Genomic DNA, 141,597 nt, shown 5'->3' on the forward strand with positions numbered 1-141,597 from the left:
CTCAGTGGCAGGTCTGACACCAGGACTGGCCACCCAACCCTCAGCCCACACTTCCCCCTTTGCAGCAGGAAGATGCCATCTTTGTGGCATCATCTCCACCTTCCCAGGAGGCAGGGGCGCTCTTGACTTGAAGATTGATTTGGGGCTCAGATTCCCAAGAGCTGAGAAGCAAACAGGCTAGAGCAGTGCGGTGTTCGTAGCTCTAGTGGTGGTAGAAACAGTGGTCAACACTTACTAAGTTCTTGTCCTTCACCAGGCACTGTGTTAATCAGCTATTGCCACGAAAGTGCTGTGTAACAAACCACCCAAACGACCAGTGGCTTAAAGCTGCAATCCTTCGTTCCTGTGGATCTGCGGGTCGGCTGGGTTTGGCTGCTCTAGGCTTGGCTGGGCTCCGTCACTCACCCGGGGTGGGCTGGGCGTCAGGCCATCTAGGCCAGGGTCACTGGGGCCGTTCAGCTCCGTGCCACGTGCTTCTCGTCCTCCCTGGGACTGGCAGCGAGCCTGGCATGGGTTTTTCACGGCAACGGCAGTGACACAGAGACAAAGCAGAACACACAAGGCGCAGGCTCAGACCTGGGGTGCTGTCACTTCCTCTTCATCCTCTTGGCCAGAGGAGGCCCTGCGGCCTTGGTGCAGAGGCGGGAGAGCCCTGCGGTGTGTGGTGTAGACACGATGCAGAACTGGGGCCAGGGAGGCGCTCGCCTCCCTGGATGAACTTGCTAATTCCTCCCAACATCGGGCCTCTGCGTAGGAACTACTCCCCATCCCCATTTTGCTCTGGGGAAGCTGAGTTCAGAGGGAGCTAGTAAGCTGGTCAGGAGCACACCACCAGTTAGGGTCGAGGTCAGACTGGCATCCAGGCTCGTCTGTCTCCAAAGCCAGAGCCGCCTCCTTGCGTCATTCCGGGGGAGCCAGAGTGAGCCCCATGGGAGACGGGGGCGGGTGGTGAGCCTTTCGAAGGCCAAGAAGGAGGCTCGCCCGGAGCTGCGGGGACAGGGGGGCTTAGGTGGGTCAGAGCGAGGCTGAGACCGTGGCACTGACCTTCATCCGGAAGGCAGGAGGCCTGTGTGTGATCAGTGATGAGGGTGGGAGGATGGAGACGGGCAGGTCACACGCAGGCCCCCTGGGGACGAGGGGCTCAGAACAGCACAGGGGTCCCCTCTCTGTTACTCAGGTGTTGGGGCTTCATGGGATGTCAAGGTGTGATCACTATTTGCTCACCTCCAACCCCTAGTTAGTTACAAGCCGGGGACAAACGTCCCAACTTCTAAGGCCCCTGCGTGCAGGCAGCCTGCCAACTCCACCGGCTTTAGGACCGGCTTCAGGACCGGCTTCCAAAGATGAGCCACAATCTATGTGGGGGAAAAGAAGCAGCCTCTCAGCTCAGACCCCAAGAATGCATTTTTATGGACTATTGTAGGAAATCTCAGCCACAGGAATGTGTAATAAAAATGCTGGGGAAGTCATTAGCTGAAGAGGGCAGGAACAGCGGCCCTTTCCGAGGAATTGTTATCTCCGCAGTGTGGCCTCTGGCAATTGAATTTCTCGTTATCAGACCTTCTTTGCCAATGGCAAAGGTTGCCATTCCCTGAGGGAAGAGGAGTAGGGGTGGAGGAGAAAGGCGATCATTTTCTCTGCAGAAATGAAAGCACCGGGGCCAAGAATCTCTGGCTTCTTCCGACATGCAATTACTTCTCCCGGGGACGATTTGAATGCATCCTTCTGGGTCGTAACCTTCTCTCAGCTCCATACTTTCATCATCTCAAACTGTGCGCGGAAGAAAAATGATGCTTTGGGTAGAGCGTGGTGGGATCAGGCTGGAGCCTGGGGCAGCTCTCCTGGTCAGACTGAGCACCACCGTGGAGTGTGACTCATAGAAACAAGTGCGATCATTGCTCTAGTTGATGGCAGCAATTCTCAAATCCCACGAGGGCAGGCAGTGGGTCTGGGTTTGCCCCTGTTGCGTGGCCAGCGCATAGTAGATGCTCAATAAGTATTTTTTAAATAAGGGAAGGAAGTCTTTCCAAGACACTGGTCCCGTGAGCTGCTCTGTGACAAATGGATCTTATGGTCAAGTCACCTGGGAAAACACGCACAGTCTTGAAGGCTCATGACACACCAAAACATATTCAAGGCTCTGAGAAGTCCTGCAGCGGAGGATTTCCATAGAACTTTGTCGAAGCCAACATTTCCCAAAGCTGTTTGGCTTTCTGCACCCTGGACCACGCTGTGGGGATGTGGGCTTAGAGGGTGAGCGCATCAAAGGCAGGGCTGCGAGGCGGGGGAACCCAGCCCGGCTGTCTCGTTCTCACTCTGACATTTACTTTCTGTGCGCCCTGTAAATAGTGTTCATGATGTGAATGAGAATAATAGCGACAGTTGTAACCCTCATTTTCCAGTCGGGGGAAGACTTGGGGACAAAGGCACGGGACGAGCAGTGGAGGTCTTAGCCCCTCACTCTGAGGTTTGCTTCCACCTGGTCTGGACCTCCCCAGACGTGTGTCTCACCTGCTTGGGAGCATTGGCACCTGTGACAGCCTTGGTTTCTTCTTCTTGACGGGCTCTCGAGGGGACAGCCCTGCTGGGCCGCTGACCCAGCCTCTGCCACTCTCTCTCTTGCATCTTGGACCCAGCTCAGGGCCTCTGTCCATGTGATGCTCTGTCAACTCTCCCCCGTGGAGAAGGGCTCCGCTCACTGCCTTCCAGACCCCTGTGGTCCCTGCACGGCCACCAGCTGCCAAGGAGGACTCTGGCCCCTTGCCCGGGATGTGGCAGGAGTCCTTGGCGTGGGTGGAAGATGGTCCCCCTGACCCTGCCCTGTGCCCTTGGACCGGGACGGTGACCTGCCCCTTTCCCTCTCAGACAGAGTTCTTTCTCAGGGGCTTCAGGCCCTCCTACACGCCTCACTTCCCAGCCCTTGTAGGAGCCTGGACAGCTGGAATTTGCAGGGAAGCCCTGGCTCTGCCTTTATTATTCCACCTTCAGGTCTTGCCCTGTGGTTCCAATCCTGTGTCCACCATCACACTTGGATCTACACGGCAGCTTGGAAAGGCCTCTGGAAGATGCACTATTCCCCTTGTACAGATGAGGGGACAAAGGCCCAGGCAGGACACATGCCTTGTCTGACCTGTGACTTGTGACGTAGTGGGGCGGGTGCACAGACATCTAACCCAGATCTGCCCAGACCCACCAGGAGGTGACTGCAGGCGGCCTAGGCAGGGCGGCCTCCTCGGATGGGCCTTGCTCATCTGCTGCTCTGCCAGCCGGGTCTCTGGGCCCCTGGCTAGGTTGCCATGGGAACTGCCTGGCCCGTTTGAAGCGGGCTTTGGGGCTGGGATGGTCGGCAGATGGGGAGGGAAGGGACCGGCACTGCTGGCCACCAGTCTGGGACATCCAGTCAGCACGGTGGGCCTGAGACCGTTGAAGGAAGGACCTGCTTGAGGTGCCAGTGAATCGGGGACTCAGCCAGCTTTATCCCTGGCTCGTCCTGCCTTGCCCCATGTCCTCTTTTTACCACACCAGCCTGCTGCCCCAAGGAGAAGGGCAGGGGTCTTTTCAGTGGGATCTGAGGCCCCAGGGAGAAACTAGCTGTGAAAAGGCAGGGCTCCACTGACAGAGGGGCGGCTCTGAGCCGAGGGCTGATGGGGCTCCCCAGGGCCCGCCACCCAGGGTCCTGGATCGGGGGAGATGGTGGAGACCCCGCTTTGCAGGGAGCAGGTGGAGGCCCCAAGGCGCCGAGGGACTTGCTCGAGGCTCCCCAGGACCGAGCGGGGATCCGAACCTGGGTGGGCCTGACTCTGGCCCGGGCATTCTCCTCAGTGCTGGGAGCGGTGTCTCAGGCGCCAGCCCAGGCAGAGGGGTGGCACAAAGGGCAGGCACCTGGGTAGAGGTGGCTCCTCCAGCCCCCAGTCTACTTTGCAGGCACCTGGTTCCGACACTTTCCGTCCTGTGAGCTCAGATGAGCCCTGTGGCCGCTCTGAATGTCGGTCTCCTCATCTATGCTTTACCCATGGAACTCAGCTGTTTGTTCCTGAGGGAGTCTCTGTTGCTCACGGGTTTCGGGGCTTCTTCGGAAAAGATCAGGATGAACCCATGCTCCCTTCCCTGGCTAGTCCCCTCACCTGGCAGGACTCACCCCCAGGTGTCACCTCCACCAGGAAGCCTTCCCTGATCCCTGGGCTGGGTGCCTTCCTCAGGGGCTGCCTTTCCCACTAGAGGTGGCCTCCTTGCTGCACGATGGGTCATCGTGCTGACATCTGATGGGGTCTTGTCATTGTAGCTACACAACGTCACCCTGGCCCTGGAGCTGCTGAAGGATGAAGGCCTTCTCAACCACCCCGTCAGCCCCGAAGGTGAGTGCAGGGCACTCGTGGGCAGCCAGCCTCGGGCGAGCGCCACCGAGCGGGGCACGGGGCGTGGGGACAGCCCTGTGTTGGTGCAGCCTCTTGCCTGGCGTTTGCTGAGTTTTCCTATGAGGGGCACTGTGTCCACAGCTCCTACCCACGCCAGTGGAGGATGGCCCTGGGGAGAGGAGATGGGGGACTGAGGTCCCTGGGGATGGGCTGTGCAGAGGGCTGAGGCCTGGAGGAGTCACAATGTTGGGGGCCCCACAAGTGGGTGCAGGGGAGGAGGAGGAGGTGGCACACCCTGTGATGGGTCCTGGGACTCAGGCCCAGCTTGACCAACTGTCCTGGTTTGCCGGGGTTTCTCCCGGGTTTAGCACTGAAGGCCTGTGTCCCAGGGAACCCCTTGGTCCCGGGCAAAGGTGGATGGTTGGCCACCCCCTGCCCAGGTCTGAACCCTGCCCTGCTCTCCCCTGGCTGGCAGACATCGTGAACAAGGACGCCAAGAGCACACTGCGGGTCCTCTACAGCCTGTTTCGCAAGCACAAGCTGAAAGAAAGCGCGGACGGGGTGCCCCTGGAATCCCCAAATTAACCTCACAGCCCCCAAAATCTGCTTCTCAGAACCTGCCTGCCAGGCCCAGCTGGAGGTCCTGAGGGCCGCAGAGGGATCTCCTCACTGTCCAGCCAGCCCCTGGGCCTCCCACTCTTATCCTGTGTGCCTGCGGCACTCCCCAGCCCCCCTTCCCTCTCTGCTGTTTCCATCCGTCTGAATATCTTTGAACTCACTAAGCGTGGATTCGTTCTGAGCCAACCTCTGGCCTCGCTCAGTTTCTTTTAACAAATGTATTTCTGGGAGGGATTTGGGGAGCCTGCCGTTGTCCTGGGAAGGGCCCCGCTAAATGTGCATGAATATGAGCTGACCCCCCACCCCCCACGCAGCCTCTCTCCCCACAGGGTGGGCGTGGGAGGGGCTCTTGTCTCTGAGGCCACCCCTGGGGCAGCCGAGAGCCCAGCGGAGCTGACCTTCATTGGGGCCGAGGGTCCCGCCCTGGAGCCGGACGGCCCCTCAGGTGTCAGGGTTGACCTGATGGCAGAGACCCGCCTGCCCACACTCAGCTACTGCAGCCCGCCTGCCTCTCGAGTGGGGTGATGGCCCCAGCATCACCCTCCAGAGGCAGGAGCCCTAAGTGGCTCCAAAACCAGGCCGCTGTGCCCTTCGGGAAAGTCAATTCAGTTACTTTTCAGAGGAACTGTGGCCCAGGCCCAGCCCTACGGCCGTGATGGTGAGCTTTGCCCAAAAGTCACAGAGAAGACGTCTTTGTGGCCGATTAGTGGGTCAGATCGTCTCCCAGTCGTTCCCCAGGGAGCTGCCGTGTGTGTGTGTGTGTGTGTGTGTGTGTGTGTGTGTGTGTGTGTGTGTGTGTTTCTCTCTCTCTTCCCTCTCTCTCCAGCGAGACTCAGCACTTGCTGCATACATTTCTCAAAGCAAAAGTCCCTGTGGGAGGATTGAACAGGGAGTCCCAGAGCTGACATCAGATGGGCACCAGCCTGGAGGAAGCAGGGTGGGCGGGGCTGGGGGTAGGGAGGGCCCACAGGGGAGGGGGGGGCGGTGGACCCTGGCTGGTGCTGGGCTCCTCCCTGCTCTCCCAGCTCCAAGCCCCTGTGGAGGACAGAGCCCACTAGGTCTGGGGTTGTCACAGTTTGACAGCCTTGGATTGGGGGAGGGGCTTTGGGGCAGGGGGCCGGCATGGGCCAGGCCATCTTTGCCAGAGCAGCTGGTGGAGCGTGGAGAATGCCCTGCCTATGGGGAGGGACATAAGGAACGCTTGGAGCTGGTGTCTGAGTGTGAGACAGTCTCAGAGTGGTCTTCCCTCCAACCCAACCGCCGTCCACATGCTCCCCTTACCTCCTGATTCACAGATAATTAGGTGTAGATGAGGCCATGAGGGTGGGGCCCCTGTGATGGGATTAGAGTCCTTATAAGAAAAGAGAGATCAGAGCTCTCTCTCTGCCATGTGAGGACACAGCAAGAAGGTGGCCGCCTGCAAACCAGGAAGAGGGCCCCCACCAGGCACCAAATCATCTGGCACCTTGATCTTGGACTTCCCAGATACCAGAACTGTGAGCAATAAATGTCTGATTTTAAAGACACCCAGTCTATGGTATTTTATCATAGTAGCCAGAGCCGACTAACGCAGATTTTCAATACCATTAGTCATTAGGGAAATAAAATTAAAACCACAATGAGATCTCACTATACACCCCCTAGAATGGCTACATTGAAAAACTGACAATAGCAAGTGTTGACAAGGATGTGGAGCAATTAGGATTCTCATACATTGCTGGTGGGAATGCAAAATGGTACATTTACTTTGGAAAACAGTTTGGCAATTTCTTATAAAGTGATACAAACACTCACCATATGACCCAGCCATTTCACTGCTAGGTATTTATCCAAGAAAAATGAGAACATATGTCTACACGAAGGCTTAGACATGAATAGCAGTAGTATTCATAAAAACCAAAGACTGGGAAGAACCCAAATGTCCATCCCCGGCAAAGGCATAAACAAATTAGAACGTGTCCATATAATGGGCGACAAAGAGGAAAGGGTGTTGCTACAAAACAGCCTGGATCCTCTCAACAACATTAGGCTAAGTGAAGGAAATGAGACACAAAGGGCTACACATTTATAAGAAATTCTAGAAAAGGCGAAACCCTGGTAGGGGCAGGAGGGAACTTTGGGGTGACGGGAATGTTCTATGTGTGATCGCTGTGGTTACGTGACTGTCCACATGTGTCAAAACTCATGAAATCGTACACTTATTGGGAAAATTTACCTTTTGTAAATTATTCCTCAACAGAGCTACAAAAATCAATTTAAAATTTTTTTCTGATTTGCTGTCAAACTGAACAAGGGTGAGGATGGCCAACCTTCGGGGGGAGGGCTGTGGAAGAGAGGGAGCCAAGCCCGCCGGGATGGCGGGGACCTCGATTTCATGCTTTCAGGGAGCCTGGTATGAAGACGGAAAGTGGGGCCTCAGGGGATGCGACCGCTTATGAGTGCGGAGGCTTGAGCCTGTTTAAATGCCCACAGGGAGGGTCCAGAAGAGAAAAGATGAAACGTGAGAGGGAGAATCTTACTGGAGGGAGGTACCTGGGCAGCTGACAGGAGCTGGGCTCCAGGTACAGGGAGGGGTACCTGGGATGGGGGGCCGGTGGGAGAGGGGGGGGATATGGGAACAGAGAGTGAGAGAGAGACCACCTAGTGCCCAACTGCATGCCCATCGGGGATTGTCACGGCCTTTTGATGTCCTCTTTATCCTTTGTAACATCTCTTGCTCTGAAATCTACTTTGATTTTAGATTTTAAATTTATTTTTTTACTTTGAATCAGATTTTAAAATCTGATTTTAATGCAGCCACTCAAGCTTTCTTTTAGTGTTAGCGGGGGATCTTTTCTATTCTTTTCCTCTTAAACGATCCGTGTCTTTATATATAAAGAGGGTTTCTTATAGATACAAATAGTTGTGTCTTTTTATCTGATCTGAATACCTCTGCATTTTAATGGAGGGTTGAGTCCACTAAAATTTTTTTTATTGTGGTAAAATACACATAATGAAATTTTCCATTTTAGCCGTCGTAACACTTGCAATTCAGTAGCATTAAGTTAACTTCGCCCTGTGTGCCGACGTCACCACCATCTCCAGAACTCTTTTCATCTTGCAAAACCAAAACTCTGTACCCGTTAGACAGTAACTCTCCACACCCCTCCCTCCGGCCCCTGGCAACCACCATGCTCCTGCTTGACCAGACCCACATTTTGAACTGCCCTGGACACAGGGCCCCTGGGGTTCCCACTCCAAACTCACCTGATTGACGTCAGAACTCGCCCCTTCCCCTGTCCTGCCTCCTGACTCCCCAGCCCTTTTTCCAGCCCCTCCAACCTCCTGAGACCTGAGACTCGCCCTGGACCCTCCCCTTTCCCCCACCTGGGCACCAAGTCCTTTCTGCCCTTTGTTCGCCTTTTAAACTCCTCCCCTCTGCCCCTGGAGGTCCAGGCCCTCGCAGTGCCATCCATCGGGGCGGGTACAGTAAGTCCCCAGCTGGACTCTCTGCTGCTCTCCCCTCTGACCCCGATTCCACAGCAGCAGTTGGAGTTTTTCTGTCCTGGGAACCTGATCCCATTACCATGCTGTGCTAAACCACCCCTACTCCCCGAGGCTCTGGGTCCTCCTGGCGCTGCTGGCTTTGAGTATCTTCCTGTTGACCATGTTCTATCTCCTACCCCACCGCATCCTTTCCAAAATGCTTTTAGTTCATTCCCTGAAAACCCCAAGGCCTTTCCAGGCCCTCCTGATGCTGTTATCCCTGCCTGAGATGCCCTCCTCCCACCTACCCCCGGAGCTTATCCCTCACAAAGGCGTGGGGGCACCCTTGGGGAGAGTCCAGAGGAGGGATGAGCTCTGGGACAGGGTAGACGCCTGGGGGGTGGTCCCAGGGCTTGGGCTGGGTGGGCGGAGTGGCTCCCACAAAGAAGCCTGAGAAGGGAATGGCTGGGGAGCCCACCGCCCTCACCTCCCTCTCCTACATTCCACGAAATCTGACCCCAGCTGGAGTTGCAGCAGGAGCTGGAAGCAGGATAATTACCGTGGGCTGAACTGGAAACCGTCCAGGGCCCAAGAAGGAGCTGGCAATCTTGGGCTGGTGCGCAAACAGCTTCGGAGTGACGGGAAATGCCTCGAAGGCCGGGGTGCCTCAGAGCTGAGCCGCTTCCCAAAATAATCCAGGGGGCAGCTGTCTCGGATTCTGAAACTGGGTCTGGCGGCCCGAGCTGCAGGAAGCCCCAGGCCCACACCAGCCTCACTCTGGGAACAGATGGCACTGGGAATATTTTTTTCTTTCACCAAAGTCAGCTGGTAAGCGAACAGCTTGTCAGGAGAAAAGCGTCCCCCCACCCCCCCACCCCCCTTTTGGCAACAGATCGAAGCTGCCACCTCCCCTCCCCTAATCCTTGCCCGCCTCAGGCCTTCTTCCTTGTAAGACCCGGGCAGCCGAGCCAGAGGGACATCACAGGTATTCTCACCTAGAGCTCGTGGGGTCCTCGCCCACTGGTGGGTTTGACTCAGGGAGCAGCCAGCGCCCCTCGCTCTATGGGACAGCAGATTCTGGGAGGCCTGGCTGGTTGAAAACAGACAATAGGGATGTCCCAGAAATGATTCTTTCAGGAAGAGCCAGCCAAGAGACCTGGGTTGACCAACAATTGCACGCTTTTATTCATCTAACTATGATGGTTTCAAGTCGATTGATACGCTTATTGCCTGTAAAGGGGGTGCATCTATGCACAGGTGGGGTTTTTGCATCTGCACAAATCATTCCTAAGAGGCCTTCCTGAGCACCTACTGTGTGCAGGCCCCGGGCTCAGAGCTGGGGATACAGAGAGAGCTCAGAGGGAGGCTCCGTCCTTGCGCACGGCCCGCGGCGGACGAGGCAGCGCGGTGCCGTGGTTAGAGCGCAGTGCTTGCGTCAGACTCTGACGTGTGAATCTTGGGTCCGTCCGCTACTTGCTCTGTGATGCTGGGTGAATCACTTACCTCCCTGAGCCTCAGTTTACTTCTCTGTCCAATCAAAGCAATAAGGAATCTACTCTTTGTAGGGTTATTATGAAAGTTAAAGAAGAGAATCCCTCTAAAGAGCTTCAACATTGCTGGGCACAGAGCATTCAGTAATGTCAGATGACATCACCATCATCATCACCGTCACCGTCATCATCACCACCATCGCCACCCCCACCATCACCACCACCATCACCATCGCCATCATTCCTACACCCGTAAAAATGGAACTGAAAGCCCCTCCCCCCATGGGTCCTGGTGAGGATGCCATGACAAGGGGTCAGGGCCCTGGCACACCGGGAGCTCAGGGCCAGGCACGAAAGAGCTAGATCATCAGGTGGACCCTACCTGGGTTTCGTATGTTCCCTGCACCCAGGCTCTGCTTGTTGGAACCCACGACACCTAGCACATCAGAGGCACTGGGTAAATATTTGCTGGCTGACCCACTGACTGTGACCTCTTACCTCCCCTGGGGTTGGGCACATCCAGACCCGCTGCCTTTACTTGAGCCCACCCAGCTGGCCTCCCTGATACCCCAGGACACCAGTGTTAAAGCTGAGCTCAACTCAGTTCACTGCTCTGGACTTGGGCTGGTTCCCTCAGCCCCTGGGCTAGGCCAGTGGGTTCACCACCTCAGCTGAAAACACAGAGGCAAATGGAGGACCACTGGCTCCAGGACCTCTCCCCTTCCCCTTGTCGTTTGGAACGAGAGACAGCGCTGTGATGTCGTGGGAAGTCCTGGGCTCCAACCCCAGCTGGGCCACTTAGCAGCTGTGTGGTCTTGAGCAAGCCACTGCCCGTCTCTGAGTTTCCTTTTCTGTAAAATGGGAACGATCCTCCCAGCTTAGCTTAATCCCCAGGTGGGAGTCATAAAGATTAACTGAAATAATGATGGGCAGGGTTTTGAAGAGTGCTGTCAGCTAAGCAATAGCCATGGCTAACATTTCCTGGATCCTCATCTTTCTTTAGTTGTCGTGGTCCAGGCAGCCTGGCCACTCACCAAACCCACTTCCTCTTCCTGACGGGCACGCAGACAGACTGCATTTCCGAGCCTCCCTTGCAATTTGTGTAACCGAGTCCCAGTCAATGAAATGTGAATAAAGTAAGATGCAACATTGTTGGTCCCCTGCATCCCCTTCAGTGCTCCTTGATGCCCAGGTGATGCCAGCTGATGCAGACAAGTGTGGTGATCTTGGGAGCCATGTGCTGGAGCCACAGGTAGAATCGCCCCGGGAGGAGAGCTGCCTGCCAGTCAGGAACACCTGCTTTGAACTGTAGATGATCAAGAAACGTTTGAACTCTCATCTCTTTGGTGTTGGTTACGGCAGCTGGCGGCACCTTGACTAAGACAGCTGTGTCGACTCTGCTGTTTAATTCGTTTATTTTATTTCAATTATAGAGTTTTTTGTTGTTTCTAGAAGTTTTCTTTGCTTCCTTTTCAAAATTTCTTGGCCATTTTATAGCCTCTTGTTCCTTATTCATATTTTTGATTCCTTCTTTTAATTCTTTCTACACACAGGTATCTTTATTTTATGTTCTTGTCTGAGGATCTAAGGCCCCGGGCCTGTCTCTGCAGTCGGATCCTGTTTGTGCTGACTCTCACTCATGGTGCTTTTTCCTCTGTGTCTTCTGTGAGCCCTGCCTGTGTCCTTTCTACTTAATCACTGGTAATTCTTCGAGGCTTATGCTGAAAATGGGAACCTCCAGAGATAATTCATATCTGCTTCAGCGGGACACCGAAGGTCTCTCTGAGTTGCCTCCCCCTTTTCTTAATTAATTAATTAATTAATTAATTAATTAATTAATTTTTATTATTTATGGCTGTGTTGGGTCTTCGTTTCTGTGCGAGGGCTTTCTCTACTTGCGGCGAGCGGGGGCCACTCTTCATCGCGGTGCGCGGGCCTCTCACTGTCGCGGCCTCTCTTGTTGCGGAGCACAGGCTCCAGACGCGCAGGCTCAGTTATTGTGGCTCACGGGCTTAGTTGCTCCGCGGCACGTGGGATCTTCCCAGACCGGGGCTCGAACCCGCGTCCCCTGCATTGGCAGGCAGATTCTCAACCACTGCGCCACCAGGGAAGCCCCCCCCCCTTTTTTTTTTATAAAGATTTCTTTTTGATGTGGACCATTTTTAAAGTCTTTATTGAATTTGTTTCAATATTGCTTCTGTTTTATGTTTTTGTTTTTTGGCCACGAGGCATGTGGGATCTTAGCTCCCCGACCAGGGATCGAACATGCACCCCCTGCATTGGAAGGTGAAGTCTTACCCATTGAACCACCAGGGAAGTCCCTGCCTCCCTTTAAATTAAAGTCTTAGTCTGGGATTTGTGGTCCACAGGGCCGGTGTAAAACCTACATTGGGGCAGGCTGGTGGTTATGACTTCAGGGAGATTCTTTTTCTGCTTTTCCCCCGGTGCCAAGCTTGATGTAGGCTAGTGTCCTTGCTTTTTCCGTCTTTAGGCTTTATTTTTTTTCGTCTTTAGGCTTTTTGCTACTAACTTATTCCAGCAGTGAAAGCATAGCCCTTGGGCGAGTCCAGCTGTAGGTGGGGCTCCCTACTGACTCATGCTGGGCGGCCCAGGCTTTCCTCCCGCCCCACAGCCAAGTGCGGTCATGGCAAAGGACCATCAGGTGACTGGCCTTGGTGAATGTCCCTGGGGCAGAGCCAGCTTCGGCAACTGCTCACCTCTGGGGACTTCCAATTTCCCTCCTAGTTCCCTGGCCTGTGAGGATTTTCTTTGTTCTTGCTTGTTCAGTGTGATGCATTTTAATACATATATGATATATGTATATGTGCATGCATATAAAAACATGTTCATATATGTAGATACGTATATTGCTTTTGCACTGCTTTGCCGTGGGACTATTGCTCAGTGATTAGTCTTCCACATGGTGGAAAATGGACGTCATTTTCTGGTTGCACATTGTAGAGTTTGTGGTTTTTTTTTTTTTTTTGGCCACACCACATGGCTTGTGAGATCTTAGTTCCCTGACCAGGGATTGAACCTGGGCCCTCGGCAGTGAGAACGCCGTGTCCTAGCCACTGGACCTCCAGGGAATTCCCATTGTAGATTTTGAATAAGCATCAAAGTATCTTGAAAATTCTCTCTCCATCTCCGCCCTCCCCAAGTCTCCATGTGGAGGCAGGTATCGGCTCCCCATCCATTCACCTCCACTATCTCCTCCTTTCCAAGACCTCCTCCCTCAGCCCGGTCCTGTCTCCCAGCCCAGACCCCGATCCAGCCAGACGGTGGGGTGCGCCCAGCATTTACCCGTAGATACTCTTCCACATCACAGCAGCCTGTGCCGCCAACAAAAGGCTTCTCAAGGACAAAATTAGTGTGGGGTGTGCAGGGAAGGTGGAATCTTCTTGAATGGCCAGCCCTGGCTGTTCTGGGGGACAGGACCTGTCTGGGGGCCAGAGTGGGCCAACGTGGCAGTTCTGGAGGCGAGGAAGAGGCCGGAGGTCCCAGACTGAATGAGGCAAGAAACAGGTGCAGAGGAGCCAGTGGCCTCAGGTGGAGACAAGGCCCCACGCGCTCACCTGTAGAAGGCAGAGGCCCCCAGGCGTCACTGGCCAGGGTGCAGGAGGCATCCCGATCAGCAGAGCTTTCTAAAGGCAAGGCTGTGCCAGGGCTGCCTAAGAGATGCGTGAGAAGAAGGAGGACAGCCACCGCTCGGGGGGATCTGCACAGGGTTCCAGCATCCCAGGGGCAGGGTGGGAATGGGATACACCTGATGCGCTGGGTGCAGCGCCCTGGGCCAGGTGCCTTGCTCAGACCCAGAGCCCAGTGTCCTGTCTCGTCTGTCCTGGTCATCAAATCTGGGCAGTGGTGGTCAGGCAGGGCCCACCAGCCGATGTCCATCCAGCACTCAGGGTCCAGGGGGACAGGCAGTGCATCGTGGGTGAGTTACCATGGGGGGGACCCAGAGCCCCTGGGTTGCATATTATACACCAGCCACGTTGTTCTTGCTGGTTCAGACTTACGTGGGCATAACTCACCTGGCTGTCAGAGCAGACTGTGCATTGCTGACAAGTTCTGGGTGATCCCGTTGGACTTGCCTGGTTCCGGGTCCCCCCGTAGACGTTCTCCGTCCCTGGTCCAGGTGCAGTGTAGACACTGGGAGGTCTAGAGCCTGCCCAGGTGATTCTCACATGCAGCCGATTTTCCGAACCACAGCTCCAGACGCAAAGAAGTGGAAACCTATTGCCCCTCCTGGTTCATCCTCCATTTCCACAGAGCGAGGGTTTGAGGAAACATCCACCTTCTCTAAAAAAACCCTGCACATGCGGTACTAAGCAGTGACTGGCTGGCCTAGGATATGAGGCCAGTGAGAAGTGGGGGTGCAGGAAGGGGCCCCCCAGGGCCTTGGACGGCCACTGCTGGGCAGGATGGGAGGGAGGGGACAGCCTCAGGTCTGGCCGGGATTTACTTCCTCGTTGCATGTTCTATGCTCCCCTGTCTCTGCTCTTGTCCTGCCGTCTCTGGGCCACGGCCGTCACTTCTCACTTTGGCCTTGAACTCACGCTGCACGTGGCCTCTGTGCCTTGACCCCCTCTGCTGCAGCCCGGGTCCCTGCTCTGTGAGCCCACCTACGCAGATGGGTCTGCCTCCCCCGCTGAGTGCCCCCATGCCCAGCACAGGTGGGTGGGAGAAGGGGTCGGTGAGCACCGGCGAGTGACGGGGACCCTGCAGAACAGGTCACGGTGGCGGCGCGCCGGTCACCCCAGTCCTCAGTCACCATGGCTGTTCTTGTTAACCAAGTGTGTTTCTGAGCGTGGATGGGTGTGCCCGCCTGCTCACGTGGTCCTACGTCTCTATGCAGCTTGCAAGAGGAAAACGTTTCTGTGTTTCTTTGGTTCAAGGGTCCTCCCCACCCCCCAGCAAACCGTAGACGCTTTGCGCCCCGTGACACGGGGACCTGATGCTGCTGGACACGTCAAGCGCTGGGCCTCCACCGCCCCCCTCCCGGGGGAGAACACTGGCAACTTCCTTTCCCTGGAGCCCTCAGACCCCTTTCCTGCCTTCCCACAGCCGGGGCGATCCCACAGGAAACTGCCCTCTAGCACACCAGGAACTGGACATTCAAATCCTGCCTCTGCCCTTTATTTGCCCATGACCCTGGGGGAGGGACTTAGCGTCCTAAGTCAACGTTTCCTCTTGTAGTAGGAGATATTATTAATAACAATTTCCTCCCTTCCAGTTTCTCTGGCTGCCTGGTAACCTCCCCATTTCTTAGGCTCCTGGCCCCTGTGGGTGAGGAGTGCAGCTCACCTCTGCTCCCAGTGTCTGAGGCCTCAGATCGGGAGGCTGGGGTGGCTGGAATCCCCCAGAGGCGTCTCACTCACACGTCTGGCCGCGTTCTTCTTCAAGTGTCTGCGGGGCGGTCCCTGGGCAAGAGGATTAGGCAGGCACGTGGCCCCTGAGGGCAGGGTGGGGAAGGGGGTGAGGTGGGAGGAGCTAGATTTGGGCCTCCGTGGCTGGCAGGAAGGGGCATCTCCAGGGGTGGGGGGTCAGCCAGACCCTCCGCTCTGAGCCCACCTCCAGCCTCCTCCCAGTACCGCTCAGAGCAGGGGTGGGGGGCTGCAGAGACCTAGAGTGGGTGGCGGCGGGGACGGCTGGGAGGTGACCTGATGGGGAGGGCACTGCCCGCGGGTAGCACACACCCAGACAGCCCCCTCCAGGCTTGGGGAGGAGGAACAGCGCCCTGCTGCCAAATGCCCAATCGTCTCGGTCCAGGGACGGACCCTCTCCCAGTGAGGACATCGAGGCTGGCTGCTGCCTCGGGGTGGTCCCTCCCATCCTCAGAGGCCAGCGGATCCCCACGTTACCTCCCTCTGTCCAGAATGCTGTCCTTGCTGGCATCTGCACGCCCGGCTCCTTGACCCAGTTCTTAGCTTAGCGGTCACAGCTCTTGGTCACCAAGCTGGAGCAGCCCCGTTGCTCTCTCTCACCACCCCAGAGCCTCTGCATTTGTCACTAGGATATAGGATGCTCACACCATCCTATATCCTCTGCATTGTTCAGCACTAGCTGTTACCTCCTCCCTCCCTTCGTTTTGCTGTCTGTGTGGGTTCCTGTTTATCAGTCCACTGAAGGCAGGCACCCTGTTAGGTCTTATTCACTGCATCCTGTGTCTAGAACAGTGCTCAGGACATTATAGGAATTCAAAAAAGAAGTCTTACAAAGGAAAAAAGTCTTTCTAACATTCTGTACCATCTAACAGTGGAACAAACTGCTTTTCGGTAGTGAGCTCCCCGTCACTGGTGGTATTCAAGCGGTAGTTGGATGAGCACTTTTCAGGGTGTGTTACAGAAACAAAAGCAGGAGGTAGAGCTTGCGCTTAGGGCAATCACAGCTCCCATCCAAGGGTCTCTGAACTTCCAGTGCTCCTCTCCCTGTCTTGCTACCCTCTGGCTGTGAGATGCTGGGTGACACCCTACTCCACTCTGGCCCCAGTCTCTCCACAGTTCTAGAAAACAAGAGGTGGCAGCATCTATTTGGTTGAACCACCCAGATGGAAAAGGCTGCAGAAGGAAAGACCAATATTTATTCATTATCATATTCAGAAATTAGCCTGGGAGCCACAAATAGACATTTCTAACCAGCGCCCGTCTGGCCCTGCCTGTCGGGCTCCTGCTACAGATTCCTCTTCACGTCACGTCTTGCCGCCCGCACGGGGGTTTGGCTCGAATATTTGCCAGCCGCTTGGTTATTTTCTGAGGCGATTAATAGGAAGGTGGGGCATCCGACAGCAAGCAGGATGGTCTTTTAAAAGAACATGTGCTGTTCCCGACAAGGGCCCATGTGAGCGTGGTTCAGAAGCTCTTGGAGTGGGTGGGCAGGGCGGGAAGAGCCAGGGCAAGCGGAGTGAGGGTGGGGTGCCATCCGGCTGGAAAGACCCATCAAAGACGAGAGGCTGCACGGGACAGGCCAGGTCTGTTTCAGTCCTGTCGTGCACTTGGCCTCGGCCCATCACTGCCGGGCTCAGGAGTCGTGCTCCACCTGTGCTTCCCCGTCAGCTCTTAGCATCAGTATCACGTACCCAACTATTTCTCCCATCTTCAAAGAAGCCTTCCTCTCCCACTTCTTCTGGCCTCCACTGCTGTCTCCTTCCCCTTCTTGATAGCAAAGCTTCTTGAAAGAGCAAACCTCCTCCCCATCTTTCTTCAATCTGCCCCCAGCCCCCTCCAAGCAGGCTTTTCATGCCAGAGATTCCCTGAAACTTCTCTAAATGAAGTCGGCAGTGACCCTGCCCCGTCCAGACCCTGAAAGCCAAAATCCAGTGTCGGCCGTCAGACCTCAGCTTCCTGACCCATCAGCTGCCTCCGACTCTGCTGGTGGGTCCCTCTCTCCTGCTGGCTGCCCCTCCTCGCCTGGCTGCCAGGACCCCGCGTGCCCTCTGCTAGTGTCTCCTCACTCCCTGGATGCTTCTTCCTGTCTCCTTGACCTTGATCACGTTCAGTGTTCAGTTCTTGGACTGTATCTCCTTTTATTAACCTCTTGCTGCCCCAGTGATCCTGTTTGGTGGCTTTATTTATTTTATTTTATTTAAAAAAATTTTTAAATTTAATTTAATTTATTTTTTTTATACAGCAGGTTCTTATTCATTATCCATTTTATACATATTAGTGTATACATGTTAATCCCAAACCACCCCACCCCCCCCGGCCACTTTTCCCCCTTGGTGTCCGTACATTTGTTCTCTACATCTGTGTCTCTATTTCTGCCCTGAAAACCGGTTCATCTGTACCATTTTCCTAGGTTCCACATACATGCATTAAAATACGATATTTGTTTTTCTCTTTCTGACTTACTTCACTCTGTATGACAGTCTCTAGATCTATCCATGTCTCTACAAATGACCCAATTTCATTCCTTTTTATGGCTGAGTAATATTCCATTGCATATATGTACCACATCTTCTTTATCCATTCGTCTGTCGATGGGCATTTAGGTTGCTTCCATGACCTGGCTATTGTAAATAGTGCTGCAATGTGTCTTTTTGAATTATGGTTTTCTCTGGGTATATGCCCAGCAGTGGGATTGCTGGGTCATATGGTAATTCTGGTTTTAGTTTTTTAAGGAACCTTCATACTGTTCTCCATAGTGGCTGTATCAGTTTACATTCCCACCAACAGTGCAAGAGGGTTGGTTCCCTTTTCTGCACACCCTCTCCAGCATTTGTTTGTAGATTTTCTGATGATGCCCATTCTAACTGGTGTGAGGTGATACCTCATTGTAGTTTTGATTTGCATTTCTCTAATAATTAGTGACGTTGAGCAGCTTTTCATGTGCTTCTTGGCCATCTGTATGTCTTCTTTGGAGAAATGTCTATTTAGGTCTTCCTCCCATTTTTTGATTGGGTTCTTTGTTTTTTTAATATTGAGCTGCATGAGTTGTTTATATATTTTGGAGATTAATCCTTTGTTGCTTGATTCGTTTGCAAATATTTTCTCCCATTCTGAGGGTTGTCTTTTCATCTTGTTTGTAGTTTCCTTTGCTTTGCAAAAGCTTTTAAGTTTCATTAGATCCCATTTGTTTATTTTTTTTTTTAGTTCCATTACTCTAGGATGTGGATCAAAAAAGATCTTGGTGTGATTTGCGTCAAAGAGTGTTCTTCCTATGTTTTCCTCTAAGAGTTTTATAGTGTCCAGTCTTACATTTAGGTCTCTAATCCGTTTTGCGTTTATTTTTGTGGAAGGTGTTGGGGAGTGTTCTAATTTCATTCTTTTACATGTAGCTGTCCAGTTTTCCCAGCACCAATTATTGAAGAGACTGTCTTTTCTCCATTGTATGTTCTTGACTCCTTTGTCGTAGATTAGTTGACCTTAGGTGCATGGCTTTATCTCTGGGTTTTCTATCTTGTTCCATTGATCTATATTTCTGTTTTTGTGCCAGTACCATATTATCTTGATTACTGTAGCTTTGTAGTATAGTCTGAAGTCAGGTAGTCTGATTCCTCCAGCTCCATTTTTTCCCCTCAAGACCACTTTGTCTATTTGGGGTCTTTTGTGTCTCCATACACATTTTAAGACTTTTTGTTCCAGTTCTGTAAAAAAATACCACTGGTAATTTGATAGGGATTGCATTGAATCTGTAGATTGCTTTGGGTAGTGTGGTCATTTTCACAATATTGATTCTTCCAATCCAAGAACATGGTACATCTCTCCATCTATTTGCATCATCTTTGATTTCTTTCATCAGAGACATAGTTTTCTGAGTACAGGTCTTTTACCTCCTTAGGTAGGTTTATTCCTAGGTATTTTATTCTTTTTGTTGCAATGGTGAATGGGATTGTTTCCTTAATTTCTCTTTCTGATCTTCTGTTGTTAGTGTACAGGAATGCAAGAGATTTCTGTGCATTAATTTTGTATCCTGCAACTTTACCAAATTCATTGATTAGCTCTAGTAGTTTTCTGGTAACATCTTTAGGATTCCCTATGTATAGTATCACGTCATCTGCAAACAGTGACAGTTTTACGTCTTCTTTTCCAATTTGTATTCCTTTTATTTCTTTTTCTTCTCTGTTTGGTGGCTTTAAAACCACTGAGATGACAATGCCTCCAGGCCCCTCTCTTTGATGGCTAACAGGTTTCCAACTGCCTCCATGATGGTTCCACTTGGACATCAAAGCCACCTCTTCTCAAGCTCGACACGTCCACCACGGAGCGCCCGATCTCTTCCCAGCTTCCTCCTCAGTTGGCAGCTGCCCCGTCCTTCAGTTGCTCAGGCCAAGAGCCTTGCATTCATCCGTGGTGCCCCCCTTTCTCTCACACCCCACATCCAATCTGTCAGGAAATTATATTGGCTGTACCTCCAAAATGCCTCCAGGATCTGACCACTTCTCACCACCCCCACTGCTTCCATCCTGGTACAAGCCACCTTCATCCTGACCCCCTACAGTCTGTTCTCAGCACAGCACTCAGAATAACCCTTGAAAAACGTTACGCCAGAGCAACACTCAAAAACTTTGCAAAAGCTCCCACTTTTCACCTGAAATACAAGCCAAAGTCCTCACAGGGATTGCAAGACCCCTTGTAATTTGACCTCCTGTACCTTCTCTGACACCACAGCCGTCACTCACCCCAGCACTCACTCCTTCATAGCACCCCATCACCATGCTGTGAGGAAGCCCAAGCAGCCGTGTGGAGAGGCCCACGTGGAGGAGAAATGAAGTCCCTGCCTGGTAGCCCCAGCTGAGCTCCCAGCCTGGAGCCAGCATCACCCGCCAGCCATGCCAGGGAGGCCGTGTTGAACCTCTGGCCACCCCAGTGCCCCAAGCCGACACCACTCGAAGCAGGAGACCCACACGCTCAACCCACAGAATTGCTGTAGTAAACGGTTGTTGGTGTTTTAAGCTACTAACTTTTGGGGTGGTTTGTTAGAAAACAATAAATAACCTAAATAACTGTCCAACTAAGGACTAAGTTTAAAAATATATTTTAATGACGTGAACACATACATGCATATATTATACACAAATGCCGAAATGTGTTAACATGTGTGCGGTTTGTTTTATTGGCAGTTTTTGTGTTCTGTTTTCCTATTTCGCTTGGCTCCCTTTTCTCCTTCCCACACTTCCCACCCTATGTCCCCAGATCATGTTGCCTTATTCTCCTGAATACGCATGCAATCATTTATTAGTATATACAGACACGTATAGAGAGGTTTTGCTGGGAGGCAGAGGGCTTTCTGTTACCAAAATGTGATCAATATTATATTCCCTTGCCTATATTTTGCTTTTCTTATTGGACAATTCTTTGTGAAAATCCCTCCAAATCCCCTGTAGAACTCCAATTCATTCTTTTAAATAGTTGTGTAAAATTCTACCGTGTGGCCATTGCATACCAGTCAGCCATTCCCAGGGGTGTGCTGGAGCCAGCTCATACCGGCTCCGTGAAAGCCTGTTGTTAGCATTTCGGGAATATTGTGAACCAGTTACTAAACGCAACCAGTAAAAATATTAAATTCTATAAACATATAATTAAATACATATATTATACTCAAAACAAAGGTAATAAATACTCCAAACGTATCACTTCCTAATTATTTTACTATTATCCATGCTCCAGGTTATTTACATCTATTATAAAATACAACACGAAGGCGTGCTTCTGGGCACATTTTCCTTCTGGGCACATTTTCCTAAGTCTGTGATCAGACGTGTCCTGTATGTGGTTTAAAGCTGGCCATGGCGAAAGCACACACACCACAGAAAGTGGCACACATTACAGATCTCGGCTTGATCGATTGTTTTATTGGTTGTCTAGACTTGAGAAATATTAACATTAATAACACAAATTCAACTTAAAAGCCAGTCACGTCTGCAGCTATTGCACTGTGTCTAGCAGAAAAAAAGTGAGAAACTCTTCCTCCAGGATCTGAAAACTGTTATTTGGGGCTTCTCCGGTGGCACAGTGGTTAAGAATCCACCTGCCAATGCGGAGGACACGGGTTCGAGCCCTGGTCCGGGAAGAGCCCGCATGCTGCAAGCAGATAAGCCCGTGTGCCACAACTGCTGAGCCTGCACTCTAGAGCCCACGAGTCACAACTACTGAGCCCACACACCTAGAGCCCGTGCTCCGCAACGAAGAGGAGCCCCCGCTCAATGCAGCTAGAGAAAGCCCGCGTGCAGCAATGAAGACCCAAGGCAGCCAAAAATAAATAAATAAATAAACTTAAAAAAAAAAACTTATTCAACAAAGAGGGCACTCAGGCCACTGATGAATGAGTGGAGTTTCAACATACAACTTCTTTGTTTCCCTTTCACCTTACTTTTTAACAAAAATGTACATTCATGTTGGACCAACACTTGTTCATGGGTCCCAGCTATAGGTTGGCTACACGTACAGAGTTTGGCAAAAATCTGCAAAAACATTCTGTGAGGATCAGTTGACTACTTTAAATTTATAAAAAAGGGTATTGTATATTTTATTATTATTTGTAAATGTTATGTCACACATCCTTTTTGTTAATACGTTTTATGATAAATATAGGTATATACACAGACACATGCATTTTTCCTGGAGGGTGGGTTGTTTCTCACTTGGCCACATACCACCGATTCTGTCCTCTGTCAATAGGCATCATTTTATTTCCATTCCAACAAGGAATTCCATTCCATCCATGCCAGGTCAAAGGGTGTATGTAATGTTAATAGATATTTTCAGGTTGCTTTCAACAACCATTATAACAGCTCTCCTTTCTCGCATCAGTGCGTGAGTATCCTTTTCCCATACAGCTGCTAACCATAGATTCATAGATTTATTTTTTGTCAGTCTGATGTAAAGTGGTATCGTTATTTCACTTTGCTCCCCTCCCCCATACCGGTGTGAGTGAAGGTCTTTTCGTATGTTTGTTGCCATTTGGATTCATTCTGTGAATTGCCTCTTGGTGTCCCTTTTTTTTCCCTGTTGGATTGTTTATTCCCTTTCTGCCAATTTCTGTATGCTCTCTGTAAATTAGATGTAAGCCTTATATGTGTTCTCTGTGTTTAAATCTCTTGTTCACCTATTGACTTGGTGTTATCTTTTGTCATAGAAAAATTAACTTTTATATTACTAACTGTTTATCATTCCTTCTATAGCTACCGGGCATCTGGTCTTGGTGTGGTACATTTCTCTCCACTGAGAGTGTTCATACAACCCTTTAGAATTTCTTGCTGCATTTTTATTAGGTCTTTAATATGAAGTTTATTTTTACCTATGGCTAAAATAGGAGTCCAGTTTTATTTTTTTCTGATCGGTAGCTAGTCATGTTAGTATAATTTGGAAATATTTGTGGTTTAGTAAAACAATAATAATAGTTATGTATCAATAATTCCCCATTGTATTGAAATATTATTTTTGTTATCAAATATACTTACATATATTTCTTTATTCTAATCTGTCTGTTCTCAAGCCAACAGCATGTTGATTTGATTCTAGTGTCTTTATAGTAGGTTTTCATTTGGGGGGTTTTAGGAATACAATATATAACACTGTTTCTGGCATGAGGTCATTAAGGGAGCTTCCTTTATCTTGCTATGTCCCTTTCAGTGCATTTGCCACAGGGAGGCTCTGTGTTGAAATTGTGGAGACACCAAATGAAAGCAGTTGGATCCCTGAGTCACTTTATGGAGGAGGTTTTCCCTGGAGCATTGCCTGATTGCATCATCTTTGCATGAAGGACAAATAACCTTTTGTTTTGAACTCAGCATAGTTTATCCTGTCCTGACTAATAATTGATGTTGCTGCATTTAAAAGCTAAGATACACGGCATTAGCTTAGTGGCTGGTGGTTGGCACCAAGGAAACTGATACTGGAGGGTGGGTGTTGGCAATCCAGGTTATAAATGCTGACACATTACTTCAATCAGTCTGCATTAATTTATAGCCAAATGAACTTGAACACTAAAACAAGAGGTAAGAAAGCAGGGTATTATAAGTGTGTCTTGGCTGTTGACTACCCTCAAAAAGATTTTGCATGAATTCAGGAAGGAAGTGGTTAATTTGTAACCAGGAATAAAGAGAACAGAGAAATTCCAGAAATTAAGGGCTTAGCAAAATTGGAAAGCCAGAAATAACTTGATACAGCATCCAGAAAGCCATTGAACATCAAAGGCTCAAACTACCTCAGGGCAAAAAGCAGATTAAAAAAGGTCCCAATAGACTCAAAGTAGCTGCCATTATATTGTGAGTGAGTGAGACTTAGGGGCAAAAAGGCAGATAAGCAAAATTGAGATCAATATCTCAAAAAGAAGTTTTGGGTGGAGGTATGGAACATGGAACTCACTGGAAACAAATAAATTGGAAGCTTACTATGTTTTTAAGGAAATCGTGTTGTGAAAGAAACCCAAAGCTTGGACTAAAATAAGGCTTTGACTGTTCTTGACTTAAAACAAGCCTTGGGTCCCCAGTCGTCCCTGGGCAGACGGCAGCTGAGAGTTTCACGGCCCCCAGGGATGGCATGGTCTCCTATGTCCACTTCAGACGTGGCCAAGGAGGAAGATGGTGCAGCATGGTGGGGGCCTTGGCAATGTCCAGCCAGCAGCGTTTCAGAATTACTACAGAGCAATGGCCCTACCTCCATTCTTCCCATTTCCATGTGGAAGTGTTGACCTCAGTTGTCCTGACCCACCCCATCAGTGAACATGGGGTCTGTACAGGAGGCTGATAATGTCTCTTTCAGTTTGTAGATTGTCGACTGAAAAAAAATGCACAACCTAATAGTTGAGAATGATGTTTTATTCAGTGAACGTTCTGAGGACTTCAAGCCTGGAACACAGCCTCGCAGATAAAGCTGAGAAACTCTTCTGAAGAGGCAAGCGGGGAGCCAAGATATATAGGAGTTTTTGCCACAAAAGACCAGGTAGTCAGAACATCAAAGGATCACTGTAAAAGAACGCCAGATATCTCAAGTTAAGGAATTTAGCGCTTTTCTATGTACAGGAAGATGCAAGAGTCTGGGCTTACTGAAATCATTCCTTTTTAGAAAAATTTTTTAATTTTTATTTTATATTGGAGTACAGTTGATTTACAGTGTTGTGTTGGTTTCAGGTATACAGCAAAGTGCTTCAGTTATACATATACATATATCCATTCTTTTTCAGATTCTTTTCCCATGTAGGTTATTACAGGATATTGAGTAGAGTTCCCTGTGCTATACAGTAGGTCCTTGTTGGTTATCTATTTCATGCATAGTTGTGTGTATATGTTAATCCCAAACTCCTAATTTATCCCTCCCCCTCAACGTTTCCCCTTTGGTAACCATAAGTTTGTTTTCAAAGTCTGTGAGTCGGTTTCTGTTTTGTGAGTAAGTTCATTTGTATAGTTTTTTTTAGATTCCACATATAAGTGATATCATATGATTCTTGTCTTTGTCTGACTTACTTCACTTAGTATGATAATCTCTAGGCACATCCATGTTGCTACAAATGCCATTATTTCATCCTTTTTTTACGGCTGGGTAGTATTTCATTTTATGTATGTGCCACATCTTTGAAATCATTCCTTTGATATGCACCTCAGCTACATGGGGCCAGCATCCTGTGCCTTCTCATCCTGAGTCTCCTCAGGGTGCACCATCGGGGTTGGCTGAGGCAATTGACTGCTAGATGGTGGGCATCTTGTTTCTATCCTGAGCCCCCTCAGGGCCCACCGTCGGGCCGCTGTAATGTGATGGCTTGATGGCTGCAACATCCTTGGTTTACTGATATGGCAGGCAACATTTTAGTTCAAAGAACTCCAGACCAAAAGGAGGCAGGTACAGAACCCCTGGAAAGCACCACGCAGCCACTCACTCAAAGATCTGAGATTTCAAGCTGGATTCGGAGACCCATGGCAGTTGGGGAAGGTGTGTGACTTGAATATTTGGGAACCAGGGAAGACAGCACTTCCCAGTTCCCAGGTAGTTAGGTGGGGCTATGTGGCTAGTTCCAACCAATGAAATGTGAGTGGAAGTGACACCTATTACTTCCGAGCCAAATTGTTGAAGAACTGCAGAGCTACCCTTACACTCTGTGTTTTCTTGCCATGGCGACCCTGGAGACCACAAGATGAGATGCTGGTGGACAGAAGGGTGCCTAGGTCCCAGAGTGGTGTATGGAAGGGGGTCTCACCAACCCATATTCGATTTTGCTTGAATGAGATATGGTATTTTTTTTTTTTATGCTTAGCCACTGGGTTTAATTTAAATTAGGTTATTTTGGATTTTCTACCTGTATAATTATATCATCTTGAAAGGTGACATTTTAATTTCTTCCATTCCCATCCTTCCACCTTTTATTCCTTGTCTTTGCTTTATGGTGCTGCCAGGGTTTCATGTTCAATGTTGGATTGAGGTGGTGATAGCAGGTATTGTGGTCTTGTTCCTGTTCTGAAAGGAAAGCTGTCAATATTTCAAGCATTAAGACCTGTAAGATGTTTTCTGTAAGTTTTTCATGGGTGTCTGTCGTCTGTTTTAAGAAAGTTCCCTTGTACTCCCAGCTTGTATAGCATTTTCAAGCTCAAACGGGTGTTGAATGTTATATATATATATATATATATATATATATATATATATATTTTAAAATTTATTTAATTAATTTATTTTTGGCTGCGTTGGGTCTTTGTTGCTGTGCGCAGGCTTTCTCTAGTTGCGGTGAGCGGGGGCTACTCTTTGTTGCGGTGCGCAGGCTTTCTCATTGCAGTGGCTTCTCTCATTGTGGAGCACGGGTTCTAGGCGCACGGGCTTCAGTAGTTGCGGCACGCGGGCTCAGGAGTTGTGGCTCACGGGCTCTAGAGCACAGGCTCAGTAGTTGTGGCACATGAGCTTTAGTTGCTCCGCGGCACGTGGGATCTTCCCGGACCAGGGATCGAACCCATGTCCCCTGCATTGGCAGGCGGATTCTCAACCACTGTGCCACCGGGGAAGCCCAAATGTTATATTTTTTTATGTGTCTGTTGAAGTGATCATATATTTTTCTCTTTGAAGTGCTAATGCTGTGGATTATATTTATTGTTTTTGGATGTTAAGCCAACATGACACTTTTGGGATACCCCTGATTAGGTTGTGCTGCATTTCCTTGCTATCTTTTGATTGAAATTTTTGCATCTATGTTGATGACAGAGACTCACTTTGTCAGGTTTTGGTATCAGGGTAAATCCGCCTCATAAAATGAGTTGAGGCCATTTTATACTCTTTTATATTCATTTTATACATTTCTTCCTATTCTCTAGAAGACCTCGTGTAAGATTGGTATTATTTCTTCTGTAAATCTTTGGATGAATTTGCAAGGCCTGGAGTTTTCTTATTGGGAAAGATTCAATTTATTTAATAAATATAGTGTTCTTCAATTTCTATTTTTCCAGTATCAGTTTTGGGAATTTACAATTTTTAAAGAAACTGCTGAACTGTTTCCCAGAGTGACTATACCATCTTATATTCCTACCAGCAATGTATGATGGTTCCAATTTTTTCACATCCTTACCAGCATTTGTCACTATTTTTAATTTTTGCTATTCTAATAGGTGTGTAATGGTATCACATGGTGGTTTTGATTTGCATTTCCCTAATGGCTAATGATTTTAAACATCTTTTCATGTACTTATTTGTTGTTGTCTGTATTTAACAAAAGAAGTGCAAAACTTACACCCTGAAAACTGCAAAGCATTATTGAAAGAAATTAAAGAAGACCTAAATAAATGAAAGACATCCCATGTTTTAAAATACTTAATATTGGAAGTCTTAATGGAAGACAATATTTTTAAGAGGACAATACTCCAAACTGAAATATAGATTCAACAAAATCCTTATCAAAATCCCAGCTTGCACCTTTGCAGACATTGACGAGCTGAACTTAAATTTCATATGGAAATGCAAGGGACTTGTAATAGCCAAAACAATCTTGGAAAAGAAGAACAAAATCATAGGACTCACACTTCCCAATTACAAACTCACTCCAAAGCTACTAATCAAAACTGTGGTCCTGGCATAAGGATGGACATATCAATCAATAGACTAGAATTGAGAGTCCAGAAATAAACCCTCATATTTGAGATCAGTTAGTTTTTGACAAGGGTGCCAAGACAATTACAAATGGTGCTGGGACAACTGGATGTCCACAAGCAACAGAGTGAGTTGGACCCCTACCTCACCATACATAAAATTAATTCAAAATGGTTCAAAGACCTAAATGTAAGAGTTAAAACTGTAAAGCTCTTAGAAGAAAACATAGGGATAAATTGTCCTGATCTCAGATTAGGCAATGGTTTCTTAGATATGAAGCCAAAAGCACAAGCAACAGAATACAAAATAGATAAATTGGACTTCATCAAAATTATTTGTCTTCTGGAGATCCTCTTTCGTAAAATGTTTCTTAATATCTAATAGGCTTGCTTGGATTTTTTTTTTACTGTTTACTTTAAAATTTTTTTTTAAGTTACTCTTTCTTAAAAATTTTAAAAATTAAGGTATAATTGATGTACAACTTTGTATTAGTTTCAGGTGCATGACATTATGATTCCATATTTTTCTTTCTACTTTTGAGGGTTCTTTATATAGTCCAACTACTAGTCCTTTGTTGGTTAAGTAGTTTGCAAAGATTTTCTTCCAGTCTATAGCTTGTCTTTTCATCTAGTTAACAGGGTTTTTCACAGAGCAAAGTTTTTAATCATGATGAAGCCCAGTTGATCAATTTTTGCCTTTTAAGAATCATGCTTCTTTGCCTAGCCCTAGATCCTGAAGATTTTCTCTTTCAAATTTTTCTACAGTTTTATCGTTTGCAGTAAACATGTAAACCCATGATCCACTGAGAGATAATTTTCCCTTAAGGTATGAGACTTAGGTACTTAGGTCAAGATTCCATTTTTTTTTTTCTCTATGAATGTCCACTTGCTCCAGCACCATTTGCTGAAAATGCTCTTTCCCTCATCAAATTGCTTTTGCTCCTTTGTCAAAAACCAGTTGGGCATCTTGGTGTGGGTCCATTTCTGCGTTCTCTATTTTGCTCCATAGATCTGTGTGTCTGTCCCTCCACCAACACCATATAGTGTTATTTATTTTAGCTCTATAATAAGTCTTGAAATTGGGTAGAATGACACCTCCCACTTTATTCTTCTTTTTCAAAACTGTTTTAGCTTTTCTAGTCCTTTGTCTTTTCATATAAATTTTAAAATAATCTTGTATATGTCTTCAGAAAATCTTCCTGGGATTTTGATAGAAGCTATGTTAACCTTATATATCAATTTGGGAAGAGCTGACATCTCTACTATGTTGAGTCTTCCAATCCATGAACAAGGTACATCTTATTTTTGGCTGTGTTGGGTCTTCGTTGCTGCGTGCGTGGGCTTTCTCTAGTTGTGGTGAGCAGGGGCTACTGTTTGTTGCGGTGCGTGGGCTTCTCATTTTCGTGGCTTCTCTTGTTGCGGAGCACAGGCTCTAGGCGCACAGACTTCAGTAGTTGTGGCACGTGGGCTCAGTAGTTGTGGCGCACGGGCTTAGTTGCTCCGTGACATGTGGGATCTTCCCAGGCCAGGGCTCGAACCCATGTCCCTTGCATTGGCAGGCAGATTCTTAACCACTGTGCCACCAGGGAAGCCCCTCCTCATTTATTTAGATCTTCTTTGATTTCAGCAGCTTTTTATAGTTTTAGCATAAAACTCGTATATGTGCTTTCTTAGACCTACACTTTAATTTTTTAAAGAAATTGTAAATGATATTGTAATAATTTTAGCATTCATATGGTCATCGCTAGTACCTAGAAATACAATCGATTTTTGTGTGCTCACCTATGATCTTATGAACTCACTTATTGGTTCTAGAAGTCTTTTTTGTAGCTTCCTTGCCTTTTTTTTTTTTTTTTTTGGTAGACAATCACATCATCTGCAAATAGGGACAGTTTTAATTCTTCCTTTCTCATCTTCATGCCTTTTATTTCCGTTTCTTGCCTTCGTTGCACTGGTTAGAACTTCCAGCACCATCCTGAATAAGAGTGGTGAGAGCAGACATCCTTGCCTTGTTTCCGATCTAATCTGCCTTTAAACCCATTTATTGAGGTCTTATGTCTGGTTATCATACTTTTTACTTTTTACAATTTCTAATTGGTTCTTTAAAATTTTCCCGTATTATGTTTTTATGGTTTTCAGTTTTTATAAATAATTTTATACATTTTGAGCATATTAAGTGCAGCTGTTTTGGAACTTCTGTGGGTCTCTCCTGTGATCCATTACTGCTGTTTCTTATGCACATTGCTGCATTGTATGCCTGGTTACCTCTGAGGGTGTGACAGACAGAATAGATCTGATAAATTGTTTGTGGTAGAAATATTTTGAAGTCTAGGGTGATGAAACCTCTCTGGAGGAAGATCAGCGTATGGTGCTATCAGTTACATGGGAGTGCTAGCAATCTGGGATCCGCTTAATCCAATTTCAGGATTTGGGTGTCTCTGGGCCCGCAGGTGAAGCGGACCTGAGTGTAAGGGGGGGGTCCACCCTTACTCCTGGGTGCAGCCTTTGAGGTCCCCATCCAAAGTGGGGGTTACGCATCACTCCCTCAAGTAGTCCTGGACTCCAACCCCCTCCCCCTAGCCTGCTAAGCTGGAAAACCTGGCTCATCCTCTCATCCCCCTCTTTCAGAATCAGCAAGTCCCCAGGGAAAAAGCAGCCCCAAGTGCAGACCTCATCTTTCTGAGTTTCTGTCTTCTCCCAGACCTTGAACTCAAAATTCTTCGCTACCTTGTCAGCTCTCTAATGCCCTCCGGTAGTTTTAAAAAACACATGTGGCCCAGGGCTTCTAGCTTTTCTCAGGGTGGGGCTGGGGTGGGCGGCGGCGTCTGAAGACCTGATCTGGCATCACTGGGGGGTGCATGTTGGAGCGCGCCTTTCAGACGGGTGAAACGAAGACAGGGTGAAACGAAGACATATTCGAACGCTGGTGGTAATGACCCAGCAGAGGGGGAAATCCGGGATGCAGGACTGAGGGGGATGGTGTCATAGGCAACGGGGGATGGAATCTTTTTTTTTTTTTAAACGAGTATAGTTGCTTTACAACGTTGTGTTAGTTTCTGCTGTACAGCAAAGTGAATCAGCTATACGTATACATATATCCCCTCTTTTTTGGATTTCTTTCCCATTTAGGTCACCACAGAGCATTGAGTAGAGTTCCCTGTGCTCTACAGTAGGTTCTCATTAGTTACCTATTATATATATAGCAGTATAAATATGTCAATCCCAATCTCCCAATTCATCCCACGCCCCCCTTTCCCCCTTGGTATCCATACGTTTGTTCTCTATGTCTGTGTCTCTATTTCTGCTTTGCAAATAAGTTCATGTATACCATTTTTCTACATGGTTCCACATATATGCATTAATATACGCTATCCTGAGACATGACCCAGTGCAGATGGGAGCCTGGATGCTTCGGTTTGTGGTCGCCCCCTTGCCTGTGTGGAGTGAAGACGGTAGTCCCGGCAGGACCCCTTGGCCTGGTCACGGTGTGGAGGCAGGTGGCCCCTGCTTTCTGCAGACCTTTCTCTCCGGGGGGAACTATTGCTAGTCTGGTAAGAACCATGGGCTGTACCTTCTTCCTGTGAAAGCTCCAGCTGGCCGTATCCCGTGGCTCAGGAGCGGAGCAGGGGAGGAAGGATGTAAAGGGAAGCTGTGGAGGTCCTTGAACAAACGGGGTGGGAGCCAGCAATGCTCAGCGCATCCGCCGTCGCTGACGGCCACCAGCTTACGAAGTCCTGCCCAGAAGTGCATCCTTTCCACGCTCACATCCTGCTGTTCCTCAGGATAGATCCGGTGGTGTCTCCCCTTTGCCCCCAGCCAGCCCATGGCTCCCCACTGCCCATACAATCAAGTCTGAGACATTCGGCTGGGTGCCCAAGACCCTGAAGCATCTGGAGCCCTTCTCATGTTGTCACCCCTGCCAGATGGGGCCAGAAATGACCCTGCTCTAGGGTAAGGGACAGCTGGGAGAGAGAAGGCAGCTTTCTAGCACAATCTTCACTCAGAAGGTTATTCTGTCCGCTCCCCAGTGCCAAGGCAGGGAGGTGTGTGAGTGTGTGTGTGTGTGTGTGTGTGTGTGCGTGTGCATGTGGCTGTGTCCTGGCCCGGTCCTCCTTGCCTGGAAACGGGCATGGAAGACCTCCACAGGGTTCTCCAAAGAAGCCTCAACGTGCCCCAAGAACGTGCCCGCAGCAAAGCAGTGATGTCAGTCCTGTCCCTCCCCCTGGCCTTTTCCTGCTCCTTTTCCTCTGCCCCAGCCATGAGGCTGGTGGTGTGGGGGAGGGGGAGGGTGTGTGCTGAGAGTCTGCGCCATCCCATGGGACTCAAGTCCCTTGGGGTGGCGGGAAGAGTTTGACTAGCACTTAAGACGGAAATTCTGAGCTGAGCTGGACCCAGAGGGACACTGCTCTGGCCAAGTTGGGAATGGGGTTGAGGATTGGACGGAGAGGCTCCAACGTGGCCCCCTTGGGCGACAGTTGTTGGAGGTGCAAAACCCCTATTTGCCCGATAAGTGTGTCTGTCCCTGCTGGAGCAGGGGGTCTGCTCCTCCGCCATGGACCCACCGGCTGGAGGTGGACTCAGCCACTGGGGGCCTGTCTTCTGAGCCAGGCCTGGAAACACACTGACCCGCAGAGCTGCTCTCACGCTGCACCAGCCTCAGGCGCAGGGGAAGGGGGCGGTGCTGGGGGGGGTGTGAGGGGACGGCGCTGCATCCCCAGCAATTGTCGCTGACGGCCCGCGGCTTGCAGCCCCTCCTGCCACCCGCCAGTGCCCCTTTGGAGGCTCTGTCTCCTTTCCGACCTGGCTCTTGCCCTCTGGGAGGTGGTGTCCATCAGGCCTCTCCATCTGCCCTTGGGCTGGACCCTCTGAGGCTTTCCGGAGGGACCCATGTGATCCGCTGCCCCTAACACCACCCCAGCAGCTCCTTAGCTGAGACCCCAGGCCCTGGTCGTCCACCCTCCCGACAGAGTGACAACAAATGTGAGCGCAGCTTCCCCCGAGCACATTTCTGAAACATTAAAGCAAATTTTAATACAGGGAAGAGTTGACGTGACACTCCTTTATTAAAACCTAAGGACATCTTTATAAAAACTACTGTATATAAAGACAAAAGCAGTGCAACAGCGGTCCGTGTAAAACACATTATTATTATTATTACATTATATTATTATTATTAGGAATATCATTGGTTTTTGGTTTTCCCGGTTATCAGCTCTCAGAGAGACCCCACGCCTGCTCACGTGAAGTAGGGGTTTACAGGAGAGAGACAAGTCTGTCCCATGGTGTCTGCGCCCTTGTCCGGCTGATCCGAACTTGGGGGGAGGTCCTACCTTGTCAGGGTGACAAAGCCCCCCACTCTCGCTGTCCCCACTTAGTTATTGCCCATCACCCAGACCCTGACTGTTTGGTTATTTGACAGTGACGTATCCCACTAGCTTTAACCTAGAAGATGGGGAAGAGACAGGAAGGAACGAGGTGAGAACTTGAGGTGAGTTTCCAAGAAGAGATTCTCTTGGGGACACCAGTTTGGTTCCAGTTGTGGCCACACTGGATGCCCACAGAGGCCGTGTAATCTGTAAGTTTTGATCATGTGCACGGTGACCCTTCCTGGGGTTCGCTGACTTTGATGGGATCCTGCACATTTCGGAGAGCAGTTTAGGGCAATTCACAGGGCACCTCACTGCACCATCCCTGGGGTCACTGTTCACAGCACAGTCTATAGAAACGGTGCCCCCTGGAGTTGGGCACTGCAGCAGCCCTGAATTTCAGTCCGTCAAGGGCAAACAGGTCAGGGTTTTGACGTGAAGATAGGAGTTTTAGGTAGAGTGTAACTAATAGTCAAAGCTGCTCACTCATCAAGCATCTATCTAGCACCAACTGTCTGGCAGCATCTTGGACTGAAAACTTGGGGGCGGGGCAGGGGGGAGACAATGCCACCTCCAAGGTCACTTATTCTCCTTATGAATTTGAGCATTCCTAACCGTTAGGCACAACAAGTCATTTCACAGGTGATCCCAGCCTCTCCCTCAGACACGGCATGTTCCCTGACATCTCCGTCTACAGCAGGAACAGCTCCCGGAGGGGCACTGGGTAAATATTTGTTGAATAGATGAATGAATGCATGCATGAACAAATGGAATCTCTAGAATCTTCTATCTCACCTGACTGTTCAACTCAACATTCAAGTTTTCAGGCCACGGGCTCCAAAGCTGCATACATTCACTTAATCACCATCTGGGGCTGCATTTGTGCTGTAAGGAGGGTCTGGGGAGCGTGGCGTGGCATCGGTCAGACGGAGGGTGTGCCGTGTTTGTTTTCTGGAGGGGACAGGACATCACCCTAGCCTGGTGGTGAGTTCTGGGGCTGCAGGTGGCAGTGACCAGAGTGTCACCCACTCACTGGGTGGGTGGTTGCCCCGCTGACCTTTCAGATGGCCTGTGGGGACAGGTAGACACTGTCTGTGCTCGCCAGGTGAGCAGTAAGATAAGAACCCCCCAAGGTTGCCGCAGAGAGGGGGGCCCACCCGGACGTGTCTGCAATGAATTGCCCCCAGCAACTCCTCTCGGGGCCATCACGTCAACTTGGATCGCTGCGGAATCTGCACATTCACCTCTGAGGGCCACCTAAGGCATGGCTCCTCCCATTGGTGGGGACCAATCAGCCAAGCTGAAAAAATGAAAATAAATCAATAAACAATTTTTAAAAAGTCTGTGACTCTGGGAAACTAATCTGCTTTTACGGCACGACCTCTAGTAGTAGACACAGTAAATGGGGTGTCAGAGGAGCCAGGAGACGGGGCCTGGGCAGGGACCGTGGTCTGGAGGGACAGCAGAGGGCCGGGACACTGGCCTGGTGTGGACAGGGGTCTGGGGGGTCTGCTGGGTGCATGGGAGACGGTGCCAGGCTCAATGTGACGGGAATGGCCTAAAGGGAGCTTTTGATTTGACGGTGAGCTGAGAAGCATCTCTTGGTAGAAGAAGCCTGTTAACCCCCATTCCTGGCTGTGTTTTCCCTGATGCCACCAAGCCCTCCTTTCTAGTCCTGGGGATGAATTTGCCTGAAGGGTTTTTTGGATGAAGAGGGGAAATGCCACCACTCCAGGAATGCTAGCTGCCTACCTGCTATTTCTCTAAAGCATCAGAGACGGGCTTATCAGAGAGACGGGATCTACCTGCAGAATCACATGTGTGCATGTGTGCATGTGTGTGTGTGCATGCGTGTGCTTTCAGTTAAGGCCTGTTTCCTATTGGTCCTGGTCAGCGTCAGATGTCGGGCTGGCAGCTAGCGGCCCCAGGCCCTTCTGCGCTAGCGGGCTGCTCCTTGAGGTGCAGGGGGATCTCAGAGGTTCAGGTGGGGGCAGAGAGGCCCATGGGTGCTACCAGGTATTGGTTCTGCGTAGAGATTCCAAAACGCACAATTACGCTATGCACAGATGAGAAGGAAAGCATAAAACTGCTCGTTATAACACACAGTTCCCAGTGGGAAAAAGTCCTTACAAATACAGGGAGTCAAAGACAAGTTCCTCAGCAGATATATTGCCATCTTCTTTCTCTTCTTTTTGTTTTTCTTTTTGTAGTATTATTATTGTTATTTTTACAAATTATGTGGTTATAGCCGGAAGCTCACAGTAAAAAGTAAAACTAGGCAGCTCGAAAAATCAGGTTAGGGAGTCACTAAAAAACACTAACTCTGTAAATCTCTACTTGAACGTGTCACTACCCTGCATCTTATTCTCAGGGACACTCTACTCGTTGGCACGTCTGCCTGCCATGGTAGGATGGGGCAGGTTTTTGTCAGGATGGCCCATGTCCCAGGGGCTTTGAGGAGCCCTTGACATCGAGAGGGAATGAACCGCACACGTGTGCGTTTCAGATGGGCATTCACACCCACGCACACTGCCCTCTCCCCTCAGCCACTCCGTCCCACGCCAACACCCCACACACTTGACAGGTGAGGCTCAGAGAGGTGAAGCGATTTGCCCAATACCACCCAGCGGGGAAGGGGCAGCGAGTGCTGTGGGTCCCTGCACTCCGTCCCCTGCATCCCAGGCTGCCCTGTGTCAGTTTGCTAAGTCTGTGATGTCTGCTGAGCTTCACGATGAGGGGCCGCCTGCATACAACAGAGGATTCTGATCCCCAGCCCGGCTGCAACAGTCAACCTCCACGGGGTCATCAGTCGCTCCTGGAAAGACCTCTGGTGGAGTCAGGAGCAGCGCCTTGCAAGTTCTCAAGCCCAGGGATGCAGATCAGGGGAACCCTAGCCCTTGCTGGTCTCTGTGACAGTGACCTCTGGCTCTAGTGTTCGGGGCAGAGAGGCAAGGCCACCAGCTCCTTCTCGGCAGAGGAAGCGTCTCCATATGAACAGCTGCATGAGCAGCACCCAGAACCGCAGGAAGCCAGAGATGCAAGCCCCCTAAAAACACCTGGTCTGAGCCCTTCCTTTTAGTGAAGGCAGAGAAGGCGCAGGACTTGCCTGAGGTCACACTGGTCTCAGTGCAGAGCTGACGTCAGAATCTGGCTCTGTGCCCACACCCCTCTCCCCAAGGCTCAGGTTTCTCTGATTCCCGAGGCTATGCACATGGGATGCAGGTGTGTGCTGATCCAGCTGGGCTGAATGGCTGCTGAGCACGCTTCCAGGGCAATTGCTGCTCTGCACGGACAAGGCCCAGGGGCAGGTCCTGGCATGTCTCAGCGTCCAGGGTAAAGGAAGCCACGCCTATCCCTAATCAAGACCCCAAGCAAAGGTTCTCTGACATTGCCTCTGCCAAAGCTGTACACCTGGGCCCTGGAGAAGACGGGACTCAAGCCACGGGTCCGGGTCTTCCTCAGCTTGCCTGTGTGACCTTGGGCAAGCCGCCTGACCCATCTGAGGCTCAGCATCCTGGTCCACGAAATGGGGAGAGTCCCTTCTTTATGGGCTTTGAGAGGATGAAAGGCCAGGCTGGATGGAAAATGCTTGACACCCTAGAAACTTCTTTCTGCTTTATCAAAGGACGGGTGTTATGTTTTTCCAGGCTAAGGTGACTCACAGCGGACCACAGCATCTGGGCTCTCACCCACCTCTCTTTCCACCCTTCCTCTGTGTCCCAGCCAACCTGGATTTCTTTTGGTTCCTTGAAAGCATCAAGCTGGTTGCTGCCTCAGGGCCTTTGCACTAGCTGTTCCTTCTGCCTGGAATGCTCTCTTATCTTTAATGTCCATGGTTGGCTCTTGCTTATCATTCAGAGCTGGGCTTAGCCTGCTCAGAAAGCCCTTCCCAGACCACCCAAGCTCAACAGGACCCTCACGAACATTGTTTTGACCAAATTCTCGGCTTAGGGCTCACTGCTATTGCTACCTTCCTTATTCACTGTTTATTTCTTCCCTGTCTTCTCCCCCAGCTAGGACACCAGCACCACGAGCAGGGGCCTGCCTGCTCACTGCCACGTCTGATGGGCAGAGGGTCTGTGGAAGACACTGGGTCCTGCTGAGTGAGGGTATGAGAGCAGAGGAGCCGGGCCCACCCAGCTGGGTGCTGGGGGGAGATTTTGGCTTCACTAACACCAGGGGAATGAGGGTGTCTACACTGCCACCTTGGCCCTTGGGGATTTATGTGATCATTTCCTAGGTCATGCCCTGCCGTGTGTGTGCCCCCGGGCTGGCGGGGTGGGTGGTGGCGGTGGTGAGCTCTGTGGACAGATGTTACGGGCATCCAAGTTTTTGTGGAAGTCCCGCCTTAAATGGGAAGGGCTTCTAGAACCTTCCCCTCTGCACTTCCATAGTGCTCATCACTCTGTCCAGCAATGATCTGTGTGTCTGGCTCTCCCACCAGATGCGGCTCCCCCAGGGCAGGGACGAGGCCAGCCTGACTCATCTCCCTTCCCGATCGCCGCCCAGCAGAGGACTGGCAGACAGTAGGTGCTTAACCAGAATGTGTCGTGTGTAGCAGGGTCCTGGGGCAGCGACGGTGGAGAGCTTGGGTGATGGCCCATCCACTGAGGAGCCACTGGGGAGACGCTCCAGGGACTGTGTTGGGGGTACCCTGGGCTGGGGAGCTTGGACTTTGGGTTCTTATACCTCTGAGGTCAAACCGAGGACTGGTCTCCTCCTGGCTGTGAGACATGGGCCACTTCTGCAGGGAGTTCATCCCACCCACCTCCCAGGTGATGAGAGAGGGCGTACGTGAAGATAATTTAGTGCCTGCCCCGAGGATGGCCTGAGACGTGTCTCTCATTATCACTGTCATGATGGGAACAAATTCCATAAGAACGAAACCCCACCGGCATTTCGCATCCCCAGCACCCCCTGAGACACAGTGGGGCTGTGCCCTGTGCTTACCAACTCCATCTGGCTCACAGCTGCAGCAAGAAGCTGGAGCCCGGACGCTGGGCCAGACCCCCAGCACAAGGCGACTCAGGCCCATCAGAGAACTTGGGGGGACCCCAATAAAACCAATCAAACAAACAAAAAGGATACCCCTGATCACACACACACGCACACGCACGCACACACACTCACATTCAATATTCTGACACAGATAGGCCCACAGGCCACTACTGGAGGGGGCAAGGGAACCACGCACGGGTACGACACATGGCCTGAATCCTCCCGGCTTCGCTCGGCCAGGGCAGCTGTGTCGGTCATCCTGAGTCCACCATGGCGCCACCTCTCAGAAGCCACCGGCCCAAAATGGGACTATTGCTTGCGGACGGGTGGCTCAGAAGCCCCTCCCTGCACCCGGCCCCCACCCCTGAGTTTGCTCGTAGTGTTAGAAGTCCGAGGAAGGGTTCGGGCACAGGCAGCGTTTTCTCCTCTGCCACCGCCGTGGCCGTCTTGGCTCTCCCTGGCGTCTTGAAGTGGGACTTCTCGGAGGCTGAGCCAGGTGCCTTGGGTCTCACCTCCCCCATCCTGAGGCACGGCAAAAGGGTTTTCTAGGGAAGCAGAAGGGAACAAAGTATCACATGGTGTCTCCTCCATGGGGATGCACTGGGGACATTTCTCTCTGGCCATGGTTCCAGGAGAAGCCAGGTTTTTCTCTGAGCACATGACATTTTTTTGTCTTCTAGATATTGAGACCTGTTTGACTTTAAGGCTGGAAGCAAGACAAGCAGGTCTGCTATCACTGTGGTTTCATACAGCACTAGTGCCCCTGGCCCAAGCAATAAGACAAGAAAAGAGCATAGAGTGTCAGGAGTGAACTAGAAGAAGCCTAATTACCATTACTGGCAGATCACGTACATAGAAAACCCAAGAGAATCAACAGGCTAATTATTAGAACAGCGAGTGCAGATACAAAGATACAGTTTTCAATCTGTAAGACAAAACCAGATCAACTTACAAAACCAACAGTGTTTTTTTACCTCAGCGGTTACCAGGGGGATTATATGTCTTGGCTTAGGATAGTCCCAGTTAATACTTATGGTTCTGACGTAATTTTTAATATTGTTCCCTCTTCAGCCTCAAAAGTATTCTACTTTGGATGATAAACCAGATGGTCACCGTTGTTATAACAAACTAGAAAATATTAAGAACAGATACAGATAACACTCATAATAATAAAAAGAACCATTGTGAATCTTGGTGTCACACCACTGGATAGGACCATATCATACAAAGCCATGGAGAGGAAACCAGGACACTCCTGGCACATGGACAGGTCACGAGATCACTGGGATAAGGTCAGGAGTGTAAACACCAGCCAACGGGGCACTTACAGCTTTGATTGGCAGAGATGAGTTGCCTTTGTTCTTTCTCCTCTTGAGATCACCTCCAAACAAGGATAATGAGGAACAGAAATACAAACTCCATCTCTGGCAGACACAGTGAATCCCCTGCCCCATAGCCATTTATAGGGGCAATTACCCAGTCACAAATATTCACCTTCCCATACTCCCTTGCAGACAGGAGTGGTCACATACCCACTCTGGCCAATGCTATGCAAGTGGAAGTCTACTGGGAAGGGGACATGGATCCAGAGGGAGAGCATGAGAACAAAGGACTTTCACTAATGTGGCTGGAGTGGGAAGCAGGGAGAAACCTGGTTCTGGTGGCAGCCCCAGATTTCCCACCTCCACACCATTGTAGGTGGGTTTCTGCAACTTGTATCTGATTACAGCTACTAACAGATAAACCATCTTCCACCAAACTCCAGTGTGTTCCAGGGGCAAGGGGGGAAGTTAATGGAGGGGCTAAGCCAACAAAGTCCATCTTTCCAGAGGGCTTGATACTCCAAATGGCAGAGTCAACACCCCATTCTGCATCACTGGGCTCTGGCTGACAGATTCCGTGGTCCCCCATCACCTGCTCTATCATTCTCCATCCAGTACACCAAATATTTTACTTACTGGTCTAGCTTATTGTTTGTCTCTCCCAACTAGAAAATAAGCTACATGAGGGTCAAGGTATTCGTGTATTGTGTTCATTTTTGTATTGCCAGGGTCTGGAGCAGTAACTGGTACACATAATAAGTCTTTGTTGAATGAATGAATGAAGCAAGAATTTAAAGCCCAGATGAACCTGATTTTAAATATAAAGTCAACAGAAAAACTTTTAAAACACATTTTTGAATTATAGCTCCCATGAGCCCTTCTTGCATAAATTAACAGAGGATACATAGAGGATAATAAAGGATAATATCCTATACCTTAGGATAACGAAGGGTAAATAGAGCAACTCTGGCAAGAGCACTAGCAATGAGAATCTATTTAACTGTAGGACTATGTCTGAAACTAATGTACTGTGACTGTTATAGAAAAGAACAAAAAAAGAAAACAGAGAACCAATATAAACTATAGTAGGGAGGGTGGAGGTCAGAAAGAGGGAGGTAATATATGTAAACTATGTCTTATTTGCTTACAGTTGGGAGTCCAAAAAATCAGTTAGAGATGGAAATAACATTAGAGGTAAAAAGGTAAATGGAAAAACTAATATAATCAACGAAAATCATTTGATGGAAGTGAGAGAAGGGGAGGGAGAGTAGATATGTTCTAACTTGGGCATCATTCATACTAGGGAGAAAATAAACATTGTCTAAAGAAATAAAGGATTAAGGGTATCATATGACAGTATAATTATGAAGATAACTATGGGATGAAAAACACAGCTTTCCAAATTGTCAGAAGATATATACACAAAAAATAAAACAAAGAAAACAGAGACCATATGGTGAAAATTAACAACCCCCACAAAAGCTATAAAAGCAGAAAGCATGTCATAAACTATGATGACAGAACTAAGACTAAATGTAGCTGCCATATTAGTAAATGTTAATGAGCCATACACACTTGCTGAAAAAAAAAAAAGACTCAGACTGGATTACAAGCAAAATCTACTGAAGGTAGAATAATTCAGAAAGGTTTCATATAATAGGATGAGTAGATGATGAAAAAGTTTTGGAGATGGACGGTAGTGATGGTTGTACAACAGTGTGAATGTACTTAATGCCACTGAACGGTACAGTGGTTAAAATGGTAAATTTTGTTATGTGTTTTGCCACAATTACACAAGAAAGAATGGGCAGAAACAAAACAAGTGCAAACCAAGAGAAACCAGGGGTCTTGATCTGAATGTTAGACAAAGCTGAAGTCAGGGCAAGAAATAGAGAATGAGAAAAAGAAGGCATTGTGTGGGGATCAAGGATGAGAGTCACCATGAGGACTTAAAGTAATAAGTGTCTTTGCACCAAATAACATAGCCTCAACATTCATGGAGCAAGAAATCTGAAAATGTAGGAAGAAAAAGACAGAGTATGTTAATATTGGTGCATTTTAATTCACCTCTCTCAGTCCCTCACAGATTAAGTTGACAAAAACATAAATAAGGTGTAGAGAGCCAAATAACCTAATTAATAACATAGTATGTGTGTGTATTTTAAAAAACTTATTTATTTATTTATTTATTTATTTTTGGCTGCGTTGGGTCTTCATTGCTGCGCATGGGCTTTCTCTAGTTGTGGCGAGCAGGGGCTACTCTTCGTTGCGGTGCATGGGCTTCTCATTGCGGTTGCTTTCTTTGTTGCAGAGCACGGGCTCTAGGCACACGGGCTACAGTAGTTGTGGCACGCGGGCTCAGTAGTTGTGGCTTGTGGGCTCTAGAGTGCAGGCTCAGTAGTTGTGGCACACGGGCTTAGTTGCTCCATGGCATATGGGATCTTCCCGGACTAGGGCTTGAACCTGTGTCCCCTGCATTGGCAGGTGGATTCTTAACCACTGCGCCACCAGGGAAGCCCTATCTGTGTTTATTAAACAGAATCTTCCTTCTGTTCAAATGCTCTTGAAAATGCACACACAAAAAGCAATTATCAGGCCACAAAGAAAGTAAATTCCAAAAAGCAGATGTAAGACAACATTCTCTGATCACAATACACTAGAATTTGAAAATGTTAATAACAAAACCACAAAACAAAACCCAAGAAGTTTAAAAATGCTTTAAAATAACTCTTGTGTCAAAGATAGAGCAAAAAATCAAAGTTGCAGAATATCTAGACAATAATGAAAATAAAAAGATTACATTTCAGAACTTGTGAGATGCAGCCAAGGCAATGCTCAGAGGAAAATTTATAGCTTTAAATATTGATATTAATAAATAAGGAAACATGAATTAGCTATCCAGCTCAAAAATTAGAAAAAAAGACAAAATACCAAAGGAACACATAGGAAAGCACTTGATAAATTAAAACTGAAATGAAGTTAATAACATAAAAGGAAGAAATGAATAAATAAATCCAATTTCTTATTCTTTTTGAAAAACAGGACACATTAACTGTTGGTGACTCTAATCAAGCAGCAGGAGAAAGTGACCATTTAAAAGTTGTCTGTACTTTTCCTTTCCAATTCCGCTTCTCCACTATCTCTTAACCCCTCTAGATAGGCTTTTGACCCAACTATTCTGCAGAGTTTACCCTTGTTAAGGTCACCAAAGACCTCCATGTTGCTAAATCCAGTGGTCAATTCTCGGTCCTCCTTTTACTTGTCCTCTTGGCAGCACTGACACAGGTGATCACTTCTCCTGCTTCCAGGACACTCCAGGCCCCTCTCTTGGTTCTCCTCCTAATTTTCTTGCTGCTTCTTCTCAGGCTCCTCCATGGGTCCCTCCCCATCTTCCCGGTCTCCTCTTCTCCCTTCCATCTCTACTCACTCCTGAGGAAATCATCTCCTCCCAAGGAATTAAATATTCTACATACATTAATGTCTCTTTCAGCCTCAAGCTCACACCATAGCTTCAAACTGTCTACTTGACATCACCAACTGGATATTTAATAGACATCTCAAACTTATAAGCTCAAAACTAAAATCCTGATCCTCTGCCCCAAATCAGCTTTTCCCACAATTTTCCTGACTTCAGTAAATACAACTCCATCAGAGTTCCAGAGCATCTTTGGCCCTTCTCTTTCTCTCACCCCCAAATCCAGTCCACTAGTAAATCCTTCAGATGTATCCATCAACCTTGCCCTTCTGCCACCTCCATTGCTTCTACCATGGCCTTCTCGCTTATCAACCTCTTCTGTCTCTTCTCCATACAGCAGCCAGAGGGATCCTGTGAAAATCCATGTCACATCACGTCCCTCCTCTGCTCAAAACCCTCACTGGCTCCCGTCTCACTCAGAGTAGAAGCCAAAGACCTTCCTCTCCATCCTCTCTGGTCACATCCCTTATCTTCTCTCTTTTGCTCACTCCACTCCAGCTGCGATGGCTCATTTTACCTGTCAACTTGACTGGGCCACAGGGGTGGTGCCCAGATATTTGATCATACGTGGTCTTGGGTGTGTCTGTGAGGGTGTTTCTGGATGAGATTCATCTTTGAATCTGTAGACTGAGTCAAGTGGGTCACCTCCCCAATGCAGGTAAGCCTCCTCCAATCCACTGAGGGCCTGGATAGAAGAAACAGGCAGAGGAAGGGAGAATTCCCTCTCTGCCTTCCTGTCTTTGAGGTGGGTCATCAGTCTTTTCCTGCCTTCAGACTTGGATTTGGACTGGAATTTACACCATTGGCTCTCTTGGTTCTCAGGCCTTCAGACTTGGAGTGGTACTGGGCCATCAGCCCTGCTAGATCTCCAGCTTGCCAACTACAGGTCTTGGGACTTCTCAGCCTCCAAATCTGCACGAGCCAATTCCTTGGAGTAAGTCCCTCTCTATATAGCTATCTCTATGTAGATTTTACATATTTTATCTGTATTATATATAGACATATTTATACATAGATATCTATCTATAATCTAGATTTATATATAGATATCTACATCTATGTCTATACTATATCTATATTTGTATCTATATCTATCCTATTGGTTGTGTTTCTCCAAGAACTTAGACCAAGACAGCACCTGCACCAGCATGCTTCCCTCTCCTCTCCCAGATAAACACGTGGCTATTCCCTTACGTCCTTCAAATCACCTATTACTGAGACCGTCTCTGACCACCTTATTGAAAGTTGGACTCCATTGTCAACTCCCTCCCTGCTCTCATAGTGTTTTTCTCGCTAGCACTTATCACCATCTAACAGTCCACATATTTTATGTACGTATTTTATTTTATTTTTTATTTGGCCGTGCCGCCCTGCATGTGGGATCTTAGTTCCCTGACCAGGGATGGAACCCGCGTCCCCTGCAGTGGAAGCGCACAGCCTTAACCACTGGACCACCAGGGAATTCCACACGTATTTTAAATTGTCTGTAGCCTTCATATAAATGGGGCTTTTCTTGGTTCTGGCCCACTACTTTACCCCCAGGACCAATAACGACACCTGGCACAGAGCAGGCGCTCAGGAAAGATGGGGGGAACAGACAAATAACAAGAGAAGAACGAGGGAACCTACCCACTCAACCCTGTGCAACGAAATCAGAAAACTTTGATGAGACGGGTGAATTTCCAAGACAATAGAAACTGCCCAGAGAATCCAGGACAAGGAATCTAAACAAAGCAATTGCCAAAAAGAAAGAGAGAAACTGTCCAATGGCAAATCCAAAGTCTAAAATAAGAGAAATGCAAATGAAAGCCATAATGAGAAAGCATTCCAGAGCACAGACCAAAGGAAGCTTCTACATTCCTCCACTCATCACGTCTGCAGAGATCCAAAAGGTTGAGTGCACCATGTGTTTGCCCGTTTTGGGGGGGAAACCTCTGCTTCGTGCTGGTGGGAGGGACATCGGGTCACTCCTGGAAGGCAGCTTGGCGCACACCAAAGTTATAGATGCGCACGCCCTCTGACCCAGTAATTCCACTTAACCATTATCCTACAAATACGCTCACAAGGGCAAAATTCTTACAAGCTCATTTATTGCAGTAATGTGGATAAAAGTGGAGGATTAGGATCAAAGAAATGTCCATCATTCGGGAACTGGTTCAAAAACAATGGCTCCCCATGCAACGGAGACCAAAGCAGAATGATGCCTTCTGGAAGCCCCTGCTGGTGGCATCTTCTGCCAGGCCTGGGCTGGGTGCTGAGACACAGACCTGGACGGCGTGGGCCCAGCCCTCGAGTGCTCTGAGCTAGCGGGGGAGCCACACTGGGACCCTAAAACAAGAGCGACAGATCCGCACTGTGTCAGGGCTGAGTGGCTGGGGGCGTGGCTTGGATGGGGGCGGGGACCCAGGGAAAACTCACGTCAGGAAGTGGGGGGAAGGCACACCAGGAGGAGGGCACAGCCTGAGCCAAGAACAATCAGAGGGTCACAGCAGGTGACGCAGGATCTTCCTGGTGGGCTGAGGCTAGACAGGCAGCCACTGAGCACTTCAACTGCCAAGTGAAGGCACTGCATGAGATCCCAGGGCTCTGAGATGTAGACATGGAAGATCCTTCCTAATCCCAAGAAAGGCCAGAGTTAGGGCTGCTGTGATGGGGTATCTCTTCTGGGCTGGGCACTGTCCAAGCACTTTCTATGCCTAGTCTCACTTCGCTCTCCCAACAGCCCTAGAAAGGGGGACTCCTATTTCCCCTATTTACAGGTGAGGAAACCGAGGCTCAGGAAGGTAGTGTGACTTGCGCAGAGTCATAAATCTGGCTAGTGGTGGAGCCAGGAGTCCAGCCTGCGCTGCCAGCTGCTGGGCTGCACTGCCACCACTCAGGTGCAGGGTGGTGGCCTGGATAGGCTGGCTGTGGGGAGGCCGGTTGAGTAGCAGGCACCGCTGCCCTGGAGAGAGGGTGCAGGGCTGGAACCCGGATGGGGCCCGCCAGGATAAGGAGGGTCTCCAGCTGGCTTCTGCAACCTAACTGGGGAGATAAGACAGAGCACCTGGCAATTTGAATAACAATGAATGCTTCCAGAAGGCTGAGAATCTGTCACAATAACTGCTCAGGATAGAAGCAGAGGCGTCAAGAGGCACAACATGACTAATTGCCAGGTGAGCTGCAGATAATGTGCCCACAGCACTGATAAGAGCTCGGCCTGGATCTAGTGGGGTCGATAAGCTGGGAGCGGGGACAGGAGCTTTCAGCTCGATTTCTACTGCGTCCTCACAGCAACCTGAGAGGTGGAGACGCTTTGACCACTTCTCACAAAGGGGTGAACAGTGCGGGACCACCAGGGTGGTCCGAGGGCACTCCCACGGAGGGGAGAGCAGAGTCCCCCAGCACAGAAGGCGGCCTCTTAGTGGCAAAAGGTGTGGTCATGGGGGGCGGCATGGAGGAGGTGTGCTCGTGTAATGATGATAGAAAGTGAAACGCAAGCATGGAGAAAATGCAACGTGAAACTACTACAGGGAGCTGCCCTACCAGCCCCCTGAAACAAAGGGCTAAGATGAAAAAGACTGGTGAGGAGGTGGGGGAGGAGGAACTCTCACCCACGACCTGGGGAGTGCAAAATCGTTCATCTGCTTTGGGAAACTGGGGGAGCTGTACATGCTGAAGTTGAATATATGCCTGTCCCATGATGCTACATATACACCTGTGTAAGTAGAACTCAGGCCCCCAAAGAAGTCCCCGTCCTAATCCCCAGAAGCTGTGAACGTGGCCTCACGTGGTGAAAGGGATTCTGCTGGTGCGAATGAGTCGAGGGCCTTGTGATGGGGAGACTGGTTACCGGGTGGGCCTGGGGTCATCACAAGGGTCCTTAAAAGAGGGGGGCAGGAGGGTCAGAGTCAGAGAAAGAGATGTGAGGATGGAAGCAGAGGTCAAAGTGATGCCATCACAGGAAAGGCAGACACGCCATGGAACACAGGTCACCTCCAGAAACTGGCAAAGCCCAGGGAACAGATTCTCCCCGGAACCTCCAAGGAACCAGCTCTGCCAGCACCTGAATATTAGGTGTTCATAAGGCTCATTTTGAACTTCTGCCCATCAGAACTATAAGAGGATAATTTGTGCTGTTCTAAGCCACTGAGTTCGTGGTCACTGGTTGCAGCAGCCACAGGACACTTGTACGACACCCAGGAGAAATGTGTTCACCCATTCACCAGAGTACTTGGCTGTGAATGTTCAGAGCAGCTTTATGGATAATGCCTCCAAAGTAGAAACAACCCAAATGTCCTCAACGGGTAAAGGGATAAGCAGAGTGTGCTACATCCATATGATGGAGTACTACACAGCAGCGAAAAAGAACAGGCTCTTGATACGCCCAGCAACATGGAGGAATTCATCTCATAGATAAAATGTTGTGTGAGAGACACTGACGCCAGGCCCCACACCAGCCAATTCCAGCCTAGGAACAGCCCACGGTTGGGCGAAACCACTCAGGGGCTGGATGTCAGAGGAGTGGTGTTGAGGGGACGCGAGGAAGCCTTCTGGGTGTTGGAATGTTTCAATTTCAGACTGAAATTCACCAAGCTGTAGCATCAAGATGGGCACTTTATGTACTTCAACTCGGAAACAGTGAACAACCTCAGGAAATGAACCTCTGGCCTCACCTTGCACGCCCCTGTGACGGGGAGCTCACTACCTCGTGAGGAAAGCAGCTGGGCTGTGAAGGGAGGCCGCCCAGCAGGAGGCTCTTCCTCTCCTGAGCCTGTAACCTGCTTCTGGCCTCCTCCTCGCCTGCTGCCAGCTCGGCCTCGGGGTCCCTCACTCTAGCCCTGCAGACACGGTCAGGCTCCACGACCCTCAGAGCGATCAGGCTTCTCTGGAATCTGGATCAGGGCTTCCTTCCGTCCTCCCCTGCCTCAGGCGAGCGCTGTGTGGAGCGAGGCAGGGCCCAGGCCCCTGGGGTCCCAGCAGACCCTCGGCGCGTGTCCACGCTCACTGCCGTCACTCGATGTCAGTCACCTACCTCCGGCAGGTTTGGTTTACGCTTCTGCTAAGTGGGGATTTTGTGAGGCTCCCAGGAAGCAGAGCGTGTGAAAGCGCCTCGCTCGCAGAAAGCGCTCAGGGCACGGATGTCCTGTGAAGCGGGCGGGGAAAGCATTTCACAAAGGGGACGTCAGAGACCCTCTAGGAAATTTTTATTTTGCCTTTAGCAAGACAGCCTGTGGGTCCTCTAGACGGATGAAGATGGGTAGTGATCCAGGTGCAGAAGGAGGGGCTGAGCAAGGGAAGGTGTGTGTGTGTGTGTGTGTGTGGTGTGTGTGTGTGTGGTGTGTGTGTGTGTGGTGTGTGGTGTGTGTGGTGTGTGTGTGGTGTGTGTCTGTGTGTGTGTGTGTGTGGTGTGTGTGTGGTGTGTGTGTGGTGTGTGTGTGTGTGGTGTGTGGTGTGTGTGTGGTGTGTGTGTGTGTGTGGTGTGTGTGTGTGGTGTGTGGTGTGTGGTGTGTGTGTGGTGTGTGTGTGTGTGTGGTGTGTGTGTGTGGTGTGTGTGTGGTGTGTGTGTGGTGTGTGTGGTGTGTGTGTGTGGTGTGTGTCTGTGTGTGTGTGTGGTGTGTGTGTGTGTGTGGTGTGTGGTGTGTGGTGTGTGTGTGTGGTGTGTGGTGTGTGTGGTGTGTGTGTGTGTATGGTGTGTGTGTGGTGTGTGTGGTGTGTGTGTGTGTGGTGTGTGTGTGTGTCGGTGTGGGACGTCTGGGTGTGTGATGTGAACAGTGTCTCTGTGTGTGGTGCGTGTGTATGTGTGTGTGCTGGGGAGGCTTTGGGCTAACTGGGTCCCCCTTGAGACCTGGCACCGTGGAGGTGCTCCCGGCAGAGGGTAAAGAACCCGACCGTGGAATCAGGTTGCTTCTCACAGGCTGTTTGACTTCGAATGTGCCAGTGACCTCTCAGAACCTTAGTTTCCACATCCGTAAAATGGCCAGAAAACACCTGTCCTGAGAGGCCGCGGTGCAGGTGAGACGGGCAGCGCTCTCCCAAGTGCCCCTCGCACCCCAGCTGTGCGTCACCAGGTCTCCAGGAAAAATGAGAGACCATCAAAACAAAGGTCTTGTTTGTGGACAAATTAGAATGACGTGGGGTCATAAGACACTGCTTCATTTTAAAGAATCTAACGTGAAACCTCACTTTCTTCCTGAAGAGAGAAGCCGGCTGCGTAAAAGGCCAGGCGGATGGGGAGGAGAGACGATGCCTTTGGGTGTCAGACAAGCTGTCGCCTCCGTGTGTTTGCAGGAGCCGCTGACTGTGTCGCGGGATGGACACGGGGCATCGTGGGGGCAGCGGGCAGAGGGCAGGGCATTCGGTCCTGGCATCTGAGGCTGACCCCGCCGCCCCAGGATCACCCCGTCTTCAGGCCTCTGGGTTCCGTCTGCCTCGGGGGCTGCTCCTTCCCAGACTCCTTTGCCGGCATCCCCTGGTCCCTTCCCACACACTTCATCCTCTCCCCAGGTGACTTCCTGGCCCCTGCACGACATGATTCCGTGACAAGCCCCCTTGGCCAAATCCAAGCTGGGATTCAACCCAGGTTTTCCTCTGAGCTCCTCGCCGACTTGTGTGCGGCACCGACATCACCTCATCCACGCTCACAGGCACCTCAGACTCCAGACACTCCACAAGGCTGATCCCCAAAGCCACGCCTGCCCCTGGGTCCCCACCTTGGAAAAATCCCACCAGCATCTCCCCAGCAGCTCAGGCCAGAGTCCGGGACACGGTCTTTGGAGCCCCTCACCCCCACCCAATCCACCAGCTGGTCCTGTGGGCTGTCTGCTTCCTCTCCTCTGCTCCTGCCACAGCCCAGCCTGCAAGACAGTGCCAGCCTCTGCTGGACGGCCAGCTCCCTTCCCCACTCACTGCCAGGGGGAGCTTTTAAAAAGGCACCTTTCCCTCTCCTGGAGGGCTTCCCCGGTCCCGGGATCAGGAAGCCCCCCCCTCACCATGGCCCTGCACATCAGACACCCCCTGCGTCTCCCATCCCTCCCCTCCTGTGCTCCCCTTTTCTCCCCACACTCCTGCACCTCGACCTTCCTTCTGGTGCACGAATGCACTGGTTCTCTCTGCCTCAGCGTCTTTGCACATGCCACTCCGGGGCCTGGAATGTTCCCCGATCCCACCTCAATCTCCTCCAACCTCGGCAGCTCACTCTTTTCCATCCTCAAGGTCTCAGCTGCCCAGAGAGGCAGGAGCGAAATACAGAGGGCCATGAATGCCGAGCCGAGGGCCTGTCCTTATCCTGCAGGCCACAGGAGCCTCAGAAAGGCTTATGGCTGAGGAGGGCTGCCCAGGTGCCTCTGCAGATGCAGGGCTGAAGGCTGCTCTGGTGGGTGGCGGGAAATAGAGGAGGGGTCCGTGGGGAGCTGTGCCTGGCTCTGGGGGCATCATTGTTCAAGCCCAGCATGTACCCTTCCTGCCCGTACCCTTTACTCTTCTGCCTGGTGGCATTTTTCAGGGAGCTCTGGGTCTTTAAACCTCTACATCTTAAAGGTTAATTTTTAATGTTGCTTTGGTAAATATTTGGTGCTGTTGCTTCCACAGGCGCTCTGCATTCTACAGTAAATGCCATAAAGTGCTCCAGACTTTGTCCTTTCCATCTGCAGCTTCTGTCCATAACTCCCCCCTCCTCCTGCTCTACAGAAAGAAAGACTCTCTCTCTTTGCTTCCCGCTACGAACTTTTCAAAGCGCTTTCCACATCCGTTCTTGTCCCCTATTGGCATCTCCACTAGCCAGGTAGAAGGTCAGAGAGGTTTTAAGTTGAAAGCCACCATAGAAGCATTCTGTCCCTTCCCTCGACTTACACGAGGCGACAGTAAAGCTTGGGGAGGCACAAGGCTGCCCAAAGTTAAAAAGCAAGCCAGTGGTAGAGGGGGTTGAACGAGCAGCCGTGACTCCCAGCCCAGGCTCTGCTCTGGGCCCTGGGATCCCCAGTAGGACTCAGACCGTCCTTGGCCTTGCTCAGTGCAGTGGGCACAGATGTGACAACAGACCATGTGGTCCTGGCTGTGATGGGAGCGTGGAGCAGGGGGAGAAATCCTCCAGAGGGTGGAGGGAGGCGAGTGACCTGAGCAAGGTTTTGAGGGATGAGTAGGAGCTCGTGGGGAGCTGGGGTAGGGAACCCAGTGAGGCCAGGCTTGGGTGAGCGTCTCGTGGGCAGAGACGGAGTCTGATCCATTCTGTGTCCTCAGCCCTGGCCCGGGGCCCAGGCTTTGGTCCAAAATCTCTGGGAAATTAATGTGCCTCCTTGCTCCAGGGCATTTGCACCTTGCCCTTGGCCATCCATGGCTCCTGGTCCCCTGGCCCTGGCACCATCCATGCCTCTATGCTCCCTCAGTCTGGGTGCTGACCTGGCCCCGTTCCTATTTTACGGCACCCCTGGCTGCCTCCGGTGCCCTGGCCCCTCCCCGCTGCCCTTCCCGTTGCCCTAGGGTCAGGACAGAGGTGGCAGGAGGGGGCTGAGGCTCGGGCCAGGGACACACCCAAGCATATGAACGTGCACACACACACACTTCCACACACACACGATACACAAGTGCGCACACACTATGCCCAAACTACACACCTGCGCTTCACATGCACACCCCCCCCAACACGCACTATATGCTACACGTGTACACACCCCCCCCCAGTCCTGGCCTATCCAGGCAGGCCTCACAGCCAGGGAGGAGGCCATCTCTCAAGGGCAACATGTCGTGAGTCCGCCAGCCCTCCTGGGGCCTCCCTCTGCACACCTGGCTCACACCTGGCCCTCCTGGCGCCTGCATCTCTGCAGCTCTCATCATGCATGTTCCCCCTTTACACGCCCCTCCCCCCCACAGCCCCCGCCCTGCCTCTCCTCTCGTGTGTCCTTCTGGGCTGTGGCCACACGCGTGTCACCCACGTCAGACCCCACAGTGGTCCTTGGCGCTCCCCCTCCCCCGCCTCCCCACATCCACTCCCTCCGTAGGTCCCGCCTCGTCCACCTCCAAGATACTTCCGAATCGGTCCATTGCTCCCCATCACCATCCCCCAGCCTCTACCATCCTGGTCTCTTCCCTGAGGCACAGCAGCGGCCTACCCTCAGCCTCCCTGCCTCCACTCCCGCCTCCTACTATAAGCCCTGCCCGGGCCACGGGTCGGGGAGCTCCCACCAAACTCCCATCACACCAAGTCGCCTGAGGCTGAAAGCCCTCCACCTGCCCCACGTTTTCCTTAAACTCATGGACACGCTCCCTCCCGCCACGAGGCCGCCAGCTGTGAGTCGCACCATCAGCTGGAACAGTGGCTTTTCATGAAGAAGCGGGCAAGGTTCCATCAAATGCACACAGCCATGGGGGCACATCTGGAGGTGAGGGACGTGACCCCTGGAGTCGTGTAAGTGATGGTGTCGGTCAGGGTCACAGGGACACAGCCACTGGGGTGCTATTGTAGCGACTGGTGTGTCCACACTTGGGGGCAGGGAAGGTCCAGAAAGGGGCGTCAAAAGCTCGGAGGAGGGTCACTCAGAGGTGCTGGATGGGAGAAGGGGGCCCATTTGCAGGGGTGCTGGGAGCCAAGTGACAGCCGAGGGGCCTGGATCCATAGAAGGCTCTGGCATTCTACCAGCTCCCCAGGACGTGTCTGCGGGGTCTGTTGGCCTGGGGGCAGCGGTCAGGAAGGAGGGCTGGACACAGACGGCAAACCTGAAGACAGATGGGGGCCCCAGGGCGCCTCTGCAGCCGTGTCTCCCTGGCTCTGAGACCACCAGGGCCGGGGATGGCTGTCTCCAGCCTCCCGAATTTCAGACAACTCTAGCCGGCCTCACCAGGGAGTGGGCTCTAGGATGTGAAGACCCCAGGGTGACCAGGCCACAACAGGACAAGCCAGCACATATCTGCCTGTCTCGTCTGTTTGGATGAGCTGCGACATAAACCCTCGGCAAACTCCAACTGAGCAGGGGGCATTTGGCAGGGAGCTCTTTTCCCACCCACAAAGTGAGCAGAGACGAGGAAAGGGGGTACTTTGGGGGTCTTTCCTATGAGTGGGGTGCTGGATTAGGTCCTCTGCACACCCTCTCAGATTCCGTCTTCACTGTCCACCCCCCTGCCAGGTGGGGATTATTTGCTCCCCAACCAATGTCTACGCTGCAGCTCAGAGAGGTAAAGCAACTTGCCAAGGATGCACAGCTGGGCAGCCCAGAACCTGGTGCCAGCCCAGCCCAGGGGACTCCCGGGATGCAGCACCCAGAGATTCCCAAAGCCATGCTCCCAGAACTCAGGGCAGGATGGAACCACTCCCAGAGCTCGCGGCCAAAGCGATCTGGCAACGGGCACTCCCCAGCACCCTCTGGGTGCCTTAGAAACAACCGGAAGACCACCCTGGAAGGCACTGATGAGGAGCAGGGGAGGGGGTGCCCTCTTGGCCCACAGGCAAGTGCAGGTTTCCGTCGTTCCAACGGGGTTGGAATGCTCACATTGGGAGACATTTGCTGCGCCAACGAGCATCTATTCTTGGAAGCAAATATTTTAGCAGCTAAAGCCAGAGTGTTAATGGCGGGGATGGGGGAGCAGGATAAAGAAGGAAAGCTTCCGTGGTCCCCCCTGACCCAAACCGATGGAGATAAATTCCTTCTTCCCCTGCCCTCTGGCTCCTGCGCTGGGAGCTGGGCCTGGGAAGAGCCCCTGAACTACAGGGTCTGGGGGAACGTAACAGTCATTAGCCCAACCACGATATCCCTCCCTGGCGACCCGCTTTCTCTGGTTACACCTGCCGCAGCCCAGAGGGCGGTTCTATGGAATTCCTGTCAAACTGACATAAAGGAGCAACCCCCCTTCTTGCGGGTATCGATCCCCCAGATTCGCCCAGGCCTTCGTGGAAACATCTCTTTGTTAATTGCTCAGGCCAGCTGGCACCTTTGTTTACACAGTAGCTACCGCAGTTACTGGGTTAGGGAATTTTAATTGATTCCAAACTCGGGAGCTGGGTGGGCCGTGCGGGTCTCCTCCAGGCTGGGTGGCCAGGTGCGAGGGCAGGATTGCAGGAGGCCCTCCCAGGGTTTGAGCGGCCGCCTGGCAGTGTGCCCCTGGGAATGGGGGCGCCACGGGGCTGATCTCCTGCTCTGTGCCAGGCTCCTAGTGGGCACCGTCTCCGTCCTCCTGATGCCCCCATTTTCACAGACAAGCAAACAGGCTTGGGAGGAGCGAGTGACTGGCCCAAGGTCACAGGGCCTGTGGATCTGGTTGGCTGGACCCAAGGCCGTCACTCACCACCTCCCCACCCCTGCCCTGGCTGAGCTGCATCCTGGGCCCAGAGACAGTGGGTCTAGTTCATTCTGGAAGTGCATTTTCAGTGATTTTCCCAAAACCTTCCCTGAGGTATATTTGCCCTGTGGCTGAATACCTTGATTTCCCGGGCAAAGCAAGTGGAGGGTCAGGATCGATTTCCTGCCCATCACCGGCCAGCGTTCCTTGCGGGCAGGGCTGATCCTGTCTCATCTTTCTACCCCCAGCACTTAGCACAGCCGTGACCTAGTGCCGACCTTGGATAAAGTACTGGTTGGACAAATGAGGGGGTTAAGTGTGCCCAGGCTGCACCCGCACAGCAATGCAGACTGTTTCAGGGAAGGAAGAGCAGGATGGAGCCGGAGAGTTTGCAAAGGGACATCCGAGATGTTTCCTCGGGGTCTGAGACCCAAATGTGTGACAGGGAGGGCTGACCAGGCTCTCTGCCTTCTCACCCCCACTGCTTTCTCTGTGCCCAGAAGAACCAGGATCTGGAAAGGGTGGGTGAATCTCCCTCCAGAATCACCCTGCATTCTTGTCCCAGCTACTGCTGCCCGGGATGCCTGCCTACGGGTGTCCCAGGGAACGCCGGGACCCTGCTTTCACAAGCACCTAAGAACATGTTTGCTTCTCCACAGTAGGGGGCACAGACCACTGGGGCAGGCAGATCATTGGAGGTGCCAGCATCTGAGCCATTATGTATAGTGATGAACTGGTAAACATTTAATGACCTGTTCTCCGGCGGGGGGGCGGGGAGCCCTGATTTGTAGCATTTGCTGCCCATTTCCATGGTGTAAATACTGCCAATATGATGTAGCTGACTGCAGAGTTGGGGAGAGGTGGGTGGTAGCCACCGTCATGCACGTTTGCATCACACCGATACAACAGAGCTAAAAACTCAAGAGCATAGAAAGTAGCCGATGTAGCAATGCAATTAGGAAGTGAAGAGTTTCAAGTATCTATTACCTTTGTGTTTAATATAATTTATTTAATTGGAAGTTTATATCATTGAATTTTTATAGTGGTTTAACTACGGGCTCTGAAAATTTCTCAGAATTTAACTACCAATGCTGCTGAGGTGGCCCCAGCAACTCTTGGATATGTTTATGGATTTGTTTTATGTGTATTAGGAAAAATGTAACTTTTTAAAAAATTGAAGTATAGTTGATTTACAATGTTGTGTTAATTTCTGGGGTACGGCAAAGTGATTCAGTTATACATATATATTCTTTTTCATATTCTTTTCCATTATGGTTTATCACAGGATATTGGATATAGTTCCCTGTGCTCTACAGTAGGACCTTATTGTTTATTTTATATATAGTAGTGTGTATCTGCTAATCCCAAACTCCTAACTCACCCCTCCCCATCCCTTTCCCTTTTGGTAACCATAAGTTTGTTTTCTATGTCTGTGAGTCTGTTTCTGATTCATAAATAAGTTCATTTGTGTTATATTTTAGATTCCACATATAAGTGAGATCATATGGTATTTGTCTTTCTCTTTCTGACTTACTTCACTTAGTATGATAATCTCTAGGTCCATCCATGTTGCTGCAAATGGCATTATTTCGTTCTTTTTTTATGGCTGAGTAGTATTCCATTGTATACATATACCACATCTTCTTTATCCATTCATCTGACGATGGACACTTAGGTGGCTTCCGTGTCTTGGCTGTTGTAATTAGCGCTGCCATGAACATTGGGGTGCATGTATTTTTTGAATTAGAGTTTTAGTCTTTTCCAGGTATATGCCCAGGAGTGGGATTGCTGGATCATATGGTAGGTCTATTTTTAGTTTTTTAAGGAACCTCTATACTGTTCTCCATGGTGGCTGCACCAGTTTACATTCCCACCAATAGCGTAGGAGGGTTCCCTGGAAATATGTAAAGATATGATTGCTTAGAGCAGGTCTGAGTTTTCTAACAAAAAAAAATGGCTTGATTTAAGATCAATTAAAAATGTGGTAAGTAAATAGTACAGGGAGAGAGATACACAGTCAAGAGGAACACCTAGCAGCTGAAGTTTGGGAAAGAAATGTGGTTGATGGAAATGGCTTCAATTATCACCTGTCTTGGGGGCACAGTAGAATAAGTGGGCAACCCACAGGAGAGGAAATACAATTAATTAACAGATGAAAGGAAAGGTGTTCAACCTCACTAAAAATCAAAAAAGTGCAAACCCCGGTGCTGGAGAGGGGGCTGTGAAATGAGCAGCCTCAGAAGATGCTGGTGGGTGGCAGTCCCTTTGGGAATGAGGCTGGCACCGATATAAAGAACCATAGCACTGTCGCACCCTTAGACTCAATAATTTGCCGGCCTGGAATCTATCCAGAGGAAATAATTCAGAAAAGGGAAAACCATAAACACTTAAATGTGTTTGTCGCCGCCCCTGATTTTCTAGAGTATGTGCCTCCCCTGCAATGTTTTTTGTCACAGTAAAAAAAAAAAACTGTAAGCTGTATAAATGCCTTGTTGTAGGGGAATAGCTAAATTAATGCCAGCATATGGAATCTAGACTACTTGGGAGCTGCTAAAACGATATTTAGAAAAATTAAGTCAAAACCACAGGACCATGGCTAATTTAATGTTAGGTGAATAAAATTAGAATGCAAAATGATGTGTACAGTCGTTCCCCGGCCATAACCATGGGGGATACGTCCCAAGACCCCCAGTGGGTACTTGAAACTTCAGAGAGAACCAAACCCTACGTGTACTATGTTTTCTTCTATACATACATACCTGTGATAAAGTTTAATTTAGAAATTAGGCAGGACTTCCCTGGTGGCGCAGTGGTTGAGAATCTGCCTGCCAATGCAGGGGACACGGGTTCGAGCCCTGGTCCGGGAGGATCCCACATGCCGCGGAGCAACTAAGCCCGTGCGCCACAACTACTGGGCCTGCGCTCTAGAGCCCGCGAGCCACGACTACTGAAGCCCGCGCGCCTAGAGCTCATGCACCGCAACGGGGGATGGCCCCTGCTCGCCGCAACTGGGGAAAGTCCATACACAGCAGCAAAAAACCAACGCAGCCAAAAATAAATAAATAAATAAATTTATATTAAAAAAAAAAAAAAGAAATTGGGCACAATAAGTATAATAAGACACATTTAACAACAATGACTAATAATAAAATGGAACAATTATAACAATACACTGTAATAAAAGTTATGTGAGAGTGGTCTCTCTCTCTCAAAATACCTTATTGTACAAATTGAATGCCTTTTCCATCTTAATGAAGCACTTATGAGGCACTGGGGCCGTTACTTTTGCAGTTTGAGGTGTGACAGCAAAGCTAGCACAAATTTCTTTTTCCTTTTTCACAGCGTCACGGGTAGAAGATTCGTTCTTGCCGTAGATCTTAGCAAGATCTTAGCTGTCTTTCTTTCCCCTCTGAGAACGCTCATCCTTTCACTGAAAGGATCCACTTCGTGGCTTCCCTTTGGCACAACTGACGTGTCAGCAGCACTGCACTTGCTCCGAGAGGCCATTATTAAGTAGATAAGGGTCACCTGAACACAAGCCCTGTGACACCACAACTGCCCATCTGATAACCGAGAGGGTTACTAAGCGACTGATGGACGGGACACCCTGGACAACGGGATGTTTTGCGTCCGGGACAAGATGGCATGAGATTTTATCACACTACTCAGAATGGTGTGCAATTTAAAACTTATGAATTGCTTGTTTCTGGAATCTTCCATTTAATATTTTCAAACCGAGGTTGACCGCAGGCAACTGAAACCGGGTAAAGTGAAACTTTGGATAAGGGGCAAACACTGTACGTCGCTACTGGAAGAGTGTAAAAGCACGTGCATAAGAAAGCAGAAAATGCAAAACACCTGTGTGTGTTGGGGGGTTCTGTGGCTTCTCTTGTCTACTTTTACTCTTTGCACTAATAACACACCAATAATTACGATGAGCATTTACGGAGGCCCCTATCACATGCCGGGCCCTGTTCTAATCATAGCAGTCACCCCGCAGGGTTGGTCTACTGGGTCCATTTTACGGATGGGAGAACTGAGGCTCAGAGAAGTGAAATAATTTGCCCGAGTTTCCCCACTAGCAAGTGGAGGCACCATCTGAACCCCAGGTTGATACAGCGTCCAGACCAGTGAGGGCTTGGTCTTCCGGTGCCGGGAGCCCCAGACCTCATGCTCTTTTGGAGGACCCTCAGGGTCCTGCCCCAGGGATGGGTAAGGCCTGACTTGCACAGGGAGCCTGTCATCAGGTCCAGCATGGGGCTGGGTGCTCTGTGAGCACCATCTCAGGGTGTAGCTCTCACAGCGGGAGAAGTAGCGGGGGGGACCCTGCTTCCCATTCCAAGAACGTGGGCTTTGGAGTCAGCTAGACCTGGGTGTGAATTCCGGCTCAGCGGCTGTGCAGCTCTGGGAAAGTTGCTAACTCTCTCTGAGGCTCAGTTTCCTCCTCCATGCACGGAGTTCAGGGTGGCCAAGCTGGGGACGTGAACCGGCACCGTCTGCTGCAGCTGCTTAGCTCACCAGCTCCTCAGTAAATGGGAGCTCCTTTTATTAACAATAATGATGCAATTCACTCATCGGTCTGACATTTACTAGGTGCCTAATATGTGCCAGGCTCCGGGCAGAAGAAGATGCATTCACTCAACACTTACTTATTGAGCGCCTACTTCTAGGTGCTGGGGGCACGGCTGGGTGCAAGACAGACCAATCCCAGCTCTCTCGGGATTCCTTACAGCAGAGGAGACAGCAGACAAGAAAGCAAACACAACAGAGGTGGTGAGCTCCATGTAGAAACCGAAAGAGAAAAAGGGGGAGTAGAGGGGGACGGTGGGTGGGGTCGTGGGGTGGGAAGGCTGTTGCTATCTTATAAACTTTGGCCAGGGAGGGCCTCTTGGAGGAGGTGACATCTGGGCAGGCACCTGGTGGCAGAGAGAGAGAGCAAGCCATGCAGATATCTGGGAGGAGAGCTTTTCAGGCAGAGGGAGTGGCAGGTGCAAAGGCCCTGAGGTAGGGGTGAGCTTGGCAAGCTCTGGGAGCCACAGGGAGGCCAGTGTGGCTGCATCAAGTGGGGGAGAGGAGGACAGAGGGGCTGGGGCTGGGGAGGGGTGTCAGGTCAGGCTGTGAGCCAGTGAAAGAATTTTCTCCCCGAGTGAGAAAGGCATCGGTGGTGTGGGTTCTGATTCACATTTGAAAGGGATTGTTCTGCTGCACTGTGTGGTTGGGGGGCGGAGGGGTTGGGAGGCAGAGGATAGAAGCAGGGAGAGAATTGGGAGGCGTTGTCTCGACCCTGGTGAGAAGACGGACTGGAATGGTTGGTCTTGGGAGGGGGGTGCGGAGGGAGGATGCTGGGTTCGTTCAGGTGTCGCTGACGGGACGTGTGAAGTGGGAAAGAGAGGGTGGGGTCAGCTTGGCTCCAAGATTCTGTCCCGAGGAGACGGCGGGAGGGGGCGGGGGTCCCTGGATGTGCTCGTCTGTCTGCCATGTCTACTGAACATCCGGGTGAGTCTGGAGTCGGGGGAGACGCGGGTGGAGACAGACCCGGGGTCAGGTGCAGGGGGACAAGACTGGAAATGTGGGCCGGGTGGGGTTCCCGGGGGTGGGGGGTGGAGATAGGATGAAGAGGTTCAAGGAAGGGCCCTCCAGTGTCTAAGGCTGCAGAGACGAGGAGGGAGCAGTGAAATGGATTGAGGTGAGGCCAGTGACAGGCCGGGAGCTATGAGGGGGTAGTGCCCAGGACCCGGGGCTCCCCACTTTTCCTCAGCCTTTTCCCTCCTCTGGGACGTTGCCAAGTTGCTCTCTCTGCCCTTTCTCCACTTCCAGAGAACTCCTACTCATCCACTGAAACCCTTCCTTGTGTGGATTGCTCTCTGGTACTCAGCCGAGAGGGCTGTGGACCCTGGGGACAGCTGACTGCCATCTTCAACACTGCAGAAAGCCTGCCACACCTCGACGTGATGCCGGGGAGAGATGAAAAACATTTGTACAGCAGTTTCTATATGTCAGGCTCTTCCCACGTCTCATTTGGCCAGACAGCACCTTGTGAGGCCGATTTTAATCACCCTGCTTTCCAGGAGAGGGCAGTTTGGCTAACTCATGTGCTGGAGGTCCTCTGGCCACCAAGAAACAGGGGAGCGAGATTTGAACCCAGGTCTGCCAGCCTCCAAGCGCCTCTGCCCCTTACCACTCTGCTTCCTGCCTCTAAAGAAATAGAGTTTCGTAGCAGGTGGAGTTGTTCGTAGCAGGTGGAGTTGTTCGGACGCAGGCAGCTGGCTTCGGAGGAGTGTGCCCTCCATCACTGGGTAGCACACGCCTGGGCAGGGATGGGCAGGGGGTTTCAGTGCCAACACCAGAAACCCTCTCGTCCTGAAGGCTGAGGGACCGGGGCATGACAAGAGCGATGCTCTTCGAGGTGGGAGGTCAGAAGCCCCCCAGGTGGCCAGAGACACGGAAGTGGGTCGTGGAGTGACGGACCGTCTCTCAAGGCACAATGAATGCAGCCATTAAAGCACTGCTCATGAAAACTTCTCAATCACGCGGGCAGCTCGCCATGACATAATGTTGAATTAAAAACCCAAGACACACAATTTTCTGCGCGAAGGCAACAACTATAAAGCGAAATGATACGCTGACGACAAGAGAGGGCTGGAGCGGAGAAGGGGCCGCGCTTGGTGGTGAGGCCATTTGGTCCATTCTTCGCGTGCTCTCCACTGAGCATGGGCAATTTTATGATGGAAAATTTGGCATGAAAAGAAAGGAAACTGTCACGGCTACTTGGTGGAGGGCTGAGGTGGAGGAAATTATAATCAGGACCAGAGATAAGGGACCCCGTGCTCTGGCTCCAGGCGGCCCTGCCTCTCCATGCATCACATCATCCCCTCCCAAAGAAGACCCTAAGCCTTGAGAAGCAGGGAGGGGGCAGGGAGGGGGCGAGATGTTGCAGAAATTGCCCAGGTCACATGACTCAGGAGGGCAGCCGTGAGATTTGAACTCTGGACTGCCCGTGGCTTTCCCTCCAAACTGCTTCATCCACCCTCTTCCCTTCTGCTCCGATATCACAATATACTCATTGGTATGAGTGGGAAAATCCACCAGCAGAGCCCCAGGTCCCTTTGGATGTGGACTGGTTGTGCTTTTTTCTGGACCCTGGAGGCTGGTTCCTTCAAGGGCTGGGTTGGCACCAAGGGCTGGGTTGGGGTCTCTGTTGGGGTTTACAGCCCTCGAGAAAGGGAAAGAGCAGAAAAAGAGAAGACCTTGAGCACCGGAAGACATTCTGGGGGGCGTTTCTGGCCTCTTGTGGAATATTATTAGCAAAGGGGGTTTCACTAGAAAAAGAATCTACCTGATGATTCTATCAGAGAAAAGGACCCTGAGCCGCACTCTGTTCCTGGACAGCTGCTCCCTTCGGAGACCTCGTGGGCCTGACCCCTCACCTGGGCCTTTGCACGTGCTGTTTTTCCTACCAGCAACACACTCGCGGCTTTTTTTGTTGTTGTTGCCTAACTCCTACTTATCCTTAAATATCATTCCAGCCGCCACCTCCTCCAGGAAGCTCTCCCTGATGCCCAGGATGGGCAGGTGCCTCCTCTGGGCTCCCTTTGATCAGATCTGATCACTCATTCCCACTGTTTGCACCTGAGTCAGTCTGACTGTGTGTCCACGTGCCCAACTCAGAGACTGGCGCAGGATAGGAGTGGGGGAGATCGGCTCCCATCTCTGCCCCTCTCTGGACCAGAATTGGACCCTACACCCCGTCTTCCTCCTGGCCCCTCCCCCTGCCCTTGGCCCTGCCCTGGCTGGAGCCTGCATCAGGGAGCTGCTCCCTGCCCAAGGCTTCAGGGGCATGCAGAGGCCCTCAAGCTCTGTCTCCTGACTCCTGCCTTCTTCTCTCATCTGGCTCCCTGGCCAAGGGGACCAGGCTGAAGACCCGGCCCTGACAGCCTGGGGTGGAGCAGACTGCCTGGGTTCAAGTGCTGAGTCTGCAGGTGACCAGCTGGGTGACCTTGGACCAGTTACCTAACCTCTCTGTGCCTTCGTTGTCTTGTCTGTAAAATGAGGATTTGTCAAATAAGTGTTTGGGAGCTGGGAGGGAGGCATTGAATCAAGCAAACGAAACCCTCATTCTTATGTTCTAGCGGGGCTGGGGCAGGAACATAGGGCACCCGATCTGAGTGCTGAAACGACACCCGGCTGCACCCGTGCTCAAGGGTTACTGTTATTTTAAATTCACTCCCCAGCACCAAACCCAAGCATTCCCTCTTGAGCTAACCGCCCTGCCCCCGTACCCCCCATCCCCCTGCTGGCTCTTCTCCACTGAGAAGTCTGGCTTTCTGCCCTCTCCGGGGTAAGGAAGGACAGCCCAGCTGGTGTGGGGTGAGGGGACGTTCCCCAGGAATAGGATCAACGCTCCCTGTAGCCCTACTGTGTGCTCAGCCCTGGGCTGGGCCTTTCCGTGTGCCCTCCTTCACCTCTCATCACCATTGTCCAGAGTAGATACTGAGACTCAGAGAGGGCCAGCGGCTCATCTGAGGACACACAGCAAGTGAGGCCTCTGGTCTGGACTTTCTGTCACCCCTCATCCCTCATGGTACCCCCTGGTCGTGGAGCAGCCCTAATGAACAAACACTCACTTGGGTTTTCACCAAAGCCGTGTGAACAAGATGAAAACAGGGAGAGTTGGCAGAGGGTGCCTTCCTGTATCAACTAGGCCGGGTGGGAGGAAGCCAGGGCCCAGCCGGGAAGGACAGGGGTCGGAGGGGACAGGGCCAGAGTGTCCTGATCCAGCTGGAAGCCCCAAGCATTTGAAACTGCAGCCCCACTCGGGACATTCACTGTTTTCTGAATTCCAATCACGGAGGCCTCCTTGGTATTTGATGTGATGCCAAGGAAAGAAGAAACCTGGTCCTCTCCCTTTGTCTCCTAATTTTCTGGAATTTCTCGCTGTTGGCTGGTGTCCCTGCAGAAACCACACACTAGAAACTCTGGCCGCAGAGCCAGCAAAAAAGTGGCGCCTGGGCTCTGCCAGGGGGGAGGCTCTGGGGTTGGGTGAACTCCAGGGACCCCACGGGGAGGCACAGATGAGTTCTGCAATGAACTGGGAGGGTTCTAGGTGGGGGAGGGAGGAGGTGGGAGGGTGATGGGCTGAGAGGGGAGCCCCCGAACGAACACCAGGAAAGAATGTCTGGTTCTCCCACACGAAATCTGCAAAAGTCATGTGATTTCAAGGGTCACCGGGGCCTTTTTTCAAGCTGCTCCCTCTGTCCAAGGTGACTTTTCCATTGTGTGCCAACCAGGTGACCTCCCCTTACCTCCTCAGTTCTGGCACAACATCGCCTCCTCCTCCAGGAAGCATGCCCTGACTCCTCCCTCTCCTGCAGTTCATCGTGGGCTCTTCTGGGTCCTCTGGGCACTTCATGTTACTGTGGCTGTTCTCTCAAGGGATGGGACACTTCCTTGCAAACAAGCCCCTCCGTGGCTGGAGGCTTTCTTGGCTGGCCAGGTGGACCAGGGGGAGCTGCTCCTCTCCTGCCCAGGGGACCAGGTAATTCAGCATCCCCCCTGGACTCCAGAGCCAGCCCCCCAGGCCTCCAGCACTCCTTCTGCCAATCTGGGCCCTGAAGTCAGGCAGCCTGCCCTACAGAGAAGCTCCCAGCTCTAACGGCCACGGCTCTGTCCTCTAGTCAAGGGCTGGTCCCCAGACTGGCAGCATTAGCATCTCCCAGGAGCTTGTCTATGAATGCAGAATCCCAGGCCCACCCCAGACCATGCACATCAGAATTTGCAAGTTTAACAGGACCCTGGGGGATTGAATACCCATTAAAGTTTGAGATACACGAACAACCCCCTTCCCAGGCCCAGTCAGGAATTTTCCCTTGGGAAGGCTTGGGGGCTGGGCAGCCTCCTGTCTCTCCTCCAGTCACCACCCCATCTCTCGCTCCCCACCCAGCCCTCTAGGCCTGACCAGGGACCCTGACCTCAGGGAAGGTTTTGAAGGATGAATAGGAGTTCCTTGGGGAGATGTGGAAGAAGAGCATTCTGGGAAGAGAATTGTGTGCAAAAGCAGGGAGGTGTGAATCAGCAAGAGCTGGAGGGGAACCAGGCCTCGAATGGAAGGTGTGAGGCAGGGATGAGGGATGAGGTGGGAGGGGAAGACTGCACAGCTTTCCTTGGTGGGGAAGATAGAAGCCCCTGTAGTCCTATCCTGCTGTGGGGTGTGAGGCTCTGAGGTTGGCAGGGGCTGTGGCAGTTGGCTCAGGGTCGTACTTAGTTCCGAGAGACTTTGGACTACGGAGACCCTGGCTTAAGTCCATGGGCTTACTGTGTGGCCGTGGGCAAGTCACTTAGCCTCTCTGGGCCTGTGTTTGCTCATCTGTAAAAGGGGATGGTAAAGCTGTGCAGCTCAGTTCCCAGGGTGGGAATTACAAGGACCAAGGGAAATAATGATTGGCGGGGGGGGGAGGGAGTCTAAACTGTAAGTGTAACCATGGTTCCCAGCGCTCGACTTGCTCCCGTGCGTCTTAGAGGGAGGTGAGCAGCAGCCTGAGGCTTCAGAGAGAGTGAGATAGGCTGGCGAGGGCCTTGGGGGCCAGGTTAGGAGCTGAAACCCTCTCGGGCGATGGGGAGGTGGGACAAACCAGAGGGAGTGAGGCAGGGACAACGGGGGCTGGGGTCCTGAGAGGGCAGCCAGAACCTCATCTGGCCCTGAGACCTCCCTGTGAAGTGAGGCTGTGATTGTCCCCATTTTACAGATGAGGAAACTGAGGGTCAGACAGGTCTTGAGGAGTCAAGCTGGGATTCAAAGCCAGATGTGTCTGACCTGGAGACCCTGCTTGCTCCCCTGGGCCCGTAACAGCGACAATGACGCACACAAGCGTCGAGGCAGCTGGGATGACACCGTGCCTCGGGGACCCCTCTCCCTGAAGCTGCAGTGAGGACCCTGGGCGGTACCTGCAGCACCCCAGGCCGCCTCCCTTTTCTCCTTTAGCTCCACTGCACCCCTAGGGGGGCTCTAGAAATAAAGCACGCAGCCTGAGGGTTAGGGTGACGTGGCAGGGCTGGCTCCAGCTCTGTCGCTGCTGCGTCAATCAAATGGCATTTGCTGCGCACCTACTATGTGCCCTGAACACCAGAGACAAGATGCCTGCGGTGGGCGTAGGTTCCAGCCCCGGGGAACTGTAGCACAATAATAGAGATGTGATTCACCAGGAGGTAGACCCGGAGCTGGGGCAAAAAGAAAGTCAGGTGGAGGGAGAGGCAGGGGAGGGCGGCAGGAAGGAGGAGCACAACCCGGAATTGCCCTCCTGCTGCCTGGGAGCCGGCAGGGGTGCGGCGAGGGCCGAGGTGGGGAGAAAACCAGAGCGTGTCAAGTGAGCAAGGGAGACATTATGAGCAAAAAAGCAGGGCACCTTGTCACCACTTTCCGGGAGGAAATGAGCCACGGAGGTGCGGGCAACAGGGGAGACTGAGCCCATGGGGCTTTAGCAGAAAACTTTGCAGTGCGAGGTCATTATGTGCTAAATGAAGGGAAAGCCAGCTTCTCCGTGAAATTAACTGAAAGCGGCGGCACTTCATCCCCTCGGACCGCACCTCCCCGCCCCCGGATCCAGGCCGGGTCCGTAACTCAGTGATTGTGGGCTCCGAGGCAGGGGCACCACAATGCTATCCTGAGTGGTGATGCAGTTTAGGCAGCAAGGAAATGGCGTTTCCGGTGATGGGGATGGAAGGAGTGTGGGTCTGCGGGGACCACGGAGGCAGGCACTGCTCTGAGATGCAGCGCCCCTGATGCACGACCTCCGATACTGCTCTTTCAGTGGCAGCTTGGGGGCTGCCTCAGTCCACGCGTCCCCGGAGAAGCTTCTGACGAAGAGGTTCCTTCCTCCTCCCGTGGATGAGGCCACCTCTCCAGAGGCTCTGCGAGCCTCAGCAGAGAGGCCACCGGCCCTGGGGCGGGACCCTGCATCAGTCTCCCCTTCGCTGGCTGACCTGGGCAAGTCAATGAACTCCTCCGAGCCCCCCAGTTTCCACATCTGAACATGGGGCTCAACAGCTCTACAAAACAAGCGGCACGTGGCTGGCCTGTGTGGGGCATGGGGTGAATGCTGTTCCCGCCACCCCCATCAACCCTGGCAGGGCAGGACCCCTACCACGTTTATTTAGCCAAATGTGAAATGATCTCAAGAATCGCCGGCACTTGAGGACCAGGTACCAGGCCTGTACAAGGATCAGCCCGTTTAATTCTCAGGATGATTGTGACCCCTGCTATTTACATGGGGAAACTGAGGCAGGGGCCGGTGGAACGGCCTGCCCAAGGTCGCAGAGCCTCCGAGTGGCACGGGTGGGCCTTGAACCTGAGCCATCTGACTCCCGGCCCAAACAGACGTGCTGCTTCTGATAATGCCAACAGTGATGATAACGCTAAAAATATCCACTTAAGAAGGCTGATGGCGTTATGGCTGACTGGTGCCAACCTGGCTGACGGAGCCAGTGACGGGCGCCGGGCACACGGTCGGCTCTGAGCGACGGCTACTGCCTTCTGCTTCCGGTCCTCCGGTCTTGTTTCTTTCTGTGTCTCTGTGCCTGACACTGAGTAGATCAATGCCGGCTGCCTGGAGAAGGGTGCAGGGAGCAGCGCCCACAGCCTCCTTCGTGGGTTTCTGAGTGTTCGCTGAGCCCTGCTAGGTGCCTGGCCCCTCACAGGACTCAGCTGGGGGCGCCAAGGTCAGTCCAGTCCACTGCCAGGCATCCAGGTCTAGTACCTGCTCCCAGCCGCTGGACCAGGCAGCTGCAGCATCCTTGGGTCTCCCCTCCGGGGTGCCTATGATAAGCCTCCTGCCTCAGTCTCCCCTGGAGTCGTTCAGGGCTGGATCTTGGCTCCAGAGTTCCCCATCCCCAAATAAGGGCTCAAAACAGGCATGTGGAGACCCCAGAAGAGGAATGCACCTCGTGATGGGGACTCCAGGAACCAAGGTGCTGAGTGTGCATTTGCAACCCTCTTCCTCCCCGGCCCCTCTTCCAAGAGGAAGAACTCTGGTCCTTCTCCCCAGGGAAGAAGCTGGGCCCTGGGCCAGGAATGGAGGAACCTCCAGGAGCTGGAGAAGCCGGGATCATCCACTTAATACAGAGCCGGGATGGGGGGAGGGGAGAAAGAGAGCGAGGCCACAAGGCTGAAGAGTTCTGGAGATGAAAGTAGAAAGAGTGAGAGCAACAGCGAGAGAGAGAGAGAGAGAGAGAGAGAGAGAGAGAGAGAGAGAGAGAGAGGCCCTTGGGGAGCGGCTGATGGGATCCGTGCTCAAGGAGACGCATCTCAGCGACGCCTCGGGGCTGGAACGTGGATGTTTGGAAGATCCAGGTGACAATTTGGAGTAAAGCAGCACAGACTCTAGCTCTTGTTCTGGGAGAAACACTGATTACAACCCTCCTGCCCCGACTCTCCAGCCTCCCCCCACCCCCAGTTCGACATCACGCATGACCACACCCACCACCGCACCTGGTCTCAGACCTCCACCTGCCTGAGAAGCCCCACCTCCCCTCCTGTCCACAAGGCAAGGCTTGTTTAACCTCAGACTGCTGGGGCCCACGGCCTGGCTGTGCCCCTCATCCCCCCTGCGCCTCCCCCAGGCTGTACCCCATCATCCTGTGACGGTTACCCGTGTCTTCGCTTGCCCCACTTGCTTCTGTGTCCCCAACACCCAGCACAGAGCCAGGGTGGGGTAGTGGCTGCTTGGGAAACTTCAGCCAAACCAAACAATGAAAGGGAAGACAGGTACACACACGGGAAGGGGAGGGACTCCTGCCGGCACAGAGGGCGGGGAGCTGGAAGCAAGGGGCAGTGGGGCAGGAGCTGGAGCCAACTGTTCACCCCCTCCACCCCCATCACGTGCTGACCCTACTGGCTGTGCTCCTCGGGAAAGCTTCTCCGTGCTTCCAGCACTTAGCCCCCGGGGTCGTAGCAAGAATGAAAGCATGCCAACGGGCGCGGAACACAGCAAGTGCTCAGCAGATGTTGCTGGAACCATGGGCGCCCACCAGGAGGCCCAGCGAGGTGAAGGTCTGCTCTGGTCTCAAAGTCCATCCCCTCTCCCTTCGGCTGGTAAAAGGAAGCCCAAGCAGGAAGTCCCCGGCCCAAGGTCACACAGAGTGCGGAGGGCAGAATGGGAGCTGGGTGGCACTTGGGGATCCCCTAACCCCCATTGCGTCCTTGCACGTTCCTGATGCTTGTTCTTGTACGAAGACTCATATGGTGATGGAAACGCCGTTCTGAGTCTGCCTGTATGAGAACCAGGAGGACACAAAGAGGCTCTGAGCTCGGAAATGAAACATCTACCCGTACTGAGGGCAGAGCCCGCGGGCTGGGAGCCCAGCCTCTCATGAAGACGCCATGAACCCAGACTTTACGTGCAATCCCAACAGGCTTGCATGCTCTTTCCTCTCCATAGCTGATGTCCTTGAACCCCATCTGGATCACACAGCACAGGACCTGGTACACAGCAGGTGCACAATGTGTGCAATATGGAAAGGGGGAGACCTCAGAGACAGGCAAGGGTTAACAGCAAGGGAGACTGAGAACTGTTAGGACCAGAGGCAGCGACTCAGAAATGGACCAGCGTGGTCCCTCTCCGTGCAAGCAAACCACCCCGGGTTCTGCAGGCAGGACGGCAACAGCCCCTAAGGGCTGGCTCACATCACCGTCTTGTCAAGAACATGGCAGGGGGTGGGGGGCACCTTCGTTTACATGGTAGAGTCTCAGCTCTCAAATCACTTGGCTCCTGGTAATGAAGTTTTCCAGTGGTTCTCAAACTGTAGTGCCTACAGGCCTCACCCCCAGAGATTCCTGGTTAGGAGGCTCTGGCTGAGACCCAGGAATTTATTTTGACAAACACCCCAGGTGTGTCTGCTGTGGGAGACCCACATTTCAGGAGACCACACCTTTGGGGCGGAGCCAACAGCTGTTTCATGGTCTGTAGCTTTGGGTGGGCTTGTGTGTCCCCTCCCCCCTCCTCAAGGTGAAGAGCAGCCTCTCCTCCACCCATCACCTCCACACCACCAGGAGCCTGGCTCGGGGGCCCCGCCCAGAGGACCCACTCAGTCCACATTTGTCCAGCTGAGCTGAGCAAGGCTACGTCTTTGCTTCCTTCATGACAGATGGGGCAGTTATTAGATCAGTAAGCACAAGCTGATTTAAGTGTATCTTGTTAATTATTTAAGTCATTCATGATGGAAAAGGTCACTATCTGTTAGCTACTTAAACGATCATGAACTAGCTTGGTTGCATCTGCAGCAAGGAAGCAGCAATGGTTAACTGAGCACCTACTATGTGCCGGGCATTTTGTTTGATCCTCAGGATGGCAGGGGTGGGGTGGCGGGGGTGGGGGGGGTGCGTTCTTACTCTCCCCTTCTTCACAAGGATTGGAAGGTTAACAGGGTGAAGGAGCTTGCCTGAAGTTACAGAGCTGGTAACTGGCAGAGCTGGGACTAGAACCTGGGTTGGGCTGCCTGCAAAATTCATGGCTTGGCAGGGATCACTGTGTTGTAGGTTTCTGCACCTGGATCTTGCAGGCTGGGCTCAGTATTGTGGTGTCCTGGGATGATGTGCCCCGTGCCCTGTGTGCCCATGGCTGCGGCTCAGCCCCTGCAGAGCAGCTGAACCCTACACCCGAGCCCTGGACTTGAGCATCTGCACTCAGCCTGGCTCCTGCCAGGGGCTGATGCCTGTTCTTGGTGCTGGCCAGCCACACAGTGGGTTCCTGCTCCAAAATGCACAGACCCCTCCTCTCTCCCTCCAGCTCTGCACCACCCAGGGACCCCCAGCTTAGGTTATTCTCTGCCTCCCACCAGACTGGAGATGGATAGACATGAGAGTGGCAGTCTGTCCATTTCCAGGAAATCATGAACTCGCCCCTGGGGCAGGGTAACCAGGCTCTGCTGGGGTAGCCACCCTTTAAGGTCAGCCGAGATCCCACCTCCCTGACCGGCTTCCTTCCCTTCCTCTGAGCCATCACTGAGCAGCCTGCCTGCATCGCCCTCAGATGCCTTTCTGTGACTCAACATATATGCACGATGGAGCCCAGTAATAAATATACTTATTTTCAAATTTCATGCCAAAAAAAGCTTCTCCCTCAGCCCCTGACAGATCGACTTGCTTCCTTTGACCAGACTGTGAAAGCTTGGGAAGCCATCCAATTTCCCTTTTTGCCTTGGCAGCTAGGAAACTCACAATTCCACTTTATGCTCAGTGGCAACAGCTCTCACACCAGAATCTAAGCAAAATAAACTTGCAAGCTTTGTTTCTAAGCTCTGTTTCAACCTTTCATTTCGGCTGTTCTGTCCAGGCACGCGTTGTTACCATGAGCCACTTCACATCTTTCTTGGCACATAAGATAAGCAAATCATCCGGTAATTGACAAGCCAATCACAGCAGCAATAATGATCTGGTATTTTCCAAGCTCGTCAAAGACAAGAGATCACAGCCACTCACCAGGCAGACGAACCCTGGAAGCTCACCAGCGGCGGGCTGTGGCTCTCTCTCTGCAGCGTGTGTGCGGCCTGGGGGGCTTGAGGCAGGGGACCCGGCGGAGGCTGGGACTGCAGCGCCGGCTGCCCTGGCCGGGGTGCCCGCGCAGGGTTCCCCCACCGCCTGGGGTCCTGTTTCATCCACCGTCCATGGATGCCCCACCGTGCCAGGTAAACCTTGCAAATGTCGTAGTTCATTGCCGAGTAATACAAAAGATCCAGGACCAGCAGCATCAACACGAAGAAGCCATAGATCCACACTCCCAACAAGGCGGTGTAGTTGCTGCGGGAAAACGGAGAGAGGCTGAGAGAGGCCGGGACAGCCACCCCGCCGGGGCTGGAGTTAATCAGGGGGGTTGATTAGAAAACGTGGCACAGAGGCTACTTCGGGGTCTCAGAGAGGAAGGTGAACCCCTCTCGGGGGCAGGGGATCTTAGCTCCCTCTTCTCATGCCCACTCCCCACTTTCCTCTCCCCCACCCGCCCTGTTTGCCCCCTCCCAGATGCCTGGAATCCACTGCCCTGGGCCTGTCCCTCGAGCATCCCCTCCAAGGCCCCAAGTCCTTGGGCCGGGAGCCCAAGGGGCCTCACACTGTTAGGCCCTCTGGAAGAAATTTTCCGCTGGGCATCTGGGGCTCTTGCGTTGTGGTGGCCCCTACTTTCACCCTCCTGCCCCCCCGACATGGGCGCTATGCCCAGACCTGCCAGCTGTCTCCCGCGGGTACCTCCCGCTTGCCCACCCTCCTGGCCTTGGCTTATGCTACTCTGGCCACCTAGGAGGCTCTCTTGGCATCCCTCGTCATCTCCTCCCCTCCCCTGCCAGCTCCTCCCCATCTTTCTGGACCCAGGGCAAATGCAGGAAGTCTGTCGTCTTAGGACAAACTGACCCAAGTTCCCGCCCCTCGGCATCCACACTGGGCCGCCTCACACCCCCAAGTTCTGCGTGCGACTCAGCCAGGGCATCTGCCCCCTGGGGCCGCTCCCTTCCAGCCTGCTCCATCGCGCTCCCTCTCTCGGAAGCCCGGGAATCAGGGCATCCGCTCAGCTGCCCTCCCCACACCCCACGAACCAGACACGGGTGCATCTGCACCACCAGCCACGTGCCTTTCACACCCACCCTCAGGCCGCTCCCCGACAGTCGTCTCCACCAGGCACCCCCAGACTGCACGGCTGGGGGTCTCCGGGCCCCCTGACATCGGTTCTTTTATTCCTTCACCCAACATTTCCACGCTGAGGGCCAGTCTGCCCCCCAGAAGCAGAGATGACGGGGGTGGTTTTGAGCTGCAAATGCCCCTTAGTGAAGGGAAGCTGGCTGCCCCCCGAGGAGCTCACTGGGACACTGGGCCTTTGCACAGGCTGGCCTTCTGCCCAGCCACTGCTTTCTGCCCCCCCACCGCCTTCCTTCCTCCCCAGCCTGACTCCCACTGCCTCTTGGAAACTGTTGGGCCCTTCCTCTGGCCTGAATGCCCCTCAAACCCTCCCCCCACCACCCAGGGCCATGCTGGCAGGGTCTGGGTATATCCTCCCGCTCAGGCCAGGGTCCGAGTCTCTCCCGGGGAGGGCCATTTCCTGGCCTCACCACTGCAGCTGGACCAGCGGAGCTCCAAACGGTGCTCGCCCGGGACTGCGGTTGTTTAAGGGACCGATTTATTAGTCACTCAAATGCCACCTCCGCCTGCTCCCCGCTGCAGGCATCTGTTCAGGTGGGTGTGAGCTGGCGGGTGGCAAAGAGGAGGCAAAGCCAGTGTCCAGCCTCGCTGCCCCCTGGGGGGGACCCGCCCTGGCTCTCAGCAGACAGGCCCCTCGGTGTCCTGGGTCCCCTCACAAGGTCCCTCTGGATGCTGTCTGAAGCCCGGGGGCACGGGTGTGGAGCCAGGAGGCCCTGGCTCCGGTTTCTCCTTGGCCTCACTTTGCTGTGTGGCGTGGGAGGATGCCCGTGCGTCTCTGGGTCTGGAGGAGATGATGTGAAGCCCCTCCCGGTCTCGGTTTCCAGACTCTGGATCTTCCCAGCTGGGTTCAGCCCTGCTCAGCCTTGGCCTCTGCAGTGAGAAGGGCGCCGCTCCCCTCTGGGTCCTCCAGCCCCCTACCAGGGCTGGGCCCAGGCTGGGGAGGCTGACTTTCGCCCACACGTGCCCTCTGCCCGGAACGCCTTCCTTCCCCACACTGGCTGGGGGCTCCCCGAGGGGAGGTTCTGTGTGTCCCGAGAGCAGGCACGCACTGGCAGGTGCTTAGGACTTAGTATCTGCTTGAGGAATGAGTAACCCAACAATTCCGCATCACGGCACCTTGGATCCCTCTGCAGCTTCATCTCCAGCCACCACCTCCATGAGGCCCGCGGCCGTCCCAGGGGCTTGTTCACGCTAAGGTGTGAATGACTGCCTGCCAGGCCCACCCGCCCCCCCCACCCTCCCCAGCCCCCTCAGCTGCCTCATTTCAAGGGGAAGCTAGCTTCACTTGGAGATATCTAGGTGTGAATGCCTGCCAGGGAACAGAGGCCAGCAGCCCTGTCTGGCAGGCCGAGGCAGGAGTCTACGTGGACAGGGGAGGAGGGCCTGGCTTCGGCCCCTGGCACCCCTGCTTTCCCCAGCACCCCCTCTCCAGCCTCCTCTCTTGCCCCCCAGAGTTGCTCTAAGCATCAGGCTTTTCCTTGGTGGTTCCCATGGCGGCAGCTGCGGGCGCTGAGGGAGAGGGTGGGGAGGGAGAAGCAGGGGCAGCTGTTTGCAGATGCTGCCGCACTGAGAGAGGGAGTCCACGACGCCAGCTGGGGGCGGGAGCTGGACACGGCTGGGCCTAAACCATCAGGACTCAGAAATAATAACAGCAACCAAAGCAGCAGCCGGTGGGCATTGTTCTAAACGCTTTACACGTCTTAGCTCGTCCGACGACGCTCAAAACGCACATGGAAGGAAGCATTACTGCCATCATCCCCCATCCCAGAGATGGAAACTGAGGCTCAGAGGAATTAAGACACTGTCTAAGAGCTCACAGCCATTAAGTGGCAGAGCCAGGATTTGAACCCAGCAATCCAGCTCCACAGCACACACTCCTAACCGCTGCACCATACCGCCTAAGGCAGGCGCCACCTGTGTTTCCTGGGCAGACAAGCCGCCTCCAGGCTTTTGCCTATGCTGCTCCCCTGCCTGGAACTTGCTCCCTACCGCCTGTGCAGGCAGCTGGCCCCGCCCCCATGTCTGAGCGCAGCTATCACCTCCTCCAGGAAGCCTTCCCTGACGTCCTGTGTTAAGTCCAATCCCTCCCCTGGGCTCCCAAAGCCACCGGGCTTCCCAGAACACATTGTGTTGTCTTTGCTGTCTTGTAGGACTGCCTGCACCTCGAGGTCAGAGCTCCTTGGGGCCAGGGTCAGAGTTCAATGCTCGGCCTGGGGCTGCTTTCAACGTTCCTTAAGCTAATATATATTGAGTGCTTATAGCGAGCTGGTGTCAGTGGCAGCCTTGATAGTAATAACTTCTTCACTGGACTTTACCTCCTCTATGCATCTTCTCTAGTAGTTAATCGTGATACTAGGAATCACAACGTGCCCGTGCCTTGTGTTTCTGAATCTTTGCAAAAATACTGTGAGTTAGGAGCCAGTATCCCTAATTTACAGATGAGGAAATGGGGCCCAGAGAGGCAAAGTCAGTGGCCAGAGGCTACACAGCTGGGGAGTGGCCGCATTGGGATTTACACGCAGGTCTATCTGACCTCAGAGTGTGCTGAATTTTGGGGAAATCCCAAGGTCAAGTCTGAGACAGATGTCCAGGCAGGAATTCCCCACATCTGCTTGGCCCACTTGTCCTGGCTCATCCTCTACCAGGAATTGCGGACAGGTCCCAACCTCCCCACCAACAGCATCCTGCATCTCAGTGTGTCATCGTCATGGTGTGCATGGGCACTGCTGAGCCTGCTGGCCTCTGCAGCCAGCTTGCTGTAACTGGCATGGGGTTTGGGGGGTGGTAGCACCCCCCATGATCTCACCGCCATGATCTCACCGCACCCCGCCCCCCCAGCTCAGAGAAGGGAGGGGCACACCCGCAGGAGGTGCCACCTTTGCTGACTCCCTCTGCCCTGCAAGGGAGGCCACCCTGGAGGTGGCAGCCGGCTGGGAAGCCTGGGCCATGGACGCCGTCCCCAGGCAGTTCCCTGCCTTCCAGGGCCTGCCCTCTCCATGGTTGCCTGGCTGGAAGCATTCTGGTTTTTTAAATCTAATTTAAAAATGTAATCTGGAAATTAATTTCATCCAGATGCAGGGGTCTTTGTTGAGTGTGTGTGTGGGTGTTTTATAAAGGGCAGAAGAGAAAATAGAGGCTGTTTTATGGGGCAAGATGTGAAGCCAGCCAAAGCCACAGATAGCAATTTTTCAGTATCTTTTGGAATATTTAATGATTCAGATTCTTTTGCTGCTTCCCAAGCAGTAAACAAAACCTTCTCTGATGGAGGAATGTCACTGAATACCTTCCGGGAACAGGAGCAGGTACGTCAGCCGGCGGAGGCCAGATGGAGGTCCCATCGCCACCCATGGGCAGTCCCAGTTGAGGACGGAGGACAGGGTTCCTGAGGCCGTCGTGTCAGAAAGGAACATCAGCTGCAGAGCTCACAGCTGGGCCCAGGCTGGCTGGGAGTTGGTTCATGGCCCCTCAGTCGACTTCACCTAAAATAACTGAACCAGCTCACGGGGAGGCCTGTCAGTCAGTGTGACAAGTTGATAACCCTGGTGACTAAATTCTGGGCCCAAGAGATTAGGCCTGTGTGGATTCAAATCCCAGCTCGGCAAAATTCTTTCTCCATGATCTGGGGAAAACGAGCTTTACTTTCCTCATCTGTAAAATGGGGATAACAATATGCCCTACTTGGTGGTGCAATTGTGAGGCTTAATGAGATAACACGGGCCTGAAGGAGAAAGGACCCAGTGAGTGCTGGCTCCTGTGATTAAGGCACAGAGGGAACGCTCAATAGATCTAGGCCCAGAGAGGCAAAGTGACTTGCCCAAGGTCACACAGCAGGATTGAGGTTGTCCAGTGCCGTGGAGGAGCATGGGCTTGGGGCTAATGGAGTAGCACTTACTAATACCAAAATATTCACTGTTCTCCCTGCAGGCCTGCTTACGGGGCCCGGCCCTGCTGGTAACAGCCTTGGCCAAGTGATGGGCTTTGGCCACAAAAACATCAGCAGAAGTATCAGGCTGATTCTGAGTGGAAGCTTAGGAGTTACCTTGTAATTTCAGCATCACTCTTTCCCCTCTGCCATGGGGACATCCTGCTCTGGATGAGGACTGCTTGATCAGCTCGGGTCACAGAATGCTCCCAGCCCAGAGCCCCAGGTGACCCAAGAAAGACCTGGCGTGTGAGTCAAAAATAAGCCTTTGTGTCTCGAGTCCCAGGGACTCTGGGGCTGCTCCTTATCTCAGCATAACTGAGCCCAGATGACCCACACACCCGTCCCAAACCCTGCTGTGCCACTTGTGTGCTCTATGACTACAGGAAAGTTCTCACCTTCTCTGAGCCTCAGCCCTGGTGTAGGGAGGCCAGCGGGACCTTCTTCATAAATACCTCTACTCGGATTAAAGGAGTCAGGGCAAGTAAGGCCCCTTGCCTTCCACTAAATGCTCGTAAACGTTCATATATGTCCCTTCCCCTGGCTTGGAGGGGTGTATTCAGATTAGGAAACCTCATGGATTCTAGAACCTCTTCAGCATCACAAGGCTGACGGTGTGTAGGTATGTCTTACGCCTAACAGGGCTTGAGAGGGCTGAGCAACTGACAAGAACATCCAGAAACTTCCGACCCAACTCAGGAGCTGGATTCAGAGCTTGAAGCATGTTTGACGGTGATGTAAGGCCTGCAGGACAGGGCCCAGGTAGAGGAGACCCAGGGTACTGGGGTTCTCAGGTCCTCAGGCCTGGCCAACCGCCACATGTCAGCTCTCGGTGTGGCTGGCGCACCTCTGGGTACTGGGAAAGGAAAGCTACTGGAGGAAAGAGGTTTCAGTGCGGCCGAGGGAAGAATGACAACCCATTACTTCCCACTTTGAGGCCCTTGAAGACCCTTCTGTCTTCTGAGAATTCCTGCCCCAGGCTCCCACCCCCGGCAGCCCATCTGCCTGCTGAAGGAACACCCACGCACTGCACAAGGCTCTAGCACATGACACCTCTGCCAGAGGGATGTCCCCTGCCCCCAGAGACAGCTGACCGCTGACCCCATATACCCCGTCCCACCCTGTGCCCTGGATCGATGCAGCCACTGCTTGTTCAGGGCCCTGGGTGGTCCCTGCTGCTAGCGTCCCAGCCGGCACCTGGCACGGGAGGGTGTGCAGTACACTCCTGAATGCCAGGGACTCCGCCCAAGTGGCTAGAAGTGGCATCTCACTGTGGCAACAGGCTTGGCGAGGTTGCTTCCCTAGCTCTGTCCGCCTTTCTGCCAGGCAGCCAGAACCAAAACAGACCATTCTGTTCCTCCAGAGAAACACAAATAAATAAGTCATCAGAAGCACTCTCCTTTTCCCTGCCACCAGCCCCGCCTCCCAGCTGATTCACTGGCAGGGCAGGCGAATGTCAGGCAGCCCTTGCTGTTGACAGGCCCCATGCATCTTCATAAAGCCCCAACGGGGGTCACAGCTGCGCTGGTCCATCTAGATGGGCTGCCAGTGGGTGCTAACCTTCTGGGATATTGGAACACCTGGCCTCTTGGCTGAGGTCTGGCACATTCCCCAGCATCAGACAAGTCCTGGCTTTCTAGATGCACCTGGGGGTGGCAGAGCCCACTGGCCGGAACAAGGGCCCTGGTGTCCCTTGGCCTTGACTGTGGCTGGAACAGGTGACTTCACCTGCCTGGGCCCAGTCCCTTCTTCCTTCCTCTCAGAGTAGCTGTGAGGACTAATGAGACAACAAAGGCATCCTGCCCAGAAGGCTCAGAGCTCCAAAGGGCAGGACGGTCCCAGAGGTGGACTTTACCTGGCTCCCCTCACACAGCCGGAGCACTCAGGACCTCTTGGCCAGGCAGGCCTGTCCCAGCCCATTCAGTAACCTATCCTCCCACATCCAGTGGCCCATCCTCCAGTTGTCCTCTCTCTGCCACAAGCTCTGGCTGGACGCAAGACCCTGGTCCAGCTCCCTGGGCTCAGGCCTTCTCCCCAAGATCCCCCAGCTCAGGCAGCTAAGCGGGGGCCTCCAGGGCTTCTTATCTGAGCTCTGGATTGGCTGTCTCCTGGGTGACCCCAGCCTCTCCTCTCCACGGGGCCCCGGTCTTGCCCAGGTCATCCTCATGATTTCTGCAGTGTCCTAGGTCCTTGTACCATGCACCATCCGTGAGCACAAGTCCAGCTTAAAGCTCTCGGGGCCCCTCACCACCCTCAAGAGGAAGCCCAAGCCCCTCCCCCTCTGCCCCCCAGTCCACGAGGCCCCACCCCATCCCGCCAGTCCCCGCTGCATCGCCCCATGGGTCCCCTGGCATTTCACACTCAGGCTGCAGGGAACTCTGTCTGGAAACGCTCATTCCTCTGGACTGTGTGGCTCCCACCTTCTTCAATACTTTCGGATGCAGGACACCAAGCACCACGCCTCCCTCGTGAAGCCCAGGAGAGCAGAACAGCCTGGGTGAGGAGCCCAGCCCAGCTCCTCTGGGCCTCCGTCCACGTCTGTGGGAAGGGAGGTGGCAGGAAGCTCGGTGGAGAATAACGAGGAGGGATCCCTCCAAAGCAGTGCTCTCAGCCGGGAGAGTCCCGCACCCCACGCTTGCCAGCGTCAGGAGACACGGTTGGTTGTCACAGCCCGTCGGTGGGGAGGGGGTGTGCTCAGCGTCTAGCGGATGGTGGCCAGGGTCTCACAATGCACAAAGCAGCCCCCAGAAAGGAGGATTAGGCCCCAGGTGTCCACCGGGCCGCGGTGGGGGTCCCTGCTCTAGGCCCGCCATCGGTGGAAGTCCCAGATTTATTAAAGCAGCTCTGGACCCAGGCTGGCTCTCAGCTCCACCCCGACTGGCTGCCTCAGTCGGGCAAGTCATCAACCTCTCCACGCCTCACCTTCCTGTGTGTAACGGGGGCCAAGGGTGGGCTGCTAAGTGACTTCAGAGGGTTGAGCACAGAGCCGGCCCCATGCCGCTAGCTCCATAAATGCTTGCCGAGGTGCCAGAATAAAAGCCAAGCTAAACTTCCTCAGTGCGTCCATGCCTCCCCAGGGAAGGGCTCTGTTTTGTGGTCCAACTCTTCATCATCTGCAGCCAGGGCCCACTGTGCCGAAACGATGGAGAATTCCGTGTGAATCCTGTGTAAATGTGCAGATCACAGAAACCTGTGGGCTTCAAAACGAGGATCCCAGACGCCAGTCGCCAGAGCCTTGGAGAAGTCTGGCGGTCTTGCCAAGCCTCTGTCTTCTGTCTGGCTTTCAGCTGGCAACGACAACACTTCAGGGTCCTAACCCCAGTCCTGGCACCACCCTCCTCCCTCAGGGAATTAGTCTTTGGTCTTATAAAAGGCTTGGGTCAAGTTCCAGGCTTGATTCCAGTCCTCGTGACAGAAAAGGCTTGCTGAACTACTTCACACAGAATTATTCTGAGGTCTGAGCAGATGGCAAGATATTCAGGGGAAGCACCCGTGCATTTGAGGAAGGAAGGCTGGGGAGCTGGCCTTGGTGGGAGGAGGAGAGATTCAGACGATAGTCAAGGGATTTGCATCTCCTGCCTGATCAAAGAGAAGAGGCAACTTCCCCCAAGTGAGCGTGGCATGGTGGCAAAACATCCAAGCCCCAATATCAGACAGAGAGATGGAGGCTCAGACCCCCACCCCACCACTCCCAGTGGTGCCACTAATCTCTTCAACAGTCACTCAACAAACACTCCTTCCAAGTGGATTTTTCCTTACCATGAAAAAAATATATCTACCCCAAGAGTCAGCTTCAGGCTTACTGGGAAAATATCTGAAGCATCCCCACTAAAGTCAGGAAGAAGACAAGATTGCCTGACAATTTTAAAGATGGTTTTAGAGGTACTAGCCAACACAATTGGACAAGAAAAAGAAGTGAGGCACAAAAATTGGAAAGAAGGAGATGAGATGATCATTGTTTGCAAATGGCATAATCGGACACCTAAGAGAATCAGCTGAAAAAAGTATTACAAAGATAAGAAATTTCAGTAAGGTGGCTGAGTAAAAAAATACGTATTTAGAAATCATTAGGTTTTATCATTTAAACAACAGTTGTTTAGAACAGTGGTCCCCAACCTTTTTGGCACCAGGGACCGGTTTCGTGGAAGAAAATTTTCCCATGGACTGGGTGGGGGGATAGTTCAGGCGGTAATGTGAGTGATGGGAAGCGATGGGGAGCGGCAGATGAAGCTTCGCTCGCTCACCCGCTGCTCACCTCCTGCTGTGCGACCCCGTTCCTAACAGGCTGTGGACCGGTACTGATCCGTGGCCTGGGGGTTGGGGACCCCTGGGTTAGAAGATACGGTAGAAGAAAAACCCCATTATAAAATAGCAGCTTGAAAAGAAATAAATATGAATAAACACAAAAGATACGTGCAATATCTATATGAAGAAAACTCCAAAACATTATAAGAGAAAATGTGAACAAACGGAAAGACACATTGTATTCTTGGATAGGAATATTCAATGTCATGAAAAGTCCATTCTCCTTGAATTAATCTATGAATTTAACATAATCTCAGTAAAAAATACTAACTAGATTTTTTTTTTTGGCAGGGAGACTACAAAAGCCAATTCTGAAGTTCGTATGACAAAAGACCTGGGGGAATAGACTAAGAAGACATTAAAACACATCAAAAGCAACAGTAGTTAACACAATGAGGTATTAGCAAATGTATAAGTAGACCAATGAAAGCCATCACAGTCTACCCAGATACTCAAATCTAGTATACTATAGTATACAATAAGTTTGCATTTCGCATCAGTGAGGAAAAGATGGACAATTCAATGATTGCTGTTAGGATAACTGTCTACCCATTTGGGGAAAAAATAAATTTGGATTCCTACTTTACATCCAAATAGACTACTTACATCCAAATTTTTAAAAAATCTTACATCCAAATAAATTCCTGACAGATCAAAGATTTGAAGGCAAAAAATTAAAACATAAAAGAAGTAAAAGACAACACGAGGGGGTTTTTAACAATCTCAGAGTTGAGAAAGTCTTTCTCTGTGTGATACAAACCCCACCAGACATAAAAGAAAAAAAATGGGTACAATTTGATTACATAACAATTAAAAATTAAGCATGAGGAAAAAAGCATCACAAATTCAAAGACAAACTGAGAAAATATTTGCAATGCATCCTATTTCCTTCATATGTAAAGAGTTCCTGTGAATAATTAAGAAAAAGGCCAAAAATTCAATAGGAAATGGCAGAGGACATAAACAGTTAGCTCACAGTAAAAGAAATACAAGTGACTCTCAAACATGTGAAATATGCTCAGTTTCGCTCATAGTAAGAGAAATCAGTGGATGCTATTTCGATCCTATGTGCTTTTACTTAGCATATTCTCACTGCTTTTCTACCAGCAAACTCCTCCTCTTTCTTTACACTCATATCCCCTCCATCAGGGCTCTGGTCTCATGTGTTTTAATCACCTTAGGGAAAGGGGCTGCATGGGATTAATCTCTGGGTCAGGAATGTCAACCAATATGTGTTGAACAAATAATGAATGAAAAAGGAACTCAGGCCCCGTGGATTCCAGGTCCAAGCACCTTTCATGCCTGAAAGTCTTCCATATCCTTGACCTCATTTAACTACCACAGCAGCCCTGGGAGGTAGGTATCACATGCCCATTTCTCAGATAAGAAGGCTAAAGTCCAGACGGCAGAACAGGTCAGAAAACCTGTCACCTGAAGACTTTCCCAGACTCCTTCCAGGTCCACCCATCCTTGCACTGGTTGCCCAACAGCTGGCCTGGAGGCTGGGGTGTTTTGGCGGCACCCGGACTTGACTGGGGCCCAAGGCAGTGGGGCTGTGGCCCCAGCGCAGTACTTACTTGTGCATGTAGCCCTCGGAGCCGGTCGTGAGGTTCGCCTGCATCACCGCCTGGAACTCTGTCTCATTGCAGCAGTATTTGAAAACCGTGTTGTTATGGTGACAGCAGAGGATGAAGGTTTTGTTGTCCGAGAGCCGGGGGCAGTGGAAGCCAAAGTGATAGCGGCCTTTGTGGTCCGTGTATGGCTCACAGACCCGGAAATGCGCGGACAAGACTGGAAAACACAGTCACCAGGTTTGGTGGGGTCCCTCCTCAGGCCCAGCTGGCCCGAGACCCCCACCAGTCCATGAGGACCACGGGCAGAGCCTGGTTGGCCTATTCTAGGGTTTTGCCCACCTCTTCCCTTGCCAGGAAGGCTTTGTGGTCCAGTGTGAGCCTCCCCTCTGCCAGGAAGCCTGCTCTGGCTCCTGTCACCTCCCAGGCCCCCCTCGGCTACCACCCTGCTTATACTGTGCTGCCCAGACTGGGAGCTCCTTGCAGGCAGGGCTGAACTTAAGCCTCACATGGATCCCCTCCAAGGGCTTGGCACACAGCTGGCACTCAGTTAGGAAACAACACTAACTGAGCACCTACTATGTGCTTCACAGGCTCTATCAGATTTAATCCGCTTGGCCATCCTAGCAGGCAGGTCTGGGATCCCACTTTACAGAAGGAGGAACCCGAGGCTCAGAGGTGTACAGGGACCTACCTGAGCCGGTTAGAGGTGGTGGAGCAGGAATCCAACCCAGGCCTGCCTGGATCCAAGGTCCAGGAGCCTCTCCCCTCCTCCATCACTGTGCAGACTGGTGGTGGACTCACCAACGAGTCCAGGCTGGCCTGGGTGGTGAGTGGCATGGGTGCAAGAACCTGGTCCCACTTGTAGAGAAAGCGGTGTCCCCTCGTATCTTGGTTTCTACTAAACTGATGCCCTACACCCGGAGGTCCCCAAGGGCCTGCCTTGGTGGCCCCAGCTCATGGCGATAAAGCTGCCCTGGCCTTGGACCCTCATTCTCCTGGCTCAAGGCCAGAGGCCCTTATTCAGCCACCGATGACGCTGAAAACCCAGGACAGTATTTACCAGTCGTGCTGATGATGATAAACAGGAGGGAAAGCCTGAACAAATATAACAATGGAAAAAAACGTGGAGCCCGCTGTCTCCAGCTTAATTAGTGTCTTCACAAAAGGGACTGCTGTATCTAATTTGTATCGCTGAAAAGGGGCTTCCTAGGCTGAATACATTTCTCCAACCACCAAGGCTCTAGTTCTGCAGAAGCGCCTCTGTTAATTGAGAGCTCTGTCTCTGCTGAGAGGTTATGAGACTCCAGCCCACACAGCTCCCAGCGCCAGGGGCTGCCGAGGGGATCCCAGCTGGGCTGCACTGGCTGATGGGAGGGTGGGCCTCATGTGCTGGAGCGCCGAGGCTGGCTTGGGTGGCTTCGTGAAATCCTGGGCCCCTTCCCCAAAGTACAGCACCCTCTTTCGTGGGGACGGGCAGGATCACTGCGGGAAAAGGGTCTCAGCCTCTCAGGAGTCAGGGGAGCTCTCAGCCTCGACCCTGGGAAACAGAAGACCCTCTTATGGATGCAGAGGTCACTAAGGAAGCCCCAGGTGGATGCACCATCTCATTTGATCTCATGTATTCCCATTGTACAGAGGAGAAAACTAAGGTTGAGAGCACCGGTCTCAAAGTGTGGTCCCTGACCTGCTGCATCTGCATCCCCAGGGGACTTGTCACAGATGCAGTTTCTCAAGCCCCTCAGCAGACGTTCTGAATCAGAAACTCTAGGGGTGGGGGATGCAGTCTGAATCTTAGAAAGCCCTGCAGGGGATGCCGATAGACTTGGTTTGGGACCCACTGGCCTGGAGGAACAACGTACCAGAGGCTAAAGGTGAGAGGCAGAGGCAGGAGGTGAATTCCAGCCACTGGCCAGCCCCGGTCCAGATTGATGAGAAAGCCCTGCCGGGGGGTCAGCTCACACTCGCTGGCAGGAGGTTCGGTGTGTCAGCAACACCCAGAGGCTGGTCAAGAAGACAAGCTGGGGCCCTGAGGCCACAGGACCCAGGGAGGGAAGGAGCAGAGTGGTGGAGGGGACCTTTGAGCTGGGCTTCGGAGGAGCCAGGTGTGCAGAGATGGAAGTGGGGAGGGAGGCCCAGCCAGGGAAGGGATAAGGAGAAGTCCCCAGCGGCTCACCCCGGCCACCCCTGGACCCCGGCACCACCTGCTTTGACCGTGTGTGAAGACAAGGAGGCCACTGCTGCTTCCTGGGGAAGAACGTGCCGGAGCTCAAGGAGTCCCGGCCCGGAGCCAGACAGCTGGTCTGAATCCTGGAGCGCACAGGATCACCTGGGCCATCACAGCCTCTCTGCGCCTCCTTGCCCTCAAGGACGGAAGACCAGTGGTCTCCCGGGGGCTGGGGGCTCCGAGAAGCATTTGTGAACAGCAAAGCGTAGGGCCGGCTTAGAGCAGGGAGGGTGTAAGCGAAAGAGTGGAGATAAAGGGCAGCGTTCCGGCCTCCAGGCACGGGTGCATCGGCTCTGGGGCTGTGCCTGGGGCCCGAGGGCAGAGGGATGGTCGTTAGGAGGCCAGCGTGTCCTGAGTCACCAGGAAAACCGGCCCACGCGCGGAGAGGGGACACCGAGGGGAGAGCCACTCTCTTGGGTCCCGGGGTCTTGGCGTCCAAGATAGGACCCCGATCACCCCCTCCACACACACACACACACACCTGCGAGGCTCAGGGTCTGTGTGGCCATCACTTAACAGCCAGGTGACTGTGTCCACTGACCATGTGGCCTCAGGCAGGTCTCTTTCCTGGTCTGAGCCTCAGTTTCCTCATTTGTAAATGGGTGAGGAGCTCCTCTCTCCCAGGGGACAAGATGATCTACCGCATGAGAAAGCAGTGGGGAAGGAGTTCTGTGCACAGTGGCCCCCAGACCCATGGCCTTGGCCTGGCTTTTTCTCTGCCATCCCAGGGCCCTTCATGGCATCCTTCTGAACCACGACCCCCAGCAAAGGGGCAAGGGGCCCAAAGCTGCAGGCTGGTGTCCACAGCCCTGCCAGAGCAAGAGGGCGCGAGGGCATACGTGCACACACACACGAGAAAGAGAGACAGAGACAGGGACAGAGGAGGAGAGAGACGGAGACAGAAGGAGACAGAGACGGGGGGACAGAGACACAGAGATACAGAGAGGGAGACAGAGGGAGAGACACAGAGAGAGCAGGCACCTTGCTGAGACCAGGGCTCGCGCTGGGCCAGCCCTGCTGGCGGGAGGTAGGGTGCACTTCTCCAGTCGGCCAGCTTCACTTTGGAGCAGCCGAAGGACTTGGCTTACGTTCATCTTTGTGAACAGGAGCGTGAAAGCCCCCCTGCTGGGATCAGGGGGCCCGCCTAGGGGACTGGTCGGGTGCTGGGAGATGGGGCCCCGGCACCACTCTGTCGGGGTTGGAATCCAGCACCTACACTAGCTGTGTTGTCTCTGGCTGTCAGTTCCCTCTCCAAGCCTCAGTTTCCTCCTCTGTACAATGGGATGGCTACGACATCGCCTGACCTTGACTTGCTGGGGTCAGGAGAGAATTCACCGCATGTAAGGGCTTCTCCCAGGACTTACCGGCAGCCACTGTTAACCCCACAGTGTCCTCAAGAATCTCCCAGCTGAGCTCCCCGAGGCAGGCACGTGGGGCACGGCACACAGTAGGTTCTCACCAAACAGCACCAAACATGAGCCCCTCACGAGGCTGGTGCCACTAGGGCAGGCACCCCCGTCAGCGCCCGGAAGCCCGGCTGAGCACTGACACCAAGAAGGGACCACCTCCCCCTCCCGCCTCCTGCCGAGCATCGCGGAGGTTCTACCTGCGGAAATCAGCAACGAGAGGACGGCAAGCACGTTCAGGGGCTGCTGGCCACAACTGGTCATCGTTTGGCTTGCATCGATTCTTCGTGCGCTGCCTGTCGAACGAGAGCCGGGAGAGGCCGGGTGTGGGCTGTTTTGTCTGCGCTGCAGACACTGGCTTTGCTGCCCACGGCAGGGCCGGACGGGCACGGGCAGGGAAGCAAGTCTGCCGGGAGCAGGGGCCGGGCCGCAGATGGTGGAAACACCGCCATCCAATTTCCCTTCTGGAATGAATGACCTTCCCCCACCAGTCAACTGTCATCTCCCTTTCTTTTCACGGCAAAATGAGACTTAATCAAAGGAGGACGGCTGGCTCAGGTGGTGGAAATAACCAGCGGGCTGAGGCCGGTGGGCACGGGAGTGAGAACGGTGGTGAGCGAGGGGATTAGAGGCGAGCTCATGCACCTGCAGGGGGCTGGCGGGACCCAGGTCTCCCTGCTGTGTCGCTAACGGTGACTTCCATTAACCCCACCCCACCCCCACCAGCATGCATCCAGCTGGCACCTTCCAGGCATTAGGGACATGGCAATGAACTAAACAAACAGACTCGAGATGGAACTCAATAGAAGCTGTCCCTGCCCTGGCTTGCATTCTAGTGAGCAGGGCTGACAGCTCACAGATGAGTAGTTCAAAGGCTGGGAGGTCCCTGGGGTTGCACCCCAAAGACTGAAAGCAGAGACTCAAGCAGATACTTGTCCACCCATGTCCACGATTCACGATCGCAAAAGGAAGAGACAACCCGAATGTCCATCGACAGATGATGGATAAACACTACGTGACATGTACTACAGTGGAACATTACTCAGCCTTAAAAAGAAAGGAAATTCGGTCACAGGCGACAACACAGATGAGCCTTGAGGACATTACACTCAGTGAAATAAGCCAGACACAAAAAGACAAATACTGTGTGATTCTACTCATCTGAGGTCCCTAAAGCAGTCAAGTCCATAGAGACAGGAAGTAGGATGGGGGATGCCGGGGGCTGGGGGATGGGGAATGGGAGTGAGTGTTTCATGGGGACAGAGTCTCAGTGTGGAAAGATGACAAAGTTCTGGAGATGGATGGTGGTGATTGGAAGAAGTGTTGCATGGTGAGGGAGAAGCAGGTGCAAAGGCCCTGAGGTGGGAGCAGCAGGGAGGCCAGTGGAGGATGGGGGGAGGGGTGGGTAGCAACAGGCCACCTAAGGCAGGGCCTTGGCCCTCAGTGGCCACTTTATATCAGGTTGTTGAAACCTCGGGACAAACCTGAGGGACAGGTTCCCTCACTATCATCACGCCCCCCACTCCCCGCTGGGGCTTTGGGAATAGAGGCTGGGGAGGAGGACCAAGTGTCCTCTGTGTACTCTGTGTGGCCTGCTAGAGCCCCACCAGGGTTGTAGCTGCATGTGGCTGGGGAATAATTTGCTGAGCACCTACTATGTGCCAGGCTCCAGGCCAAACAAGGTCCTGCACACTACCCTCTATCCTCACGGCACCCCTGATCAGGGAGAGCTCTGGGACCCCAGCTTGGGTCCAAGGCAGCTCTGAATCCTGCTGAGTAGCGAGCAGGCAGGGCAGGGAGCCAAGGGGGCAACCCAGAGGCCGGAAGCTTCGGACCGAGGAGGCAGTGCCAGATTCACAGCCAAACACAGGGTGCTCACGGCCAGGCCCTGCCCTTGCTCTGGGGCCTGGGGCTTCTCACCTGCAGCATGGGTGGTAGGGAGGCACCCAGGGTGTCAGTGCTGCTTGGAAGGTTGGGGAGCCAGAATAAGAAAAGGGGGTGGCAGGGCTGTTGGACGAAGCCTGGACGCCTTAATACGATGCTTACTCATGGTGATGTTGGTGTCAGCCCCTGGGGAGGGCCCTGCCCCCGCCCACCTCTCCACGAAGGCCTCTCTGCTCCCCCAGGAGCAACCCTGCCCCCAAGGGCTGTGAGCTTCTTAATTGCTCTGAGCCTGGGCCTCCTCCCTGCCTCCCTCAGGGCCCTCCTGGGAGGATGAAGGAGATTAAAGCATTTGAAAGTGCTTAGGAAAGGGCACTGGGGAAACCTAAAGATCAATCCTGGAAAATGCACTGTGGGGGTGGGGAGTGACAGGTCCTCTGAGATGAGTCCTCCCTGCCATGTGGCCCTATTCCGCAGATGGGGAAGCTGAGGGCCAAGACGGGTCTCCAGATTCCAAGCCCTTCTAGCCCCTGGAGGGTGGAGTTGCTCACTTTTTAAGCTGGGGCTCCAGTCTGAGAGCTGGTGGGTTCATTGAACAAACGCTTGGGTGGGGGTGCGGGTCCACCTCTGCCAGGTGCCCAGCCCTCCTTCCTGCTGCTCCCACTCCCTACAAAGCCCTGCGTATACTGAGGGGGGCTATCACTCACACCTGGGGTGCCCTCCTCTCTTTCCTGTGAGTCCAAATCCTGCACCACCTTAGAAGCTGTTACAATGCCACCTCCCCCAGGAAGCCTGCCTTGATTCCATCAGCTGGAAGAAGTTTGTCTCTCCTTTGAGGTGTATCATATTCTATCTCTTCCCTCCTTAATGTGTTAATTCATTTATTCGTTCATGTATTCTCTCAACATCCACTTGCTGACCCCCACTTATCCACTTGCTGACCCCCGGCAAGGGCCTGGGCCGGGTTCTAGGGACTCAGGGTGTCCTGGGTGAGGGCGCCCAGCAGCTCTACCTTATGGGACTGGTCCTCATGCCCTCCTCTATCCGACTGTGAGAGTCCTGGGCCAGGGCCTGGCCAACTGGGGGTCACGCAGACTGGGTGAGACTCCCAGCACGACCGGCACCGGCCTCAAGCCCTTGGCCCGTTGGGGGCGCTGAAGCAACAGGGCCTGTTGTGGATGTATGGGTCCCGCACAGCACAGGTGTACCCCGTCACAGTGATGCACTGTGACTCGTCAGTCCCCTGTCCAGCAGGGCCCTCCCTGTGATCTGCTCAGTCCCCTCTCCCTGGCTGTGCGCCCTCCGCCCCGCCTGGCCACCCACGGCTGCCTCAGGATGAGTCAACGGGTGACAGAAGCCACAGCCCTGTTGGTGGGACAAAGGTGGAGGTGGGGGCTGCCCCACCTCCTCAGACCCCCGGGAAGCTCAGGTGCTGGCGCTGAAGGCTGAACCCGTGGTGGAAAGAAAACCCCACCACGCGTCACTGGGAAGTTACATAAAAATTCCATTTCTAATGATCCAAGACAGCAAAGCTATAAGCCAGCATCTCTATTCCTGGCTCGGTGGGAGAGCTGCTTTGGAAACTCCGCGGCTGCCATCCCTGTGAGGTTTCCACGAGAGGGCCGGCTTCAGAGGGCACACCATCAACAGCACCCATATTCACCTTAGCACCCTGTGGGGTCCGCAGAGGGGGACCTGGGCGTGTCACGCTGTCAGGTGCCACCACCTGGGACCCTCCCCCACTGGTGACATTTGGCGGAAGCCCCTCCAGCAGAGGTGGGAGTTGGGGCTGAAAGAGTGAGCAGCCCTCATCCTGCCCCCTGGGCCCAGCCCCGGTTCTGGGGTCTGCAGCCGTGGGGCTGCTCCCTGGGACTGGCTTAGACCAGCTGGGCTCTTCACAGGTGCTGGGCGCTGGCTTCTCACCATGTTATCTCAGATAGTCCCCGACAGCCTGATGAGGCAGATATCAAACTCCCATCTGGTAAAGCAGGACACTGAGGCTCAGAGAGGTGAAGTGACTTGCCCAAGGTCACACAGCCACTCAGTGTCTCAGACAGGAAGCAAGCCCAGCCTCCAAACTCACTCTCCCTCCTGGCACTATAGGAGTTTCCAGAGCCTCCCGAGCCCCCGACCCTCACTCCTCAGAAAGCACATTTACCACAGACAGATTTGATTTATTGACCCGCGTTCTATTTCTTTGAAAACTGGTAAACTACCCACAGTGGTAGCTGGTGGCCAATGATAAATCTCAAATAACAGGGAGACCATTCTGGATGAGCAGGACTCCCCAAGCTGACTGCTTCCAGAATCACAAGTCAAGTACGCATCTGTGCATCCACCCCTTGGGTCAGCCAGGGACTGCTGTTCCCAGATTTGAGGATTATTTTTAAACACCGAGTTTGGCGAGGCCTGAGTGGAGAGGATGGAGGGCATGTGAAGAGAAACAGAGCTGGCGAAGATGAATTAAAGCCCACTGGCAACAACAACAGATCTGTTCTCGGTCAGCCAGGCTAGGCAGGGCTTGGGAAGGAGGGAGGGGGAGGCGGGCCCTTGGTGCGGGGCAGGGGGCACTGCCACGGACCCTCCAGGACCCCCCATGCCTGGCGGCCCCCGGCTCAATATCTGAAGGTTCCTTAGCCCACCATGACCTCCCCTGGGCGTGGCCAAGAGCATCCCCTCTTGCCTGGACCAGGTCAAGGGCAGGGTGGCCTGGAGGGTGGGCCTTGGGTTTGGGCCACACTGCCTGGCTCCACCGTGTGACCTGGGACAAGTGTCCTCAGTCTCCTCGGCCCTAAAAGGGGGATGAAAATAGTATCTAATTCACAGAGTCCTTGTGATGATTGAATGAAGTGATGCATCAAAGTGCTTGGAATGGGGCTGGTGCTCAAAAGTATCCGTGGGGAGCGCTCCTTGCCGCTAGATAACTCTGCCCCAGCCTCGCCCACCAATCCAGGTCCTGTTGACTTCCTGAAATGCCCATCTGACCACCCACCCACCCACCTCCTTAGGGGTCTTGGCAGCTCCAGGTTCAAGTCCATGCTCACTTCCCAGGCCCGAGGTGGTCTGGCCCTTGCTGCCTCCTCTGTCTCTCTCTGCTCCTCAAGGTTCAGCCCTCCAGGATGTGCCTCTCCTCTGGGCCTTTGCACACGCTGTCCCCACACTGGGGACACCCTTCCCCTCTCCTGCAGGCGGGCAGCCTGGACCCAGCTTTTGAGGTTCAGCTGAGGTGCCCATCTCTCAGCAAAGCTTTTCTCCCTCTGATTCTCTCACTCCCCTGGGTGGGCTCCCGAGGCTGGCGTGGGCGGGAGCATGCTGCCTGATTAGTTTGTGTCCCAGCTTGAGAGCAAATGGCTTAGAGAAAACGGGTGGCAGGCGGGGGCGTCGAGAACCCAGATCCCTGCCGTAGGGGCCTGACCTCTTTAGACCCGGCCACCTGCGCCCCGCATTTCCCAGCAGCAAGAACAAAGAAGGGCACATGACTAGTTAACACACCGGTCACCCAGACACATCCCACCTTGCCCCACCCCTGCAGGGGTGCAGCTCTGCAGTCAGCCCCGTGGCGGGCGGGGTGAGGACGGGTCCCGACCCAGCCTCCTGGGCATTGGGTGCTGGTGGTAGAGCACAGGAGTCGGGCCCTTTGCTCGGGCTGGCCCTTCCCTGGGCATCTCTTCCTCCAACTCAAATGTCCAAATCAGACCTACCACGAGGTCCGGCTCAAATGCCACCTGGTCCATGAAGCCGCCTCGGCTACTCGTCCTCGCCACGCCCAGTGTCCAGGGAGTGGGTCCTCTTCTGCATGCCCATCAGTGAATACCTAACGGGCCTCTACAGGGGGCCAAACCCAGCGCTGGGTGGGGGTCGGATTCAGCCACAAACAAGATGGACCAGGTCTGGTCGCCATGGGACGACGGTCTGGGGGGGACAGTCAGGAAGCAACTGATTCCATGATGAATTAGTAATTAAGCTTGGGTATTCTTCTTCTTATTAATAGTAGTATGAGCATTATAAATTAGTAATTAAACAAGGATAGAGCCCTTTGGGGCCTCACAAACGATCCTGTGGGCAGAGCAGGTGCCCAATAGACGGGTATTGGAAATAACCCTGGAGACAGCCACTGGGCGCCCACCCTGGGCCGGGAGGCGTGCGGAGCACTTGACTCCGATGAGCTCACTTACTTCTCGACACCCTTAGGCTGTACCACTGCCCTCCCCGGGGTGTGGATGGAGGGACGGGTGGGGCAGAGCCAGGATGCCAAGCCCGCACTCTGCTCCTGTGCCCTGTCTCCATGGGCAGATAGGAGTGTTCACTCATCAGGCAGCACACGCCTGCACACACATGTCTGCAACAACACGCACACGCACATGCATACACAACCCCCTGCTGCCCACACACACATACATGTGACAGGCACACACGGTATCAGCGGCGACCTTATCCTCCAGCAAGTCCCCAAGTTTCCAGCGCCTTTCTCTGGCGATGCAGACCTAATCCTGAGTTTGTGAACTTTTATTTTTAGGACAACACACACTTGGAGGTTATGAAATCTCAGTCTGAAACGTGACGTCCAGGAATAGACGCCGGTGTGAAGCAAGATCAAGGTGTGTCCTCCTGACCCCTGGGGCCTGCGGAGGGAGTGGCGGGCGGGTGGGAAGCAGGAAACAAGACGGACACGGGCCAGACTGCGACAGGTTTGCCTGCAGCCGGGCTCTGGGCTGCATGGCCAGCAGTCACGGCCACCGTGAAGCGCACCCCAGCTGGGGCCCAGCCTGTGTCGGTCAGCCCCTTTCCCTTCCCACATCTTCTCAACCTCACGCCGGCCCTGAGGTCCACGCTGCTCCCATCTCGGTGGCCGCACCCCACCCCGTGAATCCGTCAAGCACATGGGGCCATCCTACACTTCTGTCCCCGAAACCTACCCTCACCTCGGAGCCAGACAGCTGCCTTTCAAAATGCAAATCCCATTGCATCACTCCCTAATTAAAACCCTCCAGGGGCCTCCTACAGCACGGGGTGGGCGGAAGGGCAGGGGGAAGGCCAGACTCCTGCCGGGGTCCTGGCACCTCCCCGGCCAGGGAGGCCCACCCTCCAGCCACACTGGCCATCCTGCAGCCCCTTCACCATGCCCCCCACCCCACCCTGTGGCTTCCCTTCACCTGGTAGATTCAGATGAATCCCCCAGTGCCTGTGTCCTCCAAGAGGGGTCCCCTGACCCCAGCACGAGGTCGGGGACCCTGCCGCGTGCGCTCATGGCCTGTCCACCTCTCCTTCAAACACAGATAGTGGTTTATAGTTGCACGCTTGCACAGTGGCTCTCTCTGAGCTGCGTCTGTCCGCTCCCCCAGACTGTGAGCTAGACAAGGGCTGTGACCCAGGACCGGTGGCATAATTTGCAGGACCCGGTGCAAAATGAAAAATGCAGAGAACCATTTTTGTTCAAAAATCAATAAGCATTTCTAGACAGCGACGGCGGAGCATTAAACCAAGCGCGGGCCCTTCTGAGCGTGGCTCACACACCGTGAAGCTGGCCTGGCTGACTCGGTTTTGGATTGTCACAATGCAGCATGGGCCCCGGCACATAGTAGGCACTTTATAAACACTTGTTGGCTTGGCTGAGTCAGGCTTTATCATCTCCATTTTTCAGATAAAAAATGGCGGCTCAGAGAGCCTAAGTGATTTGCTTAGAACTGGAGGCTGGCAGGGCTGGGACTTGAACTCAGGTCTGTCTGACTCCAAGCAGGGGCTCAAAGTGAATGCTGGGGTGATGGCACAGGTTTTGGAGTCAGGCTGCCCCAGCCTGGAATCTGAGCCCTGCTGCTAAGTAGCTGAGTATTCTAGGCAAGTTATTTCACTGGCCTCAGCTTCCTCGTCTGTAAAATGGGAACCATGACCCCCACCCCTAGCTAGGGTATTGAAGAAAGATGGAAAGGACCAGGACTGCTAGCAGGGCACCCAGCACATCGAGCAAATGCTCCGTAAATGGCTCTTATCTGGTGTTGCCCACTGTTGTTTCCAAAGCCGGTGGTTTAGGTCCCTGGGAAGTTGCTGTGCAAAGGAAAGTGTGTTTGAACTCTTCCTTTGATGCCTGGCTTATGCCTTTAGTTAGCACTGACTTCCTTCCGCCCCCGCCTGCTTGTTAATTGCTTCCCTGCAGGGCACAAGCTCCTTGAAGGGGACGGCGGGCTTCTGTGCCCCTCTATCACCCACAGAGGATGCTTTGCACACAGTAGGTGCTGCTGCTCAAAGAGCGGGAACTCTGCCAACACTCATTGGCCTGGATGCGGGGTCCACTTTATTGCAAAGAGCAAACATTCTGATGGGAACAGCAGAGATGCAGGCAGAGGCCTGAGTGCAACTCCCACTGAGACGGGGTGTCAACTTTCACTGCCAACACCAGGAGGGACCTTGGGCGTCAGCCTTGTGGTGGATGCCACTCCTCTAAGCCAAGAAACCCCAACTCTGGAGTCCAGGGGAGTCCAGGGGAGCCCAGGTGGGACAGCGCAGGGTCCTGGATCTACATCCCTTGACCCCCACCCAATGTCCCCCGCTCCATGGGGCTACTGTAGGGTCAACTCAGGAGGGGAGAGGTGAGCTCTGCAAAGTGCGGTGTGGGGCGTCGGCGTGGGTGTGACCACGGGACGGCGTGCAGGTCACCACCAACTTGGAAACCACTCCTGCCCCCCAAGTCCCTCCTTCAAGAGGACATGCTAGTTGATTCCCAAAAGGGCTCTCCTTCCTCAGCGACAGCCCCACCCCAACCTCTGCCAACTGGGCTCTGGGTTCAAGTTCCAAACCTGGCTTGTTTCCATCATCCCTTCTTGGGAACCTCACCGAGTCCTCCATGCATGTCCCTTTCCTGAATGTTTGAATGTGGGCACTGCTGCGCTCCCATTTCACAGGTGAGGAAACCGAGGCCCAGGGAGGGGAGAGATCTGCCCGAGGGCGCGCAGCTAACAGAGGCTGGGCTGGAAACTCCAGTAATGCTGAAGGCCCGGACGCTCTGCTCCCTGCTCAGAGTCACACCAGATCACCAGGTGCATGGCTCCCCCGGTTAAGGGGAGGGCTTAGCTGAGAGCTCGTGAGGCCCTCTGCCTCTATCTGTTCTCCCGAATTATTTGGCTACACCATGGAGATAAAACAACCCCTGGAAATCCCAGCGGCATTTTTTTCCCACTGGAGAAACACGAAAATATCACATGAAGAATGGATCACTTAAAGTGTCAGGGCAGGAAGAGGAAAGACAGGCTCGCAGACTGTCGGAGGGCAGCCCTGGATTTCTCTCCCCACTCTGGGGGCCTCTATTCCAGCCTCCCTCCGTGGGCTCTAGTGTCAGGAACCTTCCCTCACTGGGGAGAACAGAAACCAAAGCCCAGCCTCAGTTTCCCATCTGTAAGTGGGGATAACACGCCCCCCTTGAAGGGGTGTTGGGAGGGGCCAAGGAGGTGATGGAGGCATTCATTCATTTATTCCCTGCCGAATGTGATGTTGGGCAGCCCCGGGCTAAGGACTGCAGACACGGTGGTGGGCTAAACAGACCCCTCCCGCCCCTGTGGAGCCAACCACACACGGCGACTCCGGGCACCTGAGCACAGAAGAGGGCCCTGACCTGGTCTGGGTCATGGGTGTCCCCAAGGAACACGAGATCTGACAGGTCAGATCTCAGGCAGGCTCAGCTGGACCAGGCGAGGTGGGCCTGGGGAGGGAGCACGCCAGCCGTGAGGCCAGCACGTGCAAAGGCCAAGGGATGGGGCCGAGCTCAGGGAAGAGGCGGGTACAGTGGAGCAGGAAGAGGGCAAGGGAAGGAGATGCGGCCGGAGCGGCTGGCAGTGAGTGCTCCTGGCACGTAGTAGGTGCTGATGGGCCTCTGTAGGGCCCACCCCCACCAGTCATGAGGACCACCAGAAACCGGAGGCTTGGCCCTCTCAGGTGAGGAAGGCGCGGGGAGCAGAGCCGAGGACAAGTAAAGCCAAGTGGGGAGGAGCGAGCTGTTTGAGCACCTACTGTGCACCAGGACAGCTGTGCAGTCTCGTGCCTGAACCTGCCGGGTGAGGGGAGGGAGGGAGGCGCTGGCCCACGCTCACACAGGGACCAGCCATGACCCTGAGGGGGTCCCCGGGGTCTGCCCACCCTGTCCTCTGCCTGGCCGTGCCGGGCCAGCCGGCTGGGTGTGCGCACAGGAAGAGACCATCAGGGGAGCTGGGTGCAAAGGGGAGGTGGGAAAGGGCACCAGGTCACCAGGGCAGGGCCCCAAGAGCAGCTGACTTTGGGAAAGAGCTTGAAGGGAGAATGGGGTGGGGGTGAGGGAGGAGGCTGGAGGTGGTCCAGGTCGGACCCTCACACCTCCCCCACACTCCCAGTTTTCCCTCCCATCCCAGCTTCCTCGCTGGTCCACAAAGCACGGAGCTTGTCAGAGCATTTGCCCCTCTATTCACCCACCCTGTGTGCTAAGCTCCTGATACAGAGACACTAAGGCACAGAGATGGTCGGCAACTTGCCCGAGATCACACAGCCTGCAGGCAGAGGAGCCGGAACTTGAGCAGGTGGTCCGGGGCCAGCAGCTGTGCTCCTCACACAGGGCTCCCAGCCTCTCTGCCCAGAGCCTGCTCTCCCCCCACCTGCCCGTCACAGCCTTCCCTGGGGCCCCTCACACCCTTCTGGGACTGAGGGTCACTTTTGGCCCTGCCTGGCTCCTTCCCCAGGCTGGGCGCTTGTCCAGAGCAGGGACCCTGGCTCGCGGCTGGGCTCAGTGAGGGTGAGCTCCTCACCCTTCTTGCTCCTGAAGGACGTCGTGCCTGTGCGCGCCGTGGATCTGGGAACATCCTTATCTGCCCAGCTCTGGATGGCAGAGACCAGAAACCCTGTCCCTCACAGCCGCTGGCCTTCCACTCCCCACCACGATCAACCCTACACCCCACTAAAATGAGAGCGACTCAGTCGGGCCTTGCATAGGCAGAGGGGCATGGCTGCCGGCCGGTGTGGACAGGAACTCAGCTGGTTCTTCTGGGGCCAGGAGGAGGCTAGCAGCTGGAGAGAACCTCAGCCCTACACCGGCGATGGGGACCCAGCTCAGGCCCGGGGCCTGGGGCCGCCAGCTGGGGACTGTCCCCGGGGCCAGGCTCAGGTCCCCCTGCCTTGGTGTCTTCACAGCACCTCACCAAGAGTCCCATTTTACAGGTGAGCAAACTGAGGCTGTTCTCTGGGAGGTCTCACAGCTCGGAAGCAGCTGAGCTGGGGTTGCAGGGGCACGTCTGGGCTAACACTTCACAGGATGAGAGACCGTGCGTGTGGATTCCCCCCGAGGCCCTCAAGGTCCTTGGTCAGATGTGGATCAGTGATGCCACTGCTGGAGGCCGTCCTCCATCCCGGGCACTGCCCAGGGGAGGTGGGTTCGTGAGTGCGTTCAGTCCCCTGCCCTCTGAGGAAGGAAACTGAGGCACACGGAGCCCACGGAGAGGGTGTGTCCACCTGACTCCAAAGCTGGGCTGCCTTCCTGGCTGCCCTCTTCCACGCACCCCCCGCCCATCTCCAGCCGGCAGCAGAAGACCTGTCCACCAGGGAGGGCTGTCCGCTCCAGCTGCTGTTGGAAACACATCATGTGACCATCTGGACACAGTCAAAAGGCCCCAGGCCTCTACAGCCAGGTCTCCCCTGCCCCCAGGCACTGCCCTGCCCACCACCATCTCCACACTCAGGGCCCTCTGTGCCCCCGTAGCTGGCATTTCTGTCATGGCCAGTGCCACGGTGGCATTTAAAGCCAGGCCACAAAGGAGGCTGGCTCCCTCTCCCTCCCTCCCATCGCTGGATCCTGCCTGTCCTGAGCTGGGCCAGAGATAAACCTCTTTTCTTGTCCCCTGAAGTCACAGGTGCTCTGCTTACGGCAGACAGAGTGCCAGGTCCAGACAGGCCTGGGTGCCCCTTATCTAGTCCCCATCCAGGGGGACAGTGGCAGCCCAGGGTGACTGTTGCTGTGATGGGGAGACCAGGGTGCCACGAGAGCCCAGGAGAAGTGCCCGACCCAGCCTGGCGGGATGGGGGGATGGGGATTTATTTAATCCTCACGCAGTTAGGAGGTGGTGTGATTATCCTCAATTTACAAATGAGGGAACTGAGGCACAGAGAGTTTAAGTAACTTGCCCTGGGTCACCCAGCTAGTTGTAGTGAAGCTGGGATTCAACTCACCAGAGGGTCTGGCAGTAACTCCTGATGGACCGGTAAGTGTGGGAGGGCATTCCTGGCAGAGCGACTAAGACACATGCAGCAAAGTGAGGGTTCATTCAGCGCAATAAATATGGGACCAGTTTGGGGGCAGTGCTCACCCAGGTAACGGGGCTTCCCGTCCTGCCTGTGGTCTGAGGTTCAGCACAGCAGCAGAGAACCAGAAGGAAGGGCTCTGACCTTGGGGTCCGAATGCTTGGGCTCTGCCACTTCTCAGCTGTGTGACCCTGGGCAAGTGCCTTCACCTCTCTGAGCTGGGCTGCCTCAGCCAGATCCTGGGCACCTACGTCATATGAAAGTGCAGCCTTTACTCCTGGTGATGACCCCATGCAGTAGGAATTCCTTTATTCCTCTTTAATAGAGCCTGTAATCACAGCGCAGACCAGCCTGCCTGGCGGGCTGGTGGGGGGGTAGGGGCGGCGGAGCCGGGCTGGAGAGAGCATGACCCCACAGCAAGCTCGCGGAGGCTAATTTCACGGCATCCTCTTGCGCACGGTGGGTCCTCAGTGACTGTGGGATGAGTGGCACTAACACCCCTCCTGGGCTCAGCAAAGGCCCTGCTGACACCCACGGGCACGAGGTACGAGAAGGTTCTCGGAGGCCATTTTTGAGAGGAAAACCCTGGAGACGGCCCAGCTGGATAGATGGGAGAACGCATCACAGGATGTCCAAACACTGAATGCTCTACAGCCGCCTAAGTGAACCGTAGCCACACCAAACATCACAGGGCATTTTAGCAACCAGGGCTCAGGGAGAAACTTCGGTCCCCAGACCAAACTCTGCACGATCCACTTTAGGAAGCTAAAAAGAGCTATTAAAAATGTAGAATGCATGTAGCCGTGACAAGGGCACAGAGAGGAGTGGGGGTAATGGTGGTGGCCCCGGGGGGACGGGGGTGGGTGTTCCAGCTGTTACGCTGGCTGGTGGGTTCAAGGATGCTTACCCCTGTGCTGGGCTTTTCTGATTCCAGCAAGGATTTGTCTCCACGTGGACTCCCCGCCTCCTCCGGAGAGCCCCAGACACTCTCCCCCGTCAAGTACTTCCTGGTCATAAGCTCTCGATGACTCGGTTTCCTCGCCTATAAACTGGGGACGCTGGTCATGAAAAGTCCTCCTATGCTCGGCAGCGTGCCCCGACCACGTGGGCGCCTGTGAGGTAATCCAGGCATGGAATCCCACCGCCACCTCGCAGCTGCCCGGGCAGGTCACCTGGCCTCGGGGAGGCTCAGCTTCTCCTCTGTAAGTGGGTGTCCTGCCCCTTCCCACCCCTCCCAGGTCACGGGGAGATGAGAGGTGAAGAGGGCGCCGTGTGAGAGGTACCCTCGATCATTCACAAAGTGACATCAGATGATTCAGGGGTGGCAACACGGGTCTCTGCTTGAGCCAGGGGATGAAACCAAACAGACGTTGCTAACTGAATGCACCGCGCACTGCAGATGCCAGGGGTGGGGGAGGCAGCAGAGGCCCTGGTAGGGGCCAAGCGCTCTCAGCTGTGCCCCTGACACCCTGCCTTCCCGCCATCATGCTCCCCCAACCCAAGGAAGACAACTACATTCTGACTTGCCAAGGAGTCGTCGCTGTCACCGATGGCGGACCCCGGTGTGGAACCCAGACATGCAACCGACCAAGCCAGGTAACCGAGCTGGGCCTGGTGTGCCCTGGCGCATGGTGTACCTGGGGTGAGGTGCCTGGGTCAAGGGTGTAGCACGTGGTGGGGAAGAGCCAGCGTGTATCAGCTCAGACCCTTGGAAAAGCAAGGGACCTCTCAGACCCTTGGTTTTCTCTTCTGTCTAACGAGGACGGGGTTCCGAGTAGGATGAGGTGGGTGGAAACTGTTGTGCGGGACCCTGGAGGTGGGTGGACCGGGGTTGCCTGGAGTGGGGTCCCGCGCTCCACTTGGGAGCTGATTAGCAGCGCGGGATCTGGGGCCGCCCGGGACCCGTCGGATTAGAACAAGGGTGGAGGCAAGGAATCTGCATTTTACCAGCATCCCAGGGGATTCTGACGCACACTCAAGTATGAGAACCACTGGGCTAGGTCAGAGGCGGGAACGTTTTTCTGTGAAGGGCCACATGCTAGATATCATGGGCTTCGTGGGCCAGGAGGGCTCATCCCAGTGACTCAGCTGTGCCGTTACAGCAAGCAAGCAGCCCTAGACAACACAGGCTGCACGGCAGAGGCTGTGTGCTAATAAAACTTTACTCACAAAGCCAGGCAGCCCCATTTTCTAACCCCTGTGCCTTGGTACCCAAAGTACAGTCCGCAGCCCATCGTGGCAGCATCTCCAGGGAGCTGGCAGGGCCTCCACCTGCTGCATCCCAGGCCGTGTGCGAACCTGTCCACACTCAGTTCTGCAGGCAGCTACGGGCCCTGCGGGTTCCTTCTGGGTCTAAGGGGGGCTGGGCGGCGGGGGAGCTGGGAGAGGGGCTGCCTAGCGAGTCTGACAAAGCATGGCACCAACGCGCGGCTAATTGGAAGCAGCTGCTGTTGCAACCAGAGACTTAGCTGTGATTAAGCGAAGTTGCCTTTAGGCCAATCAACTTCAAAATTATGCAAATAGGGCCGCAGCGGAGACCACAGGGATGGTGCGGGGCCGGCTCCCCGACCCAGCCTGGCACTCTTAACGCCCCACGGCCGGCCTGGAGGGCCCACGGCCACGTTCCCATGGACCAGCTCCACTTCTGGGGATTGACAAGCCTCCCAGCCAACACTCTCTGTAAAGTGGCACCAAAGCTGCTGAGCTGAGAGGGAGGTGAACCAGCAGACGCCCGGAGACAGTGGATCCACCCTCCCCAGCGCCACCCCCCCCCCGGTTTGATAAGCGTCGGCTAGCCAGGCCTGGGTCACCAGCCTGGCTGGCGGCCACACTGGCCCTCAGGGAGCCTGGCAGGGGATGCTGCACACCAAGAGGGCTCCCTGGAGGCAACAGCTGAACATGGAGGAAAACGGGACACTCCCAAAGGTGGCGGGAGGCGGCTCTCAGCCAGCCTCCCCGAGCGCTTGCGAACTCTTGCTCACCGCCACCAGCTCTCCCGGGCCGCGACCTGGACAGAAAGCGGCCTCCTCCTGCCCATCTCCACTCCTGGGGCCCCCGGCACCCCGCATTTGTTGCACCCCAAACTGAACTCCTCAGCCATCCTAGCCCATTGGGCTTTGCTGCCTCCCTCGGCTGGCCCCTCCCTTGGCTGCATGTCCCAGGAAGCGTGAGTGGTCTGCCACGGGACTGGAGTGAGGGGCAGGGGCCAGGAGAGAGAGAGGGAAGACCCCTCTCACGCACGCCCCTTCAGGGGCACTCCCTGAGTCTTCATCCTGGTTTCGGAGGATGGCGGTGTCATATGTCCTAGGAGATGGGAGAGAAGCCCAGCTCTCAGGCCCGAGGTCATCATGTCCAGGGGCTGTCAGGTGTCTGGTTAGAGGCTGGATTCTGGAATCAGACCAAAATGCTCTGAGCCATTTCACTGGCATTTTTCTCTTCCTGTCTGCTCTCCCCTCTTCCCAGCCTGGGGGCACCTCCCCAGCAAAGCCAGGATCAGCCAGCACTTCCTCTGTTTAAACCCGCTTTTGCTCTATCCTCCCCAAATTGGTGACCCATTCCAATTCTGAGTTTGCACTCTGGAAACAAAAGAATTGCTAAGAAATGTGCCTGCAGGCATTCAGAGTGGCCAGAGCCCTCTGACCGTCCCCCAGGTGGGCTCTGACACCTAAGACACTTAAGCAGGAGCAGGGAACAAGGGGCTGAGCACAGGCCCCTGATGGAGGGAAGTCCCCGCCCTCAGGCTGACAGCGCCCCTCCCAGCAGGGGAGGTCCCTGCTCCTGGGGCAGAGGCTGGTGCCACGATGGGCCTTTATCACGTGGGTCCCACAGGGGCCAAACGCAACTCCCGGGCCCGTCATAGCAGGCTTCCTCCTTTTCAAAACTGAACATTGCTTATCATGCAGAGAAAATTGCTAAATTTTATAGTATAAGTTGACATCTATGTAAACAGTATTATGGAGGTCTAATTCGTGTGCCACTGTGGGGAATGCTGGCTCCAAAACTTCTGGGGAATGGAGAGGTAACATCAAAAAGCATTTATGGGGGAGCTCTGCCGACAGGAAACCGGATCAGAACTGGGGTGCGAGGGCGGGACTTCAAGGGGAGGTGGGTGCTGGGCCGGTGCCTGGCAGAGGGCGGCCAGAGACAGGACAGAGAGGGCAGGCAGGCTTGCAGGAGGGGACACGGTTGCCCTGTGACCCTGGACACGCCACTTAGCCTCTCTGGGTCTCTCCCCATAAAGTGGGGTGCTAACCCCAGCCTCACGTGGGCGGTGTGAGATTAAATGAGACAGGAGAAGCGAAACCTGGCCTGAGCTGGGAGCTCAGTAGGTGGTCAGTAAACAGGGCTTCCATTCCCATCCTCTGCCTGGCTGGGGGTTTGCTTAGAGCTGTCACATATGCTGTCACATCCGTTCTCTTAGGTGAGTTGCACGTGATCCCGAGCAGTGGCCGGGGGAGGTTATTAGCCTCAGATGAGGACGCGGAGGCTCAGAGAGGCTGTCATTTCTGAGGGTCACACAGCTCATACAGAGCAGACCTGGGGCTAGCACCTGGGGGCCCTAGAATCTCAGCACAGGTTCCCTCCACTATGTCAAGCTGGCCTCGCCCAGCACAGTCTGCACGTCCCCAGCATGGTTAACAGTGGGCGCGAAGACATTTGGGGCTCGCAGGGCCCTCTGTGCTGTGGCATAAACCCCCCTTCTCAGCTGGGGGCGACTTGCCCTGGAATGGGCTCCAGGGTGCAGACACAGAACCCAACCGAGAGTTAAGCCGTGTCTAATGACTGGCCTTCCACACAGTGGAAATGGGAGGATGAGACCGTTCTTGAGCACTTACTATGTCTTGTCCAGCCCCATGACAGGCATTTGACAAATACGGTCTCCTTTAATTTTCCAAAAAAGGGGGATGACCGCTCACAGTTTGCAGATGAGAAAACTAAGACTCAGAGAGGTTGTGTCACCTGCCCAAGGTCACACAGCTGCTGAGCTACTGGGACTTGGGCCTGAGCTGGTCTGGTTTCTAAATCAAGGTTCTTTCTGGGCCTTAGGCTCTTGGCCTTGAGTATCTGGGGAAGGAGGGAGCTGCCACGCCCCCAAACCAAACCACTGGGAATTTCCCCCTCTCCCAATGCCTGGGGGAAAACAGAAGAGACCATTCTCTGGGGATGGGAATCTGCTGGTCTCATTTCCCACCAGCACTGGAGCCCTCCCCCTCCCCCCGCACTCAGGACTTCCCCAAAGATCCAGCCCCGGGTTGAACTCCCTCTGGAACTCAATGCACCACAGTCCCCGGGGGAGTCCACTCCCTCCGGGGGACAATTCAGACTGGAAAGCAGAGAGGGGGGATCTGCACTGCTGCCTCCCTACCCTCCTCCCCAGTCCCCCTTGCTCAGGCCCCCCACTGAACAAGCTTCTTTGTTTATTTGTTTTGAACAAGCTTATTTTAAAACAATCAGCATTTGGCTCCAGTGGTGAAAGACCCCATTCAGGAGTTGTGTCGGCAGGAAAAGAAAGCATCCTTGGCAGGGGAGGCCCTGCTTCCTGGTTCTCAGACCTGGTTCCTGGCCCCAGGGATGGTGGGGGGCTACATCCAGGTCTTGGGGTCGCAGCTCTGGTTGCAATCCCACCTCCACCACTAACAAACTGGTGGCCGTGAGCTGGTCACTTCATTCAAAGCCTCTGTTCCTCCCTCCCTCCCTCTCTCTCTTCCATCCATCATTCAGGTAGGAAACTTACTAGGTGCCAGTCCCAGCTCTAGGCCCTGAGGATACAGGAGTGAACCAGACACACCCGGTCCTTGGCATGGAGACGCCTTGGTCTGCCTATCTCGGTACATCCATGTCTGAGGCCCCTGCAGACTGCTGGCTCCCCGAGGCTGCAGCTGCGGAGGACGCCCCTCTGAGACCCCTGGCTGCCCAGCCCAGCACTGGGCAGGGAGGAGGAGGGGGCGGACACTGCGGGTAGGAGGGGGCCAGGGCAGTGGCAGAGCGGGCGGTGAGGAGGTGAAAGGCCCCGGCCACGGCCTCGGACAGTCCACAAATAAACTCCAGCTCATCGCTCTTCCCAACTGAGATAGAAAATAGCTTTCACACTATACTTTCTGATTTTTTTTTTTTCACTTCACTGCTTCTAAATTGATCCAGAACAGATTGTCCAATTGTTTAAATTTCAGGAGAAAAGTCTCCTAATCTTTCCTTAGTCCTGCCCAGAATTCTGCCTGGCCCAGCCCTCCCCCAGAGACCCCATTCCTCGGCCAGACCCCAGCTGGATGTCCGGGGCTGACCTGGACTTGCCCGCTGGCCTATGGACTTGTAGGTGATGGACACGGGCTCACCCGGGATAGGTGGGTCTGCATTCCCAGATGGTGCTCATGCCCGGACCCACTGGAAAGAAAGGCTTTGTCTTCCCAGGAAGGACCAAACCTGCCCAGCACTGTAAGGCATTGGAGCCACACGGGAGCCTGGTGGCCCAGGTGGAATTAGAGGCTGCCACCTGCCTCCTCTCCTACCAGGAAAGCCACACAATATAAGCAACTGTGAAGTGCTGTCATTATTCCTATCGACTACAGCAGTAGGGCAAACAGGTGTCATCTTGGGTGCCTACAGGATCGACCGGTTGGGACTGCCTGGGGGGCTGGGCCGAGGCACATCCTGACTCCATGTTGTGATGGATTGATTAGCAATGTCTGCCCTAGGCACAGCAGTGGCTGGTGGTGGTACGCAAGCCACATATCTGCCATCCTACATCTACAGAGTAAAGTCCAAACTCCTTAACTAGCCAGAGTCCTTGGAGATCAAGCCACTGCCGACTTCTACAGCCTCGCCTCCACAGCTTTCCACAAATACCACGGGACAGCCATGCTATCCAGAAGTTTCTCAAACTTCTTCCTCTGGGCCCCATAGGCATTGTTCCCCCTACCTCAAGATCACCCCACCCCTTGTTTATCGGCCTGGTCGACTCATCTTCCATTTCCTTGGGTGCCACCTCCTCTGACAAGTCCTCCTTGATGTCTGGCCCCTTTCCCCCAGGCAGAGTCCCTGCCTTGTCCTCTGTTCTCACCCACATCGGTGCAATCCCTTACGTGGGACTTGGACCCGGGCAGGAGAGCCTTCCTGCGGACTTGGAGCCCCACCAGGGCAAGCCCTGGGTGCAGTCTTTGGAGGGAATAATCACATGACACATACCCAGGCTAATGGCTTGCCCACTCCTGTCTGACAGCCAGCCCCTTTGGAGGAGGCCACAGGCGGCAGCAGAAACCAGACTCCAGATGTTAAGGACCCCACTGCCCTCAAGCTCCAGGCCCAGACGACGCTGGGGCAGCCCCAGTGCAGACCCTCACCGGCTCCTGCCAGGCCCCGCCCGTCCTTAGGGGCTCGCTACCCCATGTCTCTCTCCGCCAAAGAGAAGGAATTCAAATAACAGTGACAAATGAGTGGGGACGCGTGGAGGGCTCCCTCCTGGAGCGCTTTGCCTCCATGACCCTCGCCTGGACGCGTTGCAGGAGGGCCTGCGGTGGACCCACGTTGCAGAGGAGGAAACTGAGGCAGAGAGGACGGAGGTGGCTGGGCAAGGCCACCCAGATGTGAGGGGTGGGCACAGGAGTGTGGCGACCCATACCCCCATGCATGCGCCCCTCCTGACCACTGAGGGCACTCTGCCTTCCCCCCACCCCACGTGAGAAGATCCAAGTCCTGGCTTTGCTACTTAGCAGCTGTGTGCCCCCGGGGAAGCCATAGCCCTTCTCTGAGCCTTGGGTGGGGCAGCAATCCGTCCTTGCTCAGGTATGTTCTGAGAATTAAACCAGGCAGTGTTTGCAAAGCACCCAGGACAGGGCTCGGTGTAGACGGGAGGAACTCTCAACAGCTCAGGGCTCTGGGGGCCCTTGGGCCCAGCACCCCATCCCTGGGGCCGTTCCGTGGCCTCAGCAGCTTGGGGGTGCCCTCCGCCCTCACTCCTTCCCTGACTCCGTGCCTGGAGCCCCCCTGGGAAGGAATCAGATGGCCCACAGGCTGGTGGTCCACACTGCCTGCACCATGCCTATCCCCAGCTCCGGAACCTCCCTGCAACCTGCCGTCCACGCCTCCTCCGACTTCCCGTGCACCTTTACAAATCACAAACCACGCTCAATGCGTGATCTTTGCACATCACCGTACCCCCAAAGGAAGACAGCATCCTCCCGTATTATGGAGGCAGAAACAGAGGTTCAGAGAAGCACTGGAACTTCCCTGCCCTAAAGAGGAGGAGGTCACAGTCTGAATGCAGCTCTGTCCTGCACCAAAACCACACTGTCAGGGACACCAAGCAACCTGGGTCCCCAGATTCGGGCCACCATCCCTGGTCCCTGGAAGTGGGGGGAAAGTTCATACAGAGAAGAGAGATCATATCTGGCTATAAAACTCATTCCACCTCATCGCTCATGGCCCTCAAAGAGAAGCCTCTGCCCCAGTCCTTAGGCCCCTTCCAGAGCTTCCCTGAACTTAGGCTTTTGAAGTTTCCTGACAGCCATCACTCACTCACTCATTCATTCATTTACTTACCCATCCATCCATCCATCCACCCATATATTCATCCACCCATCTATCCATCAGTCCATCCCTTCATTCACAGACCTGTCCAAAGCATGCAGCTGTGTGCCCCCTGAGCTAGAAGCTGGCTACAGAGCTAAACCAGGAACAAGGTGGTCTCTACCCTTTGAGGACAGAGAGAAACTCCACTGCTTCTGTGCCCACTGGGTGTTTCTGTTATTAAATGTGGTGATAATGATAACAGTATTATTTACTGAGCACTTACTATGTGCCAGGCTCTACACCAAACATGTTCCTTGAATCAACTCTTTTAATTCCTGCAAGAACCCTGCGAGGTAAGTGCTATCCCCATTTTTAGAGGAAGAAACTGAGGCTCAGAGAGGTGACATAACTTGCCTAAGGTCACACAGCTATTAGGGGTGGAAACTGGGATTCAAATCCTGACAGCCCCTTCCAGAACTCAGGGATAAGATAACAAATAATGGTTATCACTGTAATTGATCCAGGAGCCTGGAATGTCACAGTCCTTACCTTTAATCCTCAAAACCACCCTTGTAAGTTATTATTATTATCAGCTTTCTCAAGCGGATTTTAAAAATTAGGATACTGAGGCTCAGAGAGTGAAATAAGCAGCCCAGCATTGGCCACAGGTAGGGGGTGGAGCTGGTGTGTGAAAACAGGCAGGTGAGCTCCAGAGCTGGCTCCCTTGCTGCCCTGCTCTGTGGTTGCCCTGGCACTGGGCAGGCACCAGAGCGGTCTAATGGCTCACTTGATTCATTTCCTCACTCAATCAACAGCCAGTCTTGGAATCCCCTGCTCTGGGGATTCCCAGATGATCAGGTTTGGTTCCTGCCTTGCTGCTTCACCAAAGGGCTGGAGCAATGCTGGCAGAGTAACGGTTAATAAGTGAGAATACAGAGAGCTGACCTGTCTTTGAATATACACAATGCACTAACGAAGCTGCAAATTTATCTTACCTGGTCCGTGCAATAAGCCGTTTCCCAGATGAGGAAACTGAGGCTCACAGGTTATGTAACTTGACCAGGGTCACAGAGTTAGGAACAAGCAGAGGGGAGACTTGTCCAGGGTGGATCCGAGGCTGCTCCCCTGGGAATCTGCACCAGGAGTTTCCCTGCAGCTCTGCTTCTCGCCCTGACAATGGGCCTCAGCTCAAAGGCTCTGCTCATTCCCCAAAGGCCTCATGGTCCCAGGGATCAGATTCCGGGCAGTGACACCCAGGTGATGCCATATTCCCAACCTGCTCCTGGAAAAATCTAAACAACAGAGCCCTTCAGAAGCAAGCCCCTGGGAGGGTGTGCTGTACTCCCACTGAGCTGACAGCTGAACTCCACTGGCCAGGCCTCCGGGGCTCGGTGATGATGCCAGGCTTCCTGCAAATGGGCAGAGAGAGGCTCCATCCCCCGATTTTCTGGATGCAGAGACGGAGGCTCAGAGACGGCAGCTCTGGCATGGACATTCTGGGACCCCTGTCCGGAAACCCAGGCTGGGCTGTAGCCGACAAGGAGAAGCAGGGCTCAGGTGGAGGGAGAAAGGGGATCTTCCAGACTTTGGTATTAGTGTCTGTAATTCTTTGATTTAATTTTTAGAATTTCCCTTTAGCAGCTTACGATACTGATACTTGCTCTGCTGTCCCCACAGAGCCCATCTGACCCAGAGTCTTGGGCTTCAGAGCTCTGACTGGGACCCCAGCCACCTGCTTCCCCTCTCTGGGCTGCGTTCTCCTTAGGGAAAGGGAGACTTGGAAGTTGGCCTTGGGGTTGCCTGAGGGTGCTGGAAGATAATGGACAAGAAAGGGCTTTGTAATAAAGGAACCTGCAAACATTAAAATCTGAAGATGCCCTTGGGAGGCCATGCCTGTCTGAGACCCACTTGAAGACTTTCCTCAGGCTGCTCCTCTGCCTGAATGCCCTCTGTCCCCTTCTGCCTGGCACTCTCCTATCTACCCTTCAAGACTCAAACCTAAAGTTACCTCCTCCAGGAAGCCCTCCCTGGCCCCTCAGGCAGAGTGGGACCTCGCAGATGACTGTTTTTCTTCTGTTCTCCTGCCCCCAACAAATACACCGCAAAACCCACCAGGGCAGGGTCCTGTTTTAATTGTCTCTTGTCCCCCGAGCCTGGCACTATGTCCAGCACAGGGTAGGTGCCCCGGAAATGTGGAATGAGCCAACGCTTAAATGCGTTTTCTGTTGGTTTATAGATCCAGCTGCACATGGACGATTCTCCCGACAAAGGCAAGGAGCCCAAAGTGAAAGCAAATCACCATCGTTTCGGTAACCTGCTCAGGGAGCCGTGGAGGAAATTCTGGCGCTGGATTATGGAAGGAGTTGGCCTTTATTTTTAATTTGTGCCAATATCTAAGAAAGCGGCACTTTATTTTCAGCCCATCATGTGCCGAGGAGCTTCGAATCTGGCGCAGGAGACAAACTTTCCCAGCCCCATTTCCCAATGCAAATCTCGCAGCCTCAGCGGAGCAGCCGTCTCCGCCCTCCGCCGGGCATTTCTCATACGCTTGCCAGGAAGGAATAATCAGATTATGTAGCTGGGTTTTAAAAGATCACGGTTTGTCTCATTTTCCAGGGAAGTGTGAACCAAAAAAAAAAAAAAAAAAAAAACGGAAAAAAAAATTTTTTTCCCTCCCAGGGGTCTGTTAAGAGATTCCAGAACTTAATGCAGTGTTAAATTGGTGTAATTCGGGAAACTCATGCACTATTTCTTAATTTCTTGAAGGCGAGTTTACACGCATTTGCTGGGGTAGGTGTGCGCGCAGACAGATGGGCGGTGACGGGACTGTGTGCCCCAGACAGGGGAGGAAGGGGGCAGCCTGTCCAGAATACGCCAAGGGAACGCTCCATTCATGTCTGATGGCCGGAAATACGGGACAGGAGGCATTTGCATTTCATCTCTCGGCTTCTGCTTTGCCGCTTGGATGGTCAGGGAGGGAGAGATTCTGAAGCCTTTTCCTGATGGGAGAGCCTCGGGGTTTTCAGGGCTAATTTCACCATCCAAGGAGTTGTTTACACCCCTCCCCCACCCTGGGCAGCAGCTACTGAGGCTCTGGCTGACACCCACCGGGTCTGCATCATGTCATGAACATCCTTGGCCTTCAAGGACGCCCAGTTCACTGTGACCTTGAGCACGCCACCAGCCCGCTCGGGCCTCAGTGTCCCCATCCGTACATGGGTAAGCGGACAAGCTTCTAGCTCCCTATCAGGCCCCGAAGCGGCAGCTCTTCGGGCTTCCCACCATCACGGCACAGCACAGCACACGGGCCTCGGAGATGCTGGGGTCCCTGACTCTATCTGGCCCTCCCCACAGCTACAGGATGTGGAGGGTGGAGGCCCTCACACCGAAGATTCTGGCAGTCCCTTTCTCACCACAACCTTCATGAAACCCACTAGACAGGCACCAAGTCTCTGCATTGCTGAACGGGAAAACCCAGGCTCAGAGGGCAAGGGCTTTGCTGGTGAGTGGTAACATCAGGATGCCCAGAGAAGGCCCTCCAGAAAATTCCCAACCCGCTCGCAGCTAAGGGGGAAAGGAAGGGGCAGCTTGTCACAAGTGGGCCAAGCTGGCGTGTGGGAGGGGGTGCGCTGGCAGAGCCAGGGGTGCTGGGACAGCCCCGGTCTCAGCTCAGAGACTTATTTATTCACATAGTCAGTTGTCAAACAGATCCTGAGCCTTGGTCACGTCTAGGGGCAGGTTTGAGGGATCTTGGGCTCTTCTTTACCTTCCTAGGGGGTCAACCATGGCGGGGGGGTGTCAAGGAATGTGTGTGCTGGAGGAGGGAAGGCAGGGAAGGAAAAAAAGGGAGGGGGAAGGAGGCAGGAGGAGACAGGACCTCTTCCCTGCCAGCCCCTGCGCAGGGCGAGACTGACACCAACAGAGTGGGTGGCACCCGGCACTCCCAGGAGAGCATGGCCCAGGGTGGGCCCTGGTCACCCTTCTCACTTTCACTGGCTCCAGATGCCCCTGGTCACCCTTCTCACTTTCACTGGCTCCAGATGCCCCTGGTCACCCTTCTCACTTTCACTGGCTCCAGATGCCCCTGGTCACCCTTTGCACTTTCACTGGCTCCAGATGTTCAGGACCCCACCTTACAGAAGACTGTTTAGGAAACAAGGCCCCACAGTTCTTAGGGCTTGACTACTGACTGCTTCAGTAACTTCTAGAAAGAGTGGCTGGGCTGGGAAAAGCCACTCTGGGAGAGCTGGAGATGGGCTCTGAGTTCATTCTAAGATCAATATGAATCTGTTGTGTGACTCAGCTGGGTAAAAGCTCAAGCGAGAGGCTGAATTTATAGAGGTAGAGCATCCCCAAGAAGGGAGGTGATATCTTTCATCTGTGCCTAACACGGGCCACACTCTGGATCAGTCCAAAAGAGAAAAAACAGGACAATGGGTAGGATGTGGGATTCAGCAGACCCTGACCTGCAGCGGCTCGCTGCACTGCGTCTGAAGGGCTACCATGGTTGCCGTCAGGCACGGGCTGGGCTCCAGGTGGTGAAGTGTAGTGGTTAAGAGCGCGAGAGTGGCTGGGTTACTTTTAACCTCTCTGAGCCTGTTTTCTCAGCAGTACAACAGAATCAATAACGGCCAGCTCACAGGGTTGGTGTGAGGACTAAATGGGATGTTGGGGTTCAGTGCCTGCCCCGCACCGTGCCTGGCACATAGTAGGCCTCTGGGCCTTTGTGGTCAAGTGCAATCCTGTTGCTGTGCAGGTGTATCCTTAGGCTCATGGCAGTGAAGTCGTTTATCACAGACTCGGACAGTTGAAGCAGCCCGATCTGGTGTCCACTTGGGCCTGGCGGCGAGGCAGTCCTCTCCCACCATGTGGCCGGAAGTGGGGAGCATCTGGCAAGGGCTGGGCCGATTGCCCCAGAGAGCTGGAAACCAGACTCTTCTTCTCCTTCTTGCAAACCTCCCTCTGCCCACCCCAATCACAGGCTCCACCCACGGGCCATGGACGTGTCCAAGTGCTGAACTTGACCATCCGCCCCTCCTCCCTGCCCCACCCCCACTATCTAACCCACACCCAGGCTGGGTGGTGGTGGTGCCCAGATCTCCTGCCTAGCCCTGCTCCAGCTGCACCACCTTCCCCTGCTCACTCCTGCTGCAGCCCCTCCCTGCCCCACCCCCTCCAAGCCCCCGCTCACCAGTCCACAAGATGCCTCCCTCCCTGCCCGCTGTGTGCCCGCATCTTTGCCCGTGGAGGGTCTCTGCCCAGAACACTGCTGCTCCTCTCTTCTGGCTGCTTCAGGCCTGCCTTCCGGACCAGGCTCCCCCAGCCCCGAACCCACCTCAGGCTCTCTGGGAAGATTCTCCCCACCTGCACCCCTCCCACTCTGCTTCCCCCAGGCAGGGCTCCATCCCCACTGGCTTGTCGGGGGCTGTTTCCTTAAAAGCTGCCAAGAGCAGAGCTGATGCCCTTCAGCAGCAGACATGGGGGCTTGATGAGTTGGCTGAAGAAGGGGAGTGAGTGAAAGAATGAATAAATGGAGGGATGGATGGATGACTGGGACCGAGGGAGTGGCTCTCTTCCGGTCTCCTGATCTCCCTCGGGACAGGCTTCACTCCCTTTCTCTCTCACTCACAAAGGTCTAAGCAGCACTCGCCCTGCCCCCACCCATCCTGTCCAATCCAGCTGCCCCATAAGTTCCAGGCTGGTGGCCTGGGAGGGCGGGGGTGGGACGCGCGCGCGCGCACACACACAAAACACACACACACACACACACACACACACACACACACCCCACATGGCTCCGAGCCAATCTGCTCCCCCACCTTCCCCATCATACCTCCCAGATGCCTGAGACAGAGTCAAGAATTCAGTGTGATGGTGACAGTAAAGAAATAGGCAGAAACTCCTCCCTGGGGCTTTCAGCTGGAGCCATGAGGCGCTGGGGCTGCCCAGCTGCAGCGAACTTTCTGGCCACCTCTTTCTCCTGCTCCACATTCAACCCCCAGCCAGGACAGGCACAGCCAAGAGCCTCTCTGGGGAGATGGATTCGCGCAGGGAGGTGTCCCACCCTGAGCAGTCACAGGTCTAGGGGATGGTGGGGGACCGACCCCCAATCCCGGGCGACCCTGACCAGCATGGGTATTGTCCTGGCTGACACCAAGGACCGAGGCTGGGCTGCCTGTTTCCCCGCCACCTTCAGACCACCTGACAGGTGAGGGAACAGGGGGTGACGGAGGAGCTCCCCTAAGCCTGGTCTGAACGCAACTTGCTGGCTCAACAGTATTTCAATCGCAGCCCGGAGTGAAATTCACGGGACGCCGGTGACTAAAGACACCCTGGGGTCCAGGCCCTCATTCCACAGACTTGGAAACAGGCCCAGAGAAGGACAGGCATCTGCCTAGGGTCACACGGTCAGAACTCACAGAGCTTTCTCGGTGTGACCTCGCAGCAACCTTCAGAGGTGGGAATGGCGCCCACGCTACTTTACAGATGGGGAAACAGAGGCTCAGAGGGGTCAAGCGCCTTGCTCAAGGTCACACAGCCGGGGGAGAGAGGGCTGGAGGCTGCCGGCTGTGATTCCTGGTGCAAGGCACTTTCTGCTCTTCCCATCCCGGCCTGGGCTCCCTGGGCTCCCTTGGGCGGGAGGAGCAGTCACTAAGCCAAGGGATCAGAGAGGCCGAGAGAGGCAGGGTAGACACAAGAGGCCCACAGACACACTCCCACGGCAGATTATATAACTCCCCTTCCCAGCCCCACCGCCCCAGGGGTGCCACCCCGGCAACTGCACAGGGCACCAGACCCAGACGGACCCGCCTGACCCACCAGCCGGCATCAGTTCTCTCTAAAGAGATGACAGTTGGAGGCGCCAGGACGCGCTGGCTTTTTTTCCTCCTTTCTGGTTTCCTCTGGCTGAGTAACAAATACTAATACTAACAATGATAATAATAATTAGAATAAATATAACCTGAAGACGCTTGGGGTGTCGTTGCCATGGCAACCGCTGGAGCTAAGGCACTTCGGAGGCCGCCGCGGGGCCACGCGGCCCCAGGCGCGGGATCAATATTGATTCGGCCCCGGGAGGCAGCGGCGGCTCCACTGGGGCCACGCGGCGGGTGGGGAGCGAGGGGCACGCACTTGGAGGGGTCTTCCTGGTAGCCCGCGCCGCCCAGCTGGGACCCCCGGAACCGGTCGGGTCCCAAGCGTGGCTCCGGAACCCTGCCCGGCGCGCGCGGGGCTCCCGGTTCGCTCAGCTCCGGGACTGGTCCTCGGACGCCGGTTCCCACCTCGGACGCGGATGCCGGTCCCAGCTGCCGCGTCCCTGCACGGTGCGCCCTGGACTGGTCCTCGGACCCGGGCCCGGTCCTCTCCAAGGTCCAGTGACCCCGACCTTGGCGAGCCCTGGCGCGGACCGCAATGCCAGGGCACCGGCTGCCCGACACGGCTCCTGCCCCCAGAGTCTTCCCCGGGCGTACCCCGCCCCTTTCCACAGCACCCCGGACCCCCGATGCACCGAACTCACCTCTCCCAGGGGGCCCACCCCTCCCCGCCCCGGGCGCCCGCACACCTTCTCGGAAGCCGGGGCGCCGAAGACCCGCCCCCCACGCGCCGGGACCCTCCTCCGCCAGGAGCTCCGCCCCGACCCCTTTCCCCCACCCCCGCGCCCCGACCCTGGCCCGGCGCGCCCCTCCCCCGCGCGGTACCCGCCCGGCCCGCCCGGGGCGCCGCTCACCTTGTGCCCGCCGCCCGCTCGCTCCTTGCTCCGCAACCGGGAGCCGGCGCCCGCGGGGCTGAGCCGCCTACCGGGGCGCGGGGCCGCTCACGCCCCCGCGGTGCCCCCGCCGCCGCCGCAACAGTTGTCCCAGCTCCGGGGGCTGCGGGGCCGCGGGGACTCGGGGCTCCGGGGCCGGCGCCGGGAGAGCGCCCGCTCTTAGGCGCGGGGGGCGCGGGCTCGGGCTGGCGCTCCGGCTCGCGGACCGGCCGCCGGCCGCATGCCCCGCCGGCCGCCCCGCCGCACGCCCGCCGCTACTGGGCGGCCCGCGCCGCCCGCCACCCCGCCGGCCCCGAGCCCCGCGCCGCGCCCGCCGCCGCCGCCGCGCTCATGCTCGCCGGCCCCGCGCTCGCCGCCGCAGCCGCGGTGCCCACTTCACTCTTTGCCGCTCGCCGCTCGCCCTCTGCTGCCCCCTCTCCCCGCTCGCGGCGCCCGGCCGTCCTGCCCTCGCCGCCGCCGCGCCGCACTCCCTCCCCAGCGCCCGCGGCGCCCTCCTCCCTCCCTCCCTCCCTCCCTCCCTCCCTCTCTCTCTTCTCTCTCTCCCTCTCTCTCTCTCTCTCTCTCGCCCTCCTCTTCTCATTTTTTTCTTTCGCAATCTCTTCCTCCCCTCTTGCGCGCTCTCTCCCCGTGTGTGTTGTCTTCGTTTTTTCCCTTTTGCAATCTCTTCCTTTCTTTTGTGCTTCACTCTCTTTTCACTCTTTTTTCTTTCCTCCCACCCCCACTGCTTTCCTTCCTTTCTACTTTTCCTTTCCTTTCCCCCTCTCCTCCCTCTTTTCCTTCTGTTCCTTCCCTTTCTTCTTTCTCTCCTCCTCCCGGCACCCCATCTCTGATTCTCTGTCTCCCCAGCCCCACCGCACGAGCTCACCTGCCTCCTTCCTGGCTACTCCCCAGCCTTCGGCCGGGCCCGGCTGTTGGGGAGGCGGGCTCCCCCAGCCCCTCCCTGCGGGAACACCAGACCCGCTCCAGCCAGGTGGCCGCTGTCCTGGCAGCCCCTCCTGCCTCCCCTCCCGCAGCCTGCCACTGGAGGGCCCCACCTGCAGTGCCCCTCCCCCTGCGGTGCTAAGCAAGACATTCCTTCCAGCCAGCCCCCCTAGCCCCCTCGGCGGGAGGTGGTCAAAGTCAGGGTCAGGCGGAGGTGGTCCATGGCAGGGTCAGACTTGGGCAGGAGAATCCTTCACATCAGACAAGATCTGCTGTCCACTTTCCAATGAGAAAACCCGACTTGCCCAGGCGGTGGTACCCCCCTCCTGCTCCGGGCCCCCTTCTCTCCACCTCTCCTCCACAGCAGCCCCCCCCCCCGCCCCCATTTCACCCCTCACCTGCAGGACAACCCCGTGCTAGACTCACTGTGTGGCCTGGGGCCAGTGAGCCAACCTCACCAAGCCTCAGTTTCCCCACCTTCACCCCCACCCGTCCCTGGCCCAGTGACCTCTGGTGGTAAAGAAGGACATGTGGGGGGACATTGCAGCCTCTTCGAGGGCCCCGCAGAGGGGATGGCAATGAGGATGGTTTATGTTGTTCAGGGTTAGGGAGAGTGGTTTTGAGTGCCCTGGAAGGCAGGTTGATCCCACCGGTGCAAACTCTGTGTCTCCCACGTCATTGGGTCTGGCTCCATTTTTACAGATATTGATTGAACCTCCCCGGAAACTAGGCTGAGCCCTTCATACAACTTATTTTACTTAGATGTCACCACAGTGCTGGGTAGTGTCTTCCCCGTTTTACAGGTGAGGCAACTGAGGCTCAGAGAGGTGAGGGCACCTGCCCTGAGCCACACAGCTGCCAAGGGACAGAACCAGGGCTCCAGCCCAGATGCCCCCGACTTCCAAGCCCAGGCTCCCCACCTGTGACAGTTTTCTTCCCTAAAGAGGTCTCAGCAGCGTCTCCCTCACAAGCTGTTTCGCACATTAAATGAGGCAGGATATTTGAAGCACTTCACCCAGCTTCTGCAAACCCTCCCAAGAGCGGGGAACATGATCATCCCATGGGATGTTGGAAACCAAGGACCAAGGAGGTTAAGAAACAGACCGAAGGGCCCAGTGCTGGAGGCGGCCGGGACTGGGTTGAGAGCTGACCGTCCTCTGTGCTAGGCTGGGCTGCCCTCCGTGTGCTCCCAGGGCCCTGTACCTTCCCTTCCCTAAAGTCAGGCTCCCCAGCCTCGGACAAAGCCACTTGGCCTCCTTGTGCCTCAGTTTCCTCATCTGCAAAATTGAAATGATTCCACTCACCCCCGAGTCAGCATGAGGATTAAATGAGAGGCTGTATCAAACAGAAGACAGTCCTGTTGATTTTCCCAAATAAATGAGGACCTTGATCTGCATCAGTGTCACTTCTGTCCTTCCAGGAGGTGGTAGCGTGGGCAGAAAAATGTGCAGGTTTTGGAACTGGTCGGACCTAGGGTTGAATCTCAGCTTGGCCATTCACCAGCTGTGTAACCTTGGGCAAGTTCACTTCTCCCAACTCCTGTGCACTGGTTTCCTGGGGCTGCCATAACCAATATTCACAAAATTGTGGCTTAAAACAACACATGTTTATTCTCTTACAGTTCTGGAGGCCAGAAATCCCCAAATCATTTTCACTGGGCTGAAGGTGCGGACAGGGCTGCCTCCCTGGGAAGTTCTAGGGGAGAATTCTTCCAGCTCCTGGTGGCTGCCGGCATCCTTGGCTTGTGGCCGCGTCACGCCAACCTTCAAGGCCAGCATCTTCCCGCCTCTCTCCGCCCCGTCTTCACATGGCTGCTCCTCTGTGTGTGTCGGAGCCCCCCTGCCCCCTCTCAGGACACTTGTGATTGCATTTAAGGCCCACAGATAATCCAGGATAATCTCTCATCTCAAGATCCTGACCTTAATCAAATCTACAAAGCTCCTTTCTTGTTGCCATATACGGTAAGGTCCCCAGGTTCCGGGGATTAGGACGGGGGTCTCTTTGGGGGTGGGGGGCATTTTCAGCCTCCCACACTCTGTGCATCTGGGATCAGGACCGGTTGGGCTGGTAGGGCCGCTGGGGGGATCAGCGGAGACCAGCATGGAGACCAGCCTACGTGGACCCATTCAACAAACACGTGTGTCTCCACTCTGGCCGGGGCTGGGGGAGAGGGGGCGGGGGGCGGGGCTATGCAGGTAATTACCCAGACCGCGTGGGAAACGTTGCCCCCATTTCTGAGCATCTACCGTGAGTCGAGGTGCCCGGGTGCTCCAGGCTCTCCGTCGCCTTTAATCCCTTCCCTATTTACTATGTCTCTGCCTTCGGGAGGCCTGCTCCCCCGCAAATGCTGCTCACCCGGGGCGGGCTGGCGGCCTCGAGGATGACTCACGCTCTCTCCCTCCGCTCTCCGCCGAGAGCAGCCTTTTCAAAGGGCTGGCTGGGGAGGGAGCTAAATTTAAAGCCAGGCTTCCCGAGAAGATCACCTGCCACGTCAAAGTTGCTGCCATTTAATTAGAAGTTGGGGGCAGCCGAGGTCCACGCCCGTGAGCCCCTTTGGGAAGGGGGGAGGGAGGCTCTGGGGTGGGCAGGGGGAGGGGCCGCGACCAGCTGGCACCCTGCCTCCGCATCAGCATCCCCCACCTGCCTCGGGGGAGCAGCCCTCCCCCTCCCAGGAACCCCCCAGGTCCCTCCTCCTCCTTCTCCAGCCCGAGATCTCAGGGTTCCAAGCCCCCATTTCCCAAATTCAAGACCTAAGGAACTGGGGCTCCCCCGCCACCAAGTCACCTGTGGAGGATGTGGCCGAGCTGGAGTTTGAACTGCTGGCCGGGCCTGGGGGCTCGTGTTCTGGGCCAGCCGGCCGCTCGAGGAAGTGGCCGGAGGCGGTGGGCAAGAGGCTCGGCTCTTTGAGCCTGTTTCCCTCTCAATCCAAAGAGGCTGAGGTCCCCAGGCTGCGGCCTGCCTGCCGCTGGAAGGCATTAGCTACACCCCGTTTACCTGGGAGGAGACGGGCCCCTGGAGGAGCCCGACCCCAGCTGGGCCCCTGCTGCCCAGCCCTGCCCCTCTGAAGCACGAGGCTTAGCCTTATGCCCTTGCTGCTTCCGCTCTCCCAACTGGCCGTGGGAGCTACGTGTGGCAGCAGAGCCGCAGCCTCCCCGTGGCTGCAGGGCTGGGTCACGTGGGTGGCAGGGCGGCCCAGTGGTTAGGAACACTGGCTCTGGAGCCGGGCACTGAGCTGGCAGCCCACAGTGGCCCGGGCCGTGCTCTCCATCTCAGTTCGCTCTTCTGTGAGATGTTGTGACTTTTGACTCTACCAGTCCAGACACATAGGAGGTGCTCCGTGTGTGGAACCCGCTGCTATGGCTGACTGTTGTCCTGGAGATTTGGGAGACCAGTAGGTCATCTGGTCCAGAAGCCTCCTTGACCAGACACACCTGTAAACTCACCGGGGGGGCCTCCTCCCGACTCCTGCCCGCCTCCCTCCTGGCCCTGGGTGTGACATAGTTTCTGCTCTGGCCCTGCGAGGAGGCCCGGCAGAACTACCTACAGCCCTCCGAGCCGGGAGGAAACGGAGCTTCTGTCTGCATCAGAAAGGCGCGTGGCAGACCCAGTTCCAAGAGGGCCCCATCACCTTCCCCCTGCTGTTACTCCACTGTGGCAAAAGGGGTTTTACAGATGTAATTAAGGTTATTAATCTGTTGATTAGTAAGATCAGGAGATAAGGAGATTATCTGGTGTGCCTAAGCCAATCACGGGAGGCCTTTGAAAGCAGAGACTTTTTTCCGCTGTCAGCAGAAAAGGAAGTCAAAGAGATGGCGGCCAAAGGAGGGATTTGACATCAGGGAGGCTGGCGCTGAGATGGAGGGGGTCTCAGGGCAGGGAGGTGAGAGCAGCCCCCAGCCAACACCCAGGAAGAAACCAGGGGCCTCAGTCCTGCAACCACAGGAATTGCATTCTGCCAGCACCCTGAAGGAGCCTGGAGCCTCCCCAGACCCTCCCCTAAGAGCCCCGCTTGGCTGATGCCTTGATTTCCACCTCGTGAGACCCTAAGCAGAGAACTCGCGGAGCCCACCCTGACTCTGCCCCACGGAACTGTGAGATAATACATGGGCGCGGTTTTAGGCTGCTAAATTTGTTACAAGCCACAGAGAAACCAATATACCCAGCAACCGCTTGTGCCAATTCCTTTATTTTTAGGGGGCGAAGGTCTTTACGGCCCATCCCTCCCCCTGCAGACCCCTGGGCTGGTCTTTGCACTGTACAACCTGACTTAGCCACCCCTCTGCCTGCAGACCTTCCATGGCTGCACCTTCTCAGGGTGATGTCTGAGCCCCTGGTTTGGCATTCAAGGCCCCCTGTGTTCTGAACCCTGTTCCCCCACGTCCCCACGAGTGGCCCTGCCCCACGTGTGCTGTTCAGAGGGCAGCCTGGGTCTCTCATCAGGCACAAGTTATAGATCATCACGGTTCCCCGTACTCAAGTTCAGCACCTACATGTTCCCAAGTGTTTTCGTTTCTTTAAATACACCCCCCATAGCTGTTTGTGTGGATATTGGGGAGACGTCAGCCAATGTTTTATGCACAGTTGCAAATTCCACGTTTTAAAAAATTCAAAATGGGGAAGAAAAGACACCATTCCCATCAGTCTGGAGAGAGTTGGCAGCAAGGGCCCTGCTACTTGCTTGGGGCAGCTGATTAAGGCAACCGAAATCAATCCCAGGGAAACGGCAAAACTCGGAAGACCCCCCCCCACCCCCTTTGCAGACCTGCCTGCCTCTGGACCCTAAGACTCAGAGCCTGCTGGTGCCCAGGAGTCAGGAACTGCTGTGTGGACCAGGGTTCCTGGGAACATGTCTGCTGCAAAAGGGCAGCAGGAACTAGGAAGGGTTGGTGTGGAGGGGGTAGGGGGATGGACACCCAATCACCCTTCCCAAAGCTGGAAAACAAGAGACCCCAGGGGACTCAGTGTGCCCTTGGCCTCCTGGAGCCTCAGTTTCCTCATCTGTACACTGTCACTGATAATAACCTCCGCTCAGGTGGCACCAGGCTCTGGTCTCAGTCATGACAAGCCTATGGGGTAGGAGCCGGTATCCTATCTGTCATTGTAACGGTTTCGCAGGTGAGAAGCTGGGAAGACAGGTGATGCGCTGCGACCCCAGCTCCCGGGTGGCAGGAGGAGCTGGTGACTGAGACAGCCCTGGCTTCACAGCTCCTGGGCTTGAACCCTGGCTCCCTGCGTGCCAGCTGGTGGCCTTGGGCAGATCCGTTCACCTCTCGAAGACCCTTTCCTCATCTCTGAATTGGGATGACGCCGGCCTCAGCCTCCTGGCTTAGGGACGCACAGCACGAGGCTGATGGCAGAAGGCAGAGGAGTTCTTTCGGGGTGGAGTGAGAGACCCCCACCCTTACTTCCGGGGCACTCACCCCCGCTCCAAACCTTCGAGGCGTCAGCTTATACGAGGTGACAGCTCCATCCCCCGTGTCTGTCCCAGGTTTGGATTCTGCCACAGCTGGCAGCGGCTCTCGTGGCCTCCCTGCGTCTCACCAGCCTCTCAAACCCAGCACACAGATGATGAGAATTAATATGGTGCAAATTGGTAGGTTGAGCCAAGCACCCCGAGCTGGAGGCCTAATTTCCACACAGCCCAGCACTCCCCACGGGCAGCCGCGGAATAATAACAACAATGGTAATCAGGATAATTGGCATACGCAGAGTCTTTCAGCCACATGCCCTCCACACCCATTTACACCTTGAAAAACATGCGGGGAGTAAGGGTAGGGATCTACCCTCATCTCAGAGCTGTAGGGTGGGGGCCCAGAGAGGTTGTGTAATGGACCTGAGGTCACACAGCTCATGAGAGGCAGGCCTGAGGCAGGAATCTGAGGACTCCAATGTGAGTGCTCTTTCTACTGCCCTGGCAGCCCCTTCTCAGAAGCCTCTGTCTAGGGCACTGGAGTGGGGGCTTTGCTCCAAAGACTAGTCATTTTAAATCCCCAAGGGCAGGGCAAGGCAGCCTAGACCACAGTAGGATTCGCAGCTTTGTAGCAATAAGGCCTTGGACAAGTTGCCTAACCTCTCTGGGATGAAGATCTACCTTTTCTCTCGAAAAAGATCTACCTTTTCTCCCACTTACGGGGTGCTCTGTGGCCCCCAGTGTCACTTGGGTGGTCTCCTTGAATCCCCACCACCATCCCAGGAGTTGCTTCTATTTATTCCTGTTGACAGATGACAAATAGGCCCAGAGAGGTTAAGTGACTTGCCCAGGGTCACACAGCCAGGAAGTGGCAGAGCTAGGATTTGAACCTGGGTCTGTCCCTCCCCTGCCCCTGCTCCAGGCCCGTGCTCTTGACCTTGATGCAAGGAGGAACAGAGTTGAGGGCCCTGGAATGGGAGCACGTCCTGGCTATGCTTCCCCATTTCTCAGTTTCCCCACCTGCTCCGTTCTCACTGCCGGTCAGGCCCCTCTGCCTCAGAGAGTGTGAGGCCCTGGCAGACTCAGCCGAGCGCTGGCTTCTTGCAGGTTTAGCCCAGCCGTAGGGAGGCAGGTTGTATGGGGTTTGACAGATCAGGCTCCCCGTGGCTAGGGTCCGAATTCCAAGCTTCTTTGATTTTGCTGAGCAGCCTCTCCCGATACTGTAAATGGCTTGGCTTGGTCTCACAGAGCGACCTTTGTTATTGCAAAATCTCATGTTTCCACAGAACCCAGGGAAAAAGGAGCCTTTGGTGGTGGGTTCCGGCATCTGTCTGAATTCTATTCTGGTGAGGTTCCCAGCTGTGGGGAAGCCAGCCCCAGCCTGGGCCGCAGGGTGGAGCCCGTGGCCTTGGCCAGGTAGCCCCCGCCTGTCTGGCTGCCTGCCAGCTACAGCCTGTTCACCGGTCAACATCTGTGATGAATCAGAACCTCCAAACGGCTACGCAGGGGCCTGACGGGAAGCGGCTGGAATAAGAATGAGGGGGGTGTGCCTTCAGCCCTGTCTGAGGGCTCCTCTGGTTGACCAGGGCCAGCCGAGCCCTGGCTCCTTTGGAAGAGGGGAAAGGGAAAGGAAATTCCAGCTTTCAGAGCCTGGATTCAGGTACCTCATGCCAGGCCCGGGGCTTTGCAAACATTTTCTCCTGAGCCCCACTGGCCCCCCCAAAGCAAGGCACTATTATTTTTGCCCCATTTCAGCTGAAGATAGGGAGGATCAGAGAGGTTAAGTACCTTGCCCAGGGTCACACAGTGGGTAAGTGGAAGCTGCTGCCTGCCCAATGTTAGATTTCCAAGTTCAGAACCCTTTATACCATCTACATCACTTTCTTGATAAGAGAAAATGTGGCCCCACTTTGGTGTCCAGGAGATGACTTTGTCTCAGCCCTCCCCATCTGAGACCCAGACCACGTGAGGGGCCAGGCCCTCTGCAGTCAGTTTTCCTCACATATTGCTCTAAGGCCTCCCCAGAGCACCATGCCTGGTACTGGAGCCTACCCAAAGAGAGGATGGGCTGCTTTCTGCCCCCAGGGCATCATGGGAATATCCTGGCATACCACCTGCAGAGAGAGAACCCCAGAATCATGGCCTGCTGGAGCAACCTTCCAAGATCAGCAGCATGGGCCCTAATTGCAGATGAGGAAACTGAGGCTCAGAGAGGTCCAGTGACTTGCCCAAAGTCACCTAGCACATTAAGCCTTCTCGCCACTAAAATAATGTCCTATTTTAATGTGAAAATTACAAAATAAGCCCCAGCTTCGGAGTCAGACTCTTGGGTCTGCCTCGCACCAGAAGAAGTCACTTTCCCTCTCTGAGCTTCCATTTCCTCATCTTTGAAATGGGGGCAACAGTTCCTACCTTTCAGGGACCCTGTGATATGTGGTCGGTTGAGGCTATATTAGTAAGTGCCTTAGCACAAAGCCTGGCACACAGTAGGGCCTCTACTTGGCTATCCCCACCACTACCCCGCTAGTAGCTAGTGCCTATAGTCTGGTATTTACTGGTCATAATAACAGTTACTAGGTCTTAACCACCTACTGTGTGTGACTCACTACACTGGGCACTTTGCATCTTCAGCACCGTGAAAATAACCACAACCAACGTCTTTGAGCCTCGTGTTGGGCACTGTTCTATGCATCTGACAAGCATCATATGGGCTAACGTGATGTGGGCTGCAGCCACGCCCATCTCACAGACAAAGAAACTGAGGTTGGAAGTAACTTACCCGAGACTCCTAAAACCCAGGTCTGCCTGACCCCGGAGCCCAGCTCTCAAACCTGGGCCAGAACCTCTGTCTGAAAAGCTGAGGTCTCGTCCTCCACCCAAAAGGGGGCACCCGAGCTGGCTTGGGGAGGAAGGAGGAAGCAGGGTGTTCACCAAACCCAGTGGGGAGTGTGTGGGGCTGGATGTAGGTGGGCAACAGCTGCAGGTTGCCGGCTGCTGGGCACCTCCCCAGAGGGAGAGTCCACAGGGCTGATGGTCCACAAATGCCCTTGGCCAAGGCCCCGCCCTGGTGGCGCTCAGAGCAGGATGGGGTAGGTGCTGTGGACGCAGGGACCAATCTGTGTGGGCACTCTGCCCTTGACCATACAGGTTCACACCTTTACCAGTCACCAGGTGTCTTGGCTTCGTCGGGAAGAGCCCCCGGAACCCTCCATCAGCAGCCCCTGAGCCGCTCTTCCTAGTATTCACTGGAGCTGCCGGTTCAAGCCTCACTGTCTCCTGCCTGGACGTGTGCAGTAGCCAGCAGTCTCCCTGACTCTGTTCTCCCACCCAGCGGGCCATCCTCCAATGGGAGCCACAGGGATCCACGTGGAACCCAAATCTGACAGCATTGCTCTCCTGTTCAAAGCCCTTCTATGGCTCCCTACTTCCCTCCAGATAAAGTCTGCATTCCACCTGCCACTGAGCTCCATCTCCTGCCCCAAGGCCACCCTAGGCTTGCTCTGCCTCCCTACTTTCCTGAACAGACCGTGCTCTCAGGCCAGCAGACCCCAGCTCTCTCTGTTTTCTCTTCCTGGACTGCCTGTCTTACTTCTTTTTATCTTTGAGGACCCAGGTCATTTGTCTCCTCCTCTTGGAAGCCTTCTCTGAGCCAGGCTGGATCTCTGCTTCTTCTGGGCTTCTCCGCCCATCACAGCCCTGGCCACACTGAGTGACACTGTCTGTGCTTCTGTCACCACCGGGAGCTCCCCTAGGGCTGGCCTGGGTCCGACCCAGCTCCGTGTTGCCGACACTGGCCACCACAGGGTCCAGCCCGGAGCGGGCCTCGGTGTGAGAAGTCTCATAAGTGGTTCTGACAGGCCCAGCCCAGGAGGCCAAGAGCGATTGACGTCTCTCCCCGCTCCTGCCAGGACACCCAGTGCCCAGTCTGGCCAAGTCGGCAACTTGGCACCGATATTTTATTAATAAGCACATTTGGCACTTGCCCTGCACCTTTCCTTCTCAGCTCTCTGAGTACCTCCCCAACTTTAATTAATTCTCCCCACGCCCCAAATAAGCTGCTCTTCCCACAGCAGGTAATGATGTGTGAAGTCCTTTCCTTAAAGGTGCCTGGGATTCATTCCACAGTGTAATTAGAATCATCTCTTCCCCATCTCCTGGGCCCTTCCCAGTTGTACTCCTCCCTCCCCTGGGCCAGCAGGTGGTCTCAAAACCTTTGGGATGGAGTGTTAATTTAGTATTGTTATTATAAAGCCATGCACGAGCTTGCTGTCTTAACAGCTTAGTTTTGTCATCAGAAAAAATAACAAGATAATTTTTGAAGAGGCGAGAGGCAACCGGAGGGGCAGTGGGTGGAGTGGAGAAGCACTGGAGCCTGGTTTGTGCAAGCCAGCTGGGTGGACTGGTGTTGGGGAGGGCCCTGGGAAATCACAGTTTTAGGCAACTCCCCTTCCTCCAGGAAGACTCCCCTGATTAGTCCACTCAGATTGGGTTTTTCTGCTTCCCTCTGGCCTTTAGAGCAGGGACCCTTGTTCTGATAGGTGATTGCTCTGTGTGGGCTTGCCCCTCCCAATGACACTGAGAGTTCTTGTGTAGGATTCAAGTTTCCATGTCTTTGCATCCTGGGAAACGAGCAGAGGACTGGGCATTTGGTGACCAGTACTCGTGATGCATTGAGGAATGTGGGAATGAGTGAAAAGATGGTGAGTGGATGGATGGATGAATGGATAGATCAATAGATGGGTAGATAATGGGTAGGTGGGTGGGTGAATGGATAGATGATGGATGGATGGATGGATGAGTGGGTAGGTGGGTGGATGGACGGATAGATGGATGGATGGATGGAGGGAAGGATGGATGGATGGATGGATGGATGAGTGGGTAGGTGGGTGGATGGATGGATGAGTGGGTAGGTGGATGGATGGATGGATGGAGGGATGGATGGATGGATGGATGGATGGATGAACGGGTAGGTGGGTGGATGATGGGTGAACGGGTTCATGTAAAAATGAATATGCAGGAAGATGGTTGGCTAGATGGAGAGCTTCACAGAGAGATGAATGAAGGGAGGGCTTGATGGATAGATGGATAAGTGAACGACGGGTGGATGGGTGATAGATGTGTGGCTAGATGGGTTAACAGGTGAATGAAGGGTGGATGAGTCTTTGGATGGACAATAGCAAGAATAATAATATTCTACCCAGAGCTAATATTTTTTGAGGTTCCAGGAACTGTTCCAAGTACTTGTTCCAGGTATATTCATTAACTCATTTAATGCTTGTAACTATCACTAGAGGAGAATGTGCGCTGGATTGGGAGATGAAGAATGCTTGAATGGGTGTTTTGGTGGGTAGACAGGCAGGCAGGTGCCCGGCTGGTGTGTGTTTGTGTTGGAGAGGTGGGCAGGAGCTCGGTCAAGCAGATGGGATGCTGGGCGTGCTGGGAGGTGAGGGGGAGGGAGCCGTGGACGAGAGGTCAAAGCGATGGGCAAGAGCCTGGATATTTTCTCTCTGTTTCCACCCCAGCGAAGGGCATTCCATTCCCTAGACACCCACCTCAGGGACCTGGCGTCATCCTTGGCCACCGTCTCCCCCTCCACCTCACCAACCCTCGGAGCTCCAACTGTCTACACCCACGACAACTGTGGCTGGATTTGGCCCCCAGCCCCCCTTAGCTGTCCTGGGCCCTCCTGTGTCCCCTCCACATGGCAGCCAAGGGGGTCTCGCTAAAACACAGCCCCAAATCCTCCTCTGACCCCAAACGCCCATGGGCCCCCAGCCTTCTTGGTGTGCCCAGCCTTCCACAGCCAGTGCCTGTGGACACACTGAAGGGCCCTGGTTTCCTCCCATGACAGGTGCCTTCAGGCTCCTGGGTCATTGTTTATGCAGTGCCCCTTCTGGAAAGCCAGTCCCCCCCCACCCCGTCCACTGGGGGCCCAGTGAAATCTCTTCTCCCCTGGGGTTTCCATCACTGCCCACCATCTTCAAGTCACCACAGAGGTTTCCAGCTGGGCTCTGGGGTCCCTGCAGGAAGCGACCCCTGGCTTCACCATGGCCAGCCTTCTCATGTGTAAAACAAGGATCAGCAAGACTTCTCGCCTGTGTGGCTGTCACCAGGATTGATGAGGTGTGGCCACGCTCGCTATGGCACCTGACCATGGAGTGCTCACGAATGGCTGCTATGATGATTATTAATAAAGTGTCTGCCCCGCCCCCGACCTGACAGTATATTTCTCAAAAGTAAGACTGGGCCTGGTGCACAGACTAATCAATTCATTCAACAAGTATTGATGGAGCCTTTCCTGTGTGCCAGGCACCGTCCTGGGTGCTAGGATACATCAGTGACTACAGGCATCCCGGGGATCAGGGCTGTGGCACCTACAGGAGGATGGTGATCTGCGGTCGAATCACTAAACGACAGCGAACAAGACCAGCGAAAGGGCCTCGCGGCCGGGTTCACACCAGCTGCTCGCCCCGGTCGGTTCTTGGAACCAGGAGCAGCCCTCGCCTTCCAGAGCAGGGCAGGCCCTCTGTCAGTGTGTCTGAATCTGAGTCACTTCTGTCTCGGGGGCAAGAGAGTGACCTTGCCTGTGGGTCCCGAGGAGCTAAGAATAGCCTGGGAAGCCGAGTGTCCTGCCGCCCTCCCTCCCCTGTGTGTGTGTGCGGGGTGGCAGAGGGGGGTACATGTTCTGCCCCACCGCGGCGTGGCCAGCTGCTGCTGGCATCTTTGGGGCATGGCTGAGCCTTGCCAGCTGTTTGGGAGGAGAGGAGCCAGAGGGAGGGAGGGTTTCCATCAACCAAAGTGCTGAGCCAGTGCTTGGCTGCTGTCCTGGAGGTCCCACCTGGAGCAGGGGGAGGTCTTGGATCGGCCACTTACCAGTGGGTGACCTTCAGCAAGCCGCCTGTCCTCTGGTCTCTGTTTTCCAGGCGAGGAAACTCACATGCCTTTCTTCAGGGTGTGGAGCTGGCTCGGGGCCCCCCACCCGATCCTGGCCCCCGCCAGTGGACTTGGAGGGCAGAGACCCTCGCCCCAGGCCTCTGCCCGCCACCGTCTAGCTTTGCCGAGAGGACGCCCCGTGTGGCCTCCCCTGCGTCCGTGTGAACAGGCAGGAGCGTCCAGCAGCTCAGAGCGTTGCTCTGGAGCCTGATAGCCTGGGGCAAACCCCAGACAAGCCACACACACAGACTTTGTGACCTCAGACCAGTCACTTGGCCTCTCCCAGCCCATTTCCCCCACTAGGAAATGGGGGTTATGGCCCATCTCAGGGGCATACTGCTGTGGCGGGAGATATGCACGCAAAAATGACACATAGTAGGTGCTTCTGAAGCACATAGTAGGTGCTTGGTGTTGGTGCCATACTTCCTGGTGGGAAGTGCTGGGTGTGGTGACCGGCACAGGTAATGACCTTTCAGGCCAATCTGGGAAGGAGAGGAAATGGAAGTGCTCTTTGTGACTCTGAGGGGTAGGCCTGGGACCGGCAGGGAGACCGTTTGAGCAGATTTGGATGGAGGAATTGCCCCAACTATCAGAGATGAGAGAGACAGAATGGGCTGTCCCCTCAGATAGAGAGCTCCCCATTCCTAGGAACAATCAAGAATAATCTGGTCCCCTGCTTCCTGGGGATATTGCAACAGCGATTCACACATACATGGATTGGTATCTACCCCGGGGTTTCATGATGCTGGGGTTTATCTGGATCTGGGTCCGGTAGAGACAGACTGTGTAGCTCCGGGAGGGGAAGGTGCGGCTGCCTTGCAGCTTCTGGCGGTCGCTCTCTGGCCCATCCACCTCCCGGCCCCGGGGCTGCACAGTCCTGAGCTGCTGGCAAACGCACGGACGGTTTCCTCCTCCTGTGGACCAGCTGCAGGAGAGTGCACAGCTGTCTGCCCGCCCCCACGGGGTCCTTGCCCTGCAGGTCGCTGTGCTTTCCCAAGGCAGCCAACCTGTGTGCTCCTCCACCGTCCTCCTGACAATCTCCGTACCCAGCGCCCTCAGGGGTATTTTACACAATCAATGTAATGAGGACCAGTTTCTGCATTTAGGTCTCAGCTTAAAACCCTCCCACCGTGGCCTGGAATAAGAATTCATTCATTCAACAGGGTTTAGCGGTAAATACTGCAGATCAGGAATTGCTCTACCTGGAGAGAAGTTGGCAGGGAGGGATTGATTCTTGGTTATATTTATAACCTTGCCACTTCTTCTTCCTCCCTCTCTTGTGCATCTGTGGACCGCCAAGTACCAAATCTCTGGGCCTAAATCTCTCCTGAGTGCAAAACCCCATCACCAGGTGCTCGGGCCCCCGGGTCTGCAGGGAAGTCTGTGGTGGAACTCTGCGTCCTCCTGCCCCGAGCCCGCCCGCCCCCTCCCTCGGCCCCGGCTCCATCCCGCCCTCCAATCAGATGCCTCTCCCTGGTTCTCCCAGGCTCTGTGGGCTCCACCTCCTAACCATTGCTGGAGTCTGTCCACTTCCATCCACTACCACTCCACCGTCACTCTCACCCGGATAACTGACCACTGCAGCAGCTGCCTGGGGTCATCCTCTCCCCTCTCCCCCCGCCACCCAGTGCAGTGTCCGTCCAGCACCTGCAGTGGACAAATAAAGCTGAAGTTCTAACCAACATGTCAATAAGGTATCAGTGGTGCAGGTTCCCTGGACGCAGAAAATGTGCAGGGACCCTTCCCCAAACCTCAGGCTCCCCAGCCACATCAGAGCAGAGAGAGACTGGAGGGGCTTACTGTCCTACTGTGAGTCCCCGAGGGGAGGGGGCTGCCGCCTCCTTCACCTCCAGCCCGGCGGGGGCCGGTTGGAGAGTCTGTCCTGTGTGGCTGGAGCCGGGGTGCCCGGGGGTCCCCTCCAGGAGAGGCCACGAGAGAGAGCAGGGATGGGCACGGAGGCGTCCCCACGGTTGTCCCCGCGAAGGTGCCTACCTGAGTCCTGTGGACCAGGCATGGCGCCCAGAGGCCACCTGGGAGAACAAGGGACCCCAGCAGTGAGTCTTCCAGGGGTGGATGTCAGAGCAGCAGGGGCCGGGGTTGGGGACCCGCATTTGAGAAGCCACCACGATGGAGGCGACGGAGGCCCGGGGATGTAAGACAGGCGGCAGCTGGGCTGGGGTTTACGTTAGGAGCCCGGGGGGCTGCGGTTCTGCTGACTGACTTCCTCGCTCCAGGGAAAACACAGCAGGGCCCTGCCTCTGTCCGGGGCTCGCAATCCCTCTCTCCCTCCACAGGCTGAGCGGCCCTGGTCCCTGGCCCAGACCATGAAGCCCTGTGGCTAGGCCGGTGGCACTCGCTGCCTTGCCCATCGGGGTGGGATGTGCGGGGCCCTGGGCCTTCTCCTGCCTGGGCCTGGGTCTTAGGGACCTGGAGATGCCTGTGTTGACATGGAGACTCATGAGCTGGCCGTGGAGATTTCCAGACCGTGGGCAGGGCCGGGGCAGGGTCCCTTTCCAGCCCAGAGTCTGGCCCCAGCTGTCTAAGGCAGGGGATCGAGGCGGGGGGCGGGCTGGGGGAGATCTGAGCTTCATGAAGGGCCCGTTGCTGGCAGCTCAATCCCTGTTCGTGGGGACCAGGTGGTCCCCCACCTCCACTCCCTCTGCCTCCCAGCAGGTGTGTGGCAGGTGCTTTGTGGGTGGATGTCCGTCTGTCCCTCTGAGAACGCACCAGAGCCAATCAGTGATAGCCGCGGGACTCACACCCTCAGGGCCCCACGGCACCCAGAGCAAAGCCCCCTCACGGCACCCTTCCCCACAGGGCACTGGTCCTGGGACCCACACAGCAACTCGGCTCACTTCTGTCAAATCCTTTCTGAAATGTCAGCTCTTCAATAAGGCCTCAGGGGGTCTCACTGCCCGTCCCCCATCAAGATTCCTTTTCTCAGTTCAGTTTCTGTTTTCTCCCGCTGTGGGCGAAGCGCCTCCTGATCGTCCGGACGCTTTGATCCTTTGTTCTGTTGTTACAAATGCCCCTTCGATCTGGAAGTTCCACCACCCAAGGGCTGGGCTCTGTATCTGCTGTGCCCCTGGGGCCTGGCACACAGTAGGCCCTCAGCAAAAATTTGCCAAATGAACGAACTAACCAGGATTCTGCGGAAACATCGGGCAGAACATGGGCAGGCATCTGGGCCCGCTGCTCTCAACTGTGCAAGTGTTTTTTAAATATTTTTGTTTCATTTATCAGAAATCAAGGCGGAGTCAAACGCGGTAATACATCTAAACTGGTTGATTAAACCATAAGGAAGAAAATGGCACTTTGTAGCAGTTAGACAGAAGCCACCGGAAGATTTAGAAATATTGTGATCCTTTGAGCGGTTTTTGCAAATGGGGTTTCTATTCGTAGTGAGACCATCGTCGTCTTCATTTCATTATTTCTGGGGGATTTCTTCACTGCTCTTCCCCAGGGTCTCATGATATTGTTATATAAAGTGATTTCAATAATGAAAATCACGCACTGTTTGCTCTTGCCATTTTGGGAGCCAGGCGTGTTGTGCAGAGAGGGCTGGCCTGGGGGCCCTGATGTGACAGGACTGGGATTCGAATGCTGAGGCTTTTCTTGCCACCTGACAGGGAGAACCAGGTCGGGTCAGAGGCTGAGTCCTGGGCCAGGGGCACACGAGGTAACCAACTCGCCCCCGAGGCCTCCTTCCCCCCACCCTTCCCACCAACTCTTCCTCCACTCCAGCAAGCCCACTCCTGCCTCAGGGCCTTTGCACTGGCTGGTCCTGCTTCCCAGATAGTTCTGCTGTCCCCAGATGTGCCCGGAGCTGGCGTTCTCCTTCCTGCCTGCCTTGGCTGAAATGTCATTTTCAAGAAGAGCCTTCTCTAAAGCACCCCTCACCTCCTGAAGCTTCCCACCTGCCTTCTCAGCTTTTTTTCCCTGAGACATTTATTGCTGTCTGCTCTATTATATATGCACTTGCTTATTTGTGAACAGCAAACAGACTCAAGAGTTCTTTAGGTGGGTGGGGGGTCAGATCTAGGGGCTGAGGGAGAGGGAGGGGCGGAGACCACCCCCGGTTTCTGGTTTGAGGAGCGGGGTAGGAAAGGATGGATGGGGAACCAAGGCCACACTTCCATGACCAGCTGCTGGTTTCCCATGCACACTGGTGCCTGCAGGGCCCCCATCAGGCCCCTCCTCCGGCTGGCCTGTCCCCAGGGCCCACGTGGCACGCAGCCTGGCCTCCCTGAGCCTGTGGCTGGCCCGAATTGCCAGCAGCAACCCTTTGGGTGCCCGTGGATTGCTGTTATGGGTTGAACTGTGTCCCCCCCTAAATTTACATGTTGAAGTCCTAACCCCCAGCGCCTTAGGATGTGGCCCTTTATTTGGAAATAGGATTGATGCAGATATAATTAAGATGAGGTCATAGTGGAGTCGGGTGAGCCCTGGTCCAACATGATTGGTGTCCTTATAAAAAGGGGACATTTGGACACAGACACGTACACAGGGAGAAGGCCATGTAAAGATGGGGGCAGAGATGGGGATGATGGATCTACAAGCCAGTGAATGCTAAATGTGGCCAGAAACCCCCAAAACATGGGGTCGTGGCCTGGCACAAATCCCCCCTCAGAGCCTCAGAAGGAACCAGACACCTTGATCTCAGATCCTGGCCTCCAGACTGTGAGCGCATACATGTCTGTTGTTTTGAGCCCCCCAGCCCGCGGTACTTTGTTACAGCAGCCCCAGGACACTAATGCCGTTGCCAAGCTCGAACTGGCCGGCCCCCAGCCCTCACCCGGCGGCTCCACTTGCAGCCCCACCGTGTCTGGAGCTGTCTGTCTGGGAGGGACACCCTCACTCATCAAACAAAGAGGCAGCTCTCCAGTCCCTGGTTCCTCGTTTGAAAAATTAGGATAATAATACCCACCTCCCACGGCTGTCACGAGCCTTCAATAAAATACAGTGGCAACACACCTGGTTCGTGGTAAGGCTTGGTAATTGGTGGCAGCAGTGCCGTGGTTATGTTTATTGTTGTTGTTATTAATAGTATGATTGTAATTAGCTGTCAGTTGCCAGGTCTGAGCGGGCTGTCGTGGAGATCAGAAAGCCTCGCGGTGGGGCCTCTGCTCATCACTGTGTGCAGGAGAGGAGACGGCCTGTAGGAGAGGGCCAGATGCGCGCACCGTCATTCATTCACAGTCACTGTTGCCACCTCTGTGCCTGGACGCATCTGCCCCCAAGGAGGGAGGTGCACCAATGGTGATTGCAATGCAGCATGATCTGGGCTCTGATGACAGGACCCTGATGGGCTGCGGGGGCCCAGAGGGCACCAGGTCCGGCCTGGATAGGGTGATGGATGCAGGGAAGGCTTCACAGAGTAGGCGACTTTTGAAAAGGGCGTAAAAGGAAGGGAATCTGGGCATCCAGGTTCCCAGCTCCCACACCGATGCACGGTGTGACCTTGGGCTGGTCCCTGACCTTCCCTGAGCCTCTGCCTCCCTGCATGAAAAACGCAGGCCACCAAGGGCCTATCCCCCAGAAGAGCTTGGAGTAGTCACCCTGCTAAGTATCTCCAGTACCCAGGCCCCATCCTCAAAGCCAACCAAGGTAAGGACCCAGATGTCCCATGAGGCACTTGAGCAGGGCAGGCTTGTGGCTGACATTTCCGCCAGTTCTGAGAGCTGCATGCCTGAGGATAAGAAAAGAAACTCTGGGCAAACATCTAAAACCTTTCATCTCCCTGCCCTGCTGTTCCAGTTGAGGAGAAAACAAACAGCCAAAGCAATCTCTCTGAAGACCCACACCCAGCCAGGCTGAGCCTGGACCATCCAGTAGATTCCCGGTTCTTTTATTCAGTTTCAGCTCTGCGGCTGGCCACCTGCCTGTCCTTTTGAGCACCGAAATAGAGAGATAAATGGGGACGCTGGAGCTGGGCAGATGTCACCATTTCGGAGAGTCGCCCCTCACCTGCCACCTGGGATTTTGTTTTCCCCATTGGAAGACAATATCCCAGCAACGTGGAATCTTTCTCTGCTGGCAGATTTAAGGCATCTTGTAAACAGGAGCCAGAGAAGGAGAAAGAAACGCCCATTTGCTGAGCACATGTTCTGCTCGGAGAGCTGCCTTCTGCGCTGTGAGTGTGGTGTCTCCTCTCCCCTGTTCCTATTTTACAGATGTGAACTACGGTGCCGGGAGCTTAGAGATGAGAGAGCCCACCCGGGAGGGCAGCCAGGAAGTGAAGTCAGGGCTCTGATTGTCAACTTTGCTGTGGACCAAGACCCAGAGTAAGATTTCAGGGCTGAGCAGCTTTGGGAGGACGGCCAGGTTGGTGGGGGCTAAAGGGTGTGTGATAAGGAGAAAAACTGCACCGGGCTCTTGCTAAAAATGGCAAGGAATACTTTATTCAAGGCTACTGCGATAGGGGCCAGAGATTGAACTCAATTTCCGAATACAGCAAGGACAGCTGGGGATGTAGAGCCAGGAGCAGAGTGAGGGGGTCAGCGGATGGAAAATTACTAAGAGAAACTTGATTAGATTTCCAGGGTAGGGGAATTCTTGCTAAATTGGCCCAAAAGGATTCTGGCTAAAGGGTCAAGGACTTAGATACCAAGGGTCGGGAGAATGAAGGTATGGGGGAGGGCATCCTTGATAACCTGGCTTAGCAGGATTCTTGGCTGAAACTGGGCTTGGCAGGTCAAGGTCAAGGAGAAAAGGGCTCGGGAAGCCTGATGGAAGTTTGGTCCAGGAAGGAGTCTGTCACGTGGAGGGGAGACCCTTAGGAGAAGGCGTGCCATAGTGTGAATATCCAGTTCTCTCTGGGGACTGGGCAGGGCTCGGAGAGGTCCCGGGATGTGGCGATGGGAAGGCCAATGTCCGGGGCCAGGAAGAAGGCGATTGGGGCTGTGCTTTGACCCTCTGACTCAGTTTCTCCATCCGTTAGGTGGGGCCCCTGGTGCTGACTGAGAACACACAGGAGCGGCAACTGCACATAAAAGGGGTTTGACAGTTATGAACCCTCCTCCGAGCCGCTGCCCCAGAGCCTGGGGGTTTGTAAACTGAGCTGCCACACATAGGCCCACTGCATCCAATGTAATTTGGAGAGAAAATTCCAACTGGGACAAAGACACATGTTCTTTGCTACTGCAGCTCCCGGCCCTATGGGGCCGTCTTGTTAGGCTGTTTACAGCTGGCAGCAGGCTGGGACCACAAGTGGCGAGGAATTCAGAGCTGGGGCCAGCGGGGCCTTTCATTCCAAGAGGATGCGTCCTCTCTGGGTATTTCTGGGTGGTGTAGCAACGAGCTGAGCCACTGGCACCGCTGGGGGCAGGCAAAAACACATGGGGGCCAGATTGCTCCCGAGGAATCCCACCAACCTCCGTCGTGACTCAGTTCCGGGACAGCTGAGCGCTTCGGAATTAGCTACAGCCCCGCCAGCAGACGCGCACAGGTTAGCTCCACGCGGCCACTGCATGGAGGTTGGCGGGGCCCAAACCAGAGGGGAGAAGTGCCCGGCTCTTGGCTGCATGTCCCCGTTGCTGGGACATACGGCTGGCTTGCTGCCCTCTTGCAGAGTGAGTGCATTCCTCCAGGGCAGCGACCGTGCCTGCGTCATCCTCAGGTCCGTCCAGCAATTCCCGAGCCGCTGCTGTGTGCCGGGCAGGGGTGGGGCACCGCGGTGACAAGATAAATAGGTCTCAAGTTCTGTCTCCTCAAGCTCCTTCCAGGACTGGGCCCCCGGCTGGCACAGACAACCTGATATAAAGCAACTGACCGTGTCCCAGCCCCTGAAGGTGGCTTGTGGGGAGTCCGGAACTTTCCCTGACCATTTTACGAAGCTGCTGTAGCACGTGGAAAGCTGAAGGACTCGGGGATGAGCCAGGCCTGGGCCCAAGTCCTTCTCAGCCCCCGGCTGGCTGTGTGACCATGGACAAGTGACAGTCTCTCCAGCCACGGTTTCCTGTCGGAGGCAGAAGTCTTGGCGTTGGGGGACTGTTTTTATGGGAGTTACCAGAGTAGTAATCCATAAATTCTAGAATTATGATGAATCACCAGTGTCATGGGCTGAATCGTGTCCCCTCCCAAATCCATATGTTGAAGTACCACAGAGGGTGACTATTTGGAGAGAAGGCCTTTGAAGAGGGGATTAAGTTTATGCGAGGTCATTAGGGTGGCCCCCATCCAGTAGGACTGCTGTCCTTATTAGAAGAGGAGATAAGGACATAGACACGCACAGAGGGATGACCACACAAGGACACAGGGAGAGAAAGAAGCTCGGAAGAAACCAACTCTGCTGAAACCTTGAACTTGAACTTCAGGCCTCCAGGATTGTGGGAAAATAAATGTCTGTTGTTTAGGCCGCCCGGTCGGCGGGGGCCCCAGCAAACGATTACAACCAGTATTGACGTTAGAAGAGTCAAATGATCATCAGAGCCTCTTGGGCTTGAATTCACCTGCAACCTACCAGTACCCGCCGTGGGACACTCCGTGACATCCGTGGAGCCCCCGGGCCCCTCAGGGCCAACCTGAGCTGGCCCCAACAGTTCTCACTCAGAGCGTCCCAGATGCTTGTCTCAAAGGAAATGCCTTCCACCGTTCCCGACAGGGGCGAAGCTGGAGTTTGTCGCAACCAGGCCCCGGCATCCGCCTCCAGGGACGGTCCATGGGGAAGCCCTGGGCACAGAGATGTTCTCTGTGGTCATCATGGTAGCAAATCATTCAGAGAAGCAGTTAAGTGAGACATGCGGGTCCACCCAATAGACTCTAAAGTTGCTTGAACTCAGTGCGTCTGAAAATTACAGAGGGAAACGGGAGGAGGGAACTGATGGATTTTGAACGGCTGTATGAGGCCTGGCTCTGATAAACGCTTTTGATAGTTATCTTGTTTATTTTTCTTAGCACCCTACGTAAGATAGATATTTTTATCCCTATTTTATGAGGCTAAAAATCATGCCCAGGGCCACGTGAGAAAGGAAGACAAGTTTTAAAAGGAACACTGGAAGGGAAGCTAGCCCGTGACGAGGGAGGCATCCTGAGGGCATCCCTGCTGGCTCAGGGACTAGAGATCAGAGAGGAGTTCTCTCTCATACGCTCCTTCAATGCTCCTTTTCTATTTGCCATAGAGAGGGAGGAAAGGTCTTGGTGTCTGATCGCCGAGGCCTGATCCACGTCCCCTTCTGGAGGAGGCCTCTCCTCTGGCATCTGCTGGTTTGTGTCCTGGTGTCTTGAAGGCAGACTCTGTCCCTCTCTCTGTCTCCCTCCCAGCACCTAACACAGGCTCTGCACGGCACGTGACTGTGACAGCAAATGCTGACGTCGCTGGCCGTGTGCCAGCTCCACTCTGCACCTCCACCTCATGCCCAAAACCCGTGGCAAGGGCTGTGATCGGGCCCATTTCACAGACAAAGAGACTGAGGCCCGGGGAGCCTAAGTGACTTGCCCAAGGTGCACGCCTGGACATGGGGACACCAGGATCCACCCATGGTACTTTGGCCCCCGCGGCAGAGTGTGTGACCACTGGGCCACCCTGTCTCTCAGCACACGTGTTGAGTGACAGCTGGAGCGAGCAGCTGTGGGGTCTGGAGTGAGTCCCTATGCCTGGCCGGGCTCCCTTCCTCAGCTGGAAAATGGGCTCCCTCTGAGGCAGGAGATAGATGGGCTCCAGGCCAGATGTTCATTACCAGCCCCCTGTTTATATATCCTGAGGCAAGAGACAAACGGGTCCCGGACTACATATTTATGACCAGACTCCTGTCTGTATTTCAAGATCTGCACTTCGGTATAAGAAACAACAACAGGAATAGGGTAGATAACGGGACATTGGACACTTTTATGGCAGGGACAGAGAGGGGGTAAACCCTGTTAAAAGACCAAGTGGTCATATATTTCCCATCCTTGGGGAAAGCATGTCTCCTTGGGGGTCAAAAAGGAAGGGGCACCACCCCATAATAGGTGATGCTAAGGCCGTCCCACAGGCCTGTGGGCTGTAACCCGTCTTGGAACAAATTTGCGCACGCATGCTGGGGAGGGTCCTAGGGCAGGTCACGTGTGGAAAAAGAAGCCAGGTAATTGGCCAAAGGTAAACAGACCCGGAAGAACTGCCCTATATGAATGACTTCACCGCCTCTTTACTGGGCTCCTCCTCATTAGGGGGGACGCCCACACCCTTTCTCTCCCCGTGTGCATCTCTGCCCTGCTTCTGTCTTAAGTAAGCAAACTGTTTCTCTGTGTGCTCTCCCATATGTTGTGCTGTGTCTCTAATAATTAACTTTGTACCTGTTTTTACAGTTTTGCCTCCGTGAGAAATGCATTTTTCACTGGAGGCAAGAGCCAGGGGGTGTGGTGGCTGGGATTCCTGGTTTTCATCCCCAGGCTCCCCAGGTTCAGTTCCTGGGCAGGGAATCAAGATCTCGCTTCACGCCACCGCTCACTGCTGCGTCTCCGAGATCACCTCCCCACCGTGAGCCTCCTGCGCGGCTGCGGGAGAGGCAGGGAGGACCAGCCTGAACTGGTCAGTACTGGACACTGTTTCTAGTGGTGTGGACTTCAGGGAGGGCGGGGACGGCTCCACGTGGAGCCTGGCTCAGAGAGGGCGTCCTGGGAGCGGCTGATGAGTGGCCACAGGACCGGCAGCCTCCAGGCGTGGCCACTCTCCCTGGGCCTCCCGTCCCTCCTTGGCCCAAGCAGCTGCCTTAGGGAGCCTTGTCAGCAAGCCCAGAGCTCTGAGAAGGAGCCGGCGTGGGCCCGCATCCTGAGGCCCCTCCGCCCAGGACAGCCCCAGCCCTGTGGAAGGGCCGGCCCGCGGGCTCAGGACGCGGCGGAGCGGTCCCTGCGGAGCAGGTCGGCAGCGCCTGGACGCCACCCAGCGTTCTTCCAGGGCGTTCCGGGATCCCGCCCGGCGGCTCCCTGTCTGACGCTGTTTGGAGTTTGGACCGGTGCTCGCGCCAGCCGCCTGCTCTGGGCTGGTCCACAGATAGAGCCACCGAGCATCACAGGAGGGACGGAGTGTGTGGGGGCCCCCGGAGCACCCGGACCCGGAAGCCTCTTTAGTTAGATGGGCCTGACTCACTGCTCCATTTCACAGATGAGGAGACTGAGCCCAGCGGGGGATGCTGCCTGTCAGTCAGCAGGGTGGCTGTGCTCCCGCAGGCCCTGCCCCCACCCTGGCCTCCCCTCCAGCAGCTGCTGCCGTCGTCCTGCCCTTGTTCATGATGGCAGCGGCGGGGTCAGCCGCATCCCACCTCCTGCGGGGGTACTGGCTGGCCTAAGGCAGGAGGAATTGGGGAGGGCCCCTCTACCTCGGGCGTGGGGAAGAGGGTCATGTGACTCCCCCCAAGGCAGCAGGACGAGTAGGGAGGGGGGCTTCCCGTGGGGAAACCAATCCCCGGAGAGGCAGCAGCTGCCCCCATCCCCCCAGGGTTATGACTTCCTGGCCCAGGATGGGCCTGGGCCCCATTTCATGGAATGCTGTCTGCTCACCACCTCACTCTGCTGATATTTTGGGGGTCCCACCGCGCGCCAGGCCTTCCTGCCCAGGAAGCAGTATCTGCCTTCAAGACCTTGTGTGGGAGCGGTGGTCTCCAGGCCAGGTGGTCAGTGTTGAGATGGGGGAGCACAAGGTGACAAGAGAGCCCGGGGTGGAGGCATTGGAGGCGGTGCACACCCCAGCCAGCCCGGACCCTGGCACAGGCCCCAGCGGCAGCCATCACTGTGCCTGGGGATGTAAGTGGGGTTGGACTCCAGCCACGCCTCTAAGCCAAGCCACGCCAGGGGGTCAGCCTGGAGGAAGGGGCCTGGCTGTAATTTGCACAAAGTCACGGCATGTACTAGTGGCTGCTGGAGGAAGATGGGTGGGGCTAGCAAGCAAACCACCCCCGGACTTGACCAGTGTCCCCTGGGGTCCTCTGGGAATCCAGGTCCGGGGACAAGGGGCTGCTGGAGCGGAGCCCAGAGGCAGGACCGCACGAGGAGCAGTGGGACGAAGGGGCTCATTCTCGGGGCCAAGTCAGACCCTGAAGAAAGCGTGGATCCTGGAAGCTGGGGCAGAGGGCAGGGCATTGCCCAGGGAGCCGCAGGCTGAGGGGCCCTTGGGGAGGGTCTCTGAAGATGGCCACGCCCATCAGGAGACCCTCCCTGCCCCTCCTCTGGCCCTGCCGTGAGCCCAGCTCCGAGGGGTAAGAAGCACCCCAGCGACGGGGGAGAAGGGGGTGGACAGAGGAGAAACTGACCATGTCCCAGACCCCTAAACCACGCTGAGCTGAGCTGGGCCAGGCAGGAGCTTTACATTCCACGAGACTCTGAAGTTTTAATATTAGACTTGCCTGGACTTCGTATTGCCCAAAAGTGCCTGGAAAAGCTACAGGAAATACCCTCGGTGTTCACGCGAGGGAGGGAAGACTCTGCCAGGTGGGAGTGAGGGGCCGGAATGGAGAATGAAGCTGGTCCCACGCCCAAGCCCCCAACCCACGCTGAGTGCACGGTGGGCGTGTCTGTTGAGGGGTGCGGGGTGGTGGTGGTGATAAAGGACCATCAGCCAGGTGAGTGGGGCTTGGGGAGCAGACCTGCGGGAAGGGGACGGGGTTCCCCTGGGCGGGGGGTGAAGAGGGAATGGAGCCCTGTGCAGGGGGCACGTGGGCTTGTGGGCTGAGCCTGGGCAAAAGGCTGCAGGCACCAAAGACCCAGCCCCGCAGGAGGGCCCCTGACCGTGCACTTGTTACAAACAACCCTCCCAGAGGTCAGCACCCATGTGCCTCCTTCCTGCTCCCACCCGGCCCCGGGGCACCCGCTTCCATGTCCAGAGATCCCGGAAGCTGGGCCGCTGTAATGAGGCCTTTGAAGCCGAGTCAGCACACGTCTGGAAGGGCTCTTTTGCCATCAGAAAACTTCAGACAGATTTTGAAATAAGGACGTGTCCTCGTGGCCTCCTGATGTTTGAAGAAGGCAGGATTTGGGCTTCAATCTGCACTTTTGTTCCTTAGCCTGTGGACCAACACACCAGCTCTCGACTGACACACACACTTAACACATTCACAGATGCGTGCACACACAGGCACACACAGACACTCACACGCACACGCACACTGCCCGCATTGCCACAGCTGTCCTGCGGAGGGGGTGGCCGTGGCCCATGCTGCCTGGGGCGAGGGCGGGGCACACTGGGAACCGGACTTCCCTCACTGTTCTAAGCCTTTTCAGAAATTCAGCAGTTTGGCCCAAGTGGATCCAAAAAAAGCATGGTTTCTGGTGGAAATTAAGTAAAGCGAGAGAGAAGTGCTCCTGCCTCAAGCCTTGGCTCACGCAGACGGCGGCCAGGGGTGCCCTCCCGGGGCCTCGGTGGGCAGGCATCCACACCTGCCGGCGGATGTAGCCCCAGCCTGCCCAGTGGGTCATAGGTTGGCAGGAAGGGACTTTGGGTCTCCTCATGTCTGTGGATCCAGCTCGAGGGTCTCCAGCCCAGCTAAGCTTTCTCCAACCGCCTCCCTGCAGGGCTCCCAGCACCCCTGCACCTGATTCCCGCCGCGGCCCCTTGTCCTCAGCATGAGGTGCAGGAGGGTTGGGTAAAGGGATGCATTGTTCCTGCCTGATATCCACCTGAGACCTCAGGAGGAGACACTGCTCAGGGTCACACACGGCGCTGCTCTGCGTTTCTGAGACCTCTCGGCCCCTGGGAGGCCTTTGCTGCTTTAGGAAGGGAAAGGGTGGCCCTCGTCCGGCTCCCCTCCCAGCCCCGGGCTCCCCGTGTCTCGTCCCTGGCACTGCGGCTGGGGGCTCTTTCAGGGCAGGCACTGGTCTGAGTCAGCTTGAAGGACGTACACCAAACTGATGAGGGAATGAACCAACAGATGCTTTTTGAAGAGTAGTGATAATAACCCAGTGATAAAGCTGACTCCTTCTAGCACCTGCAATGGGCGGGGTTCTCCACCAAGCGCCCAGGTAGCCACTTGTCTATCCTCACCAGGGCCCTTTCAGTGGAGCCTATCACCAGGCCCACTTTCCAGAGAGGACCACTGAAGCACAGAGAAGCTGAAGGACTCCCCAAGGTCACACAGCAGAGTTAGGGGTGGCCACAGAGACTGGAAGGCAGCCAGACAGATGGCAGAGCCCCCCGCCCCCCTCCCCTTGGCTGCCCTGGCGGGGCCACAGCTGCTCCCGTCCTGTGCATCTGTGACTCAGCTTCCCTACTGCAAAGGGCCCGGCGCGCTCTCAGACCTCTTAGCCCCCAGCTCCTTCCTGTTTTGGCTTCACTCTCTGTTCACCAGCACTACCCACTGCCCAGCACTGCCTTCACCTCACATTGGATGTCCTCTTGAAGTGGAGTTGGCTGTTTTTTCTTTTTTTTAATAAATTCACTTGCCCCCACGCACAGCCACCCCCATTATCAGCATCCCCCATCAGGTGGTATATTTGTTACAACTGATGGACCTACACTGACGCATCATTGTCACCCAGAGCCCGTAGTTGACATTGGGGTTCACTCTTGGTGTTGGACATTCTATGGGTTTGGGCAAATGTATAATGACATGTATCCACCTTTACAGTATCATGAGAGGAGTTTCACTGCCCTAAAAATCCTTCGTGCTCCCACTATTTGTCCTTCCCTCCCCTCTACCCCTGGCAACCACTGATCTTTCACTGCCTCCATAGTTTTGCCTTTTCCAGAATGTCATAGACTTGGAATCCTACAGTTGGTAACCGTTTCAGATTGGCTTCTTTCACTTAGTAACACTGGCTGGCTTTTAATGGCACCTTGGCTGGGGGGTTGCTAGCATGTGTCCCTGCCCCCAACACCACCAACCAAACAAGACGGTGTCCATGGCCACAGGGAGGACTGCTCACCACCCACTTCCCCACCCCCTGTATGAATCCTGTCTTCATTATAGAAATAACAATGATCTTAAATTGCAAAACTGGCCACATTCTTCCCCTCCTTCTTGCCTTGATCTGTGTAGTCCCTCCCACATCGACTCTGGACTTGCCCATGGGGCCTGCTTTGGGCAAGG

At 54.4% G+C, this 141,597-nt stretch overlaps 2 protein-coding genes across 3 annotated transcripts in view; one reads left to right on the top strand and one right to left on the bottom strand.

Moving 5' to 3' along the window:
- The window catches only part of PARVG (parvin gamma), a 20,330-nt gene extending 15,390 nt beyond the window's left edge, over window positions 1-4,940 (top strand). The window contains exons 11-12 of the mRNA XM_068561572.1: window positions 4,283-4,355; window positions 4,831-4,940. Of these exons, the coding sequence (XP_068417673.1) occupies window positions 4,283-4,355; window positions 4,831-4,940 (183 nt within the window). The remainder of the gene's footprint in view (window positions 1-4,282; window positions 4,356-4,830) is intronic.
- A 27,611-nt stretch (window positions 4,941-32,551) lies between these two features.
- Window positions 32,552-113,518, bottom strand: SHISAL1 (shisa like 1). 2 transcript variants are annotated; one of them, XM_068561563.1, is made up of 5 exons: window positions 113,299-113,518; window positions 85,139-85,234; window positions 81,312-81,525; window positions 70,305-70,622; window positions 32,552-38,337 (listed from the first exon to the last, which is right to left on the bottom strand). In XM_068561563.1, coding segments are annotated over exons 2-5 (597 nt in total). In that variant the 5' UTR covers window positions 85,203-85,234; window positions 113,299-113,518; the 3' UTR covers window positions 32,552-38,336. The 2 variants fall into 2 exon arrangements, with proteins under 2 accessions (XP_068417664.1, XP_068417663.1); XM_068561562.1 differs by lacking the exon at window positions 32,552-38,337 and adding an exon at window positions 67,471-68,096.
- Window positions 113,519-141,597: the final 28,079 nt, after the last annotated feature.

This window comes from Eschrichtius robustus, chromosome 13 (genome assembly GCF_028021215.1).
Source record: "Eschrichtius robustus isolate mEscRob2 chromosome 13, mEscRob2.pri, whole genome shotgun sequence".
Classification (NCBI taxonomy): Eukaryota; Metazoa; Chordata; class Mammalia; order Artiodactyla; family Eschrichtiidae; genus Eschrichtius; species Eschrichtius robustus.

Coding starts and splice junctions, on each gene's coding strand:
- SHISAL1 (XM_068561562.1), bottom strand. CDS start 85,202: ATGACCAGTTGTGGCCAGCAGCCCCTGAACGTGCTTGCCGTCCTCTCG. Junction 81,526..85,138: donor CTCGTTGCTGATTTCCGCAG/GTAGAACCTCCG, acceptor TGTGTTTTCCAG/TCTTGTCCGCGCATTTCCGG. Junction 68,097..70,304: donor TTCCAGGGTTCGTCTGCCTG/GTGAGTGGCTGT, acceptor GTTCTCATACAG/GCAGACTCAGAACGGCGTTT.